Source organism: Denticeps clupeoides, chromosome 16 (assembly GCF_900700375.1).
Source record: "Denticeps clupeoides chromosome 16, fDenClu1.1, whole genome shotgun sequence".
NCBI classification, from domain to species: domain Eukaryota; kingdom Metazoa; phylum Chordata; class Actinopteri; order Clupeiformes; family Denticipitidae; genus Denticeps; species Denticeps clupeoides.
Window position 1 is genome coordinate 219210 of NC_041722.1, and position 133350 is coordinate 352559.

The 133350-nt window shown below is 43.6% G+C and overlaps 5 protein-coding genes and 1 long non-coding RNA gene across 14 annotated transcripts in view; 5 read left to right on the top strand and 1 right to left on the bottom strand.

The window, feature by feature from the left end:
* LOC114766298 (zinc finger protein 609-like) overlaps window positions 1-9035 on the top strand; it is a 27988-nt gene extending 18953 nt beyond the window's left edge. For 3 of the 6 annotated variants that reach the window (XM_028956987.1, XM_028956988.1, XM_028956989.1), the window contains exons 4-9: window positions 1021-1108; window positions 2717-4949; window positions 5039-5372; window positions 6801-7151; window positions 7436-7505; window positions 7725-9035. In XM_028956987.1, coding sequence (XP_028812820.1) covers window positions 1021-1108; window positions 2717-4949; window positions 5039-5372; window positions 6801-7151; window positions 7436-7505; window positions 7725-7734 — 3086 coding nt within the window. In that variant the 3' untranslated portion in view covers window positions 7735-9035. Of the gene's footprint in view, window positions 1-1020; window positions 1109-2716; window positions 4950-5038; window positions 5373-6800; window positions 7152-7435; window positions 7515-7724 lie in introns of all 6 variants that reach the window. The other 3 variants (XM_028956990.1, XM_028956992.1, XM_028956991.1) reach the window with 3 other exon arrangements.
* A 930-nt stretch (window positions 9036-9965) lies between these two features.
* Window positions 9966-33030, top strand: LOC114765857 (GRAM domain-containing protein 2A-like). The gene is made up of 12 exons (XM_028956348.1): window positions 9966-10152; window positions 17446-17559; window positions 27634-27691; window positions 27994-28066; window positions 29602-29705; window positions 29921-30019; window positions 30268-30339; window positions 30473-30532; window positions 30640-30799; window positions 31081-31174; window positions 31965-32072; window positions 32579-33030. The coding sequence occupies exons 1-12, from the start codon at window positions 10046-10048 to the stop codon at window positions 32580-32582; spliced, it is 1053 nt and encodes a 350-aa protein (XP_028812181.1). The 5' UTR covers window positions 9966-10045; the 3' UTR covers window positions 32583-33030.
* A 4169-nt stretch (window positions 33031-37199) lies between these two features.
* Window positions 37200-38084, bottom strand: senp8 (SUMO peptidase family member, NEDD8 specific). Its single transcript, XM_028955849.1, has one exon. The coding sequence runs from the start codon at window positions 37971-37973 to the stop codon at window positions 37329-37331; it is 645 nt and encodes a 214-aa protein (XP_028811682.1). The 5' UTR covers window positions 37974-38084; the 3' UTR covers window positions 37200-37328.
* A 55-nt stretch (window positions 38085-38139) lies between these two features.
* On the top strand, window positions 38140-103063 carry myo9aa (myosin IXAa). Of its 4 annotated transcripts, XM_028955845.1 has the most exons (43): window positions 38140-38326; window positions 42365-43289; window positions 65071-65165; window positions 65418-65480; window positions 65751-65850; window positions 67094-67150; window positions 67894-67991; window positions 69330-69456; window positions 69764-69853; window positions 70572-70688; window positions 71418-71552; window positions 79300-79421; window positions 80044-80185; window positions 80266-80461; window positions 82487-82606; window positions 83297-83372; window positions 84464-84571; window positions 84648-84687; window positions 85255-85377; window positions 85611-85691; window positions 85771-85881; window positions 86339-86461; window positions 86721-86870; window positions 87013-87311; window positions 88209-89615; window positions 89685-89748; window positions 89917-90108; window positions 91345-91430; window positions 91520-91632; window positions 91918-92135; window positions 95607-95723; window positions 96034-96222; window positions 96355-96402; window positions 97039-97150; window positions 97484-97545; window positions 97632-97824; window positions 97910-98038; window positions 98172-98277; window positions 98368-98499; window positions 99381-99504; window positions 100718-100890; window positions 101022-101164; window positions 101697-103063. In XM_028955845.1, the coding sequence occupies exons 2-43, from the start codon at window positions 42447-42449 to the stop codon at window positions 102092-102094; spliced, it is 7422 nt and encodes a 2473-aa protein (XP_028811678.1). In that variant the 5' UTR covers window positions 38140-38326; window positions 42365-42446; the 3' UTR covers window positions 102095-103063. The 4 variants fall into 4 exon arrangements, with proteins under 4 accessions (XP_028811678.1, XP_028811681.1, XP_028811680.1 ...); XM_028955848.1 differs by lacking the exon at window positions 89917-90108; XM_028955847.1 differs by lacking the exon at window positions 82487-82606.
* A 3518-nt stretch (window positions 103064-106581) lies between these two features.
* Window positions 106582-112209, top strand: scamp2l (secretory carrier membrane protein 2, like). The gene is made up of 9 exons (XM_028956374.1): window positions 106582-106709; window positions 106932-107006; window positions 107077-107163; window positions 107311-107425; window positions 107508-107636; window positions 108019-108178; window positions 108266-108367; window positions 110910-111027; window positions 111365-112209. The coding sequence occupies exons 1-9, from the start codon at window positions 106653-106655 to the stop codon at window positions 111509-111511; spliced, it is 990 nt and encodes a 329-aa protein (XP_028812207.1). The 5' UTR covers window positions 106582-106652; the 3' UTR covers window positions 111512-112209.
* Window positions 112210-128076: 15867 nt separating this feature from the next.
* On the top strand, window positions 128077-128708 carry LOC114765556 (uncharacterized). The gene is made up of 3 exons (XR_003742673.1): window positions 128077-128100; window positions 128322-128375; window positions 128637-128708. It is a non-coding gene; the product is annotated as an uncharacterized LOC114765556 (long non-coding RNA).
* Window positions 128709-133350: the final 4642 nt, after the last annotated feature.

The following is a 133350-nucleotide window of genomic DNA, read 5'->3' on the forward strand; positions in this document are numbered from 1 at the left end:
ACATAGCATTGGCTCTGATTGAGCTTGTGTGGTAAAAGATCGGCCTATTGTACCTATCCTTTCCGTATGATTTACTGCTTGTAAAAAAATATTTCATGATAGGTTAAAGGTTTTCGCATGTTGTAAATGAACGTTTTTTTTTATTTTTTTATTCAATTTTAATTTGATTTGCACATCTCCACCACCATCGTCAGGTGTTGATGACTGAATATATAACATTTATAAATCTCTGGGACTATTTCCATTCGTGGCAGGTGGAAAACCAAATGAATCCAGAGTATTTATTATTGCAGGTGGCTCATTACTTTTTACAGGGTTTTATCCCATGCCACACCCACTAGGTACAACAGTGGTGCCCTCTATAAGCACCGTGCACATTTTACAAGTCATATGTGTAACATCACAGGGACAGCCCAGGTGAGAGTGGATATAGAGATGGCGAAGGTGAAAATTTGTATGAGCACCTAAAACCCTAAAATGTCCCATTTTATATCCAGCAGTTCCTATATACTAGTATATGGAGTAGCTCCTTCTTAAAATATACATCATTGTTTTTTTTTGTTTTTTTTATCTTATTGATTTATTAAGCTGCATTATTGGAAAAAATAACATTTGCAGTTGTGTAAAGATTTACACAACTGCAGTAACCAATGTCTATTCTGATCTCTTATGTCTTTGTCACTGTGTGCAGAGCCAGTAGCCACGTCAGCCATCAATCGATTAAAGGCTCTCTATTCTGTCCTGTTCCAGTGTCACTGTGGCTCTAGTGTCTATCTTGAATCCTTAAATCATTTTACAAATGCAAGACTCCCGCTGTAGCTGAGCCAGGCGTTGGTAATGGAAAATGTAGCTGGTAGGGCCATGTCCTCATGCTTAAACGGAGTGTGTCTGAAGTCTGTGAGGTGAGCACGGATAAACCAATGCCACCAGGGAATGCTTGGGAGACTTTTTTACACATATCCTGACTGTACAGGCAGTATTAAAGGTGCTCAGCATTGTGCTTCCCTCCTTCCACTGTAGGTATGCTGGTGGTGAATGTGACCTGGCGAAACAAGACATATGTTGGCACATTACTGGATTGCACTCGACATGACTGGGCACCACCCCGGTAAGGAACCACTTCTGATGTGTTCAATGAAGTCAGACAACCATTTTCATTGACTAAACCCTTGTTTAGTATAAATAGTAGAAATAATGTTTTACAGATTTCAAATGTGTAAACCTGTTGTCTGTGTGCAAGCTTTGCACACAGAAGTGCCTGAAAAATGGCAAAGTGTGCGAGAAGGAAAAGAATAATAATAATAATCCTTGAAAAAAACAATAGGGTTTTGCCCAAACGAACTCTATTAAATTAAAACAACATATTTACTGTGTATTCAAGTATGAAATATATAAATCTTAAATTATGGTAAATAGTGGTGCTTTTCACAAATGAACATTTGCAGCCACCTTTTGCATGTTTCTCTCTAAAGGAACATCATTTATTTTTTCTAGAGCGCAAAAATCACGTACAGTATGCCTCAAATGGCTTTGACAGGCCCTACGGTTGACACCCCTTTCTGTACTGGAGGAAACCTTGGGATGGAGTGATACAGATACAGCGAGCGTGCAATTGGTGTCAGTGCAGGGTTGGTAATGACAAGTATAGTGGTGGAAAAGCCCAAAGTGCAGTATAGCGCATCTGTCCATCTTTGGAGGCACTGGACTGTACATAGTAGACTTTAGTTCAGTGTCATGGTCTACAATGCATGTCCATAGATATAATGCTAATGCATATTTACATTTACAGTATTGTTGAAAATAATAGCAGTGCAATGTGACTAACCAGAATAATCCAGATTTTTAGTAATTTTTTTAGTTTAGTTGAACAAGTTACCAGTAGGTGCAGTAGATTCTCAGACAACAAACAAGAACCAGCATTCATGATGTGCATGCACTTAAGGCTGTGCAATTGGGCAATTAGTTGAAAGGGGTGCAAATATTACTTTGAAATCACATCTTGAAAATCATATCACTGTTAATTGTGATTCCCAGGTCTTTGGTGGTTGTACATATGGTGGTAGGAGTCTTTTCAAAATATACTCAATTTAAGGTCAGATAGATTCCTTCTGTCAGCTTTTGGTCCAAGTAACAATATTTCAGTCTTTTTTGAGTTTATCATGACGAAGTTGTGGTTCATCCTGTCTTCAATATCTTGTAAACACTTCTCATTTTTATTAATAAACACTATTTAACCATCATAACTACAGGATTATTTTTGATACCTCAGACTTGATGTCAGGGTTGCTGAGGGAAGAAGCACACGCAAACATGCTTGGTTAGCTTTAGATAGTCAGTGAGTGAAAGAGCTTCTCGTTATTTTTGTGAATAAACTAAAAAGTAGGTCTATAGTTATCACATGCAGTTTCTTTTTCATGTCCACTTCCAGCAATAGCAGTAGGGTTCTGCACAATGCTGCAGGCCTTGCAACGCTGCGTTTGTGAAATGTGTCCATTAGTGAAGGGTGAGGCCTCCCAATGGTGTTTTGGTGGCAGAATAACCCAGTTCCAGCATCCAAATAGACAGGTTTCATGTCAGGACATCTAACATATTAAACATATCAGCATGGTTTTGTATACACTATTTAGATGTTACTAAATAATGAATAATAATGAATTGTAATAATGAATCTTAAAGTCACAGTAATTTGTTCAGACTCATCTTGTTACTTTGTCAGATTCTGCGAGTCTCCCACCAGTGACTTGGAGATGAGGAATAGCCGAGGACGGGGTAAGAGAATGAGGCCAAACAATAACACACCGGTGAATGAGAACGGCAACTCCTCTGACAACAAGGTCAACAACAGCAGTAAAACTCGTGGGGGTTCTAACAGCAAAGGCCGTCGTGGAAGCCAGAACTCTTCAGAGCAGTGGACTCCGCCCAATAGCAATACAGAGGATGTCAAGGCCAGCCCTTCCTCTGCAGGTAAACGCAAAACTAAAGCTGCCTCAGACATGGAACCCAATTCAAGCTCAGAAGATAACAAGGGCAACAAGCGCATGCGCACAAATTCCAACAGTGGGGGATCACTTCCCAATCTTCCAATTCCCAGCATCAAGAGTGAATCCCTTCCCACTCCACTAGACATCAACTGTTCCTTACCAGTCCTTATTGACTGCCCACATCCCAATTGCAACAAGAAGTACAAGCACATTAATGGTCTCAAGTACCACCAAGCACGGGCTCACAATGATGAAGACATCAAGTTGGAAATGGATTGTGATAGTGAGTACGGGGAAGAGGCTGGTGGCTGCAGCGAGACCACTGCTTCTCAGAGGGGTTCACTCTCTCCAGCACGCTGTGCAACTCCCAAAGGAAAAGCCTGTGACCCAAGCCAGTCTCCATCCCCTGGGAAGTTTGGCTCAAAACAGGGCGGTAAGAAGAGAAATGGAGATTTAGACACTGAGGCCTATAGCGTGCCAATGGTTGGCTGTGAGGATGGGCTATGCTTAACTGATGAGGCAAGCAATGATGGCTCAGACAGGTCCAAAAAATCCAGCAGTAACATCAAGCCTGATAAGCTACAGCAGAAGAACTCAAGGTCCTCTAGACCACTTTCCCAAGCTGTTCCACTTCAGCAGATTTGTTCTCTTCAAGCAACATCTTTCTCTGGTGCCAACCTCACCAATTCTCCTCAAGGATTGAGTGCCTCCATTCAAGGGATCATCCCCAAGAGCCCACCACTCAAAGCTATCCAGCTTAAGTCCTGTGTCATGGCAGATCCCTCCTTCAACACAGCATCAAGTAGTTCCAAGGATAAAAAGAAGAGAGACAAAAAGAAGAAGGGTGCTGCAAAGGAGCCTGAGAGCCCTAAACCTTTGGGCAAAGGAGGAAGGTCTGATGGGGGGAAAAGTCCATATTCTGAGTCCTCAGACCAGGGTACCAAGAATGACGGGCTGCTTAATGGTTCATCTGAGCCACACCAGAGTCGTCTGGCCAGCATCAAGGCTGAAGCAGACAAGATATACAGCTTCACAGACAACGCCCCCAGTCCATCCATTGGTGTGGCAAGCCGAATTGAGAGCAGTGGGGCTGGCCAACCACATACTGTCCATAATGGAACTGACAACAGCCCAGCTTACTCTGACATCTCTGATGCTGGAGAGGACGGTGAAGGCAAAGTTGATTGTGTGAAACCTAAGGTTGATGACCAGGCACTGAGGGATGGCACCAAGAAGGCTCTCTTCTCAGTCCAGCCACCTAGTAAGAATTCTCCATACTATTCCAGTTACGAGAACTATTATTCCCCCAGCTATACCCACCCAAGTCCAAGTAGTGGCAATGTGAGTAGTTCACTGGTAGATGGATCCACCATAAAGGTAAAGAAAGAGGATGATCAGGAGCACCATAGTGATGACAAGTTGAAGGTAGTGTTTCATGAGAATCATAAAAGTGAGTTGGGTGCTTCTGGCCAACAGCAATCACATCATGTCCAGCAACAACCTTCAGTCATCCAGCAACGCTCCAATATGTATATGCAGCCTCTCTACTACAACCAGTACTACATGCCACCCTTCAGTTACCCAGATCAGGTGTACCACAACCACCTCATGAACACCAACCCCGCTTACAGACAGCAGTATGAAGAGCGGCAGAGGCAGATGTCTGAGCAGCACCAGGGAACTGAGAAGAAGTCCGAAAGGGATGGCCCGACTGAAAAAGAGGAGTGGAAGCAGAAAAGTGGAGGTCCTCCCGCTGACCTTGGCAAGCCTCAGTCCCTAAGCAGCAAGCAAAAGGACTCAGTTGAACATAGCAAGTCTGTCATTACTCCCAAAATTGACTACCCTAAACGTACAGAGGGTCTGAAGGTAAAGCTGAGTGATGGAGGACAACATGGGAAAGAAGACACTAAACCCTGTTTGGAGCCGGGCAAACCTTCCAGTTTGGAGCAGCCCGTTTGGTATAGACAGGTAATCTTTCGTATATTCTGATATGTAAAGTTTTAAACGTATGAAAGCCTGATATTAATAATTGCTTTGTTAAATGCATGTAACTACAGGATCCTTGTGCTTACCTTAACAAGTATCCTGATGGCCTGAAGCAACATTTCGAAGAGGGCCGAGAGCGGAGGAGCAAGGATGAGAGGCCCAGGTCAAAAGAAAGGACAAACCGAGAGGAATGCAAGGAGATGGCTGATCCCCGGTCCTCCGCCGAGGACCAGCGGGGTTCAGGGAAGGAGCCTCGGCCTAATGCACACATGCAGTTCTCTTCCGCCTTGGCACAGCACCAGCCGTACATGCCATACGTGCATGGCTATCCTTATAGTCAGGGTTATGAGCTGAACCACCCGGGATATCGGGCCATGCCCGCTGTCATGATGCAGAACTACCCAGGTATGGTCTTTTCCTCAATTTACTTTCTGATGTTACCCTTTACACAAGGGATGAAGAGCCCTTACATATCTATTTTTAATCATATCTGGAGTTGTTCCGAAAGCAAAGGACAGGCGGTGCTAGGGCTGGAAACTGTATCACGATATCAATGTTTCATATCGGTCGATATCAATAATTATTGATCCCATTTATTACATGTAAACATTTTTATTTTAAACTTAACCTTCCTCTGATCGTAATCCCCTCAGTTAAGACAGAAATGTCAGCAGCCATGGAGCTCTAAAGTCGCAATGAAAACTAACAATTATCTCAGGTGCAAAACAAATGAAATGTTAGAAATGCTTAATAAAGGGCCAATTCAGCCCGTTCTCAGTAGAAACACTGCACGCCTGTGTGGGGAGATGGAAAAGTCAGTCCCTGAAGCTTTGGTACAGCTTTAGCTACAGTGGTGGGCACTGTTCGCCTAGCATTTAAGGAAGCGGCCCTGTAAACAGAAGATAGTGGGTTCGAATCCCGATCTGCCCAGATGCCACTGAGATGCCACAAAGTACTGTCCCCACACACTGCTCCCCGGGCGCCTGTCATGGCTGCCCACTGATGGTTGAAAGCAGAGGACTCATTTTGTTGTGTATCACAATGAAAATCACAGATCTACTTAGCAGATACTTAGATGCTACCGATGGCCACTCTCACCAAACGTGACACAGATGAAAAATAAATTGAAAACAGAACGTTTTATTGAACAAATATCGTTCTTGTTTTATCGGCCAGCCCTAGGCGGTGTTATACAGTATTTTATTATTTATCTTTGTTTCATTAAGATTCTAAATGGAAAATGTACATCTAGCTAGAACATCCTAAATCTTGATTAAAATAAATGGGTTGATTTACGTAATGTTGTCATGATCTAACAGCAATCCAAGCACCATTTAAATCCCTTATTTCATATTGATTTGATTTTAATTAAACCATTGTTTGAATTGTGGGTATTAAGCAGCACAGTACTAAGTAGAAAGGGGCTGGAGTTAAATTAGGTAAATGATTTTACCTACTGTAATTTTCATCAAGCATAAAATGAATGTAATTTAATGTATTAATAACTCATTAGATGTCTAAATTAACAAGACCATAGGCTATAAGGCTACAGGATGTCATGATGTACGTTATTAAAATTGATGTTAATTAACTAGTTATTTTTATATTTTTACATTTCATTTGTAAAAGGCTGAATTTGATGTTTTGGTACAAATTTGTCATTGAAGAATAGTTATTGAGGAACCCGGTTCTTACTTTACTGTAATTTACTGTATTAGTGTAATACAGTACTGTGTTTACTGTAATATTGAAGTGACTATCTCAGGTCCTCTCCCCTGTGCTCTTTAAAACAGTGTGGAGTCTGCATTTATTTTTTGAATGTATTTTATGCAGGTTCCTACCTGCCTGCTGGATACCCGTTCTCTCCATACGGAGGCAAGCTTGGTAGCAGTGAAGAGGTGGAAAGGTCTCGTGCCAGCCCCACAGTCAGTGGCAAGACAGCGTCCGATTCCAAAGCCCTGGACATTCTGCATCAGCATGTTAATCAGTACAAGAGCAAATCACCCACAGTTACAGACAAGCCTCCGCCTCATGAGCGAGAGAGAGGGCCCATCGAACGCGAGCGGGACAGAGAAAGGGACCTGGACAGGCCGCGCTCGTCCCCAGTGCAGCGAGTCATGTCCTCCCATCACCACCTTGGGTATTCACTACTCCCGGGACAGTATGACTTGTCGTACACTGCAGGTCAGTCAAACTCCGCTTTACGCTGGTACCTTGCCAGTCACCTGCTGCTGCTGGGAGTCAAAAGTTGGTAGATTGGCACTGTGACAATGGCAGACTCATCTTAATGATGAAGAAATTCTGTAAAATCATACATAATTAATTATATTGATGAAGGACATCTGTAAAATCATACATAATTCATCACAATGATGAAGAAATTCTGTACAAAAAAGCCACTCAATAACTGAACTGGTATTGAGGGGGGGGGGTTTGAACAGTTTGTGATATGATGTATCCTTTTGCAGGCCTTTCTTCATCGGCCATCATTTCCAGCCAGCAGACCTCTGCCCCTTCACTCTATCCCCCAGCTCGGAGGTGAGGAAGGTACGAGCTCGTCATAGCTGTTTCGTCTTCCCTGCTTGGTATTTCTTTTAAAGTGCAAGCACAGCTACCACTAGTAGTAATAATAGCATCATGTGTGTTACCAGAGACGGCCTACAGTGCCCTCTACAGGAGCGTACCACACATGCAGAGTTTGGCTTTGAGTGACTTGTGTTTTCACTGAACGTCTCGTTTTTCTTTGTTTTCCTCCAGGAAGACTTGAATTCAACACCGCAAATGTGCTAATATCATGTGACTGGATCACATGAGGGCATATATATATGATTTAGACATCAGTTGAATGGTGTTTCTATATATTTGATCTGTTTGTCCTGCCTGGATGAGGGACAGATGATTTCCTAGTGGCAGCAGCACGGACTTCAAGGCACGAGGTTCAAAGCCACCCTGCCTGCCACTCTTCATTTGCCCCGCACTGTTCGTCTTTCAAAGCCATGTGCAGAAAAAACTCCACCTCTTCTGAAGAAGGTTCTTTCTTTTCTGGAAAGACAGAGGGGGGTTTTGTATGCAGTGATTCAAATAATAAATAAAGGTTTAAGAATATGTTAATTAAGATGATCAGATGATGAAAGTCGATGGAAAGTGTACATTCTCCCAAGAGTGTTGTGAAATTGTTCTTGTTTTTTGATTAGTTCATTGGAGGTTGGGTGAGGAATGCTGATATGATTTTAAATAGTGTCTTGTGTCCCAGACACATGTCCACAAACATAAATGTCTGTTTTACTTGGCTGTAGTTTTTATTGTTTTCACTGGAGAGTCATTACATTATTTTTTTTAATAAATGGTATGGATCCACACCAGTTCAAAAGAATGCTTCTGTTGGCTTTGTATGTATATGGTTAGTTTCTGAATGCATGATGGTTGGCACTTAATTTGTTATATTCCTGTTAGTTCTTCTGCAGTGGAGCCATTTTGGTCTTCTGTAGAGAAGAGAAGAGTCGCTGCATCCAGTCTGTCTGAATCCATGCTGTGGTGCTCTGCTAACATCCAGAGCCGCAGTACAGACAGAGATTCCTTTATTTATTCACGTGAAGCACAGGGAACAACCACTCCAATATCTCTTTCGCTTTGTCATGTTACCTCAGCTTGGATCTTCTCAGGCAAACAACACTGTACTATAGAACTGCATCAGACCATGTTTTCTCTCTGATATCTCTATAGAATTTTCAATATAAAACCCCTGCCATCTACGTACAGTAACATGTTCCACCATTCAAATATTTTTCTGCCTGAAAGGTTATTGGCTGTACAGAGAAGTTTGGGGATCGACCTGCTTGTTGAGGAAAGATTTATTCACGTGAGGGTTAGATTTGTACTTGTCTCCCAGATTCAAATATTCATCCTCACTGACTGGTCAGAAACAGTGTCTGATGTTTTCATTGTAATTCTTTCCCCACTCACTTTTCTGATGTAACGTGTACATTTTCACATGTCCTTTTTATACAGTACTGTTACTTGCCTTTGTACATTTGGGCAGAAAAATTAAATCTTTTTATGAGACAATTATATCTGATGATTTGCATGTCTTTTAAGTGTTTTTTTAACCTGTGAATGTATATAATGTGTGTTTACCAGAAACTGGAGCTCCTCCTGTTCCTTTTCTAGATGTTTTGTGTGGGCAGGAGCGTCTGACCAACCTTGATGGGAAGCCAGTGTGTCTGCAGCCTGAAGCATGTCTCTTCATATCTTACTGTCTAACTTTCTCTTCTGATAAAAGTTTCAGAGCATCCCACAATCCATCATGTACAAGATTAAAAGATGGATGATGGATGGATAAAAGCTACCTATTATTAATGAAGATGAAATTCAATATTTCTGTATCATATTGGTGTGAGCATCATAATTGGGCTGTCCAAATGTAATTATGGAAAATGTCAGATTTTATTTAAGACTTATTTTCAGCTGCAATGAGCGTCTTTCAGCACTAGAGGCCACTGGTGTATCCTGCATCATTTCTCTTACCCTTTTTCCCCACGTGATGCGGTGACTATCATGTTGGGCCATAGAGAAAGATGAATACTGATGTAAAAGGTGAATGGAGCTCCATCTGATTCATTCATTAGTGGCAGTGGGAACCCTGAAATAATAACCAAGTGACTGCACACCAGGTATTGTGGGCTGGGAAGTCAGTGGGGTTTATTAGAAAAGAAGCAGATCAGTGTTAAACAGTCCAAAATGGTTCTCATCGGGAATTTACCGTGCATGGATGAACTGAATCTTGATAAGATTGAAACCGTGATGTCATTTTACTGTGGACCAATTTTCAGTCATCTGCATATGAGTGGAGAGGAACGTCATGCTTGCTTTCAGAGAAGCAGGATTAAAATGTACTGTTGCATGGAGAGATTATGCCAGGATGAATTTGACTGTAGATTGAAAATCTGATTATGTGGCCCAGCGGGCGGGGCTGGAAGATGTGCTAAGGTGGTGGACTGGGCCGAGCAGAGCTCAGTGACGTGGGGAGGACGAGGCCGCTGGAGTTCTGCGACGCTGCTACAGCGGACATCGGGGCGTTCATGGGATGCACTATCTATGGTGGCAGCCCTGAGGTGGCCCCAGAGGGGCGGGACTCTGACCTTCTCGCCAATGGTCACTGTGGCAGAAGAATTTACACCCGAGAAAGGTATGTTCACCCCACTCAGCCGGAGAGGACACTATTAAATGTTTAGTTTTATTCATGCTTTAAAACATCACTCTGCAGATCCTCATAGATATGTCTTTAATAAATCTAATGAATCTATTTATGCATACAGTAATCAGATCTATGCAATGTATTATACTGTCTACTCCACCCAGAAGAAATGCTTGCGTTTTAAATCAGTTGTGCCTGAGGATGTAGCTTTACCATATGTTCTAACACCATGTCAGGTTGTGAGAGAACCACAACCGTCTTTCATCTTAGGGTCCAATCATGAGGCATGAATAAGATTCATTAAATAAGCGCACTATAAATCACAATCTGTCCTCCAATAATGTGATTAGTCCATTCCATTCAATATGTACATTCTCATCAATCAGACGCTGAGAGATGTGCTCTGATGCTCAACCTGTACCTACAATGACTTTTGTTCATAAATACATCACTGGTATTATGTAATTGTACAAATAATTGTAATATGGCGTAAACTGCAGTATATAATTCGGCTTGAATTAAATGAGTAATTGATAAAGGGTTTAATAAAGGGTAGATTATTCAGGCCTCCGTCTGATTGGCTGTCAGTCCAGCAGAATGTTGAGATCACTTGAGAGCTGAATAAATACGATGTTTTACAAATCAACTTGAGATCACTGGTTCCTTTCCTTCACCAGGACCTTTTGATCCTGCAGTTCACTATGTAGAGAGCAGTGGCATTTTGTTATTTATGAAACCAGTAGATCTCCTTAATCCGATGTTCATTTGTGCACAAATTTATTGTGTCTTCACAATAAACTTTCTCTATAGCCCTGTTGCAGAATAATTTGGAGGCCAATCACAGGCCTACATGATATTATTGCAGGATGGATGAGTTGTTGTCTCCCTTCAGCTGGACCAACCAGTCTGGTTGTTCACAAAACGTTTCAAACTGGATGCCACCCTCCCGATTTACCAGAGCCTGGCACCAGCAAAAAGAAACAGACTGTCATGTGTGTCCCCAGTGGCTGATAAGTATCTGCCTGTATTTCTCAGCATTAATCTTGATCTCCAACCCCTGAACTTGAAAGAACTTCCCACTTGCTCTCCTGTTCCCTGCGTTTCTTGGTACTTCTTCATAAGAGCTTGAGCAGCACATCTTGAAATCTGCTTTGAACTCTTTGTGTGGGAATGACCTTGCAGCTTCTTCTTTCCATGGTGCATGAACTCAATTTTCAATTTCAAAGAACTTTGTCCCTGAGGGTGAATTTAGAAGGCACTGATATCATGAAACTGTCCACATCATGTCTTACACAACTGTTTCTGTTTCAGTGTTCCAATTTATATGTGAAATTGATAATTAATCTCACAACTGAATAGAATCCTACACAAACTCCTTTGTGCAAGTGTACCTTCGTATGGATTTGATTTCGATTTCCTTTACTTTGTTCACTTCTTAGTAGGGCTGGGCAATATGGCCTAAAATAATATTGTAATATTGTTAAGCTCTATCAGCTAAATCAATGTATAAATGCTAAATTTGAGCATTTACTGCATAATATAATGAATTTATATTGCCGGATTTGCTTCTTTCAACTGTTTGCAGACCATATGCTTGGTCTTTCAAACCCAGACATATGGAGACCATGTTGTTTTCTATGACTGTGCACCCGACCATGTCCACCACGGTCAAAGTTGAATTGTGTTGAACTTTGACCTCTGCACCTTGACGCACAAACAATAGAAACAATTCAGCTCTGAAACCAAGATGAGGGAGATATTATAATTGATAATAGCGATTTAAACGAACAGTATCATTTTACCGCAAGGAAAAAGGTGCATGCACCAGGATGGATGGGAGTGGAGCTGCCTGTAACTTCAGGATTTTCAGTCATTGTGCTTTGGAAGGTTCTGTGGGAGTTCAGGGAACCCTGCTCAGTGCATGTCCATGACTTGTGTTCATATACTTTCCACTAAGTCAAGTTTGTTCATTATGGGCATCAGAGTTGAATCGATTTGGAACTATTCAACATCTCATTACCTGTCATCATTTGAATGCCTCCTCTGTCATTAACCCTCCTCCTTATCTACTGTCCTCCTAAAATAGACTCAGCTTTCCTTCCAGAGATTCAGGACGTGCTCAGTACACTCTGCACAATCTCATGAAGATCTTAACATTCATGTTGACACAATGAAATGTGCCCTCTGCTTTTAACCATCACCGTTGGTGACAGGCGCCCGGGGAGCAGTGTGGGGGGACGGTGCTTTGCTCAGTGGATTTCAACCAGCAACCTTCTGATTATGGGGCCGCTTCCTTAACCGCTAGGCCACCGCTGCCCATGATAATCTTTTGCAGGGCTTCAAAAGTGCATTTGAGCTCTCGTGGGTAGCATAGGTTCAAACAGTATTTGAGTCCAAATAACAGAGCACATGCAACTGTGATGCTCCTCAAACCAGCGAGAAACTCCACACCTTCAATCAGGACACCAATGTTCTCTGGTCAACTCCAGGCTCGGAGTATGACATAGACTCCCATCACAGTTTGCTGCATGGCTTCAGTGTTCACCTCAGTGTTCTGCAGTTTCCTAGAGGAACTAGGTGGAGCATTTTATCCACATGAATAAATAATCCCCAGCAAATGCTCCTTCACTTGAGGATGCATGCTCATCTTGTATATATTCATCCTACTGCTCTCTCAAAAGAATCTCAGTCATTTGTGTTTTATTTCTCACCATTGTGCCACACAGCTACTAACCATCTCTTACTTTGATGCTAATCTGGATAAGTACAATAACTTCATGTTTTTTTATCAAAATAAAATAAAGCTATTTTACATTTATGGCATTCGGCAGACTCCTTTATCCAGAGCGATTTACAACGTGCTTTCATGTTACCATCGATGATGTAGTCAGTTCTGGTTCACTAAGACTCAAACCATGAATACATTTTATTCACTTTGTTATAGTTTTTCTTGCATAAGTCAGACTATAAGGCAGTTACAAGTATTCTCTAAAGAGGAAGGTCTTAAGCTGCCGTTGTAAAATACAATGCTTGCTGCTTCTATTGTAGATTAGCTCATCCCAGTCTTGTTCAGGTGTCCAATCTTGTCCCTGGGTTTATAGCTCTCTGGTCTTGGCCATGGTGGAGGTTGGAGTCTGACTGTTTGAAGGTGTGAACAGACGTCCAGTTACAGATAACCAGTTCAAACAGGCGGCATTAATTCAGGTAAATGAGTGAAGGATGGAAGAGCTTCTTAAAGAAGAAGTAACAGGTCTGTGAAGGACAGAATTCTTACCTGTTTGTTAATGCCAAATACTTGTTTTTTTGCACCATTATACAAATAAATACAAAAAAAATCAATGTGATTTCCAGAATTTTTTTTACATTCTGTCTCTCATATCTGAAGTGTACCTATAATGAAAATCACTGAAATCGCTCATCTTTTAAAGTGGACTACTTGCTGCCAAATATTATATATATAATATGTTTTCAACGAACTAATGGCAAACCAGATTATAAATTATTATAAATGTGTATGTTTAGAGGATAATATAAGTTAGCTGTAAATTAGTGGTGCCCTGTGTGGTCAGATTGTAATTATTCAGCACCAGGATAAGTTAAGCCTCTGTCTTATGTAAAAGAAAGAAAAAAGGGATAATTATCTATATAAATTTGATCATTTATAGAAATATGCATAAATATCTACATCCAAATTGAAGGAATTACAGCTCTTTTATATGTACTGGTCTCTGTTTAAAGAGACCAAAAGTAATTGGACAATTAATTGAAGTACCCATGTGTCAATTCATGATATGCTGTTATTGCTGTGAACCCAAGACGTGCTAAAAGGAGCTCTCCATCCTTAGGCTGCAAAAACAGAAAAAACATCTGAGAGATATTAGAAGTGACAAAATCCATAGTACATTTTTCAGATTTGCCAGTTGATAGTACGGTTGTTTGGACATGCATGGCTGTGAGTGGTACTGGGTCACTAGCATGAGGACAGAAGCAGCCGGGAGGATTTTGAGATGTACAAAAACATTCTGTCTGCTGTAATCTAGCCAGAGCAAGCAAAGAAATGTAATATTCTCCAATGGCCTGGTCGGTCATCTGATCTTAACCAAATCAAGCATGTGTTTCAGTCATTGCCTGCAACAGTATTAAAAAAAATAATAATTTTCACTCATTCACTATCCACACAGGATAACCACCATTTATTTTTAATTAAATTCATTTATTGTATTCACATCTGTGCCCGGAAATTGGGGGATTGTGTGTAAAAATTACTCCAGTTCCTGACATAAAATATAAAAATATATTTGTTCAACACATCTCAGTTGTTTCATTTGAAATCCATTGTGGTGAGCAGAGCAGAGCAGAGCAGAGCAGTGTTACTGGATACCAGCATGATTCGTGTAGCCTCCTGCATGCTGGTTTGTGGTGGGACATCAGGAACCTTAATGAGAGTTTGCTGGTGGACCAGTTTCAGCCCGACCATCAGAAGCCATTCAACCAAGCATGTGGAGAAGATGACTGTTTTTTTACTGTCTGAACTTACCTGCTTGCATGATTTTGGATGGTTGACATGGACGTTCAAGATTTTGATGGTTATTTTTTCTGGATTTAATGGTCATGAGCTGCTTTTTGCTTTTTTCCCCACCAGGGTAACTGGTTAACATCTGTGTAATATTTCCATCCCAGCATGCTGGTAAGAGGCTTGTTTCTCTGTCAACTCATAAATAGACCTCAGCTAAGTAGGCATCGTGTAAATCCGCCGTGTTAATCTGCCTGAAGGTGGAAGCAGCTCCTGACTGCTCGGCTCAGGTCGCTTCAGGTTTCAGGCGTTTTCTCCTTGTCCCTCTCCTGTTACCTGCAGAGCGCGGTCAGGCGGATGTGTGGATTTATCACCTGGACATGAGCGAATAGAACCACGGTAGGTCCTCAAACACACATTTTAATGCAAGAAATCAAGACGTAACTTTATAAAGCCTCAAAAATATATTCCTACTTGTTCTCCTATCTCAACTCGTTTGTGTTTAAAGGCTTCAAATCCCATAGACTGTGCTGGAAATGATCTGAGGTTCCACTCAGGTTTCTCATGGTGGCAAACAACTCACTGAGTTTATACCCTACATAACTACAACAGATTTTTTTTTATATATATATATATATATATCTCATAACACTCATAACATTAAGTTGTCAGCCACCGATCATTGTTATTGCGAATCAGCACTTCTCAGCTTGCACGTTTTGTGTATCACACATACAGGGATGAACAGGTGGCTGCAGATGTTCCTGCTGAAAGGGGACGTTGGTGCTCCTGCTGTACAACTGTTGTTGTGGAGCTGGGGGGTGGACGATGGTGGACCAGCAGGCATAAAGTTCCACTCAGGTTAACATGGGGGAGAATTACAACTCATTAGTTAGAATCCTGCATCTCGAATGGAACAACCTTTTGTTGTGAGCATCAGCATGGATCTGCATTTTCTCTACTCTTTTAAATCTAGGGTACATCTTGTTGAGGATTTCCTTGTTGATCTAGTTTGCCGACTAGAAGTTCTGATATAAATAACTATGGCAGGATGTCCTCGTTGTGGTTTGAGAAGACAGTGTAACAGGACCAGGCTGTGTGACAGCATTTATGTTTGTCCAGAATGAATAATTACACTGTGTGCATGTCACTATGGACTCCTCCCATTTTAAACATCTTCTGGGTGTCAGAAATAACCAACAAAAAGGGCTGGGTGGGGAGTCTGCTGAGCTTGATAATTATCAAGCTCTCCTTTCAGGTTTTTATAATCGATGTGACATTAGCAAACACTCCCAAAGATCTATGTCTGTTATTTCACAGCAGCAAACCAGGCTTTTTCTTTTAATTCTCATTCACAACACATATTCATGCTGAATGGATTGTTCTATCACTTTGCAGTAAATCTCCTTTCAACTGAATGAAATTAGAAAATGAGAAACGATTCATCACTGGAGCAGCCATAAATGCCTGAGTGGATTGTGAAGGGCATGATGGCATCATTATACAGTAGATTATTTTTAAAAATAGAGAGTACAGCACAGAGTGCTTCTCTGGCCGGGATTTACTCTTGTATAACATACTTTCATTATTTTTTAGGATTAACAGTGATACTGCTCCTGTCTGCTCATGAAAACACATTAAAGGTTTTATAGAATGCTGAATAGAATCCATGTTATATTCCTTAAAATCACCATTATACCATTGTGAAAGCATGTACTGTCTCTCTCTCTTTCTCTCTGTGAATAAAGATAAGACAAGAGAAGTCCAAGAGCTCTGCCAAACAGAGAAAGTTGAAAAGGACATGAATTAAAACACCTGTGTGAAATATCTGAATTTAGTTTATAAGATGCTATTTGCAATATCACATCCTTGACTACTTTTATTTGAAATTCTTTAATATTAATACATCTATTAATACCATCTGTGGTCCTGCAGTGGCTAGAAATAGCAATAGGTGTAAAGAGTGGTCATTCTGCTTCACCGTTCAGAGAGCAGCAGCTCAGACGGTCTATCTGAAATTTGTCCCCTTGTGATGTCATAAGGGGAAAGGTAACCTCTCATTTCTCATGCTTTTTACACCCCTCCCATAAAACATTATCTCCGCTGGTTCCAAGACTTCCAAATGTGCAAGCAAACTCTCCTCCTCATTAGCAGTTAAAGCTACAGACACCGAAACGGCGCATTGTGGGACTGGATGAAAGTAGCTGTAATTCTGCATCATGACCTTATTTCGGAAGGAGACATCAAATATAGTATTAGGGGGCACTAAGATCAATAAAACACAAAAAAAATCTTGTAAGGGGACCTTCAAGGTATACAGTGGAAATTAATTTATATTATTAATTATTAGTAGTATACAGTGGCTATAAAATGTTTACACACCCCTGTTAAAACATCAGGTTTCTGTAATATTCATTTCAATATTCATTTCAAAACCTCTTCCTGTGTAGGTATTTGAAATAATTTTCCATCTTTATTTGTTGCTTAATTTGTTGCTTTGAATTCCTAGATTCTATTCTATACTCAAGTCTCATTCCAGCTCTACATGAGTTAGCATGGTGAGTGTGACCTCTAGTCACAGGAAGAGGCATTAAATCAATCTTCTCCAATTAGAGCCCACAAGAACCAGAAGGTGTACTGGAAAAGGTGCTCAGTGTCTCGCTTGAGGGCCAACATATGAATTCATGCCTGCTCACAACAACTCGTCATATGTGTGTGCCTTTGCTTAGTATTGGTGCTTTTTACCTTTGACTGCTTTTGTGTGTTTGCAGGCCAAAGAGCATGAGTGATCTGCAGGAGCTGAGTGAGGACACCACTCTTCTTACCCCAGCAGACGTGGCCGAGCCCACCAAGGAAGAGGATTCCCACCACACCCCACCATTCAGGCAAGGCACAGCACAAACATTCTGCTTCCTGTTGGGAGAAGATGCTCCAGCACAGATTTGGTCAATATCTACTTATTTAAAGGGGGCCTAAACAATATGTGCTTGAGTGACAGACTCAACATCTTGACTGTTTGTGGAGAACCATGTAGGAGTGCATCAAGTTCCACAGTTGCTACATGAATTTAATAGGCAAGAGCCTTGGATTGGTTAATTGGTTGGCAGATCCCATTGTCAAGGGTAGAATTACTGGCCTGGATCAAGTAACTAACATGATTAAGTCGTTTGCTGAAATTACCCAGATTGGGTTAAGAATGGTCCAATGCATTATTAAAATCTGGAAGGATTGTGATTTGTGGACAAGAAGAACTTGGATTGGGATTAAACAGTTCAGTGGGCCCAATGTCATGTGGTCCGATAGACCCCATACCAAAGTGATGAGCACATCAGGGACTGCTTGAATTTTCTGGATGACTGTGCTTTTGTTTTCTGTTAATAAGGATTTATAATTTTATAATGCTTGGAGTTGGCCCATGACTGGGCATCCATCAGAAAAGATGAGAAGGCCTACTGTGAAAGGACTATTGCTTGCTTGGTTTCAGTTGCTCTTCACTGTGTTGCATTCAGTTGAACCAGCCTTATGGTGAAAATATTTTTTATGAAACTATTACATTTTTTCTAATGTTTACCATCTGTATAATGAAATGTTGCTCCAGACTACAGTCCCTGACAAAAGTTGTGTCGCTTATATTAACCCGACTTTTAATTAATCAACTGGTGTTAGAAATAGCTCACATGAAAAGCCAAAACCCTACCAAATGATGTTTAATGGATTAAAATGAATTAGTTTAACTGAAAAAGATTTATCAAATCAATAAATACAAAATATGTCAGCAAATTAAGTAGTGGCGCTGTGAGATCCATGAGCTTGAAGGATTCATACAATTTATTGATGAAGTCATCAGGAAAAGAAAAGAAAGCAGTCTTGCATGCATCCCAGAGTTCATCAGTGTTCTTTGGTTTCATCTTCCATGCTTCCTCTTTCATCCTACCCCACACATGCTCAATGATGTTCATGTCTGGTGACTGGTATAAAAAGTGTCTGAGAGAACCGAGTAAAAAAACTCTCTCTCTACACACAAAAACACTTTATTCAACCACTCCAACTTGATGTTACCTGGCAGAAAGAGGCGTGGCACAATAGAGGTTAAAAGGATGAACAGTTTCTAATTTATTAACACCAGTAAATTATTATTGCAGTTACATGTGAATATTGTAAGTAAAAGGGGTACCAATGTTACAGAGAAAACCAAGATGTAAAGGGAGAGAGAGAGAGAGAGAAAGAGAGAGTCCCTTCTCCACTTGTGAACAGATCTTTATACACCTGGCCTACAGGAAGCTGTCACAGACCAATCAGAACCTGTTGTTTCTGACGTCACGCCCCCGGTGCCTCCCGTCTGGGGAAGACAAAGAGAGTAGGCGGTCCTGATGGCTGACACCTCACACATTTGGCTCGGGGGAGGGCCGGCTACTGTTGCAATGCCGTTTGGCAAAGACATGCAAAAATGGAGGTGTTGAATCTCCATGCACAACAAAGGCACAGAAATGCACAGAAATGGCTCCGTGACATCTCTTCTTTCAGACAGCCGCTATGCAAAACAAAAGCGTAGAAACACCATGGTCCTGCAACGTCCCACCTTACACTGGGCTGGCCAATCCTGGAGCATCTTGATCTTCTTTGCCATGAGGAACTTTGATGTGGAGATGGAAGTATGTGATGGAGCACCATCCTGCTGCAGAATTTGGCCTCTTTTAGGGTTCAGAATATAAAAGGTAGCTAAGATTTCTTGATATTTCAGACTATTGATGTTGCCTTTCACCCTGCAGATCTCTCGCACACCCCCATACTGGATGTAACCCCAGACCATGATTTTTACGCCACCAAACATCACTGTTTTCTGGGTGAATCTCGGATCCATGCGGGCTCCAGTAGGTCTCCTGCAATATTTGAGGTGACTGGGGTGTAATTCAACAGAAGATTCATCTGAAAAATCCACCTTCTGCCACTTTTCCAGCGTCCATCCTTTTAGCAGGCCGTGGGCCTTGGCAAATGCCACACAGTTTTTCAATTGTCTTTTGTTTAGTGGTGGTTTCTGGGAACTGATTCCACCATGGAGGCCATTTCAAGACCGAATTCGACAAACTGTTCTGGTTGACACAGGAATTTCAGGTGACCAGGTCTCGTGGAGCTCTGCTGCAGTGGAAAATGGGCGAGCTTTGGATTTTCGAGCCAACAAACGGTCCTCTCAAGCAGTTGTCTTGCGAAGTCTGCCTGACCTGGACTTGTCAAAACATCTCCAGTCTCTTAAATTCTTGTATTTTTTTTATCCTCTGTACTTGACGCTGAGACACACTGAAGGTGTCTGCCACATCAACAGTGGATCTGGTCTTCAACCTCTTGTAATCAACACTTTAGTCTCAGGGTGAACCATGTTTGCAGAGGTCTAGTTTCAGTTGATGTGAAGGACTAGTGGGGTTCTGGGGTTCTTTTTATACACACCTGACACCTACTTGATCACTATTGGTCACAGGTGAAGCTCATATGACAAGGATGTCTTTGACACTTATGTCTTTGCAAAAATGAACTAAATGGGCTTTAGCTTTGAATATTAAAATACTTTTTGACAGTTTCGTTTTGCACTGAAACATTATTACAAAAGCTGTTGGGAATAAAATGAGCCATTTCTTGTAAAAAAAATCTTGACTAGAAATATATTTCAGTGGCATTTGAGGTCAATTTGTACACAAGTGACAAGACTTTTGTCAGGGAATGTAGTATAGTATAAAATAGTCTAGTGTATTGCTTGGTGGCTTCAAGATGTGTGCAGATGGGTTGGGGCAGCGTTTTATTTACCAGCATGAATATGCGTATAGAATCTAATGACAGGACGAATGTTTAATCACCCAGACAAGTCTTAAAACCAAGCCAGAAAAGAGTTGTCTTGCTTAAAGTCAACTTAAGAAAAAACTTAAGAAAAACCCTAAATATTACAAACAACTCTTTACTTACATTAAGAGGAGTCTCGAAACGCTGCTCTTATTGAACAAACTTATTAACAGCTCTGCTGGGCGTGGCCAGGCGGGGTGGTGGCATATATGGCATTTATGATTTTTTTGGTTTAATTGATGACATTCAATTTAAAGTTACAAGATCACAATAATCTTCAAATTTTAAAAACCTAAAATACAAAAAAAAAAATACACTTAAAAGAGTATTTCTTTTCTAAAGCCACAGGGATACGCAGTGTATGGATGAAATAAGCGTGGGTTGCAGACCCCTGGTTTAGGACCATGGTCCAGCACAAGACTACACAAATGATGGCATAAATAAATTTTCTGTCCATTGTTGCTGCTGTTTTGCTGATAGGGTGGTAACCCCAGTTCTTGTGTCTGGCAGGCTGTGCCGTTACCACAGAGGCACTGTTACACAACCCTAGTCTGAATGTGGGGACTAATCCGCTCTAATCTGTTCCCTGGACGCAATTTAGCGGCTCTGATGTGGGTTCACTCTTCCAGACTCTCATCCTCACTGTGCCGGGACTAGTGGTGACAGGCGAGAATTCTTCTAAAGGAACTCTGCTATAGATTTTAGTAATATATTCAGGAAGCCTTGTTACATTACTCAGCCTGATCTGATCTGGACCATCTGCTGTTGTCACTGGTCTATGGAATTTCAGAAAAGTCTTTTTATTCATGTGTTATAACAAAGAAATCGTGTTTGTTGTTGTTGTTCAAAAAAGTGACTTCTATGTGGGAGGGTTAACCCTCAGCTGTTCTCCAACAACAAAACCTGGATTACCCCAGAAATAAAAGCTGTACTCAAGCAGAAGAGGAGAGCCTTCAAATCTGGAGGCAAGGAGATGCTGAAAAGAGTGCAAAGGGAGCTGAAAGGACTGATCAGGGAGGGAAAAGACAGCTATAGGCAGAGGATTGAGAACCAGCTGCAGCACAACGTGAGCAAAGTATGGAGAGGCCTCAGAACCATCTCAGGCCACAAAGATCAAAACTCTGCCGGTGGGGGATGTGAGGTGGGCAAATGAAATGAATCACTTCTTTAACAGGTTTGATTAATCCAGAATGCAGTCTTCAACATCAGCTGCAGACACCCCAACCCCCACTGCTGCTCAACCTCAGTCAGCTCAACCACTTAACACCTCATCCATCCACACTGCTCACTGCTTCTCATCTCCAACCACAGCATCGAGTACATATCCAGCACACCAAAAAGGCAGCAGGTCCAGATGGCATCAGCTCAAGGGTCATCAGGTCCTGTGCAGATCAACTGTGAGGGGTGAAAACACATTTTCAACCTGAGCCTGGAGCTGGAAGCTCTTGAAAACATTGTGTGGTACCAGTGCCAAAGACTTCACGACCCAAGGACTTCAACAGCATCAGGCTGGTGGCTCTGACATCCCACCTGATGAAGACCCTAGAGACCCTGGTCTCATCTTACGACTGATACTGAAATATGTGGTTATAGTGGTATATTGGTGCTACAGTGGCCCGGTACCCTAACTAGGACAGCCCAACTAAGGTGAATTTAACAATGTCTGTGTTTAACAGGGTGACTGTGATAATAATGGACTTTAATTGACACTGTGTCTGGGACTTTAACAGAAGGCTCGAGAAAACAGATGTGTTTTCAGTTTAGAGTCACAGACACTGACTGGCAAGCTTTTCCACAATTGCGGAGCTCTATATGAGAAGGATCTGCTACTGCGTTGCAGTAATCTAACCTTGATGTAATAAATGCATGGACCAACTTTTCTGCATCGTGCATTGAAATGATATTTCTTATTTTTGCAATATTTCTAAGGTGAAAGAATGTTATCCTAGTGATGTTAGCTACATGCAAATTGAATGAGAGACCTGCTTCAATGAGGACACCTAGATCCTTTACTTCAATACTCGGTGAGATAGAAAGGCTATCCAGAGTTATGATGTAGTCAGACAGATTATGTCTGGCTGCTTGAGACCCAAGTACGAGAGCTTCTGTCTTATCAGGGTTTAACAGGAGAAAGTTGATCATCCACCGTCTAATGTCCTTCAGAAAATTCTCTATTCTGTTCAGCTGCTGCCTCTGATCTGGCATTGCTGATAGATACAACTGTGTGTTGTCGGCATAGCAGTGAAAGCTAATACCGTGTTTGTGGATGACGTCACCTAAAGGTAACATGTATATGGAAAATAGCAACGGACCTAGGACAGAACCTTGTGGAACACAAAACTCTACTTTACTATATGAAGATGAATCACCATTAATGTCCACAAACTGATACAGATTAGAAGCATATGAGGGCTATTTCCTTAATCCCAACAACATTCTCAAACCTGTTAAGGAGAATAGCGTGATCAATAGTGTCAAACGCTGCACAGGACAAGCAACAAGATGTGGTCCTGATTTAAGGCCAACAGCAGGTCATTAACCACTTTAACCAGTGAAGTTAAGTGATGAGGTCTAAATCCTGATTGATATACTTCATTGTTTCTGTCTAGGTACGCGCTCAGCTGCTGGGTTACGACTTTTGATATAAACAGAAGGCTGGATATCGTTCTATAACGATTAAGAAACCCAGCTGGTTAAGAAAGTGGCCCCGTTATCAGAAGGTTGCCGGTTCAAATATCGATCCGCCAAGGTGCCACTGAGGTGCCACTGAGCAAAGCACCGTCCCTGTCCCTGTAAATACTGATTGTAAGCCTCTCTGGATAAATGTAAATGTGAATGTTATGGAGCTGTCTGTTATGCTTTAAATCTTCTCTATTCGTAGCAATTTTAGCATTAAAGATTTTAATAAAATTGTTCGCTACTATGATGATATCGACTGATATCTATGTCTGTCTTATTTTTGTTAACATTGACATTTATGCCATTTATCAGACACCCTTATCCAGAGCGACTTACAATCAGTATTTACAGGGACATCCCCCTCCTGGAGCAACTTAGGGTTAAGTGTCTTGCTCAGGGACACAATGGTAGTAAGTGGGATTTGAACCCGGGTCTTCTGGTTCATAGGCGAGTGTGTTACCCACTAGGCTACTACCACCCAGTTTGGTTAGTTTGGCTACAGTATAAAACAGGAATCTGGGATTATTTTTGTTCTTGTCTGTTAAAGTAACTTTGAGTAAGGTCCAAGGGGTCTATAAATAATAATCAATAGAATAAAGTTTATTTAATTTTTATTTTGCGAGACTACATAGGTTATGTTGGTATAGAGAATTTCAAAGGATTTAAATCCATATCCGGGTTCATGTGTAATACTGAGGTTAGTCTTCCTCACCAACAGATCACAGTATGTGAGAACTCAGGGCTGTGTGTCAGACAGGGTGGTCTGCAGTACGCAGTGCCCACAGGGAACGGTTCTTGCACCATTCCTCTTCACCATCTACACTGCAGACTTCTAGGACTAATAAAGGATCATCTTATCTTAAGTTTTCTATATTTACCTTAACCATTAGATTGCCAAAGTGACATGTTTTCATCCTCAGTCCCTCTGGTAGTGTTTGGCTTGGACAGGACCTTTTCTCTTCAATGCATTATTGACCATAAGCCCTGCATCAACAGGCCCAGAGGTATTGCCTTACTAACTAGAGATTCATCTCGACTTTTAATTAGCCCTGCTTTGCAGTGCAGTATCCCAGGACACTGCTAACTGAGCAGACTCTCTGACATACATGCAATGAACACCCAAACTACTACTTCATCATTCACCAGATCATGGCCCTGTGGTCTAGTGGCCTTCTTCTGAACAGCCACATGAACTAATTCACCATATTAGACTTTGAAGGCCTGCCTTGGCTGTTGCACATTCAGATTCCTCTCTTGGCCACTATTGGTATGTCCTGATCAGTTCAGACCAGGACTATACTTTAAGAGCTCATCAATATTATGTTGTGCCTGACTATTGTATGATAAAAGTTGTATGATGGTCTGGGATACTCCACTTTTCTTTTTCTTTTTGATTTTTTTAACAGACAAAAGTCTGTTTTGCTAAGAAAAACAGGGAGGTGGTAGACATAAAATGAGGAGGTAGAAAAACGAATGGGGAGGTGGTAGTAAAAAAATGGCGAGGTGGTAGAAAAAAAGAAAGGTGGTCGAAAAACGAACAGGGAGGTGGAGGTAAAAAAAAAAGCGAGGTGGTAGAAATAAAAGAAAGGTGGTAGGAAATAATAAGATAAGATAAGATCAACCTTTATTAGTCCCACAAGTGGGAAATTGCAATTGTCACGGCAGAAAGTGGATAGAAGCAGAAGGTAATAGCAGCAAAAAACAGAGGTTAAAGCAGCCCAAAAAATAAGATAAATATGTATCTGTATATATCTACAAATTTACAATTGAAACAATTTACAATTTAACAGAATGTGCCCAAGTCTGTGTGTGTTTGTGTGTGTGTGTGTGTGTGTGTGTGTGTGTGGTCAGCTGTGAGGTCGTTGTTATAGAGTCTGACAGCGGTTGGAAGAAAAGACCTTCTGAACCTCTCCTTCCCACACCGTGGGTGCAGTAGCCTGCCACTGAAGGAGCAGCTCAGTGCTGTCAGAGTTTCCTGCATGGGGTGGGAGATTTTGTCCAACAGCTTGGCCAACATTCTCTTGTCACCCTGTCACTCACCACCTCCACTGGGTCCAGCCTCCGGATCAGCCTGTTCAGTCGCTTCCTGTCCCCAGAAGAGATGCTGTTGCCCCAGCCGACCACGCCGTAAAAGATGGCCGATGCCACTACAGAGTCATAAAATGTCTAAACTAGACTAAAAATTCCTTCTTCACGGGGTCTCCGATTCCAATCATCTCTGTTCTCCGTTGTTGTCCCTGGCTGGTGGAACAACCTGCCCTCCTCCACACGACTAGCTGAGACTATCACCACTTTTAAGAAGCAGGTGAAAACCCTCTTGTTCAAAAAATATTACAGACAAATCTAACACTTACACACGCACATGCGTACACATTGCACAAACAAATACAAAATGTATAAATACATTATAATTTTTCTTCGTCTAGCACCTAACAAGCTCTGAGCATGCTCTTCACTGACAAGTCTGAGCCTTATCAGGGCTCTTAGTTTGTAAATTCAATATTCTAAAGAAATCAAACGAGAATTGCTGGTGTCTTCCTCTTGTAAGTCGCTTTGGATAAAAGTGTCTGCTAAATAAAGTAAAGTAAAGTAAAGTCTTCAGGAGTGGCCCCTGTACTCCTCCGCAGCAGGTTCAGCCTCCGCTGCCCTTTTTTATAAAGTGCATTAGTGGTGTGAGTCCAATCCAGTTTGTTCTTTAGATGAGCACCAAGGTACCTGTAGCTCTCCACAGCCTCAATGGCCATACCCTGGATGTCCAGTGGTTGCAGTGGAGGATGTTTGTGCCTGTGGATGTCTACCAACAGATCCTTGGGTTTTCCAGTGTCGATCTGGAGGTAGTTCTGCTGGCACCAGTCCACAATGTCCCTTGTCAGTTCTTTGTACTCCCTGTCATCCCCATCAGTGATGAGGCCGACTATTGCAGAGTCATCAGAGAACCTCTGCAGGAAGCAGTTGGTGGAGTTGTAGGAGAAGTCTGCAGTGTAAATGGTGAAGAGGAATGGCCCCAGAACCGTTCCCTGCGGGGCCCCCGTACTGCAGACAACCGTGTCTGACACACAGCCCTGAGTTCTGGTCGGTTAGTGAGGTAGTCCAGGATCCATGTGGCTAGGTGAAGGTCCACTGCTGTGTGCTCCAGCTTGTCCCTCAGGATTGTGGGTAAGATGGTGTTGAAAGCACTGGAGAACTCAAAGAACATGATTCTCACAGTGCTCCTAGCAGTCTCCAGGTGAGAGAGGGAACGATGTAGGAGGTATATGATGGCATCATCCACTCCAATGGCAGGCTGGTAGGCAAACTGAAGCGGGTCCAGTGATGAGCTCACCATAGGCCGAAGCTGGGCCAGCATCAGCCGCTCCAGGGTCTTCATCAGGTGGGATGTCAGAGCCACTGGCCTGTAGCTGTTGAGGTCCTTGGGATGTGGAGTCTTTGGCACTGGAACCACACACGAGGTTTTCCAGAGCTGTGGGACTCTCCCCAGCTTCAGGCTCAGGTTAGAAATGTGCGCCAGCACCCCGCACTGATCTGTGCAGGACCTGACAAGCCTTGAGCTGATTCCATCTGGACCCGCTGGCGAGGTCGACCCTACTGCTCCTTCCGGAACATTGTGCATCATTACATTTTCCCGCCACGACCTTGGTGATCTTGTATTTTATTGTCTCGCTGATTCATCAGTTTGATCAGTTTGATCTGTTCCATGTTTTGTCTTCCACCCGTTCAACTTGTTTCTCTGCTTTGATGTTTTACGGTTCGCTCTGGTAATCTCATTTTTGACTCGGAGTGGTGCCAGCCTCGCCAGCTGTGTTACTCATGACTGGGTTTGGCTTCAGCATTTGGTTAAGATCTTAAATGTATGAAATATGTTGTGTGGCATTTGAAAGGTATTTGCTTTCAGTAGGGTACTGGGGGACTCTTTTCACGTACCCCGTGGGCTGTTTTTACCATTTTTATCCAGGATTCATTTGAGAATGTCAATGATATCTGGGGCGGTGGTGGCCTAGCAGGTAAGGAAGTGGACCCATATTTGGAAGGCTACTTGGTTCAGGTACACTGAGGTCCCCTTGATGAAGGCACCATCCCCACACACAGCTCCCCGGTGCGCCTGTCATGGATGCCCCCTGCTCACTAAGGGTGATGGTTAAATACAGAGGACACATTTTGTTGTGTCACTGAGTGCTGTGCTTCACAATGACATTTTCACTTTCACTTTTCACTTTCAATTGGGATTCTGGATGGTTGAGTGTTGTGTGGATAAAAGGTCCACTCACCATGTCTCTTTCCTGTCTAATGTTACTTCTTCCAGCGGCCCTGTTGGGGCAGCTCTGCTCACTTCAGAGCTTCTTAGTTGAAAAATATTTTTATTCTATTTACTTTTTTATTATATTTTATTTTATTCTATTTAGATGATTATATAATCATTTTATTTCTTGTCCTATCTTATCATACCTTGACAGAGTTCAATTGATTGATGACCTGTCATATGAAGATGTGAAGAAATGCTATCGGGGCTCAGTAAGTAACACCAGCCTTTTTCCTGTAATGTTGTTGTCACTGCTTGATATTTGTGTTTCATGAAAACTTAAAAGAGATAAGAATAAGATGACAGTTCACAAAGCCAAAGGTGAAGTTGGCGATAAGATTCGTTTTATGGATACAGCAGAGAGCATCTGTCCTTGAAAAAGACAGAGAAGTGTATGAATAGCTGAAGGACAAAATGAATTATTTCTACCTAGTGGATTGAAATCTTACCTGTGAACCAGAAGAGCACAAGCAAGTTAACTGAGGAACCCACTACTCTCCTTTCTTACCATCAGACTGTCAGCAAGTACAACTCTCAGTTCCACAAGCTGTTCCAGAGTGTTCCACCAGAGGAGATTCTGATGAAGGGTAAGGTTCTTTCCCATCTTCTCATTTTCTACATTGAAGTTAGACCTGGGCTGGGCAGCTCAGAACATGTAACATTAATATACATTAATATATTTTACTGAGAGATGGTGTGAACAGTTATCTGGGTTACTGTACTGAAGCTAAATGGCCTTTGTGAAGTACAACCCCAATTTTAACGAAGTAAAAACAGAATACAATCATTTGCAAAACTAACCCTAACCTATATTCAATTGAATACACTTCAAGGGACATGACAAGATATGATCGAACTGATAAAATTTCTTGTTTTTTTTTTTTTTCCAAATCTTCACTCGTTCACTTGATGCATGCAATGCCTGTTCCAAAAAAGCTGGGACAGGGACATATTTACCACTGTGTTACATCACCTTTCAAAAACTGAGGACACTAATTGTTGAAGCTGTGTACATGGAATTCTTTCCCATTCTTGAATGATTGACAACAGCCACACATTTTCAATGGGAGACAGGTCTGGACTCCCGCACTCTTTTACCACGAACTTGAGCTTTATTGTCATTTCAGCTACATACACGTTAGACAGAATCTAGTGAAACTGGAACCTGGTGCTACATGTAACATTTAAATAAAATGACATACTCATATAAAGTACGGAGGACACAGGCAGTGCAAGAATAACATTACAGACAGTAAAACAAGTCGTGAAGGTGCAGAGAAACAATGTGCAAACACTGCTGTACGTTCTGAACGTAAGAGGTAGAGTGTGTGTGTGTGTGTCTGTCCAGAGTGGAAAGTTCCTGAGTGTTCAGATGTCTGATGGCCTGTGGGATGAAGCTGTTGCACAGTCTGGCAGTAAGAGCCCGTTCCTTTTTCTGGATGGTGAAGAGGGCATGTGAGGGGTGTGCTGGTGGCTTTCAGCATGAAGCCCCAATACCATCCAAGATACTGCTTTATGAACCTTGCTCCGGATGGTCCTTCTCCTTTTTGGCCTGGAGTACGAAACCTCCATGATTTCCACACCTCGGCTGTGCTCAGGGCCAGAGAAGCCGACGTTTCTTTCGCTTTTCATGGTAGAGTTTTAACTTGCACGTGTAGGATGTAGCGACAGGGTTTTCTGAAATATTCCCGAGGCCAAGTAGTAATTTTTAATGCAGTGCAATTCACATCCAATATTGTTTTTTTTTAGCTTTTTGGAATGTGCTGCAAGCATTAAATGAGTGAAGATTTGCAAAAAACAATACAATTGATCAGTTTGAACATTTGGAGTTGGGGTTGTATATGCTGGTTTTGTACATGATGGAATGATCATGTGTGTTGTGACATGTTCTCTGTCCAGTTAGTTGTACTTATGGTGTATGTTGTTTGAATTATGTCTGCTTGTGTATTACAATAGTGTCATTTTGTGCTGGCTTGTTTGTGTCTGTGTCTATGCATATGCCTGTATGTGTACATGTCCAGTGATCTATCTGTGCATGCATCTATTTATTTATACAATACATCCATTCCAGATTACCTCAGCAGACCCAGGCACGGTTCTCATTTTTTCTTTCCATCTGCAGTCTACTCCTGTGCTCTGCTGCGCGATATCCTCCTGCAGGGCCGTCTTTACATCTCCAGAAACTGGCTGTGTTTTTACGCCAACCTCTTTGGGAAGGACATCAAGGTGAGCTTGTCCTCGGGTTCCTTCTGAATTCCTGGGTCTACAGACAGCCAGGATCAACTGCCACAATAACACAGGAGATTTTTTGGAATCAATATTTATATTCAATAACAGTAGACAATAAAGAGAGAACAGCGGTCACAGATTGACTGCTGGTCAATAAAAACGCTTTGAACATGTTGAACTGGAGTTTCAGTTGTGTTCCTCTTTAATCCCAGGTGGCTATTCCTGTTCTCTCGGTTCGGCTGGTGAAGAAGCACAAAACTGCTGGTCTGGTGCCCAATGGCCTGGCCATCACCACCGACAGCAGTCAGAAGGTGGGCATTTCTCCCAGTGGACCTAGATTTAATAATGTCATCTGACTTGTCTCTGTGCTAATGATAAGAAAATGTCACTTTTCAACTTTGAACATACTGTATTGATGAAGACGATGTGGATTCATTTTCTCCATTTGAAAAAATGCTTTGTTGATCAGCCTGGGGAATGAAAATAATACCGCAGTGGGATTATATCTTTTTTGCTAGTTCAATGTGGATTCATTTCTTTTCATCTTCCCCTCTTGCAGTACATATTTGTGTCACTCATGTCCAGAGACAGTGTTTATGACATCCTGCGGAGGATATGCACCCACCTTCAGGCAAGACTTGTGATGCACTCTGACTGTAAAACTACCAGGGCCCGGTAGGGCCCCAAGTTGCACATTTGAAACTGGGTGGGGTGACTCCCTTTATATCCAGGAAGTATTAAAACTCCACAACTCTGTTTCACAGGTTAATGGCAAGAGTTTAAGTCTTAAACAGTACATGGAGGAGCCCAACTCCATGTCTCTGGTGAGAGGAGGCTCAACCTTCATCTTCAGAAAGCTGACTAACGTATCATTTGTACGGTATACGACAGCACGAAGGTGAATGTGCAGAACCTCCCCCTCTCTGTTCAGGATGAATTTCCCGTCCCGGTTGAGTTCCCGCCCGTTCTGAAGTGGCGGAGGAAGCCATCAACAGGCTCAGTGACATCAACACTGCCAGACCTGCTGGGAACATCAGCAAGCAGCCTCAGTACAGTGGACACACCCTTTCAGGCCGAGGAGTCACTGGAAGGTTCATATTCACACCTCGGCATACACAGATGGTCTCTAATATAAATGTGGAAGTATGTGACAAGATCTTAAAATTGTACTTGTAGGAAACTTCCAGAATTCTTTAGGAACCTTGTTAAATCACCAGTGTTGAAAAGTGACTTTCAGAGCAGGACAGAGGGACATTTTTCTTGAATCTATTCAGCAGTTCCTGAGTGGGGTTCATGTTCTACGGCTCTGGCATCATCACTCAGAGCACAGTCTTCTGTGCAGTGGCACATGTGTGCTTCCTCTTTTCTGCAGAGAGAGGTCTGGAACCAGAGAAGATGCTGCTGATGGAGCCGGCAGCAGATCTGGGCCATATGGAGTACCAGCTGCTCAAGTTCTTCATCCTGCTGTGAGTAGACATGAAAAGCTTCTCCTCACACGCTGTTCGGACGTGTTGTGAGTGCTGAGTGTTGAAGTAGAAGAACCTCAGTGGAACCTACCTGGGCCTTCAATCACACGATCTGTTCCCTGACCATCAGTCCAACACTGCTTGCAAAGTCTCCAAATGTTTGAATGGATTTTTCCTGAGTGGTGATTATAGTATACATAACCCATCAGGTGACACCATATCCATGTTGTTCCTTGTCACTCGTCTGTGGTACATGTGCCTATGCATGTCCTATCTGTCCTGTCCTATTTTAGATTTATATTAAACAATGTAGTGCGATTGTGCGTTCTCTCATGACACATGCCACTTTTTGATCCCTTGTGGACCTGAAGTTGTGTCACGGTCTACAGGCATTTTTTTTTTATTTCTGTCACAACTCGAGGGTGGACAATACAAGGAGGTCAGGATCCAAGAGCAGGAGGGATTCCAGGTTGGATTGCAGACATGACAATATAAACAGGGACAAAAACATACAACATTCTGGGTCAGTACTCTGGACCAGGGGAGTGGAACAGGCAGACAAGGTAACGGGGACGAGACACACGCAAACGGGGGACCTGAACTCAGACACTGGTGAACACTGGGGAAATGCAGGCATACATCGTCATACTCCACCGTGCAGCCACACAGCAGGAGTAACTGGACATGGACCACATAACTTGGACCGTAGACACAGAGAGAGACTGGATCCAGGGACTCGTGAGTGGGCGTGGCCTGTATTCACCCATCTTCTCTCTCTGTTCATGCTCAGGATCATTCTCCTCATCCTCTCCTCCTGCTATCTGGCCTTCCGTGTATGCAGTTTGGAGCAACAACTGTCCTTCCTCAGCCACAACCCCGCCCTGCCCATCAGGGACAGGTAGGCTCCGCCCACAGCAATTCATTATGGCATTATTACGTTACAGGAAGGAAAAGGGTATTTATGTGAATAATTCAGAAAATAGAGTGATGCTTGTATGTACCGCATCTGAAGCAGGTGAATCTTATACAGTTCATTCAAAAATATGGCAAGAATGTTTAAATGCTGCATGTAACATAAGTTCCAGTATTCGTATTCAATTGAACCATTTTGTAACAGTCATTTCAGTGACGGTAACAAAATGTTTGATTCATTTCAGAAAGGTTCATTTGCGTTTTCATGTCATGACTACTGTGGGCTACATATGAAATATGAAATGGTTACGTCAATACCAAAACCTCTGGGGACACTGACAGACGTCCACGTGTGCTCAGAGGGAATCATCAGTAATGAGGAAAATGCATACATTCTGAGTTCTTTCATCTTGTTTTATTCGTAGTATATATTCATTTAGGCAGAGCCCAGTTAACAGGATGTTGACCTCTTGTCTCTGCCGTGTCTCTCAGGTAACTGAAGCGCCACGCTGCCTCCTGCAGGATGATCCACGTATTACTGCAAGGACTGGCCTATTGCTTTTATATATACACACTCACACTCACACGAAGTGGCCGCTGTCCTGACCACTGTCCACAGCCCTGGATTCAGGGAGGACCGCGTTTTCAGCTTCTGAGAAGGAACCTTCATCCCCACCTCTATGGCTACAGGAGAAAAGGGCTGCAGACTGACTGAACGGTGTGATGGAGAGCTTGACATGGTTGAGATGTTTATGGACCAGTGAGAATGTGGTTTTTGAGAAGGAGTTATTATTTTTCAGCTCTAATTGAATGTCTATGCCAAAATACAGACAGGAATCTCAGTCAGAAGTTATACATGTAACGTATACTGTTTATACATGAAGATATTTTATATAAATTGTACGTGCAATCCGAAGCCATATAAACTAGAATGTTATAGGCCATTGTTATCTATCCTGATCAATGAACAGAGGGAGGTGTGTGTTTCTAAAAAAAGGTTCTACAATGAGGATTAATCTTATTATTAAGCAGTTAATTAATGAAAGTGAAGTGATTGTCATTGTGAAACTGCAGCACAGCACACAGTGAAATGTGTCCTCTGTATTTAACCCATCACCCTTGGTGAGCATTGTGCAGCCATGACAGGCACCCGGGTAGCAGTGTGTGGGGACCACTGCTCACTCAGGGTGATGGGTTAAATGCAGAGGACAAATTTCACTGTGTGCACTGTGTGCTGTGCTGCTGTGTATCACGTGTGACAATCACTTCACTTTCTTTCAAACCTTTGAACCGGGAACCTTCCAAATACGGGTCCATTTCCTTATCCACTAGGCCACCACTGCCACCTAATCTGTTGATTAATTATCATTCATTAGGTAATTGCGAACATTTCAGTAACCCATTCAGTCTGATCCTGTAAATATCTAGGTATATACAGTACTGTGTAACATTTAGGTCAGTAGTGAAAGTAATTAAAGGATTTTCATCCTCTCAACAGTACCTCTGAACTTGTACAGGAAGGGACTATCTAAAGGGGTAAAACACACAATAAAGATAAAAAAAGTGAAAGTGCCAATAATTAATATCTAGATGAGGGTGAGGGTGGTAGTAGCCTAGTGGGTAACACACTCGCCTATGAACCAGAAGACCCGGGTTCAAACCACTTACTACCATCGTGTCCCTGAGCAAGACACTTAACCCTGAGTGTCTCCAGGGGGGGACTGTCCCCGTAACTACTGACTGTAAGTTGCTCTGGATAAGGGCGTCTGATAAATGCCGTAAATGTAAATGTAAATGTAGATGCAACAAGCATTTATCAGACATACTTATCCATCATAATGGTGGAGCTGCTCAATTCCATTCCTGCAGTGTGACACATGAAAGAACATGTCATGAATTGCAAATGGGCAAAAAGCATCCGAATGAGCATTTCTCAGCATTGCTGTGTTGGGACATCTGATGTTTTCAGGGTTTTATCTTCCAATTTTAATGCTGTATGAAGAGTAAATGAGTCTTATTTTGCCTTGAGAGGAGAACAATTCCACTGCACTGACACCAGTAATGAGACACATGAATTTAATATAATACATATCCTAATAATTATCATGACTCTGTGTCACCTGAAAGGGTGGGAGTTCGAATCCTAGCTTTGTGCGTGCGGGATTTGCATACTTGCCCAACATCCCAGTCCAGGATGGTGAGTCTTGCTACTAGACTCCTTTTACCATCATTTTCCTGTCACAGGACTCAAATGAAGGGGCAGAGACAAACTGTTACAAGGACCTTATGGATAATATTCTTATTACTGTCTGCAGGAGCCAAAACTGAAAAAAGGTCTTTTTCACTTGACCTCATCATCAAGATGAGGAAAAGTCATACTGATGGTTTTATGTCCAGCCACCAAATACCCTTACTTCATCCCTGTCCTATTGTCATTGCATTACGGAGAAGTACAGTGACCTCTGACAAGTGATGGGTTGGACAAGTGAAACTAATGAATAAAAACTGATTTAAAACAAGTTGTATTATGCCGAAGTTGAGCTTTATTGTCATTTCAGCGACCGTACATAGTGAAATAACGTTTCTCTTTGTCCCCGAGGGGCAGTTTAGAAGGCACAGTGGAGCAACTCATATATGACACAAGAGACACCATATTACACACAGTAAAAATGTCCTTGTATGAACAACGATAAATAACTGTACATAACAGGAGCAGTAAGGTGCATCGTTTAAAAAGTGTGTGAGGTGATAATGGTTGTTTTGGGGGGATGTCCAGAGTTCAGTAGAAGGAGGGTGTGAGGGGTCTCTAATGATCTAGAGTGGCAGCCTGCATGTCTGCTGGTCACAGATGTGTGATAAGGATCTCACAGGCAGTCCAATAATCTTGCAGCACACGCTGAGAGCGCTCTGTAACCGATTTCTGTTCTGCAAACTGGTGGAATGGAACCAGCAGATGATGGAGAATGATACTAAGGGGTGGTAGTAGCCTAGTGGTAGTAGACCGTTGTGTCCCTGAGCAAGACACTGGGGACTGTCCCCTGTAACTAGTGATTGTAAGTCGCTCTGGATAAGGGCGTCTGATAAATGCCGTAAATGATATGACACTCTCTATGAAGGAGTAGTAAAAGTTGGACCAGATGGTCCAAAATATGGCAGCCCGCCTCATCTTCAATCAGCCAAAATACACCCATGTTACACCTCTTCTTACCTCCCTCCACTGGCTCCCGGTAGCTGCTCGCATTGAGTTCAAATCCTTGATGCTTGCCTACAGGGCTGTAAATGGAACTGCGCCCTCCTACATCAACACACTACTACCTAGATACACTCCTACACGCTCTCTCAGATCAGCAAACGAAAGGAGACTAAAAATTCCTTCTTCACGGGGTCTCCGATTCCAATCATGTCTGTTCTCCGTTGTTGTCCCTGGCTGGTGGAACAACCTACCCTCCTCCACACGACTAGCCGAGACTATCACCACTTTTAAGAAGAAGGTGAAAACCCTCTTATTCCAAAAATATTACAGACAAATTTAACACATACACATGCATACACATTTAACAAATAAATACAAAATGTATAAATACATTATAATTTTTCTTAGTCTAGCACCCAACACTCTCCGAGCATGTTCTTCAATGACAAGTCTAAGCCTTATCAGGGCTCTTAGTTTGTATACTTGATATTCTATAGAAATCGAACGAGAATTGCTGGTGTCTTCCCATTGTAAGTCGCTTTGGATAAAAGCGTCTGCCAAATAAAGTAAAGTAAAGTAAAGTAAAGTTTCATAAAATGTATTTTCTGACTCCAAAGGACTTGAGCTTCCTAAGGAGGTTTCTGAGGATCTCCTCTGTGTTTGAGGAGAACTTCAGTAGGTCGTCAAACATGATACCCAGGTATTTATATTCCTCGACTAGCTCTATTGGTTTCCCGTGGATGGAGGTGGTAACTGCTGCAGAGACGTCCCTCTGTTTGTTGGTGAAGGTCACCACCATCTCTTTGGTTTTGCTGACGTTCAGTTCCAGACGTGAAGTGTCACACCAGTCTACAAACTCCTGCAGAACAGGTGAGAGTATACTGACAAAGTGCACGTGTGCAACACAGACAAACTGAGCTAACTGGGGACAAACAGGGGGGACAGACAGTGCAAGAGTAACATTTAACAAAAACATGTAGACAACAATGAGACAGGCAGCGCTAAACTAGTGAAATGAATAATAAATGTGCAAATACCGCTGTGCAAAATGGTGTGTGTGTCAGTTCAGGTTGGAAAGTGTTCAGGTGTCTGATGGCCTGTGGGATGAAGCTGTTGCACAGTCTGGCAGTGAGGGCCAGAATGCTTAGGTACCTGGTAGGAGGGTGAAGAGTGCATGTGAGGGGTGTGTGGAGTCCTTCACCATGCTGGTGGCTTTCCTGGTGCAGCGTGTGTTGTAAATGTCCGTTATGGAGGGAAGAGAAACTCGGATGATCTTCTCAGCTGTCCTCACTATCCGCTGTAGGGTCTTGTGGTCCGATATGGTGCAGTTCCCAAACCAGACAGTGATGCAGCAGGTCAGAATGCTGTCAATGGTCCCTTTTTATAGAAAGTGGTGAGGATGGGTGGGGGGGAGATGGGCTTTCCTCAGCCTATGCAGGAAGTAAAGACGCTGCTGGGTTTTCTTGACTGTGTTGAGATTCCAAGAATGCTTCTCTAGATGAACACAGAGGAACTTTGTGTTCTTGACTATCTCCACACAGTTGAGAAAGGCCCCTCTGTTGTCTTCTGAACAGACGTTGACCTTACACCAGTTCGTCAGTCGTTGCACTGGCCCTGCGAGAAAAACCGTGCTCGGTCACACACTTGCTTTCGTACTGAATTCTTCACAAGCAGGACCATTCCCCAGTCTGCTTCAAGAGGCAGTAGAACATTATTTCTTCTAACAGCAGGGGAATGTTGAGATTAGATGGATAAGTGTGCCTATTTTTATTATTTTTGTGCAACCTTAGGGGATGGGCGGAGCTTTTTACAGTGAAAGGTAGTCACCTTGTGGTCTCTAAGAAAAGAAAGTGCTGATGACGGTGCCACTTCCACAACACAGTGACTAACGTGATTTACATATAAATGGAAATGGAAGCGTTACAGCTGCAGTGCAGGTTTATTGTGCAAATGATCATCGGTTTGAATGCACCAGAAGACACACACAACTCCCCACATCATTCCACATGAAGGCATCTCCGGGGACAGGAGTGACCAGGCGGACGGAGGTCAGCCTCCGGCCAGGCTCTGGATGAGTCTGCACCACTCCGCCCTCTTCCTGGTGATGTAGTCCTGCGTGATCGTGTCGGTCCCCAGCCTCGGCGTGTCCCCCGTCCCCACACTCTCACAGAGGAGCTCGGTGTTGCAGATGACGTACATGCCGCAGTCGTAGCTGTTGTGCTGCGCAGGACAGGGCTCCTCCACCACGGACACCCTCCGCCCTGCGCCCAGGAGGAAGCTCTCCAGCTGGCCGGCGACGCGCCGGGCGTCCGGGGAGTTGCATCCGGCCTGCGAGTCGTAGTGCGAGAAGCGGCGCTCGTCCGCCCGGTACAGCAGCAGGCTCCAGTGGGAGCCGCCGGCGGCGGCGTGGTGGCGGTTGTCGTTGACGGCCAGGAAGATCCAGCGGCGGGCGGGGAGCTCCAGCGGGGCCAGGAAGGTCGCCACCTCCTGCGGGGACGTGGCGCACTTGATGAAGTGCGTGACCTCGGGGCTGATGAAGCAGGCCGCGCCGCTCAGGGCCGTAAAGCGCTCGGCGGCGAAATACTCGAAGGCGAAGCCGATCACCTGGTCGTTGAGCCAGTGCGGACCCCGCAGCAGGGCGACGTCGGAGCGGCGGAGGAGACTGTCGTGGTAGCTCAACACCACCGGATCCATCGGGTCGTCACTCCAGCAGAATCCTCATCATTTCCACGGAAACCACCTCCATCGGTCCCCGAAAGAAGATGAAGTCCACGGCGGACGGCGCCTGCCGTAAACACCGGCTTTCACGACACTTCAGCGGGCGGGGCCACGCTCGGCCCAATCAGCGCCGGATTGTGCGCCGGACGTTTGGAACGGACCAATTAGATCGCGCGACATTGGCCTCTCTCTCTCTGTCCCGCCCCCCGGGCTTCGGTAGCCCCGCCCCGTCCTGGCGCTACTGCGGTGGAATGAGGAGCGTCGCTGCCCAGCGCGGGGTGAGCGGCGGCGGCCTAAATCCGAGCTTCTGGCCGCGGACTTCACCGGAGGTGAGACGCCCTGGAAGCTGGAACTTTACTTTACTTGCGGCGTCGCTCCGGACGATGGTGGTGGTGCGGGAGGAACTTTTCGAGTCGGGTAAAGAGGTGGAATGTGGAGCGGCTCTGGGTGTCACTGTCCCCGTGAACTGGGTGGAATTTGCGTGGTGCTGAGCAGGAGATTTCTTCCAGTTTATTCCAGCGAGCTGATCTGGGCTGCAGGGTTGTGTTCTTGTTTCTGCTGGTTCTACATATTTATTTCCGAAGTGAGCATGTTACTGACCCTATTTAAATCTGAGCCACTGGGATGAAGTAGTGGGAAGCTGAGCAGGGTACCTGGGCCTGGCGGGAGAACGACGACAAACAATCGCAGGAAAGCTGGAGAGGATGTGGAGAAAGTCAGTGGGAGACCGTGTCACCGTACTGATCTCAGGCCAGCAGGGCGTCACCCAGTCACTCTGCAGCCACTTCTTATTACTCTGGATCTCGGCATAATTACTGGGTTTAAAAATCATTTCCATTTCCAGCATTTACCAGACGCCCAGGGACAGTCCCCCTGGAGACACTCGGGGACACGATGGTCTTCTGGTTCATTGGAGAGTGTGTTAGTTGGAAAGTACAGTGTGTGTATGCTTGTGTTGAAAAGGCTTATCTCTGTTGTGCCATATTTCCCAGTTTGAAGCCGCGCCCACTTTTCGTTTTTTGGGGACTGTAATATTTTGATGCTGCGTTGGGGGTCAGCATCCATCTGTTTTCTTGACATATTTCAGTTTCCTGTTACTGTGGACATATGGACCTGCGGCCACCGTCCTGTACAGCTGCTTGTAAATGTAAACTCTGAAATGGTTGTCCCGACTCTCGGTGGGAAAAGTGCTTCATCACCGCGCCGAGGATGTCCACAGATGGCTAGATGCTGGAAGGTCTGGGCGTGGCCACTCAGTTAATTAGTTAACTGTGCCCTTCTTTTACAATCACTGGGAAAGCGTGGAATTTCTACCTGTTTTACCATCTGGAATCTTCTCCTTCCTCCGTCTTCGTCCGTCTCCCACTGTTCTAGCACCTTGAGATTTGTTCCCAGTTCTGGTCCTGCCGTGGACAGACATGAGGTCAGCGTGCCGCTATGTCTGATCCAGAGTGTGCCCGTGTCTAGCATGTCTGTGACCTCATCTGGGCTCTCCAGACGGGACTTTACTGCTGTTTTCATCACAGCATATGAAGACCTTTCTGGTTCTGGTCAGAATCTCTCTCTCTCTCTCTCTGTTTCTTACAGTTGTTAAAAAGTGGAAATATCTTGACAAGTGATGATTATTTTGGCAGACCATGTGGAGACCAGGAAGTAGCCAGACCCGCCCTGCTGTTCCTCGTCCTTCAGGACAGTCAGATATCTGCCTCATTTAGAAACGACACATGGTGACCCTGACCCGCCCAGGGCTCATTCGCGTTGCCATATCGGGGTTGCACTTCCGGGCACCTGTCCGAACCCCGTCTTCAGGGTCAGAGTGCAGGCTGCCTGGCATCACCTTCATATTAAAATCAATATATTACAATGATATATTACAGTGACAGGTCAGCGTGTTTTAAGACTGAAATAGAAAATTGATTGATTGATTGATTAGTGAGTAGACAGTATTTTATTAGTGAAATAAACTGGCCTGCTGTCCGGTTTGGTCTGGGAAGGCGGGGTGTTGGGGATTTTGGGGATGTTGGGGATATGGTCGGGTTCGGATTACAGAGAGTACATGTGCAGCCACTCAGCCCTGTTATCTCGGAGGGTGATGCCGGTTCTGGGGGTTGAGGGTCATCTTGATTGGCTTATTTTTCTGTGGAGGTATGTTGTTAATTGATTGCCAAATTTCTTCCAAACCCGACTTATGAAGACCACATGTTGTGTGTTTTGCTTCCTCCTTTTTTATCCAGATGGGGTGGAGCAGACAAGAAACAAAAAGTAGAAAATAAAGCCCTGACAAACCTGGGATTCTGAACCACTTTCTCTGAAAGTGAAGTGATTGTCATTGTGATACACAGCAGCACAGCACACGGTGCGCATAGTGAAATTTATCCTCTGCATTTAACCCATCACCCTTGGTGAGCAGTGGGCGGCCATGACAGGTGCCCAGGGAACAGTGTGTGGGGACGGTGCTTTGCTCAGTGGCACCTCAGTGGTACCTTGGCAGATCGGGATTCGAACCGGCAACCTTCTGATTATGGAGCCGCTTCCTTAACCGCTAGACCACCACTGCCCTTTGGCTAGAGTTTACCCTCTTTACCCTGCCGCCAGAGGTATAACTTTGATTACAGCATGCATTTAGCATGCCATTGGTAAGTCTTCTCCAGCACATGCCAAAGATTCTCGTTGGGCTTAAGCTTGAAATGGCGTCCTTGAACCGTTCTTTCCCAATTACAACACCATGAATCCTGGCATTGTTTTCATGAAATATGTTCGTCGTCATGGAAAAATCCATCATCCTGGAATCAGAACATGATCCAGAGTCCAGTCATTTTTGACTTTCTCATGACCACACAGTGTGATGTAGAGAACGAACTAGCAGAGAGAAGCCAAGCAGTAAAGTCAGCTCTGCTGGGGTGGTGCTCCATTCAGCTCTGGAAGCCAGATGTGACTGGGACTGTAGTTCCAATCATTTAAACACTCACGATGGCCTCAGGACTCCAACAGCGGCTGTGTGAGCCCTGCCATGATGTCACATCTCGAAGTTAGAGAGCCTGACGGTTTTGTGACAGTGTTAGGTCTTGATCTTCTGTTTGAAATGATTCCCTTTCTTTGAGCAATTGTTGAAATATTGCCTTGTTCCCTCTGGTTTTTGGCACAGCGACTTAATCAACTCAATTTTCTTATAGTTGATATGTAGAGATATTCAGAATCCAAGGGTGGTAGTAGCCTAGTGGGTAAGACACTCGCCTATGAACCAGAAGACCCGGGTTCGAATCCCGCTTACTACCATTGTGTCCCTGAGCAAGACACTTAACCCTGAGTGTCTCCAGGGGGGACTGTCCCTGTAACTACTGATTGTAAGTCGCTCTGGATAAGGGCATCTGATAAATACTGTAAATGTAAATGTAAGTACAGATTTTCACTACAGCATTTACTACCTCCTCAGCATTTTCGCATCTCTCTCACAATTAGTAAATTGAATGACCTGATGAAGGTGGTCACGAATTACAAATCATATTAACATTTTAGAACACAGTTAACATTTAATAAAACTAATTTGTTAGTTTTGCGACTCATACGGATAGTATATGTACTATAGACTGAAAGTTTGTGCTTGCTGACCAAACATTTACAGCATGGACCCGACCCCAACTGACCCCTACTGTACACACACATGACCTCACAGCTCCATGGTAGTGAGTTTGAATCCCGTCGTCCTGTGTTGGTGCGGGTTTCCATCGGCTTCCTTCCGCCATCCATCCACACAGCTCTAACTGACCCATGTGCCTGAGCGAGTGTGTGTGTGTGTGTGTGTGTGTGTGTGTGAGTGAGGCTGCTTAGGAATAAGCTTTAATGAATAGTTAATAAGTGAGTGATGAGTATACACAGACAAATATTCACATACATGTTGCTTGATTAAAACATTTCTATCTAATAAGTGTGAACTCACTAATTGGTTGTAGTCATTAACTGATTGTTAAACGAGTGTGTAGACTGTAAATCTTCTGTCCATCCTTTAAGTCCAAACCATCTGTTCTTCAGAGGTAACATAGCAAACGCCACCTCGGACCTCTTAATGCCCCTGTGTGTGTGTGTGTGTGTGTGTGTGTGTGTGTGTGTGTGTGTGTGTGTGTGTGTGTGTTTGTGTGTGCGTGTGTGTGTGTGTGCATGACAATGACTTCTGACAGGTTCATAAGCTGTAATTAGTTTATAAGCTGACAGCAGCACAGCAGCAAGGTGCTGAAATCCTGCTTTATCCTGCACTCTTGCAGAACTTCTGTCATTTTACAGGAAAGAGAGGGTTTATTGTCCTTAAGGAGACAGGAGAGGAAGTCTAAGATGTCATTAATGTTCACTGTTGTCTTTTTGTCCCCCCCCAGTGGTGATGTCTTCGTGCAGTCCCCAGGGCCTTTAACTGGACCCAGCGCTGCTACAGGCGCTCATGGGAACGGCAGCTCCAACATGAGTGCTTATGATATTTGGGGCAGGCGGCGATTTGAGGACCATGACTTCATGCTGCGCGTCTACCCGGGCACCATCTCTGAGGGCACCATCTACTGCCCTGTTAGTGCCCGCAAGGCCACCTCTGCGGCCGAGGTCATTGAGCAGGTCATCGAGCGCTTGCGGCTGGACCGCACTAAGTGCTACGTTCTCGCAGAGGTGAAGGAATTTGGTGGAGAGGAGTGGATCCTCAATCCCAGCGACTGCCCCGTGCAGCGCATGATGCTGTGGCCTCGCATGGCCCTGGAGAACCGCTCTGGTGGGGAGGATTACCGATTTCTGCTTCGAGAGAAGAACTTGGATGGCTCCATCCACTACGGGAGCCTCCAGATGTGGCTGCAGGTGACGGAAGAACGGCGGCGTATGGTGGAGCGTGGCTTCCTGCCTCAGCCCCCCCCCAAGGACTACAATGACCTGTGTAACTTGCCTGACCTTAATGAGAAAACGCTGCTGGACAACCTACGCAGCCGCTTCAAGCAGGAAAAGATCTACACCTACGTGGGCAGCATCCTCATCGTCATCAACCCCTTCAAGTTCCTGCCCATCTACAACCCCAAATATGTCAAGATGTATGACAACCACCATCTGGGCAAACTGGAGCCTCACATCTATGCCGTGGCGGACGTGGCGTACCATGCGATGCTGCAGCGGCGCCGAGACCAGTGCATCGTCATCAGTGGTGAGAGCGGCTCCGGCAAGACCCAGAGCACCAACTTCCTCATCCACCACCTTACTGCCCTCAGCCAAAAGGGCTTCGCCAGCGGTGTGGAGCAGACCATACTGGGAGCCGGCCCGGTGCTGGAGGTAAGAACGTTGCTTTGGAGGTTGTGCTGCTGCTTGATTCATAGCATTTGGAGGATGGGAAATTAATTTATGGGTTTTTTGTCTATGCAACCTTTTCACCATGGGGAGATTGCAGGACATTGTCTGCTCTACACGTGGGTGTTGAGGTGACTCCACAGTACCTAATGCTACTTCTTCTAGTCAGGGTTGGATTATTTTGTCTGGGCACCACAGCTTCAGTCTTACATTTCCAAACTGCCACTGTAGTGTTTTTGTCTCAGGCATCTTACATTACAAAGCCTCTTTTCTGGAATGTTTGATGCAATCTTAATTTCTCTCTTTTGCCTTTGCTCTGTGAACATTTGATTGATCTTTCTGACTACTGTGGATGGAGCTTGACAGCAACACAGGAACATTCCACACAAGTTTACAGTTTCAAAAACAGACTCCCCCATCCAGCTTCTGAGAGAATTCCTCCAATGCCACTCATACCACTTGGCTACTGTCACATGTCAACAAACCGTGAAAGAGTTTGACCTGTTTCAGCACGAGCAGATGCTGTGGAGAAGCTGTCCCTCCAGTGTTTTAGGATGCCTTTCAGTGCCTTTTACCATTGGTAATTCCCTGGTACAACTGTGCCCAACTGGAAAAGCTGCCTGTGTAAAGATTTCACACAAGCAGATTCCTTTAGTTATTTCTGATAAACAAAGATGATAAACAAAGATGGGGCAGTGGTTGCCTAGCGGTTAAGGAAACGGCCTCGTAATCAGAAGGTTGCCGGTTCAAATCCCGATCTGCCAAGGTGCCACTGAGCAAAACAAGTGACAATCACTCACTTCAGATGTAAATATTCTAACTCTAGTCTAGCTGTCCTAATCTGTGCATGGTTTCTGAGAGTGTACTTTTAGATGTTTCATTGCTCTTTGCTCTTGCATTGCTCTTGGCTGCTTGTTCTTGTCATTTTCTCATAGAACCATACAGACCAAATGTAAAAATGTTGCTGTTTGCATTTAGTAAAAGCGAGATTGCAGTCCAGTCTCTCTGGAATGTCATACTGGGACTAATATTTAAGAATGTTAGTTAATGACAAACCTCCTGGCACAATTGAGTGGTTTTTGAGTGCACGGGACCAACCTTAATAGTTTACACAGGAAGATTGCCAGTTAATGATTAATGTGAGTAACTCTGGTACCTGGGCCCCGCCCAGTGGGATGAACAGGTGACTAAACTTACTCTTGTTTCTTCAGGGTGGGACTTTTTTTTATTTATTTTTTTTATTGTTCTCGCAATACAACAACCAAGGTTGCATCCTCACACTTAGCAGATCCGGGCGTGTCCGTTATCTGAACAGTTTTAAGACCTCATCTGTTTCTGAGTAAACACGCTTGGCATCAGGCAGTGATCATATTTCCTGCTTTTCAGAAATGAAAATCAGACGATGCAGTAAAGAAATCATTCAACTTTCTCTTCATGTCACACGTGTGCATTACATTTCCATGTGACACTATCTTCCTTCTGCTCACTGGAAAACAATACATTGCATCTATTGTTTTGCCCACTTGCCACCGTCATGAAAGGTGGCATGAAATCCGCTCCATAGAAAACAGAGCTTTGTGCTCTTTAATCTAAGGGCAAACCGAGTGACTGCTTAATCCAGCCAGACATATGCAGCTGCTATCTGGCTGCCTTAGAGTCCACTGAGAAGCACTAATGTCATTTAATAACTGAACTCTTTGGTCCGTGTTTCCCTGTGAACTGCTGCATTATTCAGATGAATTTTAGTTTTGGCAAAACTGTCTGTTAGGCGTTTCTAAGAACACCTCCCAAATCCTATTACATAGGGCTGTCAAAATGAACATCATAATCATTGCAATGAATTTATAATTTGCGTGGTAGTAGCCTAGTGGCTACTTTGAACCAGAAGATCCCGCTTACTACCATTGTGTCCCTGAGCAAGACATTTAACCCTAAGTTGCTCCAGGGGGGGGACTGTCCCAGTAACTGTTTGTAAGTCGCTCGGGATAAGGGCGTCTGATAAATAGATTAATGAAATTAATGCGTTTTGTTATTTCCTTTGTCCATAAAGGTGGAGCTGGGCTGTGAAGAAAGATTAGGGATTTTTCAGATGACTCTTTAAGTGTGGTGTGATGGTGATGTGGCTTTACAAATATAATACATTAGTAATTATAAAAAAGTTGCTTCCACAGGAAACTTCTTAACCAGACCAGCGAGACACATGGGGTGTAACATCTGTGTTTTTACTGTGTCGGCATAAACGCGGTGTTCAGAGGGTAATGTAAATCGGTTTTGGTTCATGTTTCCACTGTAGAGGACGGAAGGCAGCTATTCTGCCTCTGCCAGTATCCAGAAACCACCACAGCTGAGTAGTTTTGTTGCCAGTCTTTGACTGAGGCGACCGTGGTTCGAATTTTAGCCTCATCAATCCTAAATTACCCCTAACCAGCGCAAAGCATTTGTGGTTATAAAAAAAAAACCTAAAACACAGTCATGTTTCCTTTGTATCTGATTTATTAAACCCTGTCTATTGGTTAACATTTGGAACCATTTTAAACTGCATATTGATAGTTTAATCAATATGCAAAACAGTGCTCATTTGTAGAGGTCTTTTTAACTGTTTGGAAATACAAACGTATTAATAAATTAGTAAACACAGAAATAATGAACCTAATTATAGATAAAGATTTTCACATCAAAATAATAATTAACTTAAAGGATCTTTTAGGATCCTCTTTTTTTATCTGAAGGCCACGGTCAGAGGACACTTCCAAGAGTTTTTGTTGATAAGTGACAAGAGAAATGGGTTTCTCACCCAATCCAGCAGCGCACGTCAGGAAAGTAGGAATGAAAATCTTTAATCAGGGTGGAGCTGCATCCACATTCTCACTGGAGAACAAATCATCCATTTCAGGAATTTCAGGCCCTTCTCCACAGCTCTATGATGGTCACACTTTCAACCTTCAAACCACCACATATTTCACCTGTTCAACAAATTTAACCAATTCAACCACATTTCTCCTAATCCCCCCACCCCCCAGCCCTCCTTTTCATCCCTCCATCCTCCCGCTGCAGCCCATTCATTTTACCATGCAACATTTTCAGCCTTCCAACCACCACATAATTCATTTATTACCCCACTGTAACTGATTCAACTACATTTAACATCTTCCACTCATCCCACTATTTTCGATTCCTCTGTTTCATCCCTCCATCAGCCCAATGAAGCCCATTCGTTTTACAGAGGAACAATGGTCACATTTTCAGCCTTCCAACCAAGTCATAATCCTAAGTCACATGAAGTGTAAAATATTCGAACACATAGTTTAAGTGTAGTTTGCTCACTACCCCATTCAAGTTGAATTGATTAAACATGTAACTAATTAATCTCACATTTTGCTATAAAAGATCAGTCATATAAATCAGCCCTGACATGAAAATAACACTACCATTGTGTCCCTAAACAAGACACTTAACGCTGAGTGTCCCCAGGTCAACTGTCCCTCTAACTATTGATTGTAAGACACTCTGGATAAGGATGCCTGGTGAAAGTTGTAAATGTAAATAGTGTGACCTCTGGTTATGTCCAGTATCAGTGGTGTTATTTTTCATAACTCCTTAGGGCATCTGTTTGGCGATGTCTGTTGTCTTCCTCACAGAACCCACATTCTTTTTACAGCATTTATGTAGAATTAAGACCGGATAAGCGTAAACCTTCCCGGGGCCATGCAAGACCTTTGCAATATGAAAAGTGCATAAACGCGCCTTCAGTAGTCTGTATAGCTTAATGCTTTATTGCATTTTCTGGTTCAGGCTATAAGCCAAGATTGTGTTGACTCTCAGTATCATCGTAGCATCACTTGCACTGGCTTTTCTTTCCTTGAGCTGCGCCACTTGCAACTGAAGATGAATGTGACAGATCTCATCTTCTGGATTGTTATGAGTAATGAAGGAGCTCATATTCAGGCCTCGGGGCTTGTGGGGTGAAGTCATCCTGGTGTACTTACTGTCTTACTCCAATGTGGGGTAAGGTTACGCCTTTTTTTGGTCAGAAAGCACCTGTATCTGTTACTACATCAGTAATAGATTTACATTTACAGCATTTACATTTACAGCATTACATTTACGGCCTTACCCAGAGCGTCTTACAATCATTTACAGGGACAGTCCCCCCTGGATCAATTTAGGATTAAGTGTCTTGCTCAGGGACATGATGGTAGTAAGTGGGATTTGAACCTGGGTCTTCTGGTTCATAGGCGAGTGTGTTACCCACTAGGCTACAACAATCCCGAACCACATCGCGCTGTGGTTTTATTTTATATTTTATAATATTGTATTATTTTGATATACAATATTATATCAATATAATATTAGATTGTGTCGGTCATCAATTTTGCCATAATTCATAGGTAGTTGTATATAATTCCAACGATGCATGCATTTGACTAGTGTCACTAACAGCGTTGGAACATTTCTGACACCTCTAGTTGTTCATTACTTGTGAATATCATGAAAAATGTTCTGAATATCTGTTAATGTTTCCTGATGGCAATCTCCATGCAAGTAGTCTGTTAAATGTGGGTTCCTCCACCCCATCTGGCTGTTGACCGTCCTTCTGGTTCTGACATGACCTTACTGAGCTTCTCCAGCCCAGCCCAGCCCCCACCCCACCTGCTTGGTTCTATGAAGGAGGCGGGCTTATGTTCCATTAGGCTCAGTCTGCAGTGTTACACGCTGATGAGCTTCCTTCTAATGCGATAGTATGCCCTTCAAGTTGCCCTTCAGTCGGGATGGCACAGTGTGCAGCAACATCACTCAATGTTCTCACAGTTGTTCACCCTTCTAGCATCCAGTATGAACAAAATCCTCCTCCTTCTATCTTACTTTTTTTTGTCGTGTCCTTGTGCTGGAAAGGCCTTGCGTTCCTCCATTATCTGCCTGCCCGCCTCTCTCCTTTTGTGGCATTTGGCTGTTTGAGCACTATTGTGATGTAAGTGAGTGTAAGCAGAGTGTCGGCGCTGTGCTAAGAATAAAACTGCTGCCACGCTGGAATGTTGCGTGTGGTAGAGCAAACGTCTTATTCGCCCTCCCACAAAAATGGGTTAAAAGAAGAAGCCTCAGTCTGTCGCCACTATCGAACTGGTCCCCCGTCACCCCTCTCCTGATGAGGCTTATGCTTCTCTCATCATGTGACATGGATCAGGGTTTGTGACCACCTGCTGTCTGGCTGTACCACTCTTCACTGGTTTCTAGACTCAGTCATCAACAACAATCTGGCTGAACCCCCACAACCCCAGAACCCTAAAACCCTAGTTGTGTAGTCATGGAAGTCCACAAAGGAAGTCCTTCATATAGAGATGTCCAAAACATCGCTTTAATCAATTCATTTGAAAAAATCCTTTAAGACTATTTCTAAAGTAAAAACACAGTTGCGACAATCTTATTTAAAAATGTGGTGCGCGTTTTTTTTTTGTAGCTTCCGCCTGGCTTTACGTGTGTGTAACGCTGGAAGATATATAACAGGTATTCATCATAGTGAAGTGAAGTGAAGTGATTGTCACATGTGATACACATCACAGCACAGTGAAATTTGTCCTCTGCATTTAACCCATCACCCTGAGTGAGCAGTGGTTTCATGCCGGCTGTCGTGTCGGCTATGGTGTTGACTGTCGTGCTGAATGTCGTGTCGTGCCGGGTGTTGTGTAGTCATGTCTGTCGTGCCGGGTGTCGTGTCATGCCAGGTTTCGTGCCATGCCAGGTTTCGTGCCATGCCAGATGTCGTGCCGGGTGTCGTGTCGTGCCGGGTGTCGTGTCGTGCCGGGTGTCGTGTCGTGCCGGGTGTCGTGTCGTGCCGGGTGTCGTGTCATGCCAGGTTTCGTGCCATGCCAGATGTCGTGCCGGGTGTCGTGCCATGCCGGGTGTCGTGTCGCGCCAGGTGTCGTGTCGTGCCGGGTGTCGTGTCATGCCAGGTGTCGTGCCGGGTGTCGTGTCATGCCAGGTGTCGTGCCGGGTGTCGTGTCGTGCCAGGTGTCGCGCCGGGTGTCGTGTCGTGCCAGGTGTCGCGCCGGGTGTCGTGTCGCGCCAGGTGTCGCGCCGGGTGTCGTGTCGTGCCAGGTGTCGCGCCGGGTGTCGTGTCGCGCCAGGTGTCGTGTCATGCCGGGTGTCGTGCCGGGTGTCGTGTCGTGCCAGGTGTCGCGCCGGGTGTTGTGTCTTGCCGGGTGTCGTGCCGGTGTGGTGTCATGCCGGGTGTCGTGTCGCGCCGGGTGTCGTGTCGTGCCAGGTGTCGCGCCGGGTGTCGTGTCGCGCCAGGTGTCGCGCCGGGTGTCGTGTCGTGCCAGGTGTCGCGCCGGGTGTCGTGTCGCGCCAGGTGTCGTGTCATGCCGGGTGTCGTGCCGGGTGTCGTGTTGTGCCAGGTGTCGCGCCGGGTGTTGTGTCTTGCCGGGTGTCGTGCCGGTGTGGTGTCATGCCGGGTGTCGTGTCGCGCCGGGTGTCGTGTCTTGCCGGGTGTCGTGCCGGTGTGGTGTCATGCCGGGTGTCGTGTCGCGCCGGGTGTCGTGTCGCGCCGGGTGTCGTGTCGTGTCGCGCCGGGTGTCGTGTCGCGCCGGGTGTCGTGTCGCGCCGGGTGTCGTGTCGCGCCAGGTGTCGTGTCGTGCCGGGTGTCGTGCCAATGTCGTGTTGTGCCGGGTGTCGTGTTGTGTCGTGCCGGGTGTTGTGCCAGGTGTCGTGTCGTGCCGGGTGTTGTGCCGGGTGTCGTGTTGTGCCGGGTGTCGTGCCGGGTGTTGTGCCAGGTGTCATGCCGGGTGTCGTGTCGTGCCGGGTGTCGTGTCGTGCCAGGTGTCGCGCCGGGTGTCGTGTCTTGCCGGGTGTCGTGTCTTGCCGGGTGTCTTGCCGGGTGTCCTGTCTTGCCGGGTGTCGTGTCGCGCCGGGTGTCGTGTCGTGCCGGGTGTTGTGCCAGGTGTCATGCCGGGTGTCGTGTCGTGCCAGGTGTCGCGCCGGGTGTCGTGTCTTGCCGGGTGTCATGTCTTGCCGGGTGTCTTGCCGGGTGTCGTGTCTTGCCGGGTGTCGTGTCATGCCGGGTGTCGTGTCGTGCCGGGTGTCGTGTCGTGCGTCGTGCCGGATGTCGTGCCGGGTGTCGTGTTGTGTCGTGCCGGGTGTTGTGCCAGGTGTCGTGTCGTGCCGGGTGTTGTGCCGGGTGTCGTGTTGTGCCGGGTGTCGTGCCGGGTGTTGTGCCAGGTGTCATGCCGGGTGTCGTGTCGTGCCGGGTGTCGTGTCGTGCCGGGTGTCGCGCCGGGTGTCGTGTCTTGCCGGGTGTCGTGTCTTGCCGGGTGTCTTGCCGGGTGTCGTGTCTTGCCGGGTGTCGTGTCGCGCCGGGTGTCGTGTCGTGCCGGGTGTTGTGCCAGGTGTCATGCCGGGTGTCGTGTCGTGCCGGGTGTCGTGTCGTGCCAGGTGTCGCGCCGGGTGTCGTGTCTTGCCGGGTGTCATGTCTTGCCGGGTGTCTTGCCGGGTGTCGTGTCTTGCCGGGTGTCGTGTCATGCCGGGTGTCGTGTCGTGCCGGGTGTCGTGTCGTGCGTCGTGCCGGATGTCGCGCCGGGTGTCGTGCCGGGTGTCGTGTCGTGCCGGGTGTCGTGCCGGGTGTCGTGTCGTGCCGGGTGTCGTGCCGGTGTCGTGCCGGGTGTCGTGTTGTGTCGTGTGTCGTGTGTCGTGCCGGGTGTCGTGCCGGGTGTCGTGCCGGGTGTCGTGCCAGGTGTCGTGCCGGGTGTCGTGTCGTGCCGGGTGTCGTGTCGTGCCGGGTGTCATGTAACGTCACAGGTTGATGGTCCGATGAGGCAGTATGTGGGATTTTGTCGAGTTGTGTGTTGACACAGCTCTTGTGAGGGGCTGGCTTATCTGTTTGTTCAGAGATTGGCTTTTGACTATGAGCCCAGCATGTTTGAATAGGGAATGTTGACATAAAAAGATTGCATCTCGTTTGTCTTCGGCCTGCTGTGCTTTTGATTGGACCAGATTTATAAGAAACGTTTCAGCTGCATGTCTGACCATGAGGTTTGCTTTGCCTCTGCACGTACAGGTGTCTGTGTTACAGTGGTGTTGAACTGAGGAATGACATTGGTAAAAGGTCTGCCATCGTGACTGCTGGCGCTCTCTGTTTAGGGTCAGAGTGGGTGTTTGAACACATGCATCATAGGGCAGTCTTTACATTAGGGTCTTTCTCTGGAGCCACTAAAGCCGCTGGTCCCCTATCCTGCCAGCACCTTCAGTCATCCACAACACCCTGTATCGTCCAAGACCATATGCTGCAAATCATCCTTATGAATCTGTCTGGGAATTGAAAATTGCTGATAATAATTAGAGGTGGGCATAGATTAATTTTCTTAATCTAGATTAATCTCACTGTAATCTTGGAATTAATCTAGATATGTTCAATAAGATGTACTTGTGTTTACCAACTGTTTATTCAGTTAAATAGCTGCATCCATGTTACCACGTCACGTTTGATGTGGTAATTTCACAGTTCAAAGACTCGTTCTCGCCTCCTACAGTGTAATTCGGCTAGGTATAAGAAACTAAAAGACATAAGAAATATACTTATAAATCTAGTGTAACCATTTAACTCCGGCACAATAGCTTGCGTAGTATAGACCCAGCTCCCAACCCAACTTTGTGAATAGATTAATGGCAATATTTTTTTTATCGCTCGATAAGAGTCTCACGTTAATGCAGCACGTTAACGCCGATAACGGGCCACCACTAATAATAATACATTCAGATGTCTCAATAATTGAAATTAATTAAACAAATAAACAGCCTATTCAGTGAAGTTGTTAAAGTAAAACCTATCGGGAAAGTGAAATGGGAAATGGGTCTTTTGCATTTTGTATTTTTATTCTTTTCTTTAGTTGAAGTTGCTATATACGTGTTACACAGTACATAGTGAAATGAAATAACATTTCCCTGGAACCTGGTGCCTCATATAATATTAGCACAATTTACATTGTGGTATCAGAGATTCAAAGTTACATACTGACATAAAGTGCATGTCTGCGACACAGACAAACTGGGCTAAATGAAGTGCAGACAGCGCTAAACAAGTGAAATGAATAACAAATGTGCAAAGTAAAATGCAAAATGGAACAGTGCATTAATAGATAATATAACCAATAGATAATATTACAATGTAACTGAGGTAGTGTGTGTGTGTGTGTGTGTGTGTGACCAGACCAGAGTGGCCTGAATGCTTTGTTACCTTTTTCCAGATGGTAGGAGGGTGAGGAGTACATGTGAGGGGTATGTAGAATCCTTAATAATGTAATAATATTTTATAATTTTTTAACGAATTTCTTTAATACTAAAATTGTTACGAATAGAGATAAGCTCCGTCAATATTATTACTGAAAATGGCTGACCACCGATTAGAACACTTCAGCTTTCTTAAAGGGCATGAATTAATTAAACTAATAAATCCTATCCTTAAAAATATTAACTTGTCGCTTCATTCAAGGTAGCAGTCATTAGCCCCAAGTCAGCTTTCTATCCACAAAGTATATTAATCGGGATTTAGACCTCATCATAGCACTGAGACAGCGCTGGTTAAAGTGGTTAATGACCTGCTGTTGGCCTCTGATCAGGGACGCATCCCGCTGCTTGTCCTTCTTGATCTGAGTGCAGCGTTTGACACTCGATCACGCTATTCTGCTTGCCAGGTTAGAGAATGTTGTTGGGATTAATGAAACAGCCCTTGTATGGTTCAGATCATATCCGACCAATCGGTATCAGTTTGTGGACATCAATGGTGATTCGTCTCTTCACATAGTAAAGTAGAGTTTGGTGTTCCACAAGGTTCTGTCCTAGGTCCGTTACTTTTTTCCCTATACATGTTACCTTTAGGTGACGTTATTTGCAAACACGGTATTGGCTTTCATTGCCAGATCAGAGCTGAACAAAATAGAGAATTGTCTGAAGGACATTAGACAGTGGATGCTCACCAACTTTCTCCTTTTAAACCCTGATAAGACAGAAGCGCTTGTACTTGGGCCTCAAGCAGCCAGACGTAAGATGACGAACCAGAGGGTCTACCACAGCCACCACCACCACGGATGGTAACGGATAAAGCTTCAGGGATCTTCAAATGGACCAGTAGCATTATAATGGACGTAATGTACACCATAACACTGGACTGAAACCAACTCTGCACTGTCCAGTACCTCTTTACTGTCCAGATGCTCTTTACTTTAAGCTTTTCCACCACTTTCCACCACTTCATTTTGGACAAATCATCACCAGCCCTGCACTGACACCACTTGCAGACTCACTCTACCCTGGAAGGGGGTCCCTCACTGTATCACTCATTTCTTCCTTTCTGTGGAGTTTATTTTTTTTTTGGTGGAGTTTTCCCTTGTGTACAGAAGGGTACAACTTTGTGTATAACTTTGCGTTGTTTATAATCTCTGTACAAGATCCGTTGATGATCCGGCAGAGCTCAGTCAGGTGTTGAAGATGTCTGTGAGAACATCTGCCAGCTGGTCTGCACCTTCTCTGAGCATCTTCCAGGGAAGATGCTCGGAGAAGGTTCTGTTTTCCAAATTGTGGTAGGGAGGGTCCCTGTCACAGGCAGAGGATTTAGTCCTGTTGTTTGTGACGGCCTGGATACCCTGCCACATGCGCCGCGTGTCACCGCAACACGTGTCAGTAAAAAGAAAGACGCAGCAGTCTCTAGATTCCCGCTGAGAAGTTTGATGTCCAGTTCGTTGTCTAGGGAACGGATGTTGGCTAATAGGACGGACGGAAGAGCCGGGTGGACTGGGAATTTCCCGCACTTCCGGTTTCTCCTGCACCGCATGTGGCCTCGTTTCATCGGGAGACACCGGGACCTGGAGGCCGGCTCTCCACAGCATGTGCAGTTGGGGCAGTGGTGGCCTAGCGGTTAAGGAAGCGGCCCCGTAATCAGAAGGTTACCGGTTCGAATCCTGATCCGCCAAGGTGCCACTGAGGTGCCACTGAGCAAAGCACCGTCCCCACACACTGCTCCCCGGGCGCCTGTCATGGCTGCCCACTGCTCACTCAGGGTGATGGTTAAATACAGAGGACAAATTTCACTGTGTGCACCGTGTGCTGTGCTGCTGTGTATCACATGTGACAATCATATAGCAGTTAAAAAAAAACAGATTTCATTTTCAATGAGCTAATATACGTCATTACAACAGGTTTTGTGGCAAATGTCACTTCATTCTTTTCAGCACAGATGTTTCTGAAATGTATAGTGGTTCAAAGCTCTAGGGATGTTTCTAACTCTGCAACTGAGGGTCAAGGGTCATTCCCTGCCTGTATGCAGCAGATCCTCAGGAACTGGAGGTTGGATCTCAACAAGGTTCAGCAGATAGCAACATGTGTAATATCCATCCGTTTTTAAATGTATGTCTATCTGCCATCTCTGAATGACCTAAGCTGCGATTGATCCATGACATCTGCGGTCCTGTACCACCCTGTGCTTTGCTACTTTGTTGAGGTCCTCTATGCTCTCTCTCATAATCAATAATGGCATGTTGGTGTGAACAGCTTTTCCCTGAGGCAAGGTCAACACTCAGACTGCTGGCCTGCACATTCAAAATTCATTTATTAAGGACCTTTAACACTGTTGGAAAGTGTGAAGACTGTGTCCCCAACATAACTACAGGCTAGAAAAGAAGAAACCTTGTTTCAGTGGCATCGTTCCTTCTTTCTTTCCGGTCCCTGTGACACTGCATCTTTGTGCTGGTTTGACTGTAAATCACTGCTTGTTTACTCTTCGCGTACCTACAGATGGTATCAGAGATTCGCTGTTGGGCGGCTTTGTTCAGTGAGGGCTTGGCGGACTGGCCGGAGGGAGAGGAGAATGTGGGCAGGGCATCAGAATGCATCGTGGGTAGATGACTCATTCTTCATCACTGGGCCTCTGGATGACATGGAGAAACTCTCCATGTGTACTGAGGGTCTGTCTTTGCGTGTGTGTGCGTGTGTGCGTGTGTGTCACGGGACAGGCGTGTGTCTGTCTGTTCCAGTGAGACAGAAAGTGCCCAGCCTGAAGCGCGCACGCACGCACACACACACACACACACACACACACACACACACACACACACACACACACACACACACCTGGCTGCATAATAATTAATGCGGCATAAACTCCTCTTAATTTTCCTTTTATACAAGAAAATATATCACATCTTCAAATAAACATCAAGTGGCTCACAATATTGAATTGTCATCACTGTCATTAAATAGAACTTTTATGTTGATCTGCTTGAACATTTCAGATGAATCATAAATAAATTAGAGTGGCAGAATGTCACGCAGTCTTGTGCAATACTGATTAGTTGTGGCCTCAGACGGTGGGTGGGACAGTGCTCTATGAACCATGTTTACTTCAGGCTTTCTCCACTCCCGAGCACCTAGACTTTCTCTGGTTACACTGCTGTGAAGAAACACTACGCTTATTGTTCGCTGTGGAATGCAGTGAGAACTCAGAGGCCAAGAAACAGATCCTCTCGTTCCGACCTGACCCCCCAGCGTTTCTTTTTCCACTTCATGTTCCTTCAGCTTCGCTCCTCTCCTCGTCCTTTTGTGTCTTGTCACAAATGCCACTCTGGATGGAGGTAAGAGGTGGCCTACTCGCTTATCAGCTGGACTGAGTCTGTTCGTTTTTAGAGGAATGGACAGCAGCTCTGAAGCCCAATTCTGTGCTCACATAAACTGGATTGTCTTACATAACCGTGGTCAAAAGTTCAAGTGAATTCTGACGTTCAGTGTGTGAGCCTATTGTTGGAAGGAAGACCACTGCTAACCTCTGGCCTGCTGTATGGGATTAAATTATGTCATGACATTTTATCATGCATTAAAATCATATGATTTTGCAGAGTTTGCACCTTCATGAGTGGAGCTTTTGCAATTAAGATACATTATAAATGGAGGTTATTGTGCAGACTGAAAAACCTTAGTAGTAGTAAAATGGTGAATCACATTAATATTTTATTTTTTTGTGTTCAACGTGTATGTTGTATCTATGTATGTAACTTCTGAATTTATTGCGCACACACACACACTCAAATAAAACAAAGTGAAGTCATTGTGATACACAGCACACAGTGCACACAGTGAAATTTGTCCTCTGCATTTAACAATCACCCTGAGTGAGCAGTGGGCACCATGACAGGCACCCGGGGAGCAGTGTGTGGGGACGGTGCTTTGCTCAGTGGCACCTCAGTGGCATCTTGGCGGATCGGGATTCGAACCGGCAACCTTCTGATTACAGGGCTGCTTCCTTAACCGCTAGGCCAATTTCCATTCTCTGCACGCTGAAAAAGAAGATGCCGGGAGGCGCTGTGAGGTTAACAATAGTCTGAAAATAGTGCCATTACACTGCATCTCATTATCTTTATTAATAAAAATGGTCATGCACTTCAACACACTCAAACACACCTATTTTTTGTATTCAGCACTTGCTAATTGTAGATGTCTTGTAAATGAGGATCTTTCTTTCTTTTCTCTCGACCCTTTCAACATTGTGAGGGACTGACCATCTTGTCTTCAGCTCAGGAACATTGGTCTGCTCCTGCTTTAAAAGCATTTACACATGCACAGGAAAAGAAATTACTGACCTCGTCATTATGGTGCAATCATTCGAAAATATTCTTCACTGTGCTTTAACTGTGTAGCTATAAAACATTCATGTAGGCAGGTTCTTCACCTTGGAGATTTATCAGGGTCTGAAATTAGCACCACACCTCAAATATGCATAAAATAAATGAATTCATGTAGGGCTGAATGATAAATCGAAATCAAACTGAAATCACAATTTGAATTAGAGAGGGGAAACGAAGAAAAGGAGTGATACAGAGAGGGACCCTCTTCCAGGGTAGAGTGAGCCTGCAATTGGTGTCAGTGCAGGGTTAGGGATGATTTGTCCAAAGAAAAAAAATTCCAACATGTGTAGTGGTGGACAGGTCCAAAGTGCAGTCCAGAGCATCTGTGCATGTTTGGAGGTACTGGACAGCGCAGAGTAGGTTTTAGTCCAGTGTCATGGTCTACACTGCTTTATAATGCTACTTGTCCATTTGCTGATGCCTAAAGCTTTAGCTGTTATGGTGGCTGTGGAGACTATATGGTACATTTTATGCTGGTATCATCATTGGACTCTGTAGGTGGTCTGGACGCTTGATTCAATGCCTCGGCGAGAACAAGCAGAAACAGTGGCAGACGGTGGCATTGTACATCTGGTACAGAAATGCAGGGTTTTTAGTCCAGTGTTTTTTTTCCTTGTGTGCAGAAGGGTCAAGTGTGGAGGTGTCAACTCTAGGGCCTGTCAAAGCCCATTGAGACATACTGTATGTGATTTTGGGCTATATAAGAAATAAATGTTGTTGTTGTTGTTGAGTACTGAGCCCAGAGGGACACCAGTGGAGAGTCTGCGTGAAGAAGATGGGGATTCTTTTCAAGTCACTTGGTATGCCCACTCATCAAGGTAGGAAGCAAACCATTGCAATGCTGAGCCCCGAATTCCAAGTGTCAGGATCAACAGGAGAGTCTTGTGGTTAGTGAAAGTGCACTGCAGCACAGCACATGGTGGACACAACGAAATTTGTCCTCTGCTTTTAACCCATTACCCTTGGTGAGCTATAGGCAGCCATGAAAGACGCCCGGGGAGCAGTGTGTGGGGACAGTGCTTTACTCAGTGGAACCTCAGTAACACCTTGCCAGTTTGGGATTTGAACCCATAACCTTCTGATTATGCTTCCTTACTTGCTAGGCCACCACTGCCCCAGTTAACTGGTTAACTGTATGAAATGCTGCAGAGAGGTCAAGGAGCATAAGGAGAACAGATGAGAGTTTTGCTGATTGTAGACACTTTAGAAAGAAATTAGAGAAGAGACACTGCTTATATGATTTTATCGAGTGATCCATGACTGTCTTGTTCGTGGTTAGATTGACTTCAAGCATGTGACCATCTTCATGAGTAGGTCCTATTATATTCTGTTTAACTCAATCTAGTATAGACAGGAATTCTGTTCTCAGTGACTCTTCTAATTTATCACAATGGGTGTTAAAGTCGGCAACAATTAAGGCTTTAAAGTCGTTAAAGACCAACACTCTGACCAATCAATTCACTGGACCTCCGCCCAGCTCTGAGTTTGCCCCTGATGTCTGGTTACCATACTGTCAATGTTGGAATGTTGTTTGGGGGTTATAGGAGTGATCCGCCACAGACTAACATCTGACAGATGGCCAGCCAGGTCTGAGTCATGGATGGACTGAAAATTTAATTGTTTCCTGCCACACTTGACACCAAACAAGTGCTTATGAACCACTCCCTTGGAACTAGACTGGAACATCTGATGTAACCCAAGTTTGGTGTTAGAACCTCAGAAACTGAGCCCTTTAACATGGCCATAATCTTCCTAAGATGTGCAGGGCTTGGACTGGAATCTTTCACTGTAAACTATTGAGATTCAATTAGTCTTTTTTGATTTCATCAACTCCAACTGTGAATTGTGTTATTATATTCTTTAATAGCGGGTATGAACTTGTTTAGTTAGTTGTGTGCATTTTTGTCCCGTGAATGAATAACTCCAATTTAAAAAGTAAAATTAAAAAGAATTACTTGACTTGTCAGTAATTCCAAACTGTATAAACATATGATAGTTTATGTTGGTCTAGTCATATTAATTTTTTAAAAATCCTCTCCTGCAAATCGGAAGGGCCCACTGTTTTTTTTAATATATATATTGTTTATATCGGTCTTAGTTATCGACTAATATTGTATTTGAAGTCTCTTTCCAAAGTTCTTTGTGCAGAATTCTTGGTACAGCCACTTTGATCCAGTCCCACAATACGATTTCCGAGGGTGTGCCGTTTCATTGTCTGTAGCTTTAAATGCTAATAAGGAGGAGAGAGGCGGGACAAGGAGGAGAGCAGCCTATAGAAGTTGAGTGGACATTCGTATTAAGGATGTCATCAACACCATCCACCAACCACAATATTTGCGCATACAACAAATCTGTGTTTTTCCAGAGAAGAAAAAAATGAATCCACTCATTGTTCTCTCCCATGACAGAACTAAAAAAGATGTGTTTTTCTAGATTGTGCTGTGAGCCTGAATTGCAGGAATGTATGTGCATTTATAAATTAAAGACAAAAAATTTAAGGAATTCATTCACTTTTATTGCATTCATTGCTGCATTTTTTCATTTTACAGAGCTGGTATCTGATTAGTTGCTCATCTTTAGTTGATTTCAGGCCCGTAGGAGTGTAACTTCACAGCACCACCACAGTTCCATTTTAATCCAGTGGTCAGATGTGGAACTGCAACCTGTGCTGAAACAGAGCAGTTCATGTTGACCTCAGGTTAGGTGAGTGAAATAGATCAGATCAGTGTGACACCATTTCACAAAATATTTATCTAAATTTCATTCCATGTTGCTGGATTATTTTAATGAATTAATTTAATAAATGTATTAATTGACTGAAGTCCCTTTGCTTTCTACCCCTGGGATATGAGAACTGTCTTGAGATGGACCAGGAACAAGTGAAGGTCCTTGACAGTGGAGCAAAGGGCAGAATGATTTATTTACTCAGCTGAGTTTTTCATGATGCAAGGGATTTGGATTGTTAATTAATGTCTACTGGCTTTTGAGTAACTTTGATTTTGACTTGTTTACTTTTGCATAATCTTTCATTCTTTTAATGCTTTGACCATCCTCTTTATTTCATTCTCCACTTATTCCCATATTCATGTCCTGCACTTCAGTCTAGATGTTCAACTTTTATTCCATTCTAGATGAATAATGACATAAATACCAGACGTTTTCACATATCACAGCCATGAACCGACAAAACTGTGCTGTGTGGTCACAATTATGCTTCATTTGGTTGCCTGTTTTCCATAAATGTATGTACAGAATATGGTTGTTAAAAATTAAATTTTCAGATACTTTTCAGATACTGATACTAAAATGTAGTATCAACTTTGATACCAATTAGCACTTATTGATGGAATTCAGCGCAAACTACAGCAATTTTCAACAGGCATTTCAATGGACGGCCCTCCCCCGGCTACTTGGAGGAACCAAAGTTGAGAGACACATCAAACGTGCTAGAAAATGTAAAAAGCAAGAGCACCATTTGGAAGTATTTCGGTTCGGGGCCTTGGACTAGATGTCATGCTGGTTGTGAAGTTGGGTGTCATGCTGACTGTAAGGCTGGGTGTGAGGTTGGCTTTCATGTTGGTTGTGAGGTTGGGTGTCATGCTGGCTGTGAGGCTGGGTGTGAGGTTGGCTGTCATGCTGGCTGTGAGGCTGGGTGTGAGGTTGGCTGTCATGCTGGCTGTAAGGCTGGGTGTGAGGTTGGCTTTCATGTTGGTTGTGAGGTTGGGTGTCATGCGGGCTGTGAGGCTGGGTATGAGGTTGGCTTTCATGTTGGTTGTGAGGTTGGGTGTCATGCTGGCTGTGAGGCTGGGTGTGAGGTTGGCTGTCATGTTGGTTGTGAGGTTGGGTGTGAGGATGGGTGTCATGTTGGCTGTGAGGCTGGTTGTGAGGTTGGCTTTCATGTTGGTTGTGAGGTTGGGTGTCATGCTGGCTGTGAGGCTGGGTGTGAGGTTGGCTTTCATGTTGGTTGTGAGGTTGGGTGTCATGCTGGCTGTGAGGCTGGGTGTGAGGTTGGGTGTCATGTTGGTTGTGAGGTTGGGTGTCATGCTGGCTGTGAGGCTGGGTGTGAGGTTGGCTGTCATGCTGGCTGTAAGGCTGGTTGTGAGGTTGGCTGTCATGCTGGCTGTGAGGCTGGGTGTGAGGTTGGCTGTCATGGTGGCTGTAAGGCTGGGTGTGAGGTTGGCTTTCATGTTGGTTGTGAGGCTGGGTGTGAGGTTGGGTGTCATGCTGGCTGTGAGGTTGGCTTTCATGTTGGTTGTGAGGTTGGGTGTCATGCTGGCTGTGAGGCTGGGTGTGAGGTTGGCTTTCATGTTGGTTGTGAGGTTGGGTGTCATGCTGGCTGTGAGGCTGGGTGTGAGGTTGGCTGTCATGTTGGTTGTGAGGTTGGGTGTCATGCTGGCTGTGAGGCTGGGTGTGAGGTTGGCTGTCATGCTGGCTGTAAGGCTGGGTGTGAGGTTTGCTGTCATGCTTGGCTGTAAGGCTGGTTGTGAGGTTGGCTGTCATGCTGGCTGTGAGGCTGGGTGTGAGGTTGGCTGTCATGCTGGCTGTAAGGCTGGGTGTGAGGTTGGCTTTCATGTTGGTTGTGAGGTTGGGTGTGAGGATGGGTGTCATGTTGGCTGTGAGGCTGGTTGTGAGGTTGGCTTTCATGTTGGTTGTGAGGTTGGGTGTCATGCTGGCTGTGAGGCTGGGTGTGAGGTTGGCTGTCATGCTGGCTGTAAGGCTGGGTGTGAGGTTTGCTGTCATGCTTGGCTGTAAGGCTGGTTGTGAGGTTGGCTGTCATGCTGGCTGTGAGGCTGGGTGTGAGGTTGGCTGTCATGCTGGCTGTAAGGCTGGTTGTGAGGTTGGCTGTCATGCTGGCTGTGAGGCTGGGTGTGAGGTTGGCTGTCATGGTGGCTGTAAGGCTGGGTGTGAGGTTGGCTTTCATGTTGGTTGTGAGGCTGGGTGTGAGGTTGGGTGTCATGCTGGCTGTGAGGTTGGCTTTCATGTTGGTTGTGAGGTTGGGTGTCATGCTGGCTGTGAGGCTGGGTGTGAGGTTGGCTTTCATGTTGGTTGTGAGGTTGGGTGTCATGCTGGCTGTGAGGTTGGCTTTCATGTTGGTTGTGAGGTTGGGTGTCATGCTGGCTGTGAGGCTGGGTGTGAGGTTGGCTTTCATGTTGGTTGTGAGGTTGGGTGTCATGCTGGCTGTGAGGCTGGGTGTGAGGTTGGCTGTCATGCTGGCTGTAAGGCTGGGTGTGAGGTTTGCTGTCATGCTTGGCTGTAAGGCTGGTTGTGAGGTTGGCTGTCATGCTGGCTGTGAGGCTGGGTGTGAGGTTGGCTGTCATGCTGGCTGTAAGGCTGGGTGTGAGGTTGGCTTTCATGTTGGTTGTGAGGTTGGGTGTCATGCTGGCTGTGAGGCTGGGTGTGAGGTTGGCTTTCATGTTGGTTGTGAGGTTGGGTGTCATGCTGGGTGTGAGGTTGGCTGTCATGCTGGCTGTAAGGCTGGGTGTGAGGTTGGCTTTCATGTTGGTTGTGAGGTTGGGTGTCATGCTGGCTGTGAGGCTGGGTGTGAGGTTGGCTTTCATGTTGGTTGTGAGGTTGGGTGTCATGCTGGCTGTGAGGCTGGCTGTGAGGTTGGCTTTCATGTTGGTTGTGAGGTTGGATGTCATGCTGGCTGTGAGGCTGGGTGTGAGGTTGGCTGTCATGTTGGTTGTGAGGTTGGGTGTCATGCTGGCTGTGAGGCTGGCTGTGAGGTTGGCTTTCATGTTGGTTGTGAGGTTGGGTGTCATGCTGGCTGTGAGGCTGGGTGTGAGGTTGGCTGTCATGTTGGTTGTGAGGTTGGGTGTCATGCTGGCTGTCATGTTGGTTGTGAGGTTGGTTGTGAGGTTGGGTGTCTTGCTGGCTGTCATGTTGGTTGTGAGGTTGGTTGTGAGGTTGGGTGTCATGCTGGCTGTGAGGCTGGGTGTGAGGCTGGCTGTCATGTTGGTTGTGAGGTTGGCTGTAAGGATGGGTGTCATGCTGGCTGTGAGGCTGGGTGTGAGGTTGGCTGTCATGTTGGTTGTGAGGTTGGCTGTAAGGATGGGTGTCATGCTGGCTGTGAGGCTGGGTGTGAGGTTGGCTGTCATGTTGGTTGTGAGGTTGGGTGCCATGCTGGCTGTGAGGCTGGGTGTGAGGTTGGCTGTCATGTTGGTTGTGAGGTTGGCTGTAAGGATGGGTGTCATGCTGGCTGTGAGGCTGGGTGTGAGGTTGGCTGTCATGTTGGTTGTGAGGTTGGCTGTAAGGCTGGGTGTGAAGGGGAGTGTGAGGGTGTGAGGCAGGGGGTAGTAGCCTAGCCTAGTAGTAGCCTGCCTCACACCATCACACCTCCCTTCACACCCAGCCTTACAGCCAACCTCACAGCCACTCGCGTATGAACCAGAAGACCCGGGTTCAAATCCCACCTACTACCATTGTGTCCCTGAGCAGGACACTTAACCCTGAGTGTCTCCAGGGGGGGACTGTCCCTGTAACTACTGATTGTAACTCGCTCTGGATAAGGGCGTCTGGTAAATGCTGTAAATGTAAATAAATAGTGGATCCTGGGTGTGATGGAATATGTCCTGGTCATATTTGGTGTGAGGCAGGGTCCAGATGTGTTTACATTCAAAGTCCAGCACATAAATAGTTTGTGTTAGCCAGTGTCAGATTGGGAGTAGGTTTTAATTACAGAGGCTGCAGCTTGAGCCATGTGTGTGTGTGTGTGTGTATTTGGATGCAGACATTGGTGCGGGTCTTGCTACTCTTTGATCTGCATTCCCCAAATCTTGCAAAACTCCAGAAGGGTCAAGCAGAGCGTGAGCCTACTACACGAAGCGACGCTGCAGTCACTACCAACACTACTTTTTATATCGCCGCCAGAAAATCACCAAGCAACGTCATTGTTCTGCACTGCATCGATGAAATATTGTCCACATCTGCATCGATTATACAAATAATTTCCACAACCCTAGTATTTATGTCCTTCTAAAGAAAGGAAAGGTTGGTAAAGAAGGGACAAGTTGCCATTTCATGTGAAGAGGATTTGTGTGTGTTGTGTAGTGGCTTCACCATTTCTCTGTAGGCTGTGGTGGATGTTGATGAGTGCATGCTGTTCACTTGCAGGGTGTTTCCATGTTCATGTCAGCATGCCGCAACTACGTCATTGCTGCCGAATCCCCTATAAACCAGCAGTTTGGCAGGGCACTGTCTGGCTGGGAATACTAGTGTAAAAGCAGTAAACTCCACAACTTGAATCTGGCACTGCTGGAAAACAATGGTGGCCTCAGTATGGTTCCCAGCTGTTTCTACATGAATGTCTGTGAGTTTAGTTATTTGGATGGGACAGTAAATTTACACTGTCAGTGTACAGTACTTGTATACTCACTTTTTTGCCGGTTTTACAGACTACAGGTGGAGCTGTTTTTACACCTTTACTTTCTAACTTTGAACACAGTTTGAAGATGATTCTTTTTTACAGATATATTATTATCAGGATATGATATTGTGGTCATCCAGAATAAATAATTGTAATACAGCAGACAATAAGCAGACTTTCCTGCCTTTCCCCAACATGTCCTCTCCAATGTCTGCTGAGGCTTCTGGGTCACGGCTGGTGGTTGCAGGATGAAATACAACTGCCTTGTTTCCCTGCTTTTTCCTCTCCGTTTCCTCCCGGGCTCAGATTCACGGAGGAATTTGTTTACTTGCGGCAGAGGTTTTATTCCTCCAATGACCACTTCCCCTCTGGGTGGGCCGAGGTTCCGTCGGTGCTCATGGCGGACGGGACGCCCCTTGTAACCTTTTCTGGCTGGAGTCCTCTGATGTATCGTAGTATCTTAGATGAATTGATCTTCATGTACTTGTAAAAATCCATCAATTCAGAATATTTAAGGTAGAAATCTTGTATTAAATCTATATTATATAAGAATTAAGAATTATGATTTGCAATTTATTTCAATTATTTACAGGTAAATATTACTTAAAATGTTGAATTTTTGCTGTAAATCTGAAGCAGGAAAACCCATTTGTATTTTTATTATGGGGTGTATTTTGGTGATATGCTGCCCCCTATTGGATGGAGTGTATAAATGCTCATTCTCTTCTTCTCTCATCTCCAGGCATTTGGAAATGCTAAGACTGCACACAATAACAACTCAAGTCGCTTCGGCAAGTTCATTCAGGTCAATTACCAGGAGAGTGGCACCGTGAGAGGGTAAGAATCCGAGCTTCTGGCCAGTTTAACTCTGTATTAGTGCAGGAAATCTGGTGAGGATTAATTATGCAATAATAAAAGGGACTCAGTACAGCAGTACCTGGAGTTTACCACGCTTTTAATATTTATTTATGTCTGATTCATCTTCCATAAAACCGTTAATCTCTCATCCATCTGCAGGTGGTCACATGATGTAATGGCTGAAAGTAGAGTAATAAAATAAGTTGAAATAAGTTGTTTTTTATTTTCCAGTGCATACGTAGAGAAGTACCTGCTTGAGAAATCCAGGCTTGTCTACCAGGAACACAATGAGAGGTACAGTACTGGACTTTTCCCATTTTTGTTCACTGTGTAGAGAGGACAGTGTTACTAAACCCCATCCACAAGTACTTTTAATGTCTAGTACCAAATCCCAAGGTTACTCAATCCGGAGCTGGAAAGAACTGGGAAAATCCACTATTCCACTTTAATACAACTAGTGTCTGTAATGGGAATCATGGAAATTCCATGATTCCTTCTAAATGATCCAGAAATCCGCTATCCCGAGTAGTCCAGATCCAAGTTCCTGTGCATGCTGCTACACAGGAACTACCACGTCTTTTACTACCTGCTGGCCGGAGCGAGGGAGGAGGAGAGGAAGGAGTTTCACCTCATCAAGCCTGAAGAATATCATTACCTCAATCAGGTGGGCACCATTAAACACACAAAATACACACTATATGCATACTATACACACACACTTTACCACCAGAATGTGAAACCAGCCTCTGAACAAAAGAATGTCGTTTCTTTCCACCTGGATACGGTGTGTCTGCACTCATCATGCTCATGTTCGGTGGATGGGTCCCCGTCCTCGATATGCCACGTTGTTTTCCACAAAGTAAAATTGGGAAGGGAAAAGTGAAAATTGAAAGTGAAGTGATTGTGATACACAGCTCACGGTGCACACAGTGAAATTTGTCCTCTGCATTTAACCATCACCCTGAGTGGGCAGTGGGCAGCCATGACAGGCGCCCGGGGAGCAGTGTGTGGGGACGGGGCTTTGCTCAGTGGCACCTCAGTGGCACCGGCAGCCTTCTGGTTATGGGGCCGCTTCCTTAACCGCTAGGCCACCACTGCCCCACGCATTTTGTGTGATTCATATTAACATGCACAAAATGTAACATATTAACATGAGAGTAATAGAGTAAATCATCAAGCTCTAGAACACTTCACATGTATTTTAGAAGAAGTGGGACTGAAGAGTTAAAATAAATGAAGGTCAGTTGGTGGGATGCAGGACCCATGATTGGATCAACTTCTACCATTTTCTAGAACATGTTTAATATTTTAATGAGGAAATGACTATTTAGTGGCTACTTTCTGTCGCTTTTGTACCTCTCCCCGCTCTGTCTCATTGCCCAGCTCAGAGTGAGGGGGCTCTGTCTGTATTCTGATGTGGAACTGGATGCTGCTGTCTTTATTTCTTCTGTGATCCATGCTGAGTTTGTCATTTTCTGGCAGATGAACAGGGGTGGTAGTAGCCTAGTGGGTAACACACTCGCCTATGAACCAGAAGACCCAGGTTCAAATCCCACTTACTACCATTGTGTCCCTGAGCAAGACTCTTAACCCTAAATTGCTCCAGGGAGACTGTCCCTGTAACTACTGATTAGGGCGTCTGGTAAATGCTGTAAATGTAAATGTAGAACAGTTTGTGTGCTTGTAGCTGATTGGTGCACACAGTCATCTTGGTACAGTCCTGCCTGAGGGAAAAATGCAAACTAAGGAGAACTTGGTCTCTGAGATACTTAGGTTGAAGCTTCGAAAGAATGTTTTTTTTTTCTATTCTTTCTTTTTTGCATTAGCAGCTTTAGTGCGAATAAGCAGATTAATGGTGTGTTTTGCCATGTGACATTGCCGTAACCATTCATCCTGCTCAATTCCAGATGAGAGACACTCCTCACAGGCAAGAGCGCTGGGATAGTTACTGTGAGAGCCGACTGGTCAGTATCTATGCTGTGTGTGCTGGTGGTGCTGGTGGTGCTGGTGGTGGGGATTCCACATGCTGTAAATGTAAATGTGGAGGAAGGACTGGGGTTTTTTCTGTTTTTTAGCACTGGATTTGCTTTTTGTGCACTCCGCTGCCGGCGTAAAATCTGACGTTTATATAAAGCGCTGGACTTGGATAGAGGAGGTGGGTAGGATATTAGAGTTTATCTATTTTATGTTGATGTAAGTGTGGCTGAAGGAGAGCCGCAGCTGCAGTTTGAATCAGTAGGTTGCAGTATATTCCTTTTTTTTATAGTCAGCTCAAGCTGCATGGGCAGATCGTACATGTGCTAGCTTCCACCAAGCCGTTCATTTGGGGACCAAAAAATGCATTGAGTGCTGTATGTCTGCACTTCCTAATGACACCGCGTGCTGATCTGCCACTCACCACCAACATGCTGCCATGCTTCACTGTGTGCAACCTACAGCATATGATATCAGCGTTCATTTATAAACATCCACATATTTGGCTGATTGGTACAACTTTACCCCAAGCTCTGCTGCTCCTGCAGTCTTGTATTTCACAGAAGCATTGGAGCCATTGAGGGCATCCTGGCTCTTTCCCCAGATAAAGTGCCGTCAATGAACCTTTTTTCCTGCTGGGCACTTTGGGGTCACTTTTTCACTTTTTTTTTACTTTTTCTTTGCTTTAATGTAAATTGTGACAGCAACTGTGATGTATTGTCTGAAAACACAGGACTGCTTCAGTGTTGAAGGCGAAGATCTGAAACATGATTTTGAGCGTCTGCAGTTGGCCATGGAGATGGTGGGCTTCCTGCCTGCAACACGAAAAAAGTGAGTCCTTCATTCAACATCCATACAACCTTCACCCAGTCATACAGCTACATTCATACATTCATTCTCGCCATAACCTTCTCCCGGTAGTCCCACATCCAGCCTCCTGAGTTTCTCTGTGTTGGGGCAGGTGACGCCCTCTTCCTGTTTCCTTCTGCTATCCACTTGGTAGATTGGTCCCAGAATCAAACTCAAACATCAGTTGATGTGACTGGCTATTAACTCTGGAGACATTTGATTGGCTGCCTTTTGGGGAAAAAAACACATTTGTTAATCGAGCTCCATCAGGGAAATTAAACAAATCGATTTGTGCTTCACATTTTTTTTGAGACATTTACATTTACAGCATTTATCAGACACCCTTATCCAGAGCGACTTACAATCAGTAGTTACAGGGACAGTCCCCCTGGAGACACTCAGGGTTAAGTGTCTTGCTCAGGGACACAATGGTAGTAAGTGGGATTTGAACCTGGGTCTTCTTTTGAACCTGGGTCTTCTGGATCATAGGCGAGTGTGTTACCCACTAGGCTACTAACACCACAGTCCATACAAATTTTATTTGTAAGTCATAAATTATATTTCTCAATTACATTTGATTCGAAATATATCTGTAAATGGTGTGATATTTATATGTGAATTTTGAACCTAAACTATCCCCATAGATTGGTGGCTCTAAAGGCTGTAGGTGTGTGTGTTCCACTGCTCTGCTCCACCCAGAATCCCATCAAGTGGCTCCAACAGAATGTAGCGTTGAGTCAAAAACATTGAGGAGAATTATCACTAAATAGCTTTTTCCTCAGCATCTTCTATATAGCTGTGGAAGTTGGTCCAACGTGTTTCAGTAGAAAGCATGCAGAGCCAGTTACCATGAGATCAGAATTCCAGTCGGGGTATACAGGATCCACTTTCTAGCTGGTAATGATTGCAAGACCTTTGCATCCTGCAGCCCCCCAACTGCCATGATGTCCAGCATATTAACATATTCATTTTAATTGTCAGTAATACAAATCTGTATCAAAATAAGACCCATTGCTGTAGTTTTTTCTGCCACTGAATGACTGCTGATAAGGTCAAATATAACAGGTAATGTTATGTTGGTACTAAGATTTAGGTTCATTTAATAACAGTTTTATTTTTAATATACAGTAGAATCATTTTTGGCAGAAAACTAAGAATAAATAAAATATATATTCTCATTTCTCATTTAGGAGTAAAAGGGAATGTTGTATGACACCAGTAGTGATTTATTTTATATAGTTATATGAGTATAAATGATAAATCTAGCTGTAATATTAGTTTTGTACCTCTCTTAGTCATCTCTTCATGTCACTCCGGCAGGATTTTCTCCTTGCTGTCTGCTATCCTGCATCTAGGAAACATTCAGTACAAGAAGAAGACGTACCGGGATGACTCCATTGACATTTGCAACCCGGAGGTGCTGCCTACAGTGTCGGAGCTTCTGGAGGTAAAACAGTCTGAGAAGTTCTTCCATCACCACTCAACACTCATCCACTATTCATGTACTACTAATATCCAATAGTGTATAATGACAGCAGTGTTTAGCTATTCTGATTTATTTATGACAAGCTGTAGATTTATGGTGAAATATCCCATTCCTCTTAATCAAAAACTGCCAGATCAGAAGAACTGAAGCTTTCAGTTCGGTTCAGTTTAGACTTTTCCTTTTGGGTTAACATGCAGTAATCATGGTGGGTTTTACTGCAGACTATTAAACATGAGATTAAGAATGTGTGTGTTCTCTCGGGCTTCAGGTGAAGGAGGAGATGCTTTTTGAAGCTCTGACGACAAGGAAGACTGTAACAGTTGGGGAGAAGTTGATTGTCCCCTACAAGCTGGCCGAGGTAAGACTCCCAGTCTTCTATTCAGATCTGTAACCTGTATGTGAAAGTGAAGTGATATTTAACCATCACACTTAAGGACCAGTGGGCAGCAGTGGGTAGCCCGGGGAGCAGTGTGTGGGACAGTACTTTGCTCAGTGGCACCTTGGTGGCTCAGGATCCGAACCGGCAACCTTCCAATTACGAGTTTGTTTCCTTAAGCACTAGGCCACCTCTGCCTCTCCCAGTCGAGCTATTTTGACCTATGTACCTGCTGAGATGATAGAGACTGTGGACTATGGATGGACTGACGGTGTAGCAGGGAAATTCTGCAACATGCAGTTGTTCATACATAAGAGGCAAAATGAGAGTAAAGTACAGTAAGGGAACCACCATTCACGAAAGAATAGTTCATATAGTGCCACTGGACAGTCAGGGTGAGTCTTGCCTGGATGGTCACTCTGTAGATGATGAAAATCCACTCCCTCTTCTGTATCTTACATTAAAAGAATTAAAAGTGTGGTTGTAATTCTGGTTTGTTCTAGCTTTATTGCTTATACTAGAAATACTAGATTATTCTCATATACAAAATTTGAATTTTGATATAAAGGCCATCACCAATATGTCACCAGACTCTCTGTAAACCCCTTAACTCTTCAGCAGTCAGCATCAAGTATATATAAGGAATTTTGTCATTTGAGGAGCGAGAATGAACTTGTCTCATTTTGTGTTTGTGGGGCAGGCAGTGGCGGTGCGGGACTCCATGGCCAAATCCCTGTACAGTGCACTGTTTGACTGGATCGTGTTCAGGATCAACCACGCCCTGCTCAACAACCGGGATCTGGAGGAGATGACCAAGGTGTGATTGCTGCATGTGGGATTATGGCCGTACATTAATACATAAATCTTTATATCCCTCTCAGTTTGGAATGACATTATTATGTAACTGGAATTGTTTCGAACAAATCCGGTAGTTGCATGCAGCTATTTAGACATTCTGTTACATAAAAGGCTTTATCAATACTTCTCTGAAAAGCTTTTTTGTTGCATCACTGTTCTAGTTCATTAGTTCATCTACTTCATTAACGCTTTCATTACGTCCCGCTTTGACTTCTGTAATTCATTGCTTTTAGGCATCAGCCAGATATCTCTAGCTCGCCTTCAATTAGTCCAAAATGCAACTGTGCGTTTTCTCACTGGTACAAACAGGCGAGATCACACAATCCCGATCATGCACGCTTCTCATTTACATTTACATTTACAGCATTTACCAGACTACAATCAGTAGTTACAGGGACAGTCCCCCCCTGGAGACACTAAGGGTTAAGTGTCTGCTCAGGGACACAATGGTAGTAAGTGGGATTTGAACCTGGGTCTTCTGGTATTTCTCTCTACATGCTGTGTGGAAGTGTGGAGCACATAAAACATAAAATACAGTTCATCAACCAACCAATGCATTAATGAACCTTTGTGGCAATTGAATTTAGATTTTAGTGTGTAGACCTTTTTAGTAATAAGATGTGCATTATACTTGTAGTTGTAGTGAAGAAAGTTGTTAAAAGCAGTACTGCCCAATTTTCTTTCACAGATCCTGTCCATAGGGGTTCTGGATATCTTTGGGTTTGAGGACTATGAGATAAACAGCTTTGAGCAGTTCTGCATCAACTTTGCCAATGAGAGGCTTCAGCACTACTTCAACCAGCACATCTTCAAGCTGGAACAGGTAACATCTCATTAGCTGGACTTTAGAGCCACAGTAATGACCAGTTGTGTCTGTTAAACAAGAAGATTATTTCCTGTTTCTATCAGAGCATCCCTATCTATGTGATTTGTGGTGGCAAGCACAGGAGTGTAGGAGTGCTGCTGCGACCATGGGGTGTTTATGGTGTGTGTCCAAATGAACGAATTTGTCTCACGTTACAAATGCATATGGAATAATGCAAGCCAGCTACTTCATGTATTCTATATCTAATACATATAGCATTTCATTATAATAATTGGAAGAACCTTTTAGCAACAATGGGTTTAGGATGCAAAAAAACAAATCGATTTTGAGACAAGAGCACAGAAGACAGGCACGCACTAGTACTGTGCAGGATAAACACAGCAACAGCAGAGATTTTGATTATACCGCATATGGAAGAAATATTGTCTGCTTGCAAAAATGATAAAGTCGCATGACCTGCGCGAGACCTGTGTGAAACCACGCCTACTTGCATCACAGAGCGCCAGGCAGGGTTTCTGCGGATCCTTAAAACGTCCTAAATTCGCATTTCCAAAAAAAGCCCTTAAATGTCATTAAAAATGACAAATTATCCTTAAATCTAGATTTTAAAGGTCTTAAAAATACTGCAGAGCCAATAAATAAAATGAAACAAGTCTTCAATTTGCCCAATCCGGACCACGCCCCTGATTGGTTCCACGCCTGCGATTGGGTAATGACAGCACTTATGGAATGAAATGACCAGGGGCCGTCCTAGCCTCTTTGGTGCCCTGTGCAAAAAGTCATTATGATTTTAAAAATCCATGATAAAATATCAACAAGCATTTATATCATATTTAAATATTTCCTGACAATATTATATAACAGCTGAATACTATGAATAAAATCCTATAATTTTATATAATCACTCGCATCATATAAATACCTGGTATTTCACTGGCCCTGGTGTATGGAAGAAAATCCACTTTTGGTAGAATTGAAAATACAGTTTGATTTCTTTTTTATTATTCTGGCTTCCGGCTTTTTATCCTTATTTTCCTGTCTGATTTTCTATACGCAACTCCTACAGTTTTCATCGTACATCCGTGAAACTTTACACACGAATCTGCTAATCCTTTTGTAAGCAATCTGACATTTCCACTTTATTATTAATATTTTTGGAATATTAAATTGTCCCATTGACTCAACATGGAAGCACTTTTTGGACAACCGTAACAATTACAGCTTTGAGGCGATGAACTTGCAACTTCCCATACAGAATACTGGTGACCCCTTCTTGCAGTTTAACTTTTTTTCTCATCAACCTTTTCACAATACTCTTCAATATCAATTTTATGTCATCCCATAGGATGACTGGAACTTGAAGTTTTAACTTTCCCTGTGTGGGGGGAGCAGCGAGCAGTGTCTGGGAGCTCCATGTGGCCCAGCTAATGTTGTAGCAGGCATTCGATCACGAGCGCGATATGCAGGTTAACTCAGTGGAATTTACCGGCTGCAGTCTTCCCTGGAGAGGACAGAATCTGCTTTAAAGACATTATTGACCACACACACTGCTCCCCGGGCACCTTTCAGATGCACGGTTTAAGCATGAATTCTAATTTTACAAAGACAACATTTAATGAGACATGCCAGTGAACCCCTGCGCTTTTATTCATTTTTATCATTTTCATGGACACTTCCTGCGACACATCCACAGCTGATCTGTTTACATGACAACGCGACACCCATCTGATACCACAGAACTCAGACGACATGTTTACGTTATCATGATTTTTATTAATAGTATATTTCAGACGATGGTGCTTATGTGGAGATGTCCACAGTCGCCAATCAGCGCATTCTATTTAGTTTGAATTTGCATCTGACTTGCATTTCCAAATGTGGCCGCTGGGTGGGAGTAGAGGATAAGAATTTTGTAAGAGGAACAATCCTCTGAAAGGGAAGTGATTGTCATGGTGAAACACTGCAGCACAGCACACGGTGACACAGTGAAATGTGTCCTCTGCTTTTAACCCATCACCCTTGGTGACAGTGGACACCATGACCGGCGCCCGGGGAGCAGTGTGTGGGGACGGTAGGGGTGTTGAAATTAATCTTATAATCAATGCATCGCGATGCAGACGTGGACGATTTTGCATCAATGCAGTGCAGAACATAATCAATAATATCATGATGATGTGGAATTCAATTTCAGCCTGATCTGGCAAGTTTTACACTGCACGTATTTTCACGTGACCAATTTGGACATTACACATACCAAATATTACTGCTTTTATGTAATACAAAATGAAATAATACAAGGACCTCGGTTCCTCTGCTTGGTGGACATGTCGATCTGCATCAGGACCGGGGCAGAAAATTAACTCCGCCCACAACATAGTGCCGTGTGCATTTAAAGGAGAACTACCAGTATCTATAACTGTTACAAGGTGAGTGCGGACGTAACAAGTTTTTCTGCTCTGGAGCAAATCAGAGCGTCCACACAGGCGCACAAGACCGTAACTCTGGTATTTGGAAACATCATGTGACCATGTAGAAAATGTCTGGGATGCATCGCGATGCATCGATATCAAGGCACTGCTAATCGTAATCGAATCGAATCGTGAGACCAGTTAAGGTTCACACCTCTAGGGGACGGTGCTTTGCTCACTGGCACCTCAGTGGCACCTTGGTGGCTCGGGATTAGAACCAGCAACCTTCTAATCACGGGGCCGCATCCTTAACGGGGGCCGCATCCTCCTTTGACAGGCCCTACAGTTGACCCTTCTGCACAAAAGGAAAAACTCCACAGAAAAAAAAAGGAAGAAACGTTGGGAAGGAGTGATACAGAGAAGGACCCCCTTCCAGGGTAGAGTGAGCCTGCAAATGGTGTCAGTGCAGGGTTGGGGATGATATAATAATAAGTTCTACAGTTGTAGGGTTGGAGAAGTCCAGAATGTAGTCCAGTGTCATGGTCTACAGTACTTGTCCATTATGGTGTTACTGGTCCACTTGAAGATCCCTGAAGCTGTAGATGATACAGTGGTGGTGGCTGTGGTGACCCTCTGGTTTGGTTCATGCTATGTCCTCGTTTAGCAGTTGTCAGGAACCAGGATTTATTTGCTGGTCTCTTCACTGGGGTCTGCCAGTAGTCTGGGCGCTTGATTCCGTGTCTCGGAGAAAAACAAACAGAAGCAGCAGCAGACGGTGGCATCGTACGACCGATACTGAAATATGTGGTATTAGTAGTATATTGGTGCTACATTGGCCCGGTACCCTAACTAGGACGGCCTAACTAAGGTGAATTTAACACTGTCTGTGTCTAACAAGTGGACTGTGTGATAAACTGGACTTTATAATTGACACTGCGTCAAAGTGAAGTGAAATGAGGGTCTAGGACTTTAGCAAAAAGCCAGTGAAAACAGATAGGTTTTGAGATTGGATTTAAACACTGAGACTGTGTCTGAGTCCCGGACACTGACAGGCAAGCTGTTCCACAACTGCGGAGCTCTATAGGAGAAGGATCTGCTCCCAGCTGTGACCTTCTGTACTTTTGGTACCAGTAGTGACCCCGCACCCATTGATCGAAGGGGGCGTGGCGGTTCGTAAAGAACTAAAAGTTCACTCAGGTACTGTGGGGCGAGACCATTTACAGCTTTATAGGTTAAAAGTAGGATTTTGTAGTCAATCCTAAATTTGATGGGTAACCAGTGCAGTGATTGTAAGACTGGGGTGATGTGGTCAAATTTCCTGGTTCTAGTTAGAACTCTGGCTGCAGCATTCTGTACTAGCTGGAGTTTACTCATGCACCTACTAGAGCATCCAGACAATAATGCATTGCAGTATTGCTGATAAATACAACTGTGTGTCGTCAGCGTAGCAATGAAAGCTAATACCGTGTTTGCGGATAACGTCGCCTAAAGGTAACATGTATAGAGAAAAAAGTAACGGACCTAGGACAGAACCTTGTGGAACACCAAACTCTTCTTTACTATGTGAAGATGAATCACCATTGATGTCCACAAACTGATACCGATTGGTCAGATATGATCTGAACCATACAAGGGCTGTTTCATTAATCGTCCCTGATCAGAGGCCAACAGCAGGTCATTAACCACTTTAACCAGCGCTGTCTCAGTGCTATGATGAGGTCTAAATCCCGATTAATATACTTTGTGGATATTGTTGCTGTCTAGGTTCGCGCTCAGCTGCTGGGCTACGACTTTTTTGAAGATTTTTGATCTAAGGTTTGATATCGGTCTATAATTTGAAAGCTGACTGCGATCAAGATCAGGCTTTTTAATCAGGGGTCTAATGACTGCTACCTTGAACAAACTTGGTTCGTGGCCGGTGCTAAGTGACGAGTTAACAATTTTGAGGATAGAATTTATAATATCGGGTGCTATTTGTTTAAGGAACTTTGTTGGAATCGGATCCAAAGCGCAAGTACATTGATTTGACGACTAGATTAGTTTAATTAGTTCATGCTCTTTAATAAGGTTGAAGCGTTCTAATCGGTGGTCAGCTATTTGAAGATTATTTTCCATAGAAATATCGGCGGAGCTATTTGTTGTGCTTTTAATCTTATCTCTATTCGTGACTATTTTAGTATTAAAGAAATTCATAAAATCATCGCTACTATGATATTGAGTGGTAGTATCTGTTTCTGACTTATTCCTGGTTAGTTTGGCTAGTGTTAAATAGGAATCCGGGATTATTTTTGTTTTTGTCTATTAACGAGGACAGATACGTTGATCGAGCCGCGCTAAGAGCCGTATTATAGTTAAGTAGGATCTCCTTCCAAGCTATTCTGCTATTTCATTTACTTCGACGCCATTTACGTTCTAATTTCCAGGCGGTCTTCTTAAGCGAGCGAGTGTGATCATTATACCAAGGAATTAAGTTTATACCAAGGAATTAAGTTTTTATCGCTTACTCTCCTTTTGAGGGGAGCGACTTTATTGAACGTACTACGCAGTGTTAATTCCAGACATTTGGTCGCTTGGTCAAGTTCAGCGGGGTCTGACGGTGAGTTTATCAGCGTTGATAAATCTGGTAAGGTATTAATAAACCTCTGTGCCGTACTTGATGTAATTGTCCGTTTGTCTCTATAACGAGGGGGGGTGAGTTTATTGTGTCTGAGACATATTTTAAAAGTGATGAGGAAATGATCTGAGACCATTTCAGATTGCGGAAGAGTAACTATATCTTCTATATTTAAACCGAAGGTCAACACAAGATCGAGCGTGTGACCACCTTCGTGAGTAGGTCCTGTTACATGTTGGTTAACTCCAACTGAGTCTAATAAAGACAGGAATGCTGTTCTTAGTGAGTCTTCTAATTTATCACAGTGGATGTTAAAGTCGCCGACAATTAGGGCTTTATCCACAGATACAACTAAGTTGGAGACAAAATCTGTAAATTCACTAAGAAACTCAGAATAAGGTCCAGGGGGTCTATAAATAATAATCAATGGAATGAATTTAGGATTTTTATTTTGTGAGACTACATGAGTTATGTTGGTATGTAGAATCTCAAAAGAGTTAAATCCTTGTCCGGGTTTATGAGTAATACCGAGGTTATCCTTATAAATTACTGCGACGCCACCTCCTCTTCCAGTTAAGCGAGGTTGGTGTACATAGCTGTATCCAGGAGGATTAGACTCGTTTAATGCTACAAATTCGTTTTGTTTTAACCAAGTTTCGGTCAGGCACAGTACATCAAACCCCTGATCTCTAATAATTTCATTAACAATGAGCATTTTAGGTGTAAGGGATCTAACATTTAATAATCCTATTCTTATATTGGGGGTGCTGGTGGTACATTCATGATAGTAACGGGTAGTAGGCAGACACTTAACCCTGAGTGTCTCTGGGGGGGGACTGTCCCTGTAACTACTGATTGTAAGTCGTTCTGGATAAGGGCTGATAAATGCTGTAAATTAATTAAAATAATTAATTAAAATTAAAACCTATAACTCAATACTGCAGATGTTCATGTGACCCCCTCATGATGTACAGCCTTTTTTTACATGACCCCTCTTGAACCCATGTTTGTCATCCCTTGTTTTTTCCCTTTCATTTAAAATGGGATCTTTAACCCATCTCCGGTTCCTCATGATTCAACTTATTGACATGAAACTTGGTACACCTCTTCATCTTAAGTCAACTTAATTTTCTCTTTCACCCACTGACCCAACTCCACCTTTATTTAATTTTTTTGTCATCTTTCCTTCCTACCATTTTCCAGAGGCTTGAGAGGAGTGAGACAGAAAGGGGTTGTACCAGGAGAGAAGGGATGAATCTGACCGCTGGGGTCATTGCTGGGTTCATAGCTGGGTTCATGGTGATTCCTCGAGGGCTGAGGCTGAAGGTTGTGAAGGTTGTGTGGCTGACATGGAAGAAACTCTTCTCAAGTTTCACTTATAGTCTGTTGGCCTGTGCCTGGAATGCTATGAAGCTGTCGAAGAGGCCAAAGGGCATGACCAGGTATTAATAATGGCCCGTGGGGTTGATTCATTCCCCTCCCGAATGCGGACCAGATAATATGCGTTTTTGGAGATCCAACTTTGTGAAGACCTTAACACCGGCAAGGAGGACAAAAGCTGTGTTCAGCAGAGTTCAGTATCTGTTCCTCCTGGTAATGGCATTGAGCTCTCAGTAATCGACTGTCCTTCTTGCCGACGAAAAAGAATGGGGCCGCTGTAGGAGAGGTGGAAGCGCAGATGATGCAAGAGTGCCCTGGATGTATGTCTCCATGGCCAGGTGTTCCAGGCAAGAGAGGGGCCTGTGCAATGCTTGTATCTACGTAGTGAGGCAGGGGTCGTACCGGGAGCGTAAGGATCATCTGTGGAGCAGGCAGTGGCAACGTCATTAAGGCCATAAGGCTCGAGAAGCATGGTGGTCAAACAGGAACAGGGATCAGTTTAGAAACACAATACTCAAGACAGGGTAATGTCTTACCACAACGGGAATATGGGACAGTACCTTGTGGTGCGGTGACAAGTACAGATGAACCGGTTTGGCTCATGTCTTCCGAATCATTCTGATTAACCTCATCAGCCATTAATCCTGCTGGTGCACCTATGGTTAGTTTGTATGTATGTATTGTTGTATGGGCAGTATTTAACCCCAAATATTTAAATAGCACAGTAGACAGGTTTGAGATAGCTATGGTAAGTTTGCATGATGTCACATTGTATATTTTACATTTACATTTTACATTTAAGGCATTTGGCAGACGCCCTTATCCAGAGCGACTTGCAACGTGCTTCCATGTTACAATCAATGAAGTGATCAATTCTGGTTCACTAGGACCCCCAACTATGAATACAAACTTTTATTTTTGTATATTTTACTTTTAGCTGAGAAAAAATATTGGGCCCAAATATTGGACTTCTATTTCTGAACGTGGACAAAACGAAAGAGATGATTGTTAACTTCAGAAGACAACGACAGTGACCACTGAACAACGACAGCAAGACGGTAGAGTGGATAGTGAGGCCAGCTCAGAAGATCATCCGAGTTTCTCTTCCCTCCATAATGGACATTTACAACACACGCTGCACCTTCCACTTTCAAGACCACAAATTCTAGTTTTGTATGTATGTGCCTGCAAAGTTCATGTACCATTTAAACATTATTTTCACCTCCATTTACCTCCAATCACTTTTCATCTTAATCCAGGAATTTCTTTTATTGTGAATGCAGGATTATTTACCCACTTTTTAATATTTTCCATGAAATGACCAGGTGTTCTGTCTCTGTAGGAAGAGTACCGGGCCGAGGGAATCAGCTGGCACAACATCGACTACACTGACAACAGTGGCTGCATCCTTTTAATCAGCAAGAAGCCCACAGGACTGCTCCACCTACTGGATGAGGAGTGCAAGTGAGTCAGCACTGACCAACCATACCTGCAGCTTTGTCTCAGACTTGTGAAAACGCACTGCAGTTATATGCATTACAGCGACTGTTCTGTTCTACTTTTCTTTAAAAGTAATGTTCGTTGAGGTTGTACAGAACAACAATGAACAAGAACAAGCAATTAGACAGGATAATGACAGAAGACACAGACTCTAACCTCTCATCGACACCCGGTCCGTACAGAAGCAGTGGGGAGGATGTCTCTGTATTTACATGAAACGGGTAGCTCCATCAGGCAGGTTGTAAGCTCGGGGTCCATAGATCTTACCCTGACAAAAACCTGCAGTCATTAGGAATCACATGCATTGTAGAGCCAGAATAATCCAATGTTCTGTGCCTCATTACGGTAAAGTAAAACAGATTTTGTAATAGTAATTTGTAATATGTGGATCTGAGTGGAAATGAGTTTTACTCATGATGGGAGATGTAGATAAAGGAGGTTCTAGTATACACTGGAGAAGTAAAGGAATTTCATGGGCCCAGCTTTCTTCTCAGAAACATTTCCATCTTGAAATATATGAAATGTGCTCTTTTTCCACAGGTTTGCATAGAGAACTGTACCATTGATTTCAGCTGTTTTCCCCCAGCTTCCCACAGGCCACCAACCAGACGTTGCTGGACAAGTTCAAGCGTCAGCATGAGGGCAGCAGCTACATCGAGTTCCCTGCTGTCATGGAGCCGGCCTTCATCATCCGTCACTACGCGGGCAAGGTCAAGTACAGGGTGAAGGTGAGCAGACTTTACAGAGTTCTCAGGGAGCACCCCTTTATGTGGGACAGCGTAGCACCGATGTCCTCCCTTCTTCACAGGACTTCAGAGAGAAGAACACAGACCACATGCGGCCCGACATTGTTGCTCTGCTGAAAAGCAGTCGGAAGGCCTTCATCGTCAGCCTGATCGGCATCCACCCAGTGGCCACCTTCAGATGGGCGGTGCTCAGGGCCTACTTCCGTGCCGTGGTGGCTTTCCGCCTTGCCGGGAAGAGGTTCAAGGAGAAGAGGAGCGGTGAGTGCCAGCATGTCATAGTACAGAGTTCTGCTCTGCTCCACAGTGCTTATTTCAGTCATCAGATGTTCATAATGATGAGAATAAGGTCTATTTCTTTACTCTGATATGTGTGTTCGTGCGTGTCCAAGTGTCCACGTGTGCAGGTTTTGGCGGTTATAATACATAAAATTGTGGTGCACATTCGCTGTGACATTGTTTCAATTAGCTGCTGCAATGTCTAGAGCCACAGTAAATGTATAGATGATGGGACACTCTTCTCCAGCACGTTCCAAAGATTCTCAATGTGGTTAAGGTCTGGACTCTGCGGTGAAAATGACGTCTCATGTTCACTGTTTGAGCCTGATGAATCCTGGCATTGTCATCTTGTAATTTGCTCGTGGCGTCAGGGAAGAATGGAATAACATGGTCATTCAGTAGCCTGACCACCTGCAGCAGCCCCAGATCATAGCACCGCCCCCACCGAACTGGGCATCACTTCATGCACCATTCTTCTTATCCTGATGCACCATCACTCTGGAACAGGGAAGATCTGGACAAAAATTAGAATGGTCTTTGGTGTGTATGCCAGGTAGGGCTGCATGATTATGGCCAAAACGATAATCACAATTACTTTTATCAATATTGTAATCACAAGTATGAATCATGACTATACATTATTTTAGGTACTTTCTATTTTAAACAATAAGTGATGGGATGTCACTATGAAAATATACTTTTTTTTTTACATTTAATATGAAATGATATGCTTTGAATCTTTGTTCGCTTGTTATTACAGCCGTACGTGGTGCAAAAGTCCAGCATTTTTATTCGTGCCGTCAGAGAAGCGTGGTTGAATGAGCTTGGAAACCTGTCCAAATATGACTGCAGAATTGGCACATGCTGAGTATGACATCTAGTGTTTATATATCTATTTTATTTAGTATATATTTATGTTGTCACTGTTCCCGACATTATGTCTCACTCCATCACAATATGAGGTTGCCGCTCATACGGTCTATGCATTCGTTCGACCCATGGTGGTTGGCTGATTATTGGTTGAGAGATTTGATATGCAGCTATTTAAATGTAAATATTGCAGACAGTCATCTTTATTTAATAGTGGCAGCCAAAATCATGATTGTGATTAAAATTAGATTGATTGTGCAGCCCAAATGCCAGGCATCATGTCTGGAGAAAACCAGGCACCGCTCATCACCAGGCCAATACCATGCCTACAATGAAGCATGGTGGTAGCATCATCACAACTGCAGCAATGTACAGAGACATCCTGGGAAATAGTGGCCTAGTGGGTAACACACTCGCCTATGAACCAGAAGACCCAGGTCTACCATTGTGTCCCTGAGCCAGGGGGACTGTCCCTGTAACTACTGATTGTAAGTTTCTCTGGATAAGGGTGTCTGGTAAATGCCATAAATGTAAATGTAAATCCTGGTTTTGAAAACCTGCTCTTGACCAAAGTGAGACAACAACCCTAAGTCAAGATATCAAACAGTGGCTTCAGGAGTGGCCCTTGTCCTTGAGTGGCCCAGCCGGAGCCCAGGCCATAGTCTGATTGAACATCTTTGGATCTTAAAATGGCTGCACCGACGCTTCCCATCCAACCTGATAGAGCTTGAGAGGAATGGGCCAAACTGGCCAAGGCAACATATTCCAAAAAAAAATGAGGCAGTAATTGCTGCCAAAGGTGGTTTAATTTTTTTATTATGGGGTGTTGTGTGTAGAATTCTGAGGCTGTAACGTAACAAAATAAGGAAAAAGTAATGTGCTGTGAATACTTTCCAGATGCTGAAACATCATCATCCACACAGTAATAATCCAATAGGAGTCTCTTACCCGCTGGCTTTGACAGAGTATATGTATATTTTAAACGTGTTTGCTGTTAAAGATGCCTGTCCCCCCAGGCACCACTGCAGGGACAGTGAAGTGAAGTGGTACTGTGTAATCTGTCTTCTCTCTCCTTTTCTTTTCTCTCTTTTCTTGTTCCTTGTCTTCTTCTTCTGACTTGTCTTTTGGCTTCTCAAGGGCATGTTGACTGGGCTGTGCACACGGTGCTGAACACTGTGGATAGTTTTAGTTTTCTGCAGCACCCTGTGCATCAGAGAAGTCTAGAGATCCTGCAGAGATGCAAAGAGGAGAATCACAGTAAGGTTGCCAATCTCTGTCCTGTCCTGTCTCATTCCTTCCTGGTTTCCTCTCCCTTCCTCTCTCCTGATGCTGTTTTCTGGGATGCTCCAGTACGACTGAGAGCCAAATACTCACCTTTGTACACAGAATGTGCAGTATCACTATCTACCAATAGTCCTACTTTAAAACATAAGAAACATAAAACATTCAGGTATTTATTTATAGAATATATAGTCTTTGCTATTGTGGATATGAAAATGATAAAAATGAGATCAGGAAAGTTTTAAAATGAAAAACCTTGCATTTTAGTTTTTTTTTGTATCTTCTTTATTAAACCTCTTAATGGGTCCAAGATGTATTTTGTATTGTAACATAAACATGAAAAAATATTAATTTATTTTTCTGTATTAGATACAAGATTAATTAACTAGCTCTAGAATAAAAAACTTAATTTGTGCTAAACAACACAAAGAGCACACTTTACATGTACATCTGAAATTGCAGGGGTCCCTGGTGGATACGTGTCCATCAGCTTAAGACCTTCCAAGTCTTTTTTTTATATAAATGCCATAAATGTAAACCTTAAAACGGATAGTTTGGTTGGTTCCCAATTTGAAATAAAAAGCTAAATGCAGTCTGCAGGACATGTTTGTGTGGGTTCTGGCTGGGCTACTGGGTTTAGTGTCTCTGCTCTCTGTTTTGGGATAGGTGTATGCAGAAGGAACTCCAGGACCCCACTTTCAGACCTCCAGGGTAGCAACACGCTGAACGAGAGACCCCCACGGTGAGACTTCTCTGATCTCTGGTCTGTGTGTTCGGTGATGTCTCTATTTGTCATAATTCTGTTGGCAACATTTAGTTCTTTATTAAAAGGTCAGATACAGCACATTCTCTAGCAGCGAGGAAAATAGAGGTTGATTTTTTGCTTTTGTAGGGGTTGATTGTTTTTGAACTTGACCTTGAACACTGTGTAAATGGGCTGTGCCATAACATTATGAAGCTCGATCATTGCGTTAGCTGGAGTACATGACCAGAATCTATTCACCACTTCAACAAAAGTAATCACAGAATCTCATAGAGGACATTGGTGGCATTGGTGGCGAAAAAAGCGTGAGTTTGTGCACAGTATTTTTTCAGATTCTCAGCCTTTACATGAATTTAAATTGTTGTTTGGACCATTTCTGAATATTTTTTTCTATTGCTGATGAGCTGTGAGAGGTGTAGTGAAGTGCAGGATTTTTAAGACAAGATTCATTTGCAGGTTTCTTGCTGCATGTGTCTGCTTGAAAATGTATGTGCAGGTAGTGAGAATATTTTTATAAAATTTGCCATTTGTGTTTTGTGAGATACATTTGTAGGTTTTTTGCATACATCATAATTATGGGAGTGCAGACCACAACGGGGCTAAAAAAATATCTGGCACTTTTTTTTTTGTGTTTGTATGTATATACTTTTTGTCGATATTTGCGCTCCTGTTGCACACACACTCACACACACTGTCATTCTGGATAAGGCCCACACTGCTGTTTCCTGTCTGTTATGTCCTGTAAACTGCCTTTGTCTCTCATCCATTTTCCAGGTTGTATAGTACATGCATCATGCACTGGATTACCCAGCATGCTCCAGTACAGAAACAAACAAAAAAGAACATGAAAACTGATCAATGATGCCATATGACTGTTGGAGATCACATTTCCTGCTGTTGCGTTCTTGTGATGAGCAGACATTAAATGGAACTGAATGGAACACTATAGAAGGTGACCTGTTCAGGGATAATGCAGAGAGTTTAGCCTCACTGTGTTCCTCTCTGTGAAACGGGTCTGTTATAATTCATATTATAACTTGACTGATTAACATTTGAACTGGTTCTGGCAGGAATGGGTCAGCTCATATGCCCCCTGCGGCTTCTAGAGGAGAAGAGGATGGCATCTTCATCAACCCGACCAGCAGTAAGCTGCTGGAACGCGCACATGGCATTTTAATGTAAATATACTCCATCCAAGCGCCACTATTCCATATAACTGCTGCTGTATTTTACTTTCACCTTTTGTTTCAACAGGAGGAATAGGAACTACAAGCAGAAACCATGTCTTCCAAAGGTACCCACCCACAAGCTCTGAAGGAGAGTGCACTAACTGACGTGGTGGGGTTGGTCATCGGTTACTATTATTAGTTACTTACAGGTCCCAGATTTCTCATGACCAAGAACCCTGAGACATGACCTGGTCAGACTCTGGTCGCTAATATCTGCTTTAAGAGTCAGGGTTGAGTTTCAAATTATCTTGGTTCTCAAACTGTGGTATGCTTGTGGTGCTGGTGCTCACTCTAGTGGTACAGCAGCTGCTGGCAGTTTAAATACAGTGGAGTTATTGTTCTTGATATCATCACTTTCTGTGTATTTGACTGCAATATTTTAGTTATTAGTAATGAAATGACCTTTTGTGTATCCTAGTTAAAAAGGCCAATGCTGTTTTAATGCTAGTTATAATGGAAAGGCAAATATTTTGGGGTTTTGGCGGTTGGTACTGCAAACTATTCCTTATTCATAGTTATAAAGGTTTTATTTGTTAAAATGTTAATTTTGAGTATGATTGTGCATGTTGATAATGATGCACTTTTACAGTAACCCTGGATTTAGACTTTTTGATCTTGTGTGTTCTCTGCAGCACTTGCTGGATGTTAAGTCTCTGAAGTACCTCAGTAACCTCACCCTGCACGACCGCATCACCAAGTCCCTCCTACACCTTCACAAGAAGAAGAAGCCCCCGAGTATCAGTGCCCAGTTCCAGGTTAGTCTATCTGGGAATGGTTCAGATGGCAGTTTGGACCTGCAGGCATTGGGCCTGTGAGTGAGAGGGATACTGTCCTTGTTAAACGGATGTCCTGACTCCTCAAGGTCTTCAAAAGTTCAGACAAGTCCACTGATTTCACCACGTTCAGACTGACAATGGAGCAGTGTTGTAGGTTCTTATTAAAACCAGCAAGACTGAAAGAATAACATTCTCCTGCCCTGATTCTGAAGGCCTCCTTGAATAAGCTGATGGAGACACTGGACCAGTCCGAACCCTACTTTGTGAAATGCATCCGTTCCAATGCAGACAAGGTATGGTCAGCTGTTGGCATATAACTTACTGTGTGTAAGATTTGTCATGGTGTCCAGACTGTGTCCCTCCTCTCTCCAGCTCCCGGTGCGCTTCAGCGACGGCCTGGTTCTCAGACAGCTGCGCTACACCGGCATGCTGGAGACGGTCCGCATCCGACAATCAGGATACAGCATCAAGTACAGCTTCCAGGTCAGGAGCCCTGACACTGCTGATGGCACTGAAATCAGGAGGCGCAGGGCTGCCAGTAAATCTCCATCCCTCCACACTAGATCAAGTTATTCACATTTTCCTTCTGTTGGGGGGTGTGGACTGTTATTGGACTGTCAGGATGGCTCGCTGGGGAAGAACCTGAGACATGATGAGTTTAGGGGTTCCCTGAAAGAGGGACTGTGAGTGAATTTCTTTAAAAATTGATCCAAAGGTTTGCGTGGATCACCAAAAGTGGAATAAATAAACATTCTATCAATCTGATAAAGACTAATTACACTGTGGACCAAAAAGGGGTTGCTTCTAAATTCTCTCCAGGTGATGTTGTTTTAGTCTGTAGTCACAACATGTCTTGATAAATGGATGGATATTTAATATTTCAGTGTAGGCTAGCAGGAAACCAATCATATTTATGTTTGTTTTGTTTTTTTGATTGTAGGAATTTGCACGTCACTTTCGTGTCCTGTTAGCAGAAGGTACCAGAGGCACCCAGGAAAGTATCCAAAGCTTCCTTTGCCAGACGAACCTGAAAACTGGAGGCTTTCAAGTTGGCCATTCTATGGTATGTCATTTTATTTCTGGATATGGTAAGAGACTAAGCAGAACTGTCCATGCTGCTTATACTCAGTAGTTAATAAGTAATTGAATCATGAGCATGACTGCTAAATATAGATCCTGTATTCTGAAAAGACTGGATTTAATCAAAGCTGGAGCCACTAATACAAGTAATAATGGCATTTAATGATGGTACATTCATTCAGCATGACAGCCACTTCCCTATGAGACACCGAGAGCATGCATTCCTCATGTGTGTGATGCAGGTTTTCCTGCATGAGGCTGAACGGCAGCGGTTGCAGGATCTGCTCCATCAGGAGGTGGTGCGGCGGATTGTGGCCCTGCAGCGGCGTTTCCGGGCCTCGCTCCAGAGGAGACGCTACCTCAGGATGAGGCAGGCGGCCTGCCTCATACAGGTACTTCTCACAAATGCAGCACTTCAAACGGAATTCTAGTCTATCCTACTACACTGGATCCTATCTATTATGTATGTTTTTATACATCACATCATCCACAAAAATGTTTAAGGATTTGACTTACTTTTGTTGTACCCTATAGCAATGGTGGCGAGTATGCCTGTTGAGCCTGTCCCACGATGCAGCCGTCCAGCAGAGGGCAGCGGTCTGTCTGCAGGCGGCCTGGAGGGGCTACCGCGAACGCAGACAGCTCCTGCTGAGGCGGGACGCCGTGCTGCTGATCCAGATGTGCTGGCGCCGGTATTGCCAGAGGAGAAGGGCCGCTGCAGGCATCATCCAGGCTTCCTGGCGTGGACACAGGCTCCGTCAGTCGTACCTCAGGCTGTGCCAGTCAGCTTTGCTCATTCAATCAATGGCCAGAGGATATTTAGTAAGACAAAGGTGAGTTTAAATGTTTGAAGACTGACAAATTGGAAATAAAAATATATTGCATTCTTTTCAAACCATGAAGAATCATATTATTTTAAAAATTGGACAAAGACTATATGCTTAAACAATACATTTTGGAGACCAGTTGCTGGAGTTTAGAAAGTGGAATGCTTGCTGATATAAGATTTCTAGAGGTTCTACAGAGCCAATGCCAGGGTGTATTTGCTGTTGTCTTGCTGAAATATGTATTGCCGTCAGTGAAAAAGACACTGAAAAGGACCCTGCATGTCACAGATAATGGATCTTGAACAGTGCACTGGCGCCATGCTGCATTGCCCAACTCTTTAGACCGAATGACATGACCACTGGTTTCCAAAAAATGTGAAATCATTTTCATTTAGGCCACAAATGACCTTAAACAGAGAGATGTCAGCATTTCTTTGTTGTGTCCAGATAAGGTTTCTTGTGAAACATGACCCTCTCTTCCAAACCGTTTAGATTAATCAAATAAATGTAATAAATTTGAGAAAATAAAAGACACCTTAGAAGTACTGCTGGCTTCTGTCTGGCATCTGGTTCTGGGCCATCTGAGAGGTTTATTCATGGTTTTATAGCCACGAACGTGTGTACAGCTGAATAAGAAAACATCTTTACAATTAAAATGTAAAAATCTCTATTCTAGCATATTCCATGTTTATACGGCTGGGTAGTTCAAATTCAAAATCTACTTGTCTACTTCATTTTTCCGGCTCTTCCTCATGCACAGGTTTAGGTGTTTGATGCATCAATACTAGTTACTAGCGTACCAATAATGCATCACATATCTTCCCATTTTTTGGAAATGGGGTTGTATCTATCAGAACTCTAAAGCTTAATTATGTGTCTAATATGACATATTTGTATTTACAGATTCAGGGAACAAAGATTAAAAGAGTTCAAACTCCTTAATGGCCAGACAGGAGCCTCACTTGAGGAAGAGGGTGAAATGAAGACCTTGAGCTCCATGGCAGTGGAGACAGCAAAGACTCCTGAGAGTGATGAAAAAACCCCACAAAGTGCCACATTACCGTTGGTTGTGGTGCGAGAAAGAACAAGAACTTTGGACCAGGACTCAAATCAGAAGACACGAGCCAAGAGAGAGAGCCGTCGAATCCGGGAGCTGGAGCAGGCTAAGTTTAGCCTGGAGCTCCTGAAGGTCCGTTCCAGCAGCGCGGCATCCCCCTCTGAGGAGCGCCGGTGGTCTGCTGAGAGCTCTGGCTTACACTCCCCTCAGGCCACCCTTGACAGCCACAGCTCCAAGGGCAGTTTTGAGCTCCCTAACACAGAAGAAGACAGACCATCTGTTCCCACTGACATTCTTCCATTTCCGTCCTCTGGACCTGTGGACGAGCCCGAGGTGTATCCCCTGAGTCCTCAGTCATCTCTTCATCATGAAACAGTTTTACCTCATGTCCCTTCCAAAAGCCCAGCTGAAGCTGAGCCTGCCAGTCCACCTCCAGTCATTGCCAAGATGGAGCACTACCTCCCAACCTTCTACATCCCTCCAGTCCAGAGCACCACCTCTGTGGAGCATCAGTCCAGTGGGGCTTCAGCTTCTTCCACCCCAAATCCCCAGGTGAAACCAGTGAGAAAGCAGTCATCCCGTAGGCCAGTTGTCGTTGTCATCAGTATGCAGAAAGAGACAATGCTGGAAGACTCCAAACCACCTGAGATGAGGGACAGCTCAGCCCAAACCAATGAGCTCCCCAGTCCAACCGTTTCACACATAAAGAACCAGCAGCAGACATTACTGCTGAATCGGCTGGAGAAGCTCAACCAGGAGCTGTTGGAATGTCAAATGAACCAACAGCAGCAGCAGGAACAGCAGATGATGCAGCAGATTCGGCAGCAGAAGCATATACTTGAACGTGAACGTAAACATCTTGCCCAGTCTGAGCGGGAGATGTTTGAGAAGAAGCGGGGTGAAGCTCTACAAAAGATTGAGAAGAGTCGATTAACAGCCAGGCAAGAACCTCCAGAAGGAGGTAATCACCAGAGACTTGCCACTTACCAAAGCTGGGCTCCTACGGCTGAACCTCAAATGGTGGCTCTTCCAAATCCTGTTTCCCAGTTTGTACCTCGGACATTAACCACAACCAGAGAGCAACCAAAAGATCAGAAGAACGTGGCTGAAGGATGGGCGCCCAAAATCATCCTAGAATCTCAAGATAGTGTGACTGGCAAAGAGAGGCTCCTCAAGAAGCTCCCATCTCAGTGTGCCAAGGAGAAGCCAGGAAGCATCTTCTTCTCACCCAATGACAGGCTCCTAATTTCAAAGTAAGCAGATAAAATCTTTGCAATATCTAAAAAAAGGCCAGTGGACCATAATCTAAACTCTTCATGCAGGTTTGACAAGGAACCAACAGGACGGATCAGGTCACAGGAGTCAAGAGGCCTTACAGTACGAGAGGTTTGTAGGGTTCTTACGTCCTCACACCTCATATACTTTTTAAAAATTGTTATATTGTGTTTGTTCCTTTTCATTTTTCTTCTTCTGCCGTTAAGGCCTCTGGATGTTCATTTCGGTTTAAACATTGCTGAAGGCCAACTTTTATTTTCCATTTTTTTGGTCAATCAGGTTACTATGCCCGGCCATAGAAAGAAAGCCCGCATGGCGCGGACACGCTCTGACTTCCTCACCCGTGTTCAGACCACTCAGGGGGAGGCGGAGTCAGAGCAGGACGAGAGTGCAAACGCTCCTCTTTCGCCCAGTTCGCTCCTCGCAGAGCCTGAAGCTGCCACTGAGGCGGGTCACAGTGACTCTGATCTGGTAATGAGTTGGCCAAGGCCACAGTGTCACATCTTGATTCTTCTTCTTTGATTCACATCTAAACCTTCAGACCTAACTGACTACTCAATAAACTAACTACTTCCAACGCAGCGCCTCTGATGACTGTCTGTTAAGCTGGGCTCGTTTCTGAAGACACAAGCTGTTCAAAAGTTGTTGGGGATGGGACAATATTACATTTTTTTGTATGATTTGATATATTTCAGTAGTAACAGAGGGCTACAAAATGCACGATCTATATGGGTTTGCTCTTTTTTTTTTTTTTTTTGTGGAGAGCTGCTCATCATTTCTTATGATAATGAGCATTTAATAGTTCCAGTCAGGGTCCAAAATGTACTTTTTGGTCCATCTGCCAAGAATGGAAAAAATATGGTAATGTTTCAGAAGGTTCCCATATAGGGAACATAAGTGAATCTTCTGTATGAGAGAACGTATAAAACGGTTTCTGACTTGGCACAATTTGTACAGACCACATGATACATATCATAAAATTTTTCTACTTTATCCCATCTTTGCTGTCTATTGACTAAAACAATGAGGCTGGTGTCTGGAGGAGGTGTCCATCTGCAGAACATCTTGCTACATTTCTGCTGTAATAAACTCTACTTTCCTGCATGCAGATCCTTGTTCTTTTCATTTTTTTCCTGTCAGTTCCTTAATCACAGCTTTGATTAATAAGTGTAAAAAGTGATGAATGGGGCATTTTCTCTCAAATTCAGGACGTAGCCTTTCTTTCTGTCAGTAGTCGGTGAAGACCAGTAGCTTTGTTCTGGAAAACTTCTCAGGATCTGTAACCTGTTATCCGTCTGATTGAACATTAACTTGCTGTTGAAACAGACCATTCCTCTCATACATTATTCCCGTGTACTACCAGTCAAAAGGTTGGATGCAGGACTATGAAATAACACGTTATATAATAAACAAAAAGTTGAAGATTTGCATCTCTCCAAATCAGGGAGCTTTTGCTGTGATTGCAGCATTTGACATTTAAGTTCGCCAACAGGAGCGGTTTCCACTGAACAGCTTTCTTACCATTCACTCATGTTGATGAGCATCTCATCAAACGGAAGATGAGGATGATGACAATAGTGACCAAAGTAGCCATGAAGGTTAAAAAGAGGAAAGAACAGATTCATCCAACATGTTTTGTCATGTGCTACTTGGTGGCTGGTTTAATTCCACAAATCTGCCTTGTACAATTTGTCGTCTGTCTTTCAGGCGTCCACATGCACTGACAGCCAGGCTGTGTCTTCTAGAGAGCTGATGAAAGGTGGGACACTAAGGAAAGATTCTCAGGATGGAAGGTATATTAATGAATGGTTTTAGTAACTGCATAATTAGCTGACTGATTACTGACTGTTTGACTGACTGAGTTGCCATTTATATTGAGCAGGACTCAAAGAAAGATGCGATTCTGGAACAGAACAAAACAGGGTGAGAAGAAGTCACACAGGGAACGGCTGATTTGTGACACCTTAGAATGGGACTATGCAGATGCGGGAGATGGTGAGACAGCTGGGACACTCTTTTTAAGTCCTCATGGTTCACATCACAAATGCAATCACCTCCGCACCAAACCAAGCCTGCAGATAGATTATCAGTCTTTTAATTAAATAATTCTGAGGATCTACTGACTTCCTGAACCCCTCCAAGCATTTTAAGTAATGCCTTAAAAATATATCCCAGTGTTATTGAAATTAAATGTTGCATTGCAATTCACTCAAATGTAAAAAGTTAAACGAACAAGTTTGACTTGTCTGTGTGTCTGTGCACTGTACACTGCCTGAATAGGTGGAGAGTACTTGTCCCCACCCCACAGCCCTGACCAGACCTTAGAGAGAGGCCAGGAATTTAAAGAAAACAAGGAGCCATCACCGAAGGTGAAGCGTCGGCGCAGTGTGAAGATCAGCAGTGTGGCCCTGGAACCAGGACAGTGGCAGAATGACTCACTGCAGATCCTCACCTGCACCAATGACTACTGCAGCATGAATGAATTCCTAATGAAGAAGGTACTGGAACTGACCTCCTGTTCAAAATTAATCTATGTTATATTTTCAATTAGATTGTCCATGTGTCCTGATGGAAAATAATATTCTCAGCGACCTCGTCTAAAAGAGATGGGCTGTACCAGAAAGATGTTCATATTAAGTCTCTTATACCAGGGACAGAAGCCTCGGGAAGCTATGAATATGGCGATGTAATGATCCCTTTGAATTGAACACAATGGACATTTGGCTCTCAAATGTCCATTTTCTATACATTTTCTTCTAGCGAATTCATCAAACTAACAATAGTAAGACAGTGTTGGTTCAATGATCTACAGACTTTAAGGGTAGTGTACAGAGCCCCTTAGGTACCATGAACTGTGTTATATAAAGTTATTTAAAATAATTTACTTTCATTTACATTCTAAAAACTTACAGCTCATGATGGAGAGGACTCAGCTGACCAAGTTTTATTTTCATTTTGGAATGTCGTATAATTTGCTGTTCTTGCACAGACTCATTTTCTGTGCATACTCAGAAGGCCTACACAGACTTCATCCAGGAACAATTACAAGGACTGGGGAAAATGCATGGTAATAAATGTATGTTCACAAAGTGCAGAGAAAAAGAAGAAGTTAGAAAGCTGCTTTAGCTGCTTTAGAAATATTAAATAACTGTCCTAAACCTGTGCCTACAGACCATGGTACGGGAAATCGTTTTATTCCAAACCATGAAGGTCCCCACACACCAAGGTGACAGTTAAATGCAGAGGCACATTTTGCTTTTGACACACTTCACTTTCACTAACATGTGTGCACAGGATATTTTTTTTTTGCATTTCATGGTATTTAAGGGGCTCTGTAGTACTCTAACTACTAAAAGAAAATATCTCCCCCTGAAGAAACAAGATTTAGGAGTTTTTCCTCCAGAGCTGGACAACGATCTTGTTATTAGTTTTCATGGTGCTTTCTCTCCAGGTGCCTGGTGAATGTAGACATTTTCCCAGCTGTCTCAGTCAAGGTGGTTTGACAAAATCGACATACATCCAGTCGCAAATGGGCAATAGAAAACGTGCGCGCAATAAAAATAAAATGTATAAAAATTTATAATTTTTTCAAATGTGTATGACGTGTTTGGACTGTTGTCGTGCTGGCAGTGTCCATTGAGAAACAATGTAAAAAAGGGAAAAAAGTCTCAAAAAAAGACCAGTCTCTAGAACTACATCACTTTTAACCATGTACGTCTCATGTCTAATCTCTGTCAGTGATGTCGATTCCTTCTCTGCAACATTTTTATCAACACCGTCCACTCAGATACTTCTAATCTCGGGTCACCTCCAAACTAGACTACTGTCAGATTGCCTACAAAGCAAAGGAAGGGTCACACCCTCCTACCTCTGATATCTCATCACTCCTCACTCTACACCTCGATCTCTCTGATCCTCCAGTACTGCTTGAATGGTACCACCATCTCTCAAGGTACTAAGAAAGCATTCATCTAGTCCAGGGCCCGGCAACCTCAAAGAGCCATTTTTACCATGTTTCCACGAGAAAGCACCTGGAGCCGCAATTTTTTTTGACATATAATATATGCAGTGTTATCTTCATTTTACATTATATTGCTTGTGAAATTTACGAATTTCCCAGGAGTTTACAAAGATTGCACATGGGTTGGGGGGGGTGAACATTTTTTTACGCCGTTTTATTGCCAGCACAAATATGCATGTAGAAGCATTTAGAATGCATGTTTATTCACCCAGACAAGCCTAAAAACAGCAACGACAATATATTTGTTTGGCCTAGTGGGCAAGAAAACGGACCTGTAATCGGAAGGTCCCGAAACGCCATGGTGCCACTGAGGTGCCACAGAGCAAAGCACCGTCCCCACACACTGCTCCCTGGGCGCCTGTCATGGCTGCCCACTGTGTACCAAGGGTGATGGTTAAATCCAGAGGACACATTTCATTGTATCACCATGTGCTGGGTGGTCTGAGGTGGTATGGGCACTTGATTCAGTGATTCAACAGAAACAGTGGCAGGTGGTGACATTGTACAACTGGTACAGAAATACGAGGTTATGGTGGTACACTATTATAATGGTGGCCCGGTACCCTAACTACGACAGCCTAACTTAAGTGAATTGAACACTGTTTATGCTTGATTAGGTGACTGTGAACCAAGTGAACTGATGTGTTTTCAGTTTAGATTTAAACACAGAGACTGACCGGCAAGCTGTTACACAACTGCGGCGCTCTATAAGAGGTCCCAGCTGTGATCTTCTGTACTTCGTACTCTTTGAATTCAGAGAGCGTGGCAGATTGTAAATAACAAAAGATTCAGTTAGGTATTGGAAGGCGAGACCATTATGTGCTTTATATGCATTCTGATCTAGCTGGAGTCATGCACCTACTAGTAATGCATTACAGGAAGTTGTTGGCATCGCAGTGCAAGATAATTCTATGATTATAAATAACGTGACCTAACTAGCAATAGACCTAAGACAGAACCTTGTGGAACACCAAACTCAACTTTACAATCTAAAGATGAGTCATGTCCAAGTATGACCTGAATCAGGAGATGAGATCCCAACAACATTCTCAAATGTGTCGAGGAGAATAACTTGATCAATAGTATCACATGCTGTACAAGCAGGACGAGCAGTGAGATGCGACCCTGATCAGAGGTCACTTTAACCAGCGCTGTCTAAGTACTGTGATGAGGTCTGAATCCCAACTGATATACTTCATGAATGTTGTTGCCATTTTCATTCTAATCTCCAGGCGCTCTTCTTTAGTGAGCTGGTGTGATCGTTATACCAAGATATTAACCTGGCCGGACATGTTCGGGGAAAAGAGGAGATTTGGTCGCCTGAACTTAGCGGCGCTATGCTAACTCTACACAACTTACATATCTACTTAAAGTTAACATATGCAAATCATTATCTTCAAATTTATAACTACAATTCACCAGTTTACGTCAAGCACTTTTTCTTGGGGTGGGGTGGTGGTAGCCTAGTGGGTGACACACTCACCTATTAACCAGAAGACCCAGGTTCAAATCCCACTTACTACCATCGTGTCCCTGAGCAACTTAACCCTGAGTGTCTCCAGAGAGGGACTGTCCCTGTAAATGTAAATGTAAATGATTGGTGACCATTTGCATAAATGTGACTGATTATCCATAAGGTTAGCATTACATTTATCAGACGCCCTTATCCAGAGCAACTTACAATCAGTAGTTACAGGGACAGTCCCCCCTGGAGACACTCAGGGTTAAGTGTCTTGCTCAGGGACACGATGGTAGTAAGTGGGGTTTGAACCTGGGTCTTCTGGTTCATAGGTGAGTGTGTCACCCACTTGGATACTACCACCCATTAAAATGGATTTGATTTGGGTTTTTTATGCAAAAATTAGTTGTATGTGGAATGCTACAAAGAACCTAAATCAAAAAATATTCATGTTAAACATTTAACAGTTTGTTATTTGTGTCCTTCCAGATCAATGACCTGGATACTGAGGATGGGAAAAAAGACACAGTGGTGGATGTTGTGTTCAAGAGGGCACTGAAGGAGTTCCGCTTGAATATCTTCAACTCTTACACCACTGCCTTGGCTGTAAGTATAGTGTGTGTGTGTGTGTGTGTGTGTGTGTGTGTGTGTGTGTGTGTGTGTGTGAGTCATCGATAACATTTACAGCAGCATTTATCAGACGCCCTTATCCAGAGCGTTTACAATCAGTAGTTACAGGGACAGTCTCCCTGGAGCAACTTAGGGTTAAGTGTCTTGCTCAGGGACACGATGGTAGTAAGTGGGATTTGAACCCGGGTCTTCTGGTTCATAGGCGAGTGTGTTACCCACTAGGCTACTACCACCCAAACACCCAAAATCATGTAAAATGATATGTGTGTGTATGCATATATCCCAGATGGATGATGGAAAGAGCATCCGCTACAAGGACCTGTATGCACTTTTTGAGCAAATCTTGGAGAAGAACATGCGTGTGGAACAGAGAGACTGGAGTGAGTCGCCCGTTGGTGTGTGGGTCAACACCTTCAAGGTCTTCCTGGATGAATTCATGACTGAGTACAAGCCACTACACAGCACACTGAGCCGGGTATGCTTGACATGAGCACAGATGTGTAACTCTGTACTTTTTACAGCCATGCTGGCAGTATGTATTTATAGTTTATACTTCAGTTACTGTAAATGTGAAGTTAGACATCAAGTGTGTACTGTTCTATCTAAGGTACCAAAGACAGAACGTAAGAAAAGAAACAAGAAGGACAGCGACATTGTGAGTTCCTCCTGCTGACTTTATTAGATTTTACCTACTGTAGAACTGCACCCAAAATAACATCGCTGATTCACTCACTCACTCACTCATTCACACACACACACACACACACATTCAGTCACTCATTCTCTTATTTTCACACACACACATTTTATAATAGCAAGCACAAGCAAGAAGTGCAAGCATTGTCTCAGCCCTCAATTGTCTAAAAATGCCCCAAAACTGGATAATTGTGTAAGTGCAGTGACTACTTAACATCATTAAACAAAAATGCCTAAATACCTATTCCTGACTAGCAATTGTCCACATCTTGATCAATCTTGCAATACTAAGAGCAAGATACTGTCCTCCTGTGTGCCCCTTTGCATCAATGTCCGCTGCCAGACCAAACATGCATGTCCATTATTTAGTTTCTTTTAAAGAATTCAGGTGTCTTTCACCTACCTCCTCAACACTGTACAAAAATACTCCTTTCAATTGCTTACACTCTCACTAACTCATTCAAGCACAGACCGACACTCATTCACCCCACCACACACACACACACGGTCATCAGAGGTTATATAACAACGGGGATTTAGAACACACACACTCATTCTTTTCAAAGTTGTCATCTGTTGTCCCTCCCATTTTTAGGTGGAGGAGCTCAATGGCCATGTCTTCAAGTCCACCCAATACAGCATTCCCACCTACTGCGAGTTCTGCTCCTCTCTCATCTGGATGATGGACAAAGCCTGTGTCTGTAAACGTGAGTTCCCCGCCCTCTTCCTGCAGAGCCCGCCTCCAATTCTGCCACATAATCAGATTGTTTACTTGAGCCGCTTTCTTAAGGCCATTCTCCTCCGTTTAGAACAACGTGGCTTCCTTCTTTTTTGCCTTTTTCCCCCTCTGCTTAAACCAGGCAGGATGTTTCCACTCAACTGCCTTGGATCAGAACAAAAGACTTTTAGGGGACGTTTAGTGTCTTGAACAGGAGAGGTCCTAGTTCACTTTTTTTTTCTTGTGTGGAATGTGTGTTTAAGCTGATTTTAGTTCTCGGCTTGTAAGATGAGGCTCATAGACATGTCCGTATCGTGTGTAGTGTGTCGCTACGCCTGCCACAGAAAGTGCTGTGCCAAGACCAACACCAAATGCAGCAAGAAGGTAAAAACTCAGTCCTTATCTCACAATTACACCACAAATGACATTATTCATTTCTTACACATGTCTTCTGCACTTTCTGAATTCAGTTTGATGCAGAGTTGTCCTCGAGGCAGTTCGGAGTGGACGTGTCCCGACTGACCAGCGACGAGCGACTGGTGCCCCTGGTGGTGGAGAAACTCATCAACTACATTGAAATGCATGGCCTTTACACCGAGGGCATCTACAGGAAGTCAGGCTCCACCAATAAAGTGAAAGAGCTGAAGCAGGCGCTGGACACTGGTGCGTAGCTGCATGTTTACAGCGTCAGCAAATGCGGACGCGTCGGTCTACAGCATTCACTCATGCTGCGGTTCCTCCGGCACAGATGTGGACAACGTGAATCTGGACGATTTCAACATCCATGTCATTGCCAGCGTGTTCAAGCAGTGGCTGCGCGACCTGCCCAATCCACTCATGAGCTTCGAGCTGTATGAGGACTTTCTTCGCGCTCTGGGTAGGCAGTTTTCATCCCCACCATGCATGAAGATCTCTCAGGAACAAGAGTATCCTCTGTAACAGACAGACAGAAATATTATATAACAGAGGACCTTTCCATTGCCACTCATCCGGTTCAGTGTGTCTTCCAGGCCTTCAGGATAGGAAGGAAGCAGTTCGGGCTGTTTATGGCATCATTGATCAGCTGAGCCGGACTCACCTCAACACACTGGAACGCCTTATTTTCCACCTGGTCAGGTACAACATTTGGATATGTATCTAGATGCAATATCATGCATGAATGACCAGGATGTACTGAACTGCCGCTCTGCTTGTGGTTTTGTCCAGGATTGCCCTTCAGGTGGAGACCAATCGCATGTCTGCCAACGCCCTGGCCATCGTCTTTGCCCCGTGCATCCTGCGCTGTCCCGATACCACTGACCCGCTGCTGAGTGTCCAGGACATCAGCAAGACCACAGCGTACGGCCCACCATTTCAATAGCCAGACCCCCGCCGCGCCCCCAGGGCTGCAGTCAGTCGTGGTTAGCATGGCACACAGCTCTGGCCCACTAGGGAAACACAATCAATATTGAATTGATATTCAATATTATCAATATTATTAAAAAGGTGCAAAAAGGCTTTAGAGCAAATCTTAGACTGAAACTAATTCATGCAAAGAAAGCATCAAAAATGAGGTGACATTTTTTATGTAAATTAGTGTTACTGAATTTCCAATGAAATCTTGTTGAGAACCCAACGCTAACAGGCAGATATGGAGGAGGTTCTGTGATGTTGTTGGGCTGTTTTGTTAATATATATGGAATCATGGATTCATATAAATATCAATTTTAAAACCTAAAAGCTCCAGCAGGAAGTAAAACTCAGTCGTCACTGCATCTGAAACATAAGGGTTAACTGACCACCAAATCAAGTTTCTGCCGTGGACCCTGGAAGTTCTGGATTCTGGGAAGAAGGACAGTCTCAGATGCCTTCTCTGCTTTCTCCAACCTAGAATCTATAAAAGAGAAGCTCCGCCCTGTTATATTAAATGCATGTTTTTTAAATAATACTTATTTTTAAATGAGGGATTTGTGTTTGAATAAATTTGAATAAACTACTGACTGTAAGTTGTACTGGTTAAGGGCGACAACTAAATGTTAATTAAATTTTTTTTTTAAGTTTTTTCTTCATTTGTACAAGTGGGGCCAATAAAAAGACAGAATCCGTATAAACATCCTGTATCTCGAGACTGAGACTGAGCTGCTGCAGTTTGAATAACTGGAAAATAATTCTGCAAGGTAATGTGGAGAGTGGCATCGCAATGCTGTGTGTCAGAAGACCCTCCTTTACCTCATCTACAGGTGCGTGGAGCTCATCATCGCTGAGCAGATGATCAAGTACAAGACCAGGCTGAAGGACATCAGCAGCCTCGAGTTCGCAGAGAACAAAGCCAAGAGCCGGTTGACCCTGATCAGGAGATCCATGGTAAGAACTTTTCCAAAGTCAGTTCAATTACTTTAAAAGATCAAAAAACATTTTTTTTAATTTATTTAGTTGATTGCTATGATTTTTTATGTGTTAAATTAACTTCCTGTTTGGGTCTGACCTATGACACGGATTTCATCCTAGCCAGAGACAAGCCCTACACAATGGTGGAGATGGACAGTGAAGGAGTTCTAGTGATAATTCACGTGATGCATGGTTTGCGTGTCACATTATTTTCAAATCGGCCTTCTGCGCCCCAATTCCTCATCGGAATCAGCCCTCAGGCAGAACGTTAAGCTGAAAGTAAAACTGAACATAATCAAATTGCAATATTTTATTTTATATGTTGTCTGCCAAGTGTTTTAATAAAAATTGGACAGATGTACTAAAATGAATAATCTGAATCCTGTAAAATGGGAGGAGTTAATGACGATGACTGACAACACGTTACTTCCTCATTCTGATGTTTTAAGTGAAGTGAAGTGATTGTCATTGTGATACACAGCACAGCACACGGTGCACACAATGAAATGCTTTTAACCATCACCCTGAGTGAGCAGTGGGCACCATGACAGGCGCCCGGGGAGCAGTGTGTGGGGACGGTGCTTTGCTCAGTGGCACCTTGGCGGATCGGGATTGGAACCGACAACCTTCTGATTACGGGGCCGCTTCCTTAACGGCTAGGCCACCACTGCCCCTACCCACTACTTTGGTTACTTTCTAAGTGAAAGTAACCAAAGTCAGAATATGTAAAGGTCCCCTATTATGATTTTTTTTTTTTGTGAAACCACAAAAATATTCAGTCACACACCATAATCATATTCATATATCTTAGAGAAAAAGTACCACTTTGCACTTTCTATTGTGTTTCATACACATGAAGTTAGGTCAGTATGTTGTGAACATGTTCCTTGTGTTTATAAGGATTTTTTTGGAATGCTGAACAGTTTCTTGCAAATTCAGAGTACAAGCCGTGAATTTGAAGTAGGTTTGAATATTGCATTTGATAAAGTCCTTCTGCACACATCCATTGGTTTCAAATTAAATTATGTTTGCTAGGGCCTGTTAATTATTATTCTCTTTCTCGCAGACTTTGCCATTTTTCCTATACACACATTTTTTTTGGCCCACATGTCACAATTTGCACAAAGCTCACACACAGACAGGTTTCAACCCTTCTGGAGCACACACACTTTCATGTATCGCCCTGCAGGGGAAGGGGCACATGAGCAGGACCAGCTACCACGGCCCTTCACCCCCAGTCAGTCCGCGGCTGCCCATGGAGGACGCGTCTGGAGAAAGAGAGGAGCAGCAGCAGCAGCAGGCCGCCATGCAGCGGGAGGAGAGGGTGCTGACAGAGCAGATCGAGAGTTTACAGAAGGAGAAGTGAGGCTTTCCTAATACATACATTTACCGCATTTACCAGCCTTACCACCCATCTACCACCCTTTCCTACACCCCTACTCTCAACATCTGTTCCCTCCTGCCAGGAACTGACCTGTCCTGTTTACTGACAGAGAGGATCTGACGTTTGAAATGCTGAGCTTGGAGCCTCAAGCATCAGATGACGAGACCCTGGAGTCCGAGGCGTCGATCGGCACCGCAGACAGCTCTGAAAACCTGAACCTGGATTCAGAAGGAGCTGCTTCAGACTTCACTGGTGGGTTGGAGATTAGACTTCAGTTATTATACTGAGGTGCCGTCCCCCGGACAGAGGACACATTTCATTGGTCACAGCTCATTCAAACTTGACTAGCAAATTGTCCAATGTAGTGTACACATACATAACAATATATGGAACAGCTTTTACACCCACATTTTATATATCATCATAAATAATAATCATTTATTATTACATACCCTTTATTCTTCTGTTGAATAGAATAGAATGCCTTTATTGTCAAAAAATACAAAAATACAATAAGGAATTACAAAGTGACAAGTGACAACACTAAATACATATGGGAAGAATAAATATCTGATATGCAGTGTGTGGGTTGCACGTTATTGCACATTAGATTATGTAAAAATGTATTAGTATTTTAATAGTAATAGTAATTATTCTATTCCTGATTGTGAGTTTATAACCAAATTGAACAATGTTGTAAATTATTTATTGATTTATTTTTATGGGGGGGGGGGGTGGTTTTGGCTTTTTTCTTCCTCACTTCTCCTCTCCCTTCTTCCCGCAGAGAGAGGTGCATCACTGTCCAAGGCCCGGCCCTCAAGGTCAGATGTCAGGAGCCGACGCACACTGAGGAGGCAGCAAGACTCCCTGGACTCTGCAGACTCCGCCTCCACTGGCTCCTCCCAACTCCACCCCGCCTCCTCCTCATCCACGTCTACCGGCCGCCGATTTCGCTTCCGCTCCAGAGGCAACAGCAGCCTGGACGCCGGCGAGCTGGAGTACGAGGAGCACGCCCAGTTCATCAGTCGTGGGACCTTCAGTGCGGTGAAAGGCCGGCAGAAGCTGCGGGACGCCAGGATGCCCCCCCCCGCAAATTCCAGCAGCCGCCACAAGACGGAACCAGACCTGTCGCCCCAGAGGCAGCATCTGGTGCTCTATGGCAGCAATGAGTTCATGGTGTAAAGGACGGGAACCCCCAAAAATGTATCAGACAGATCCGGCGAGCCGCCAGCCAGGGTCACACCAGCCTTCATCTCACCCAAGCCAAACAAGCCACAAATCTCCTGCAAGTGCCGAGTTGGAATAGCAGAGGGAGACCCTGGAGAGATCACTCCGAACGCCTATTTAATACACAACATGGATATATACATTTATTATCTAGCATATTCAAACATGCAGACGCAGAATTGCCAGCATCTGCTGGGATATTGACCTCAAATATTTATCTTTTGTCCTTTGTACTTGGAAAGATTAAGAGAGTGAAATGGTGTGTGTGTGTGTGTGTGTGTGAGAGAGAGAGAGACTGTTATGTCTCGACTGAGAGTGACGGGTCTGTTGTGATGGGGATCCCAGCAGTCTGTGTCTATGACACACAATTCCTGTTTCTAACATCTCACGTCCCTATGTGCTAATCATCCATTCCCTGCTCAGCGTCAGTGTTAACACTAAACATGTTATTATTACTATAAGCTTGGCATCATTTTATTTATTGATCTGTGCCACATCTTATTTCAGCATCACATAATGACTAGAATGCTGTTGTCCAGACACCACGATGCCTGAGTGAGTTGGGACCAGGGACCATCAATATTTCAGCTTTATGTGATCGGATGAAGGGGGGCGAATTTTTACTGTGTCTGTCCGGAGCAATTCGTGGGTGTTTGGATGTTTGGACTCGCAGCTTTGTTCTGGATCCCAGTTGAGCTTGTGGCGTCAGACATTCTGCATGTTCCACACGGAACAGCGGAGAGCATCCTGTACTCAGCAGCGCATTCTCAGGCCTGTAGGATATGCATGCTGCACTCTCCAAAACAAGAAAAGAACTAAATAACCCCCCTTTAAAATAGGCTTCTTTGCAGATGCGAGAGGAAGCACTCCTGATGCAGGCTGTAATGCGCCAGTCAGAACAATAAAATCATGGCTGGAACGAAACTGGAATGGTTCTGTGTCTCTTTTTTTTCTACGGTAGCCAGGTCCATCAGTGACCGAACTGCAGTGGCAGACAGAGTCGTGAGGTGGTGCCTGGGTTGTGCGGTAGTAAGGGACAGTCCCCCTTATTGCCACTTACGCTCCAGGGAGACTGTCCCTGTGATTACTCCGGCTAAGGGCGTGTGGTTTCCATGAAGTGGAGAAAAGTATTTTAATACTTTTTAACACCCCAGATTTAAGTATATTTAATACATAATATAATAAAATAGAATGCCACTGTTGGCAGGTCCTGGCTGTTGCAGTCCCACAATTTGTTCCTTGAAACTCAGTCTGGTATACACTACTCACAATAAGTTAGGGATGGTGTTATTTACTTTTCCTATTTGCTCTGAACTTTATTAAAATAAGTTCAGTTTGATATTACTATAATAAGAAACACCATTCATTAGTTTAATATTTATTACCCCCAAATTTTAGACAATAACAGGAATAGCCCCAAATAACAAAAATTGACAGTCAGTAGCAGGTGTTTCCACCATTTGACAGCCACGTCTCATGCTGTTGTTCTGCCAGGTCATGTGGGGTGGGGTACGATCATACAGTCTCTGCTTCAACTGGTCCCAGACATGCTCTATGGGGTTCAGGTCAGGGGACATTGAGGGCCACACCATATGAAGTCGAGATGTGACAATTCTGCCACGATGTGATGGAGCATTATTATATTATCCATGAACGATGATGATGTGTTCTATGATGTCCCTGAGGTAAGAACGTGGTCACATGGTCTTGTGCCCACTGCAAATGTTCATGGTGGTGAACGCATCTCTTAAACAGGCCTGTAGCTGTGTAGAAGTTGCATAACGATGTCTGAGTGCATAGGTCCTTAGTCATCATTATGGTCTGTCACTGCTGGGGCTCCATTCCTGGGTCTGTCATGAACGCTGCGAGTAGTTCTCTGTCTTGATGCAAGTGTGCTGATGACACTCTAAGACGCTCCAAGTTTACGAGCAACATCTGACTGCCTGCCACCGACCCCAAGACGTGCAATGGCCAGGTGACAGTACTTGTCCGTTAAGTGACGTTGTGTGTTTATGGCTGTTTGAATGATGAATTTGGAATGACTTACTGATAATAGCAGCTTTTTATATCCACAGAATGATCAAATTGATGCCACATTGAGAAAGCTTGTCTCTTGGTATTGGCCCCAATATAAGGCACACCTGTACACACCTGAGACACACAAAATGAGGTGTGTCTATCACCCCAATACAATTGGCTCCCTTAAAAAATGTCTGAAGTGAAACAAACACCATATATATATACACACACACACACAACATCCACTAAGTGTCTCACAATAATATACATATATATATAATAATACTGTATAATATATATGTAAATACTGTGGGTATGGAACATATTCAGACCCCTTTAATTTTTCACCCTTTGTTATATTGCAGCTATTTGCTTAAATTATTTAAGTTCTTTTTTCCTCATTAATTACACACAGCAACCCATATTGGCGTATTGACATTTTTTCAGATTTATTATCAAAAAACTGAAATATTCAGTATTTAGTAGAAGTACATTTACATTTACGGCATTTGGCAGACGCCCTTATCCAGAGCGACTTACAACGTGCTTTCAAGTTACCATCGATGAAGAGATCAATTCCGGTTCACTAGGACCCCAACTATGAATACAATCTTTTTATTCACTCTGTTGTAGATTCTGTACACAAAGTTCGACAACAAGAAAATTCCAATTTAATCTAAATATTCTTTAAAGAGGAAGGTCTTGAGCTGCCGTGTGAAGGTGCTCAGTGACTGAGATGTTCTGACCTCGAGGGGAAGTTCATTCCACCACCGAGGGGCCAAGACGGAGAAGAGTCTAGATGAACGTCTTCCTTTTACCTTCAGAGATGGAGGGACCAGGCGAGCTGTACTAGAGGCTCGGAGTAGACGAGGTGCAGTGCGAGGTGTAATAAGGGGAAGTACCCCTTTGGTCTAATACAGTCATGGGTCTTTTACGTTTTACACACCTGGGTTTGGGGAACCTCTGCCATTCCTCCTTGCAGATCCACTCTGGAGAAAGTTTTCATCCAGGATATCCCTGTACTTTGCATTCATCTTTCCCTTGATTGCAACGCATTGTCCTGTCCCTGCAGCAGCAAAACACCCCACAGCATGATGCTGCCACCACCATGCGTCACTGTTGGGACTGTAGTGGACAGGTGATGAGCAGTGCCTGGTTTTCTCCACACATACAGCTTTGACTTAAGGCCAAAAAGTTTTATCTTGATAAAGCCCCGACTGATGGAGGTCTGCAGTGATGGTGGACTTCCTCCTATCTCCGGACTGCCTCTCAGGGTTAGGGTTCGTCACCCCTGATAGCTCAGTTTGGCCGGGCGGCCAGCTCTAGAAAGGGTTCTGGTCACCCCAAACATCTTCCATTTAAAGATTATGAATCCATTGTGCTTAAGTGGAGCAGGATTTTTTTGTAACCTTGGCCAGATCTGTACCTTGCTACAATTCTGTCTCTGAGTTCTTTGACCTCATGATTCTCATTTGCTCTGATGTGCATTGTGAGCTGTAAGGTGTTATATATACGGGGGTGTGGCTTCCTAATCAAGTCCAACCAGTATAATGAAGCACAGCTGGACTCAAATGAAGATGTAGAACCATCTCAAGGATGATCAGAAGAAATGGACAGAACTTGATTCAATATTTGAGTGTCACACCAAAGTGTGACACTTTCTGTACCCACTGTCTGTGTGTGTGTGTGTGTGTGAGAGTGAGTTTATTTTGTTTGGTTTCAGTGTAAGTGATCTTTATTATAAACCCTTCTATTTATTTATTTCAATGTTTTTTACAGGTTTGGTTGCATGTTTAACATGAGCTCTTTTTATTGATGTGTGGACTTTTTATTCTATACACTACACTGTGTTCCTCAAGCCAGTTTTTCAGGCCTTCAGGAACTGAAAAAGAGATGAATGCAGTCAACTCCTCAAACCTGAACAGGCAGATTGTCAAGATTACTGCACACCAGTCACCGGGTGTGGCAACATTCCATCCATCCCAGCTTCCGATGGGGAAGGGCATGGGACGTCAGAGAGGGAAGTTATTCCTAATAAATATATGTTTGGTTTAGATAACTACTGATCTAAATCATGAGGTGACTAACGTACATTACCCGCCATGGTGTCACAATAGGAAGCAATAAAACAAGATGCAGAAAGTATGAGTTCCTCCTTGATGTAAAGCATCACCGTCCTGATGCTCACAGGTGTCCTATGTTGCCAGGTTCACCTCTTGGTTGCAGTTTTGCGTTTCATTAATTAATTTGACCGCGCGGTATTAATTATTCATATAAAAAGTAAGCAATATTTGAACTAGATGTAGTTCTGACACCAAACCGAGCGTCAGGATCGCTACAGTTTGATGTGGCGTGGTTTAGGTTCGTCACGCAGACCTGGCAACATGGCTAGCGCGACTGGATCTGTTACCTGCGTGACGCGCGACGCGGCCACCTTCACACCTGCGCAGTCGCCACAGGAGAAGGTCGCGACGCGCTTCACCGGCCACAGGAGATGTCGGGACTCGAACACAATCCCTTTGTCGAAGCTGACGATGTCAACCCGTTTCAGGTCAGAACGTTTCTTCGGTTTGGATCGGCTCGGCTCGGCTCGGCCTGCTGCGCTGGAACCGGTCGGATCGGTTCAGGTGTCAGTTTCTCGGGGACAGGAAATACATTATATGTGATGCCAGTTGCTACTAGACTTTAGTGTTCTGCGTCTTATTCCTTTACCAAAACCAAAAAATGTCATGCAGTAACCTAACACGTCACACCTTTCTGATGACCGTGACAGGACCCCTCGGTCACCCAGGCCACCAGCACTGTCATGGAGGGCATGGCCGAGTACAACCCCTTCTCAGCCGGAGTGGTGAGTGAGAAAAATCCAGTTCTGTTCATACAAACGTGGAGAAGGTGCTGACCCAGCGGCCTGATGCTAGGGTGGCCTGAGTGGACGGACCGTCCCCCTGTCCGACGCGTCTTCCCAGCCCGCCGTGCTGCACACCAGTACGGAGCCCAGTCCTCAGGTCAGTTGACCTGCTGATAAAATGACTGAAAGTAGGAACAGGACCTACTGTCTTTATTTATCATGTTAACTGCTTCCCAGTGAGATGGGATACGTTTTCATCCAGAAATAAAGCCTAAAAAGCGAGATGCCGTGATGCTTGTTCCAGGCCAGGGCGGCAGCAGCGCAGGCCGAGCTTCTGAAGCAGCAGGCCGAGCTGGAGAGGAAGGCGGCCGAGCTGGAGAGGAAGGAGCGGGAACTGCAGGACAGAGGAGCTCCCATGGGTTTGTCCCACTTCTCCACATCATACAGGGCAGGACAACTGACAAAGAGTCACGCCTTAACTGGGAGCTTCTGTTTTCAAAGGCAAGGAGAACAACTGGCCACCGCTACCGAAATTCCTGCCAATAAAGCCGTGCTTCTACCAAGACTTCGGTGAAGAGATACCTCTGGAGTACCAGCGGGTCTGCAAGATGATGTACTACCTCTGGATGTGTAGGTCTCCACTGGCTCAATCAAATGTCAGAAGCTACAAAGAACGATTCATTCACTGTTAAACCTACACGACCAGTTCACAACTGGTTCATGACTGCTTATCCTCCCCAGTGAGACTCTACAGTCTCCATATCTCTCGGTTTATTACAAGGTACAAGGTTGTATTGTAAAGCAGCATGCGTGGGTCGATGATGTTTCCATCTTCATGTCTGGGAGCAGACTAAGCAAACACTGACCTGGTGTTGAATCCAGCACCCGTGGAACGTGGCTGCTAGCACCTAATATCCTTGTGGATGGAATATACTGCAGCGTTTTCTATTCACATGCCGCCAGTCGGTAGATTAGGACCGTGAGGGTCATGGACTCTGCTCTGGTTCTGCAGACCACTGTGCCACCTTGTTCCTGAACATGCTGGCCTGTCTTGCCTACTTCCTGACCAGCACCACGGCTGGCGTGGACTTCGGCTTGTCCATTCTCTGGTTCATCCTCTTCAGTCCTGTAGCCTTCATCTGCTGGTACCGACCCGTCTACAAGGCTTTCAGGTTGGTCTCATGGAAAACTCATTTTTCATATTTTCACTGTCACTACAAAAAAAAATGCTTCCTGTTCATCCCATCTCTCGTTATCAGGTCTGACAGCTCCTTCAGTTTCTTCTTCTTCTTCTTCATCTTCTCCTTCCAGTTGGCTGTTTACATCATCCAGACTGTAGGCATTCCCAGATGGGGAAACAGGTAAGTGACAGCTGTCTGTCTGTGTGTCTGTGTGGCAGTGCAGGCAGTGGGCTCAGGAGCAATTCAGGTCTTTTCTTCAAATGAGATCATTTTTGTCCTCCACGATGTCACCTGGAATACCAGACAGGGCAGCAGTTTATAGCTGATGATATATTATGCCAACAGAAAGCTCATGAGAAGCAAGGAACCACTCAGCTGCTCCATGGCGCTCTCCTGCTGCCGCCTGGAACACATGCACGACTATACAGTCGATGCATCAACATCAGCAACAATGCAATCTCTGCCTCTGATTGGCTCTCACACTGACATACATTTCTAGACTTAACCAATTATTATAGTCACTTTGTAAAAAGTGTGATATCGGGGATAGACATACATTGCAGCAGAAGGTGTCAGACACACATGGGAATTCTTCACACACAATCGTCATGGTTACTGGCATAATCTGCAAGTCGGTGTTTCAGTATACGTATTGCGTGGTCATTTGAAACGCATCCGCTAGCTACCGTTGGAGATGGGACATTCACCAGGAGCAGAAGCAACATGAAAAGTAAGAAAACTAATGACAAGAACATTGACCAGCTCTGCGTTTCTTGTCTTCAAACTGTGAGGAAAAACTCCTCACAAAGAATATCATGTAAGCACGCGTAGTTCAGTGCTTTGTACAGGGGAAGTTCTTCAGAGCCCCTACAGAGCCCCTACTACAGTGCTCCTGCAGGCCCCAGCATCCCTCCCTGTGTCTTACAGGGCAGCAGTCCCAAACCAGTTCTCCTGCTCCTGCATGTCCCTTCCTCTAGAGCAGCAAGAGACACACAGTCCTTCTCCCCGCTTCTCTCCCCTGGAGGTACGGGGGCTTCGTGGGACCCCTCCTAGGCCCTCTTCCTACACTTTTCACGTCTTGGATGGCCCCATCTGGGGGACACGCTAGGCCTGCCCTCCCTACCAGTTACCTGGAGGACCAGCCCTGTCGCTTCTCCAAGAAGGAGCCCCCAACCCGGATTACGCTCTCCCAAAAAAACCTTTACAAAAAAAAGTTGACATTATTATCCTCTCCGCACAAGTTCTGTACCCCAGTCTGAGGGGTCACTGTTTGTTTTGACAAATTATTTTTCATGAGACTCCGTCAAATGTAATTAGGTCCCTTTGAGAAGGACTGTCTCCTGTGAGTCTCTGTATACTGACCCCTCAGAATCAAACTCTGCTAATATGATTCTAACTTTTTTTTTGCAATTTTCTCTGCACTTTGTGAACATATATTTACTACCCTGCTTTTTCCCTGGACCTTGTAATTGTTCTTGGACCTAAGTCTGCGCAGTCCTCGCTTCGACTGAGCCTGCTATTTTTCAGTATGTGTAGAAACTGAGTCCGACTGATTAGAATCCTGGGTCTAGTAGGTGTGGTGAAATGAATCATATACTCAATTCAGATGTGGACAATTCTGAATTCAAGCCGGCGAGTGTTTGTTCTGACACTTCGAAACACACTCACGAAGCAGGAATGGAGGTAAAGCTGATCGTAACAGTCTCTGAGTGTCGACATTATCATCTTACCAGGAGTTTAGAAATTCAAGCAGAAAAACAGTCACCTGACACCACGGACTTCTGAACCAGGTGTTTTTCTGGCGTTTGTGGCTTCAGGTTTTAATGGGTTTTACTCTGAAGTAAAGTAAACAGAGAAAGGAGGCCACTGGGAAGAAAGAGAAAATCTCTCTTTCTATTTAGTATACTCCGGGTAAATGTTGATAACCGCTTGTACATGAGATGGGGACATTATATTTTTCTGCTCATTGTAGCAAATTAAAATGTCCTCACAGGTGTATGAGACCTTAACTCTCGTATTTGAAAACGGCAACATCAATCAATGTGACAATGATGCATGTCTATCATTCGAATCCAATTGAATCGTGAGACCAATGAAGGTTCACAATTGTAGTGTCTATGTGCAACAACAGCAAAAATTTCATTATATGACATTCCAAAATTAAGATATAAGTCCTCTCCTTCATGAGCTGTCTTAAGTTTTTGGAGATTTTCATTTAGAGCATTTACCAGATGTCCTTATCCAGAGTGACTTACAATCAGTAGTTACAGGGACAGTCTACCTGGAGACACTCAGGGTTAAGTGTCTTGCTCAGGGACATGATGGTAGTAAGTGGGGTTTGAACCTGGGTCTTCTGGTTCATAGACGAGTGTGTTACCACTAGGCTACTACCACCCTATGTAATTGAATTTAGATAATATTATTTAAAAAATCTTGTGCACATGATCATTCTTTCCCAGTTCTTTAGGGGCTCTGTACACTACCATTTGTTCAGTCTGTAGCTCAGTGAACCAGCACTTTCTTACTATTGTTCATTTGACAAATTCGCTAGAAGAAAATGTATTTGAGTCAAATGTCCATTGTGTTCAATTCAAAGCAAGGTATCATCATGTCCCTGGTATAAGAGACTTAATATGAACCTCTTTCTGGTACATTCAGATGAGGTCTGGTAAAATAGCTTTAGGAGAAGTTTCCTGAGAATATTCATCTATTTCTTTTGCAGTGGTTGGATCACTGCCCTCGCTGCGCTCAATTCCAGCATTGCTGTTGGGGTTTTTATGATGGTGTCGGCCTGTTTCTTCACGGTCTTGGTTGTGCTCTCCATCATCTTACTAAAAATGGTACAGTAAAAAACCCTCTGTTTTATTCACCTTCATTGTTTCAAATCAGTAATAATAGTGTTATATAACTGAATAGGCCTATTGTTATACTGTGCATGAATAATTATGATGTGTATGGTACATTATTGTTGTGCGTGTGCATATTTGTGGTGTAATGATGCAGCCAGCATCTCATCGCCTCTCTTTCTCCTCCTTTCAAATGTATGGCAACTAGTGAATGTGATACACTGTAGAAGAATAATGTGTGAATAATTATAAAGAACTGGTTAATTAAACATAACATGCTTAAATCTATATAAATCTGTGCCGATTTTATTCAAGATGGTTATTTTTCCAGGTCCATGGGAAGTACCGGAGAACTGGAGCAAGCTTCCAGAAGGCACAGGAGGAGTTCTCCCATGGTGTCCTCACCAACAGAACCTTCCAGGACGCCGCAGCAACTGCAGCCTCCAGCGCTACCCAAAGCGCTTTCCAAAGGACCTAGCAGTGGCCAAGATGGTGTGTGTGTATCAGAATGGTGCTTGAGCCTTGAACACAAACACACACTCGACATCCTTCTGGAGGAACGTGTTCTGTTATGGACGTTTTCTCAGGTGTTTTGGTGACCATGCTTTACTCTCCTGTTTGGCTGAAGTTATTTTCCTTTTTCTGTAAATATTTAAATATTGTCCGTTTTATATTCTTCCTTGTACCTCCAGTAAAGAGTATATCAATATACAATGCTTAGAATAAAGTCTTGGATTAAACGTTTTACAACATAAACCCCCTGTTTTAAATGGTATTGAGATTGTCAACTGAATGTAACTAAAAATAATGATGCTGTCTACAATTCATATAGATCATATATTTGTGGTTTTGGACATAGAGGGTATTTTCTTTGCAGGACACTAAGACATGATGCAGTACAAGATCTGGTGCCAGGTTCAACAAACCTGCTTTTGAACCCGGTCCCAGTTGAAGAAAACCAATTTACCTTCAGATCAATATAATTCTATAATTGAATTGTAATGCTATGGTATAATATAATATTTGTGTTTTCTGAATGTGTTTTTGCATATTTTGGATTGTGTTTAGATTGTTTTAAATGTACATTAAAGGTTTAGTTGAGGTGTTCACTTTGACCAGTGAAATGATGTGATGACAGTGTATTTTGTTGTGACACCAATAAATATCCACAAGTGACATAATGCAGTCATATTTTCAAAGCTGTTTCTCACCTTCTCGCATGTGGGCTCTTCATTACTTATTAATATCCAGATGGGGGCAGTACAGACCTTATAGTCCCAGTGCAGTAATACAAACATACCTGAGATAATATGCATGGTGGCACTCAGAGCTTCATAAAAAAAACACTTCTTTGATATTTGATACTAGAATGCAGCAGATTTCCCAACTAGGGATGCTTAATTAAAATTTTATTTCAAGAGTCAAAACTGCCAAAACAAAGTAAAAAAGAAAGGCCAGTTCTACAAAATGATGTTTCACAAAAAAAGAAATTATTTACAATATGATGATCCAGAGGACCCAGGTTCAAATCCCACTTACTACCATTGTGTCCCTGAGCAAGACACTTAACCTTAAGTTGCTCCAGGGGGGGACTGTCCCTGTAACTACTGATTGTAAGTCGCTCTGGATAAGGGCGTCTGGTAAATGCTGTAAATGTAAATGTAAGGTGTCTTGGCCTTATAAATCATGGTAAGTAAGTATTCTCTCGACTGTAAGCCATAAGGCACTGTACAACAAAAAGCAAAAAGTAAAGAGAAGAGAACATCACCAATGAAAAGCTACATACTGAAAAGCACAATCACCACATGTCTTAAGCTGTGTACTAAGAGACCCTGCTGTCCAGACCTACGTGTCCACATATTGTTTCAGGACACCAGCAAGGTACAGAGGTGGAAAGAGTACTGAAAACATGTAATTAAATAAAAAGTGTCTTTACTTTGCTTAAATTCTACTCAAGTAAAAGTACCCATCTAAAAAAATACTTACTTTAAAATTGACTTTGAGTAAAAGTTAGTTACTTTCAATTACTTGATGTAAAAATGGGGCAGAGGTGGCCTAGCGGTTAAGGAAGGTAATCAGAAGGTGTCACTGAGATGCCACTGAGCAAAGCACTGTCCCCACACACTGCTCACTAAGGATGATGGTTAAATACAGAGGAGACATTTCACTGTGTCACCGTGTGCTGTGCTGCAGTGTTTCACAATGACAATCACTTCACTTCAACTTAAAAAAAACTAGTCATAAATCCAAAACAGCATTAGTTGTTTTTATTCAACTTTTAGGTGGTATAAATGTTCAGACCACCCCATAGAACATTTTTAAGCACAGTTGGCCACAAAAGTACCAAATTCTGAATTGTATGGTCCAACTCAAATAAAAAAAAATAAATAAAAAAGAGGAAATTAAGCCAAAATCAATATACCCAGAACTGAAAATGTTTAACAATTTCTTATCAACAAATTGTGCTTTTTGTTTTTTCATAAATATATCAGTTGTCTTTACTGACAATTGAGTACACTGACTGCAGTGGCCCTGCCCCACAGAATACTACAGTATCAACTCTTATTTTGTATGGAATTCACAGGCAAAAATCATCCACAGTGCAAGAAAGTATTCACAGCAAATCACTTTTCCCACATTTTGTTATGTTGCAACCTTATTTCAAAATGGAAATTATTTTTTTCTCCTCAGAATTTCATACACAACACCCCATAATGACAAAATGAAAAAAGTTTAATTGAGGTTCTGGCAAATTTATAAAAATAAACTGAGAAAGCACATAACTATTCACAGCATTTACCATGAAACTTGATCTGTTTCTGCAGCTTAGTTGGAGTCAAGCTGTGGAGAAAACGCACAGGAAAGGCACAGCTGACAGGTCATGTCGAGCATTGTCTTGAGGGACAAATCTGGGGAAGGTTACAGAAAAAATTCTGCTGCTTTGAAGGTCCCAAAGAGCACAGCGGCCTCCATCATCCATAAGTGGAAGAAGTTCAAAACCCCCTGGACTCTACGTAGAGCTGGAAGGCCTCCTAAACTGGGTGACGGTCCTTGGTCAGGGAGGCTCCAGAGTGGACAGAGGAGAACCTTCTAGAGGGACAACCATGATTTGGGGATATTTTTCAGCTGCAGGAACTGGGAGACTAGTCAGGTTAGAGGAAATGATGATTGCAGCAATGTACAGAGACATCCTGGAAGAAAATCTACTCCAGAGCACTCTTAAAGACTGGGGTGACGGTTCATCTTTCAGCGGGACAATGACGCTAAGCACAGAGCCAAGATATCAAAGCAGCTGCTTCAGGACAATTCTGTGAATGTCCTTGAGCGGCCCAGCCAGATACCAGACTTGAATCAGACTGAACATCTCTGAACATCTCTTAAAATGTGCAAAGACACATCCCATCCTTCAGAGGTGCTGCAAAGAGAAATGAGCCAAACTGTCCAAGGATACATGTACCAAGCTTGTGGCATTATATAGCCCATATTCACATACAGTATGTCTCAATGGGCTTTGACAGGCCCTACAGAGGCAGAGCATGTGTCCATGTTTGGAGGTACTGGACAGTGCAGAGTAGGTTTTAGTCCAGTGTCATGGTGTACACTGCTTGTCCATTATAATGAGACAGTCCAATTGAAGATGGTGGTGGCTGGGGTAACCCTTTGGTTCATTTCATGCTGGGTCGTCTTGTCAGAAACTCATTGCCAGGTTTCTTCATTGGACTGCGGCAGACGGTTGCATCATACGACTGATACTGATAATATGTGGTTATAGATTTGTGCAACAGTGGCCCGGAACCCTAACTAAGGTGAATTTAACACTGTCTGTGCTTGACTAGGTGACTGTGTAATAAAGTGGACTTAGTAATTGACGCTGTGTCTGGGACTTTAACAGAAGGCCAGAGAAAACTGATGTGTTCTCAGTTTAGAGTCCCGAACACTGACCGGTAAGCCGTTCCACAACTGCGGAGCGCTATATGAGAAGGATCTGCTCCCAGCTGTGACCTTCTGTACTTTGGGTACCAGTAGTGACCCCGCACCCTTCCAACACAGGGGGTGTGGTGGAATAAACTTAAGTAAATAACTAAAAGGTCACTCAGGTACTGCGGGGTGAGACCATTAAGTGATTTATAGGTAATATGAATCCATGGACACAAAGTTAAAGAATACCATCATCAACCATCATGAAGTCTGCTTTCCCACAGCAGTACAGAGTGGATGTGTGATAGAGGGACACATTGCAGAGCCAGCATGATGCGTCCGGCCGCAAGCCTGTAGGGGACAGGCTGGGCAGATGGAAACCACAAGTCTGAGAGGGAGATTCTGACCCCTGGCTGGAGATTGTTGGTGGAGGTGAAGAGTGGGGGATCATGCAGATGGACAGGGACAGTAGGAGGCCTGCACCCCCTGCATTACCTGCACACCTGTTACATATCATGCTTAGTGTGTCACGAAGGCCACCTGCCACCGTCTGGTGAACACAAACATGCTCTCATACACACACAGACAACTTTCCTTCTGTTTCTCTGCAGAGAATTACATGACCGAAACAGGAAAGTCCTCATCAGTACAGCACTTCAAATGTAATTAAATATTAAATAACACAAATCCTGGACTTTCTGTCAGCGAAACTCAATCCATCTGCATGGCAAAACAGGGCTGTTTACTCTGCTGCCCCTCGACTGCCCGGCCATGCACAGCTCCAACCATCTCATCAAGATTGCTGATACATGATCGTGGTTGGCATACAGAGCTGAAGTCCAGCAACTGGCTGTCTGGTGCAGTGAGAACAACCCAATTTCAGGAGGAAGACCGACTCCATCCACACACCACTCAGAATCAACGAGACATGGACCACCAACTCCGTCTCCATCTCCAAAAAAGGTACAGCTGCATCATGCCATATTTGGCGGCATCTCTTTGTGCTCTACTTTTAATAGATTGTATTTCTATATCCCAGCACACAAAATACAACAACAACATTTCTTATATACCTGTCGAGTGCCAGGGCCGGTCGTAACAAATTCTGAGCCCTAGGCAAGATTTTCGGTGGTGCATTGCAGTAAATTCCACTGCTGGTGTTCATATACTCACAAGAAACGGCAAATCTTAGACATTCATTTATTTAAATAAACCAATTTCAAAAAATATGAACTTGAGCTTGTTGACACATCAAAAAATGATCAACCCCACGAGCAGCAGATAAAGGATAATTAGACGAAAAACTCTCAAACGTTTGAGTGCATCAATGACCCTCATGAAGTATCAGACTTCATTCAATATATTCAGACTTTCATTCCATATATTCAAGTTTCATTCCATATATTCATGTTTCATTCCATATATTCAGACTTTCGTTCCATATATTCAATTTTCATTCCATATATTCAGACTTCATTCCATATATTCAGACTTCATTCCATATATTCAAGTTTCATTCCATATATTCAGGTTTCATTCCATATATTCACTTTTCATGCTGGAAAATAATGTTCCAAACATGCAGACAGATTATTAGTTTTCAAAAATCTGTCCATATCATGGCATCTTTTTTCATATTTAATGTCTTTTCAAATGTGTGGACCACATACATAATACTTTTTGCTTATATTATACAATTCAAATCATTATACGATATACTGATCACTCAAAACAATTATACTGTGAATCCAGTAGTAGATGAAAACCAAATGTCCATTAGTCCATTAAATCATTGTTGACACATGACTGTGCTGCACAGTACAGTTCGAACCACAAGTTCTCAGATGACACAACAGTCACCAAGACCAAAGAGATGGTTGTCAACTTTAGGAAGAAACTGACTGTCCCCACCCCACTGCACATGGATGGATCTGCTGTTGAGATCATCAGCAGAGTGAAGTTCCTGTGTGTGAACATGACAGATGACCTCTCCTGGAGCCTCAACATCACCTCCAACACCAAGAAAGCCCAGCAATGTCTGCACATCCTCAGGAAGCTGAAGAAGGCCAACCTCCCTCCTCCCATCCTCACATCGTTCTACCAAGGGACCCTTGAGAGTGTTCTCTGCTGCTACATCACTGTCCGGTACAGGAACTGCACTGTCAGTGAGCAGAAGGCCCTGCAGCAGATAGTGAAGACAGCAGAGCGCATCATTGGGGTTCCACTTCCACCCATCTCCCATCTCTACAAGAAACAACTCATCCGTCAAGCTCGGAACATAATAAAGGACTCTTACCACCCCTCACAGACCCCGTTCTCCCTCCTACCATCTGGCAGACAGCTCCGCGTCATCAGAACTGTTACACCAAAAAACTGTAAAACTCAACAACAATACACTTCCAGCCTTATGCACCTGATAACATACTGACCATTTTGCACTTATTGGCTCTTTTTGCACAATTCTGCTCATTTTGCACGTTTGTCTTGTGTTTTCACTTACAAACATCCTATATGATGTTGTCCAGTTATGTCCTGTTTGTCCTGTAATTTGTACAGAAATGTTTTACTTTTCTCTTATAGAAAAAAGTATTTAAATGTTAGTTTTAGTTAAATTCAAATTAGACATTAGAGCAACAATATGTGATTGGCTTGGTACATTTGAAGGCAAATACATTTACTCTAGTAGAAATGTAAATAGATGACTTTCACTGGAGTAAATTTTTACCCTGGGTAACGTTACTTTTTCTCAAGTAAGTGGCTGTGGTGGCAAGGTAAGGAAGTGTATCCGTAATCGGAAGGTTGTGGGTTTGAATCCCGAATCACCAAGGTGCCACTGAGCAAAGCACTGTCCCCACACACTGCTCCCCGGGTGCCTGTAATGGCTGCTTACTGCTCACCAAGGATGATTCTTTGCAGAGGACACATTTTGTTGTGTCACAGTGTGCTGTGCTGCAGTGCTTCACAATAACAATCACTTTCACTTTACACAGTTTGTCTACTTTGTCCACAACAGGAAGTCGACAAGGCCGGGGTCGACGTCGGGTATGAACAGCCAGCTCATAAGAGAATTTATTCTCATTGTTGCTCGCCTTTAGCTTGGATTGACCCAGCTTCATGACCCCGAAACCCCGCCAACAGCTTGCTCGCCCCATGTTTACTCTTCTGCCTCGCCCTCGTATCTACAAGCCCTCTCTGTGGACAAGCCCTGCTGTTCGAATATTCTCAAGCCTGTGTCGTAAAGCCGCGGTAAAGCCGAACTTTGACTCTGTAGCATGTGATACTCCCCCTGCCTTCCTCCTGCATCTCCTCCAGCTCTGGACATGTCCGTTTGTGCCTACAGCCATGACAAATACAGATGAAGCAAAACAGTGTACTGTTCCTCTGTACTGTTCGTCCCGTGGTCATGTGATGTGTTGTCTGTGTTCTCTGTCTGGTTTGTGTTTTTCTTTTTTGTAGGAGGAGCCTGTCATTTACGGAACTCCTCCCATACCTGACTCTGATTTGCGCTCCCGTCGGAGTGAGGCCATTAAAGAGCAGAAAGGAGAGAGGAGAAGGAAAAGGAGAAGGGGAAAATATGCCAGACAGATGCCCTGTCCCCAGTAGTCTACCTGGTGCTTTTTTGTGGCCTGACTGTATTCTTGTTTCAAGGCTGGAATTGATTTATTAAAAATGACCTCGGTAAAATGTTTGTGGCGTTTCCCTCCCTCTTTCTGATTGTTCACGTTCCTGACCTAGACCAGGACGTAATAGTACGTACATAGTACTATGAAATAACCTGCACCAAACGTTTGATTGGATCAACTGATCAGATCGAAATCTTTAAAATGTATGAGCATGCATCATCGAGGGAATTGGATGTGCACCTATAATAAAACCAAAATCTATCTGTTTCTCTGCCTGTTGTGCTGGAGATCTTGTCTGGGATTTCCAAAGTGAAGATTGGAAATTGTACCTTTTGTACATAATACTTTTGATATATAATCTGCTCAGAAAACAATTTTCACTGTTTGTTTGGATATGTTCTGTATCATAATGTGACTAAAGAATATCTAAACTTAACAGCTATGTCACAAATAAAATAATAATCTTTCTCAATACACAATGGATTACATATAAAAAAGAGAAAAGCATTAACTCTTGATTGTTTCCAGGCCATTCTTCATAAAAATCTTCTCAAGATAATTGCAGAGATAGTTGAGGAACATTGGATATTTGGATATTTTTTGCCTATTGGACAAGTTATAAAGCTGCATACATTAACAGTTCACAAAACTTCACAAGTAGCCTAAATAGTGCCTAAACCACACATTGTTTATTAATTTATTGTATGGATGTTATTGTCTTATATAATTTATTTAGAAATGTTCTTTGTTTCATATGCATCGAATAAAGAGAAATATGTCAAATCTGTCTTGTTACTGGACCAGAAGACATGTTGCTACTGTGCGGAATTCTGAACAGGACCATGTCAATTTGACACCATGTAGACACCAGTAGACACCATGTGATGAATCTTGTATCTGTATGTTGAGTATCACTGTGGTATTGGTGCAGTCCATCGTTGTCAAGCCCCAGTGCCTCGCATTTCGCATCTTTTTGCCAGCTTATAATTTAACAATCATTTATTTAACCATTTCCTGGACAGTGACTGCATATTCCTCTATGGGCTAAAAAAAAGCCAATGTTGAATATGAGAACTGAGTGCAGCATTGGGCTTTTTGTCCCTCTGCCCATATCCCATCTGTTGTGGCCCAGTGTCATAGCTCCATCTGTGCCAGGGCTCCACCTTACCCATTCACTCCATCATTCTGCCACTCATCTCTGGTACAGCCACTGCTTGATTAATGAGCCCAATTCACCAGAGGCAATTAAAATGAAGTTCCAGCTTTCCCCCCATCCTTTCTTTCTTTTTCTGGACAGCCAGCTTGCAAGTTGTTTGGCAGAGGCAGCAGCTGTGATTGGCTTTCGCTTTTCTTTCTCCCACCATGGCTGCTTACAGGTGGTGGATGTGTGGATTTCCATCAGGGAAATATAGGCCGAGAAATGTTCTGAACAGCAACATTAACAATTAATTTTGTATAGCCCCAAATCACAAGCAGCATGTCTCAGTGGGCTGAGAAGACACCACTAATAAAATAGACCCTGTCTGGACACAAGGAACAACAAGAAAAAAATGGAAGAAACCTTGGGAAGGAGTAATTCAGAGCTGGATGCCCTTCCAGGGTAGCAAGAGCAGCACTGGACATCACTGCAGTGTTACTGTTAACACTGGGTGAATAAGAGTTGTGAGAATCGGAAGTCCATTATTACTACAAATGTCCATGTCAGATCATGAACTCTACACTGAGGAGAGGAGCATATGTAAATGATATAACTATGGAAATGAATAAATGAATTGTCACATTGGGCTGGACATGGCGAGGAAGGAGGACGCATACGCACAACGTCACAGGACGGGGTTTAATACATAATGCACACAACAAGGGAACATCACCACACAATGACCCGACGGCGAACAGACACAAACAGGATAGTTTTATACAATTATATAAATATACACAGGTGAACACGATCAGGGAACTTTACACGAGACAAACATGAAACTCCGGACCCGGAGTCACCCCTGCCGGACCGGATCATGACAGAAATGACTAAACTAATCAAGAAAAAAAGAAGCCTATGGAGAAAAGGCTCATACTAGGAACAGAAACTACTGCAGGTCTACAGATTTTTGGTGATGAAAAAACAGCCTGTCAACATTTTCTGGCAGGTCACTATGAAAATACTTTTTTATATGTAATATGAAAGATGAACATCCATTTACCTGCTAATTTGGAAAAAAATAACTATAGACAGGGCACAAACAGAGGCATAAACAGAGGCATTTTGTATAGATTTGACAAGAACTATAGACAATGAACTGCAATATATAGAGGTGTCAGTACAGAAGCTGTGTTGGGGTAGCTGTAACCCACCAACTCACCAACTCTCTACATGATGCACGGGACAAGTTACTTTATCCCCATAACTAGAGGTCAGAACTATGAACAAGTCTAACACGTATGTTGTACTTGTCGTGCCTTATTACTGGGTTCTTCAATATGAAGTTATGACAAAATCCATACAAACAGTTTGCAAACCTTGGAATGTGATGCTCGGGACAGAAAACTAGTCTCACTTGTTAAAATGAACATCCACAATAAAGATCTGTGAAGTATATAAGCATTCAGACAAAAGTATTGCACCAAATATTTTAATGTATAGTGGGTGTCAAAACTGTGCAACACTTAAAAAAATGTTTTATGCAATATGTGCGACTAAAATGATCAAGATGTCGTGATGCACAGGACAACAATGTCACTGGTCTATTGGCGCTACTATACAGGTGTCAGAACAGAAGCCGTGATTTTCCTATACAGTGGGAAAACAGATGCTCTGGTCTGTAACATGAATAACGAACACAAAATTTCATAACATACAAGATGATAAGTTTATCATCATCTACATCTACTACATACTTATTAAATCTAGGAAAAAGTCCTGCATCATTGCTCGTGCTGTCAGAGAAGCTTGATGGATTGAGCTTGGATTGATTTCCACTAAGCTGGTTGAGCCTGCTATTTAAATGTAAATCGTGGCAGCCAAAATCGTGATCATGATTACAATTCGATTAATTGTGCAGCCATAGCTAATTATTTCAAACTCCAGCCTAATCATGCACCCCCAAGACACAAATCATTACCAAGTCCTTCCTGCATATCACTCAGGTCACTTTTCAGAGAGATTGTGTCTTCCAGTATGTTAGATGTCGTCATGTAAACACAGATGCAGCTCAGATTCAAGTAAAACTGTAAATCTAAAACACATTTTCGTGAGTAAAATATGTTGATTCTCAAGAGTAATGTCTGTTTTTTGTTTCTTTTTTGTCCAAATGCTATGCTAAACCATGCTTTCTGTTTATGAGCAATTTATGAGCACATATTCTGTCTTGACAGGATCAGTATCCTGGTAGTACAGACAGAGATGCGAGGAGGTGGACACTGTGGATACCTGTCTGGATACCTGTATGGAGAAACATGAAACATGTGGCGGTTGTTGCATGAAAACTTTGGTCACTATAACAAATCAGCTGTGTGTGTGTGTAAATATGCAAGAATGCAGAAGATTTGAGGGACGTCTGTGTGTGCGAGAAAGTGAGTGTGTACTCACCAGCTGCACATCTTCACTAGAGAGGTGATGATTAACACATAATGGTGAGGGATCTGCCTGCGGCCTGAAATCAATCATCCAAAGTGGGAGTAAAATGTAGCAAGATAAATTTAAATAGGTTTTCCTTCCTTAAACAAATGCATATTGCATTCAGACAAAATAAAACAGACTAGACACACCTTCAGGTTGCATTACTCAAAACCTGAATAACCAAGATGCTGCGCATGACAGCAATTAGCCAGTGAATATCTAAAAATATATTCAACTCCAGATGGAGTACAGTTATTTCCTGGACCGACAGAACTGGGATAATGTTTCAATTCATTGGATGGGCTGCATTAATATATTCAGTAAAAAAATTAATTTTACATTGAATGACAACAAATTCACACCCCTTCACTTTTTCTATTTTTGTTACATTACAGCCTTATGCTAAAATGGATGTAAGTTTAGTTTTAGGAAAATGTAAATGTGTTTACAGAAATGTTATTTTAAAAACCTAAAAAAATAGATTTCATTTACATTTACATTTACATTTGAGACATTTGGCAAAAACTAAAGTTGGTTTCATCAGATCACGGGATCTGTTGCCCATTTTGTGAGAAGTGGCTTTCATCTTTTCAACTCTACCTGATTAGTGGACTGTGTAAGCTTTGCATGACCTCCTGGATAGTTCTCCCATCTCCACAAGGGACCAATGGTTTTTGTCACCAAGCTTGTCTACTTGGTTTGGGGAAAGCAGCCATTTAAGAAGTGGCTATAAAATGTCTTGTGTTTTCTCCTGAATTTCCCATTTAAATTATAGAGTGAAATTGCTGTTTGCACCAGGGGTGTGACAGAAATAAAAACTGAGATGGAAGTGTGGTCACTTACAATGCCATCCACTGTTATTGCCCCCCCTTGCTGAAGTAAAGAATAAAAAGAAACACGTGCTACAATTTCATGAATTACAATTGGGAACAGCGGTGACCTAGTGGGTAAAGAAACGGACCCATAACCAGAAGGTTGCTGGTTGAAATCCTGAACTGCCACTGAGGTCCCCTTAATGTGTAGCAGATGCACACCAGCATCCAATCACCATTTGCATAGTCAAAAGTCTCTTTTATTTCTGTAGAAAATACAGAAATAAATGTCAGTGGCCACCAATCACACATGTTGCGGCCCTCCTCTCAGTTCTACTAACTAATAACTAAACTAATAAACTAATAAATTTCTCTTTCCCTCAGTCAGAACCGCGCATTCGGCATAACATTGCAAAGCAGAAAAACAATAATTACAGCCATTTAGAACCTAAACACACATATATGCAGCAGATAATATGCTCCTGCAGTATTAACAGTAAATACTGTTCCTGCAGTATTAATGTGGAACCAACCACGATTACACTAAGAAAAAGCCCTACAGCTTAAAAGAACAACATTATGTTTGGCTGGAGTTCACATGACATATACACATATATTTTTCCATAACATCCCAGCCACACATGGAATACACAGCAAGGCATCCAAGGATGAGATGCCTACCAAATAATCTGAGGACATGGCGGTGCCATCTGGTGGAGATTTTTCATCTTTTCCCATTGTAAAATGAAAATGGGCCCTCACAAATACTACTTTTTATTATTCTCAATGAATAGCTATTTTTTTGGATCCTTCTGTGTATCCTCATTTTTGTATGCCATTTAATCTTGAAGTCACTGATTTCAAATGGATCAGAGGAAAAAATTCATGTGTATTTTTCTTCTTTTTAAGCCATATTTACAGCAGTGGAGCGCATTGTACACTGAATCTGGGTTGTAATCTATTTCACAGGACATTCACTGTCAAGAGGAATGAGTGAAGAACCTGTGCTGAAGACTGTACATTATATAAGAGATTGATAATAGATTAGAGAAGAGATTTGGTCTATGTGGGACGCCTGTCCGTCTCCTTGGCACAGTTGAGAGGTAGCTGGCACATCCTCTGTCTAGCTAGAGGGGGTGGATCCTGCTGAGATTCCCAACACACGCCAGCCAGATTCTCGCAGTAGCTGTTCCTCCTGTTCAGGCAGGAGGTGGAGAAGGAAGCCCAAAGGAGTCCCATATGTCACACGGTCTCCTAACATCTCAGCTACTTCTCACACAAACACAGAGGGATTTCACTCTGAAAGAAAAAACAGCTGAAATCATTTTAAAAACGTCTCACTCAATTTCTATTAACTTAACGTTTCCCATTTGAGATAGTATAATACAAAACATATATCACTATCATCTTTTCTCAGTAGACCTGTTATCACCACACAACTAACCAAAAAGCATGGTAGACTGCAGATATGTCTGGAGATCAAGCAACTGCTCAGGCCAACAAGACCTGAATGTGAGGGGGCTGTTCATGCTCAGTTTGTAAAGTTGAACAGGAAGGTCACTTTTCCTCCTGATGACCAGCTGCACTGCCTGACCACAGCTGACGTGAAGAAGACTCTGCTCAGACCAGCTGACATCTCAACATCTCCCTGAACACCTCAGTCGTCCCAGTGCGGAGACTGAGGAGAGCTCACCTGCCAACTAGGGGTGTTGAAATGAATGGTATAATCGATGCATCACGATGCTGACGTTGACGATTCTGCATCGACGCAGTGCAGAACATAATCAATCAAATCATAATGATGATGCTTGGTGATTTTCTGGCACCGGTATAAAAATTCCTGTTAAAAAGTTACAGCGCTGCTCCAGGTACGAGCAACCGGCGGCCTTTTTCTCGCACCGCGGTGACGTTTTTTCGCACGACCGATAGAATCCAAGCAGGCGAGCAGCCACTTCGAAACACTTACGAAACAGGAATGGAAGAAAAGCTGATCTTAACAGTCTCTGAGTGTCCAGAGATCTACAAAACGACGTTGTGCATTTTGGTTGTAGACTACCTGTATGCTGCGTGTTTTCATTTGAGTTGTGTTTTGGCCACCACGCCTCTTTTCTTTTCATTTATTAAAGTCAACCTTTCTTTGAAAATGTTGAGCGTTTGCGTTTCTCCCTCACCCCGTGGCATTACATAGACATTAGTATCACAAGTTTGAAATGTTTTTTTTCAAGGCCTCTGCAATCCGCCCTGACATGCTATCTAGATTTTTGGCTTCGACGTCAGGTGAGCGCGGACAGAACACAGACCGTTTTTCTGCTAAATCTATAGCTGCTGAATCATAAAAGGAATCTCTATTTGCGTAGAGCCACCACCCAGCATGTACACTATTGACATTATGTCTTTACCTCACTCTATTAAATGAAGAGCTCATACGAGAAACAGGAAGATTAATAAACATGCTCATAAATATGCTGTGTCTGTTCCCCAGGCTGGATGGGGTGTCTGTTTCAGCAACTTATTGTGCGTTACTATCATTCCTACTGAACGTACCACCAGCACCTCATATAAGAATAAGATTATTAAATGTTAGATCTCAAACCTAAAGTGCTCATTGTTAATGAAATGATTACAGATCAGGGGTTTGATGTGCTGTGCCTGACCGAAACTTGGTTAAAACAAAAGAGATTTGTAGCATTAAACGAGTCTAGTCCTCCTGGATACAGCTATGTACACCAACCTCGCTTAACTGGAAGAGGAGGTGGCGTTCCAGTATTTTATAAGGATAACCTCGGTATTAATCATAAACTCATAAAATCAGAAATAATCTCAGATCATTTCCTCATCGCAGACACAATAAAATCAACTCACCGCACTATAAAGACAAACGGACAATTACATCAAGTACGGCACAGAGGTTTATCAACCCTGATAAACTCACCGTCAGACCCCGCTGAACTCAACCAAGCGACCAAAAGTCTAGAGTTAACACTGTATATTACATTAGATAATGTCGCTCCCCTCAAATGGAAGATAGTAAGAGAAAAAAAAATGTATACCAAAAAATTGTGTTTTTTTAAATTGATTGTATTCCGAAAAGCATTTTTTTTAAGCCGAAGTGATTATGATACATGCGGCACATCACATGACACAACGAAATGTATCCTCTTGGTGAGCAGTGTTATTGATGGAGTGTTTCAGGGGCGTTATAGTTGCTGCCAGACCCTGGCTGTCATCATGCCACATTTATAACATGCGTCCACCAGATTCCTCAGGGGAGCAATGTAAGAAAATGATGAGAAAAATAATGTCACAGTAAACAAATTGAGCGCTCACTGCCCTAAATACAAGAAAAAACTGATAATCCCACCAGTTCATTAGAACAGGAGACTCATTCCTTCAGCCTGCGCAAAGGGCTGAATCACAGCTCAGTTTTCCACCATTAACAGCAAAGTTTAAACTAGATCATAAGAGCATATTTACATTTATATAAATGTTCCCTTACACTCCTTAGCACTCCTTGATTTTATTAAATGCCTTTTAATGCTCATGTTTGGAAGAAAAAACAGAATGAGACATTGGCGAGGGCGTGGTTTGTACATGGCGTGGTCTGTGTCTGTAGAACAGGGCGCTTGCCTTGGCCTTGGTCGTGGTTTGGGTGTAGGCATAGTTTGCAGCATGTGACAAGGGGTGTGGCCCAGTCATGGGCATGGTGAGGGCTGGTCGTGGTCAGTTGGGTTGGTGGTGGCTGCAACGTTGCCCCCACCGCCTGATGAGACCAGTGACCCAGGGAATTTGGTGTTCATATGTGGCAAGCCATACGTAGTCAGCACAATGGGATCATGGGAGTTGTGGTGAGGAAATACACCCACCTGCATATGTTCGCGGGGGGGCATGGGAGAGGTGTGTGCTGAACGTCCAAGCGTCGAGGTACAGAAGGGGGCAGGCGATTGATCAGGTCAGATTCTCATGTGACATGGAGCACAAATCACTATTAGCAGAAAGTCTGTACAAGGACGCAGCTATTTTCTGGACCCAAAAATCACAATTAAGTGGGGCGCTGCGGAGACAGGACGATGTAGACGTGTTTTCCAGCAGCTCTTTTTATATCATTTTTACATTTTAAATGGTTGATTTACCCTCTTTATCGCACCAAGCGTTAGTGCCAAAGCTGCTTGCCTATTTTTTTTAACCTTTTTAGTGTATGGCACAACCGTGGAAAAACCGAGTCGTCTAAGTCAGGCTGCGGTAAACATTGGTCTTCTCCTGAGCTGGAAGTTACTCTACGGTCGGTAGTCTGTTGCTGTGTATAAGACAAATGATGGACGAGATGCGAATCAACATAATTGTCAAATTTGACTCCTTTATTTCAGAAACTGTCCGAAGGGAGAAAACGGTGACTCTGGAAGTTTTTGATGGCAGGCTGGCTGCACAATTGCTAATCTTGAACATTCAGCAAACAGTTATGATAACCAAGCTCCAAGCTAACACTAGTACGCTCCAGATGGAAAAATGTTCGCTTGGTGGGACTACCCGAGGGTCTGGAAGGCAGAGTTTGTGGCTCAATTCCTGCAGGACCTACTTTAAGTCCCTCCTCTTCTCTAGATGGGCAAGAAAATTTCTATTTTCCCGGACCTTACAGCGGCGGTGGCAAAGAAAAGAGCGACATTCGCTAACGTGAAGAAGGAGCTCCACTGCTGCCCGAACATTAAGTTTGGACTTTTCTACCCGGCTACACTGCATATTACACTGGCCAACAGTCAGACCCACAGATTTGAGGCCCTGGACTTTATTGAGAAGAAAGTGAGAAAGGTGGTGGTTCCAGGCTCCCTCTAGCTAATTAGCTAACTTGCCATTGTTGCTGGTAGTTCACATCGCAGAATACATGTTCCGACGTTATTTGCATTTCACCAAAACATGCCAACTCTGGCAGTTTGTGATTTTATTTTTTTATGCGCATTTTATTTGGTTCTATAATATGATTATATATCGCCTGTCATTTGGTTCTGGGCGTGTGTGCGCGAGCGCGCGACCATTATCGGGCTGATTACGCGGGAACCTGTGTGCGCATGCGTGATCCGGTCAGATCCTTTCTTACCTTTACGAGGTAGGTTCGTCGTGCCATGCTGGGTTTGGGAAAAGTGAATAAATCCGGCTTGGGAGCAAAATTCATTTTCACCATGCAGTATATTGCCCATTTAGAAGTAGATGAGATGTTTGTAATTGAGTTAGACAGAGTTTTATTTCGGCGCTAGCATACGCGCTAATTGTTAGCGCTTGGAACATGTGCTGCACCTCGTTCACCGAGCGCGTTTCATATTTGTTCAGGGGAGCTCGGTGTGAGACGCTCTGCACCCACAACCCATGTTTTATTTGTTTCAGGTATGTAGAAGTTTATTTTGTATGATGTTAATGAGTTATATTTGTTTTACTGTAAATGTTCACATTGTTCTTATTTAATAGGTTTTATGTGTATTTATTTGTTAATCCTTTTGTATATTTTATTGAATTTCATTTATAATTTGTCTATTTGTATATTTTCCTGTATGGGGAAATCAATTGTGTGATTCCAGACCTTTTCTTACCGAGGGGAGCCCAGTGTGAGACGCTCTGCACCCACAATCCATGTTTTGTTGGTTTCAGTAAACCGTCAGTTGCAACCGAGTTCCATGTCCTGCCTCTACTTTACTTTACAATCACAATGCAGAGTACTTGGAAGAGAGAGGTCCAGGGACAACGGGTTACATCAAACTTTCTCACAAGGTGAGCTTTATGTTCTTTTCTACTTTTAGAAGATCTGATTGTGTACTCTAATTGAGCTACGGTGTCGATCTTTTTTTCTTTGGTCTACCTTTTATAAGTACAGGAATTTAGATTTTGTGTGTAGATATACTGTGCCAGCTTTTAGGCATTGTGAAGGGGAGTTAATATGGCCATTGTGTCTTCAAGTGTTAGGTTTACGTTTCGGTTATTAATCCTTTTTTCCTAGTGAGGGTTAGTGCAATTTGTTATAAGGGTAAGTTTTAATATATTAATTTTTTTCCTCTTCATTAGGAACGTCTTTTCATGATGGGCAGTTGGTTACTTGCACCATCCACAGACGTGCCAAGAAGATGGTGTGATATGAAGTGGGTGGTGCGCCTCCCTTTGTGGGAGAGGCTTCTGCTAGGTTGGGTGGGGCCTTGATTTTTTTTTATTTCAGTTATTTATTTTTCCTTTTTGCTTTATTATGTTTTTTTTTTTTTTTTTTTTTTTTTCCACTTAGCTAACTTCACTTCCCACTTTATTGCAGAGTTGTACTTTGACAGAACATTCCTCTTTTTTTTTTTTTTTTTTTTTTCTTTAATGACCAAGGCTAATTCTATATCGATGCCAGACGGGGGCAACATTTTATTTAGTAGTCTCAATTGTAGGGGACTTAACAATCCTATAAAACATAGTAAGATTTTTCATGTATGTAGGTGCCCAATATTTTAACAAGAAACACATCTCAAACCCTCAGACCATGTCAGACTTAAGAAGGGTTGGATCAATCAAACCTACCACTCGGGGAAAGCAAGAGGAGTGGCCATATTACTGCATAAATCTGTTCCTTTTGAACATACAAGTGTAGTATATGACCCTAATGGGAGATTTGTAGTTGTTATGGGCCAAATTCATAATACTTGTGTGGCTCTAATTAATATATATGCCCCCAATTACGACAATGAGGGTTTCTTCAAACATCTCTTTTCAATGATTCCTGATCTGTCTACACACTATCTAATATTAGGGGGTGACTGAAGAATTCCACTCTTCTTCTGCAGTTTGTCCTCCTTCTAGGTCGGCTAAGGTTATTTTATCTTTTATGAAAGAATTTGCTTTTTCTAATGTCTGGAGCTTTAATCCTACTGTGAGTACTCCATACTTTTACATGTATTGAACTTTTCTTGGTGGATAATAGACTACTTACATCTATATCAGACTGTAAATATGATGCCATTACCTTATCAGACCATTCATCAATCTCAATTAATATATTTTTCAAGAAATTTAATTACACAAGAACACCGCGGTGACTTAATACTCAGCTTCTTTTGAACAAAGAGTTAATTTCATGAGTTTGACTTATTTTTTAGCTTGAATAAAACCCCTGATTTATCAGCGTCTCTGTTGTGGGAAACCCTGAAGGCTTATATAAGGGGGGAGATTATCTCCTACCTAGGCTATGAGAAAAAACTTGAAGAGCTGTTGCTGTGTATTTCTCATTTGGATAATGAAAATGCCATCAATCTCCAGACTTGTACAAGGATCGTTTCTCTGTGCAAGCAGAGTATTTACATTTACAGTATTTATCAGACTCCCTTATCCACAGTGACTTGTAATCAGTAGTTACAGGGACAGTCCCCCTGGAGACACTCAGGGTTCATAGGCAAGTGTGAACCAAATGATTGTCATTGTGATACACAGAAGCACAGCACATGGTGCACACAGTGAAATTTGTCCTCTGCATTTAACCTATCACCCTTAGTGAGCAGACAGGCGCCCGGGAGCAGTGTGTGTATTTTATTTATTTATTTATTTTTAAACCAAAGCTCCGGCGCTGCAGTATCACTACGTCTAGGGGGGATTCTGACTTAGAGGCGTTCAGTCATAAGCCCACAGATGGTAGCTTCGCACCATTGGCTCCTCAGCCAAGCACACGCACAAATGGTCTGAACCTGCGGTTCCTCTTGTACTGAGCAGCAGCAACAACAAATCATCAGTAGGGTGTTACGTTCTGTTTTTTTGGGGGTGTTTCTGTTCTGTGTTTGTTGTGGTTGCAAGTGCCTGGTGATTACCAAATTCAGCCCACCTGTTCCTGCTGTGGACAGCCAGAATAAAAGGAGCCTCAGTCTCCTTTTTCAGGACTGCGCTTGCAGTGCCATCCACCCCGCCCACCTCCCTAGCTTTTCACTTCCGGTTTCCCCTGCGCTTCCCCTAGGAGGCAACGCAACTTGTGTTGGCCTGCTTCGGTGTTTGTTTTTCTCTGTTTTCCCCTTATTTTTTTGTCATTATTTGTTGTAATTCGTTTCGTATGTATTTCTTCTTTATTTATATACTTATTTGTTAATAAAATACTTGTTAATTTTCTCTGTTTCATCTTAATAGGTTTTCGTTTTGGTCATTCTTTTGTTATGGGCCGGAACCCCTAGACCGCTCGACGTTCGTTGGGAACTCTGGTAAGTTAGGCGTCTCCAGCCGGATTTTCGTAATCCCTCCATCGGAGCGCATTTGTTATTTTGTTGGTTTGTGTTTGGGGATTTTATTTGGGTGGTGTTTTGAAGAGTAAACCCGGGGGGAGCTTCGCGGTTTGTCTTCTGGCTCACCGCGAACCTTCAATTGGTAACGCTCTTTGAAGAAGAGAAGGTTTATTTAGTGGGATCAAGTTAGGCAGGATTAGGGATCTGAGTTCCCACACGCACACGTTGCGGTGACAGGTGGAAAAAGCCCATGTTTCGCTCCGTTCACAGTATTATTTATTTTTTGTTTTTGGTGCTGCATATCATTCCGCTCGTGTCTCTTGGCAACATGTCGTTGGCAGACGAGTTCGATCAGAGCTCTTCATACGAACTTCTGTCGCGTTGCATATTGCAGAAAATTACGTGATTGAATTAACAAGCGAGGATAAAAAGTTGAAGGAATCTCTGTTTAAAGCAGTAGAACGGGGTTTACTGGGCATTAATGTGATAGTGGCACGGACCGAGGGTTGGGCGTCTCCGCAGTCTGCAGCCAGTAGTGTCTCTGAAATGGAATTAAAGATGCGTGAGTTTTCTTTTCGGAAACGGCGGATGCAATATGAAGCAGCCAAGTGGAGATCTGAATGTGACAGCTGTGCGGGAGAAGGACATCGAGAAGGAGTTACAAGTTTGTAAATTGGAGATTGATTTAGAAATCAATTATAAAACGGCTAGAGTGTGAGGAATGAGAGCGTGGAACCGGGAATATGAAAGTCATCGCGAAAGGGAAGAGCAGGACTTTTGTTTTAAAGAAATTAGAATTGTCCACTAGAAAAGACTGCGTGGTTGTAGGTGTTTCTCCCGTCTCTGTTCCACCTGTGTCGCTGGTACCTCCTAGCTCCGTGTCCCCTCCTGACGTCCCTCCTGTTAACCCGCCTTCTTCTGATCCAGTCCTGTAATATTAGTCTCGTCCCTCCGTTCTATGAACGGGAGGCTGAGAATTTGTCATTTTCCGGTATTTGTCATTTTGAGAAGGTTGCCATTACATTAAAATGGCCGTCTGGAGTCTTTTTTTTTTTTTTTACATTGTGTGTTGTCGGATAAAGCTCAAGTTTATTCTGCCCTTATTTTGGACTACAATACTGTTAAAACTGCGATTTTTAAACGCATATGAACTGGTACCTGAAGCATACAGACAAAAATTGTCGACTGGGGAAGAATGAAAGAATTACGTATGTTGAATTTGCACGTGAGAAGGAGAACCTGTTTGACCGCTTGTGTATGTCAGAACAGTTGAGAGAGTTAGTACTGTTGGAGGAGTTTAAAAACTGTGTATCTGATTCTGTCGCTACCTATCTGCATGATCGACAGGTGACTACTTTGGCTCAAGCTGCTGTTCATGCTGATCAATATGTTCTGACACACAAAAGTGTTTTCGTCCCATTCTCTTCGTCTCCCTTACCCTGCCACTCGCCAACTTCCAGCCCGAAACAGAGCTGGAGGAATTCCTGAAAATCTTCACCCCCACCCTTGCGAGTGTGTTTATTGTCATGAGTCGGGTCATTTAATTGCTGCATGTCCTCGGTTATAGAAAAAGAATCTAGCATCGTCAAAATCGCTCCCAAAGAAAGTTGGGCTAGTGCACTCTTTTAACTTCAGAGAACATTCACGATGAAATTGATCCTGGTTATGAGTCATTTATTTTAAAGGCAACGTGTCGCTTACTGGCTGTGTGGAAGATGACGTGGCTATCAAAATTCTGCGTGATACTGGTGCTGCACAATCGTTCATTCTAGATTCTGTTCTCCCATTCTCTACGGAGAGTTGTTCCGATGTGCTGGTACAGGGAATTGAAATGGGGTTTGCTAGAGTCCCCTTGCACACTTCACTTAAAAAGTGAGTTGGTCTCTGGTGTTTTCACGGTTGCGGTTTGTTTCTTTCTTTTGGGAAATGTCCTTCCAAACTCAAAAGTATCAGATAACCCAATTGTTAGATACATGTTGTTAGACCCTTCAGCTGTGATATCTGCACCTGCCTCTTCTGCGCATGTATCTGAGGTGATCACATCTGGTGGTGCTGCAGCTGCTGCTGATGTGTGGCTGAGTGTAGATGAAGTGTTAATTGCTGATGAACAAAAGACCAATCCTTCTCGGACCCGG

What these genes read in the sequence shown, in the direction of transcription:
- LOC114765857 (XM_028956348.1), top strand. Translation starts at nt 10,046, where the DNA reads ATGGGATGCACTATCTATGGTGGCAGCCCTGAGGTGGCCCCAGAGGGG. An exon ending in CACCACACCCCACCATTCAG is followed by an intron (nt 17,560 to 27,633) that starts GCAAGGCACAGC and finishes ATACCTTGACAG; the next exon opens with AGTTCAATTGATTGATGACC. An exon ending in TCTTTGGGAAGGACATCAAG is followed by an intron (nt 29,706 to 29,920) that starts GTGAGCTTGTCC and finishes CTTTAATCCCAG; the next exon opens with GTGGCTATTCCTGTTCTCTC.
- senp8 (XM_028955849.1), bottom strand. Translation starts at nt 37,973, where the DNA reads ATGGATCCGGTGGTGTTGAGCTACCACGACAGTCTCCTCCGCCGCTCC.
- myo9aa (XM_028955845.1), top strand. Translation starts at nt 42,447, where the DNA reads ATGAGTGCTTATGATATTTGGGGCAGGCGGCGATTTGAGGACCATGAC. An exon ending in GACAGGCTCCTAATTTCAAA is followed by an intron (nt 89,616 to 89,684) that starts GTAAGCAGATAA and finishes CTCTTCATGCAG; the next exon opens with GTTTGACAAGGAACCAACAG. An exon ending in ACAAGAAGGACAGCGACATT is followed by an intron (nt 96,403 to 97,038) that starts GTGAGTTCCTCC and finishes TCCCATTTTTAG; the next exon opens with GTGGAGGAGCTCAATGGCCA.
- scamp2l (XM_028956374.1), top strand. Translation starts at nt 106,653, where the DNA reads ATGTCGGGACTCGAACACAATCCCTTTGTCGAAGCTGACGATGTCAAC. An exon ending in CCCGTCTACAAGGCTTTCAG is followed by an intron (nt 108,179 to 108,265) that starts GTTGGTCTCATG and finishes TCTCGTTATCAG; the next exon opens with GTCTGACAGCTCCTTCAGTT. An exon ending in CCATCATCTTACTAAAAATG is followed by an intron (nt 111,028 to 111,364) that starts GTACAGTAAAAA and finishes TTATTTTTCCAG; the next exon opens with GTCCATGGGAAGTACCGGAG.